We start from the raw sequence: 128,531 nt of genomic DNA on the forward strand, positions 1-128,531 counted from the left end.
GGTTCAATTTCGCCCTGGCTGGTGTAGCTCAGTGGATTGAGCGCGGGCCTGCGACTCAGACAATCGTGGTTTGATTCTCAGTCAGGGCACATGCCTGGGTTGCAGGCAGGTTCCCTGCAGGCCAACTCCCAGCAGGGGACGCACGAAAAGCAACCATACATTGATGTTTCTCTCCCTCTCCTTCCCTTCCCCTCTAAAGATAAATAAATAAAATCTTTAAAAAAAAAATGTTTCAATTTCTGCCCAGCCAGGTGGCTCAGTGGGTTGGAGCATGGTCCAGTACACCAAGACTGTGGGATCTTCGGTCAGGGCACACACCTGGGTAGTGGGTTTGATCCTTGGTCCAGGCTTACATGGGAGGTGACTGAGTGATGTTTCTCCCTCTCTGAAGCAAACCAACAAAAAAACCCCAAACATATCCTTGGGTGAGGACTTTTTAAAAATGATTCAATTTCTAATGAGTATAAAGGGGCTTCTGAGATGAAAAACATTGGGAACCACAGCTGCGATCTGTGGTTCATTTTTTCATTATATTGGCCTAAGACTGGCCTAGTCTGCTCTGTAAGAAGTCAACTATGACGATACACAATGAGGGATGTTTCTTTATACCCACTGGGAATGATAGGGCCCAAAAGCCAGAATAGCAATTAGGGAAAGTGACAAGTGGCCTGTCTGGGAAGTGAACCACATTGCTTACTACTCCACAGATCGCTTACTAACTAGAAAAGGATTATGGGAACTTGGGCAGCTGGGATATGCAGTGGCTTGTAAGTCATTTCAGTGGGGACTTGCCCAGTTCCAGACCCATTTATAAGCCCCAGCAGATGGTATGGGGCATCTCCCTCCCAATCACCAGGTAACTCCTCAGAGACACCAGCACAAGACTGTCATTCACTTTTCCGCATACTTTATTTGTTACAAACATACAATTTTTTAAATATAGACTGTAAAACTCCATTTGCAAAAGTCTGCTATTGTAAGGAGTACACACCAGCAGTAAGGATTCTTAAACATTTTTCTCTATGAGTTTTTCTGTCAGTTTTGCTAGTTAGTGGTAATTATGGGACCCGCCATTTTAGAGACCTGTCTGAAGCTTCTGGCTGTATTCACATCACTCTTTTGAAGCAGCCCTGCTCATCTAGACATTGACCACAATCTGAGCTTCAACCTCCAGGCAGTGAGATCAACAGCCCATCTAGACTCTGCTTTTGAACGGTTTCCAGGAAGTATGGTTTCTGAATGGGTACTGCACTTCACGGATTTGTTTGAATTGCCCATGCAGCTGTTTGTTAAAGTGCATTCTTCTTTTAAAAAATAAGAGGAATAATCTTTACTCTTTAACCAAGGTACTTAAAAAATGGACTTTTTGGTCTCTCAGCAGATATTCCCAAATTGATCTATCACTACAAATTTTAGTGTTCTATTTACAAATATTTATAGGGTTACAGGTGGAGGGGACCTTATAAAATTAAAGGTGCGGCTTCTCTTGAAGCATAAGTCAGTCCTACAAATTCACATATAAGCACACACTTCGTTTACAATGCACAACATGTGGGTATTTACACAGACTGAAGACACCCCAAACCCCTTTTAAAGTAACTTCCAACCTAAAGTCTAGTTTGTACATCTAGTTAGATCAGGAAGCTCTGTCTCCTGCTGTCAAGATTTGGTTTTACTTCATCAAACGATGCCTGTAGATTCTCTACCGGCAGGATATCAGCCTCACTTTGGAGTGAAGAATCTAGTCTAAGGAAGCCCTGGTAGATATGACTGGAAACATCTCAGAAGACAAATGGACTTTTAAAAATGAACATGGAAAAACACTTGCATGAAGGTGCAAAGGAAGTAGGAATCTCTATTAATTTCCCTAGAACTTTAGGAAAAAGTCCAAATACATTATGCAAATGTTGAAATTAATTGAAAAATTCAAATATGCTTTGGCCTATGCCATAATATGCAAAATTGTCCACTCTTTACACACTCTGCTCTGATTTAAAATGCTTCTGCACCTGCCCAATCTCCTAACTTCTAGGAATCCAGAGAGCTTTTATATGCAGAGGGGACATGTGGGCTGGGAGAAAAGGGTCTATGTCTCATATCTGAAGATTTGAAAGAAAATAGAACTCCAAAATTCCTACATGTGCTTAGTGATATAACTTTTTTTCCAATTTTCTTAGGACTCTTTGCAGTTATAGGCCCCTGAAAAAGCTATTTTAAAAGGGCAAATACACTACTTGCCCTGCTATTTCCGAATATGAAGATTTTTTTTTCCCAATCAGCCTGATCCTGTGACATAGGATAAGACTGGGGACAAAAGTTGCCTTTCAGGAATGATAATAGGTGATCTAAATCAATTTTCTTCAAAGAGCCGTTAAAAATATTAAAGGAAGGATAAAAAAGGACGAACTGGTGTCTTACAACATACTAGTGGATGATGAACTTAGCATTGTTAGTTTCTCTAACTGAGTCCACATTTCATCATACTAAAGATATAACCAGCCCTCCCTTATCCATGTTAGTGGGATACTTTACATATAACATAGGGAAAATTATTCAAAAGCTCATGTTAATTACAAGTACAGTAATACTCTTATCAAAGTTTGTTAGAATTACTGTGGGGGAAATGGTAACATTTTGGCATTAAATAAAGCTCTGTTCTCCCTTCACCACAAGTCCTACTTAGCAGTTAAACTACCTACCTAGCATTTGCTGCTGTTCTGTCATGGCTTTGCCTGTCCCGATTGGAATGTCTAAGAGGCAAGTTACATTTTCAAAAGTCAAGTATAAGATTGTGAATAAAAGTGATTATATTGATGACACATTCCCTTTTTCATTAGGAAATATAAAATTCATTCGTAAAGGTCTTACTTGGATCTGAGGTATAGACACCAACTGGAAATTACCTTCAGTGTAATAAGTCTTTATGATGCAATTTTATTATTTTTTCATTCTCCAAATTTAATTTTCAGTGCTGACAACTGGACCACATTTGTTGAAATAAGAATCTATTAAATCTATCAGTAATGAAACAAGTTTTAAGACTGAGGACTGGAAACAGTGACTTTAAACAGCAGTTAGCTGTATCAGGAGAACTCACCATTGAATTCTATCTCTGGACACTTCTGGGGTCTGTTATTGGAAAATGACTGCTTTTAAGATTAAAATGGGAAATGAAGTTAGAATGAAGTTAGAAATTTGCCATTTCTACCTTATATGTGGAATTTCAAACAGGGCATCAACATGTTCTTTTTTTTGTATTTTTCTTAAGGTAAATGTGTTTTTTTTTCTTCTTTACAAACTATCTCCTCCCTCCCCCAATCCCACCCACACACCCACTACTCAGCTTATTCAATGGGAACAGTAACTGTTAAGGAAGACATCTAATTGATTTACAGTACTCTAAAACTAACCCTGAAAACTGAGTCTCATTCATTTACTATAACTTCAGTGCTGTTGTTGACAAAAAAAAAAAAGTTACCTTAAGGCTCAAGGGAAAGTAACTTATAAACTGTGAATGCAGCATTGTTCAGTCGCATCCATTGGAAGCTAGCAAAATGCATTCTTGATCAGTAATACAAACCTAATATTAACAAAGATTTCTACTTTCATACACAGAGTTAGAATAATACTTGTTAGCAGATTATCTAGGGGAGCCTGAGAAACCATGATCCACATCACACAAAGATTCCACGTATTTCATGATCAAAAAGTGCTTTATCTTGAAAAACATGTCAGGGTTAAAATGGCAATATACAATGTCAAATCACACTTTCTCAAGTGAAGTACAAAATGGAAAAGGAGCAAAACGATGGGAGGCTCTGCTCTCTGAACAGGCCTAACGCACATGACTTTTAGGTGTGCTAAATAAAATTGTTTTTTAAGAATTAACAGTGGGATTTTAACCACCATGTATATTCTAAAACCTGAGATTGGACATCAAAGCAGTCAACTTTGTACTTATCAGAGCAATTCTGATATTTCCTAAAAATAGAAGACAACTCAATTGAATTAGTAACTCCAGGGTCAAAACCATTAAACTACCCCAATCAAAAAGGAGACCGACAATTAAACACATTAGGTACTTAAGAGTGCTGCAGAACAACTCTTGGCAAACGAGTCATTTTTTACATAAGCAAAAAGTCACTTCTCTCCTTCCCCTTCTCACCGATCAAGGCCACACTATTTTCAAATGAATATCTACTGAGAGATCAGTTGTGCATTGGACAAAGTACCATAATTGGGTTAAAATGGAAACAAAATTTACAGTGAAGAATACTTATGTGCATAGCTTACACACTCAAGCTTCTCCTTAATTTCATCCACCTCAAGGCAAGGTAGACCTAAGTGAATTGTCACTTTAATACCTTGTGTATATCACTCTACCCCCCTGTAAAGCCAGTCAAGGTCATATTTAACATAGCATCCTCAGCAACTAGAGTGCCTGAAGTGTGCAGCCATTTACAGACCACTCAATATGAGGGCATTATTATAACCAGCCTCTTCTGCCCACAACCCTGCATTTTCAGATAAGACAGGATAATTGTTTTGTTTTGAGAAAACTGAAGCTTGAATCTCTTAAAAGACCTGCAATTTATTGCAAAGTGATCGAGAGGTAACAAAGGAAGCAGGTTAACAGCTGCCTGCAAGGGCCTCTCCATCATTTTGCATAAATATTATGGAAAGTGACTTGACAAACAGCTGTGTCTGTATCACAGCTAGTCATCTGTACCACCTACAAGCGCCCACAGTAACATAGGGTGTCTGGGTTTGGTTTGGTTTCCGCTTTGATTTTTTGGTGCCATCCAGATCTGTACTTTGTTACATGCAGCACATGCACTGACAACATCCTCTGCTGACTAGAACTACGGCTCTGCACAAACGATAGGTGGGGACAATAGAAACTGAAGGCAGTTGTGGGATCTTATCCGAGTTTTCTGCTCTTTAAATTGTTCCTAAAATTGTGGACTTCTCACTTCTGTAACTGCAGTAGTTTGAGTTAACAAACGTTCTGCCAATTATCAGAAATTTTACTTCCCTACTTTTCAGAAATAGGATGATTTTGAACATATTAGTTGGGGTGTTTGCCAAAGTCAAAAAAAGCCCTAAATCACTGGTGTCTGAAAACATTTTCTGCCTCAATTTAACAAATTTAATACTTCTTATTTCTTAATAAGAAGTATCTGAAAGATAGCCAGTTATACCACCTTGTTTAATAGACCACACGTTGAAAGTGCAGTCTCTGTGCTTTGCAGATTTCTGTTGTCCCTAATGACTGGAATGAGGATCAGTGAAATGCTACAATCAATCCACATCCTTCTGTAACCTTCCTGCAGTGGGAAGAGAGACCATCAACCACTCCTGCAGGAGAACAAACCTTTGAGATTGGTTAAGACTTAAAACCCACCACTATGACATTTACCACTTAATCTTACATAGGCAGGTCAAAATTTTAATATAAATTACTTTTCCAACACATAGCTTATGCATTCTTTGCTCCTTTTTTTGGAGGATTCTCAAATTGATATCTAAAGATTTACATATGATATATTACTGTTACATGGTCTAATGACTAAGAAAACTTCTCTGGTAACCAAAGCTGACTCCATATATGGTAGTGCTCTTGGCATATACTCCATATGCCTCAGACCACTTCCACATTCTTTCTATTCAGCTAATTATAGCTTAGTAGCCACTGGTGAGGATTGTGAAGACCCTGTCATTTCTACAGAATAGAAAGGCAAGGCTAGTTACTGCAATTCAGCCAAACAAAAAGAACAGAAGTAAGAATAAACCAACTCCTTAAAAAGGAGAGGTACCGCACCTTTGCAAAATTGAACTGGCTCAACTGCAGCTGAGCAACAGAACCACCACTGAAGCAAGAAAACAAGTTGGTCTATACAGGAATTGTACATGGTTTGAAAAGGAGAAAGTTACAGCAATCAACGAATAGCTGCAATATTAATTTTCATTGCTGCCTCAGAATTTGAAACTTAAACAGTTTCTGCAAACCTAATGCTAGTTTCTCAGCTCCTTTACTAAAACTATTTAGGGATTTGTTCTCCGCAGCAAAGAAATAAAACACTCAAAACACATAGGTAAATACAGCAGGACACCATTGAAAACAGCTGCCTTGTAGTACAAAATACAGTACAAGTATATGGATGTCGTTAAAACATCGGAAATACTATTGCTCCCATATAATTTAGGAAACATTCTTTGCAACGGAGAAAAATTCTTTAAAAAGAAAAGCTTTAAAAAAATCTGTTTAAAAAGTCTACTGTGGATGACAAGAATAGAGAACTTGTCCGAAAAGGGCACCAATGTTTGTGGCTGTTCTGTTTTTTGTTTTTAACCTATGATTGATAATATTCTGAATTACAGTCTGATTTTTTAAAAAGCCTAATTTTATATACATGATTATTTTCCTCGCTCTCAGCCACAATGAATGAAAATGACCTTTTTGTATATTACTTATTTCCCAATAAATACAAAAAGATTGTAGATATTGAATAATACCAAAATAATAAAAAGGGTACACAATAAATTAAAAGGCAGCTCAAATAAAGGGCAGTCATGCAGTTAAAAAAAAAACAAACACTAAGACTGTGGAGGTGGGGTTACTTGCCTCCTGGTTGAGAAGGTGTCGCACCAAGCCTACCTGAAAAACTTTGGAAAGAACAGCCCCCATTCGATTCAAAGTTACCTAGGTCCATGACATTCCCGGAAATACCTTTCGATAGTATGGGATTAACTTGATTAGTAAAAACCATTTCTACTGAAAATCCATTTAAAATATAGAAGAGGCGATCCTTGAAAACCCCAACTTTTATTCTTGAAAGACAGCTGGATAAACTAGCAAAAGCCAGTTTTTGTTGAAATTTCAAGATGGTATAAAAATGCTTCCAGGATATAGTCAGCACATTCATGTTCACTTCGAGTCCATTCAGATGGATTTTAGCTTCCCAAGGGCACGCTGCTTGCTTGGATCACACATGCATCATTTGCCAACTTTGTGAGGTACTGATACAATGGATCAAGTTTTTAAAATTTTATTTAAAAAGAATAAATGATGCTGGAATTCTGGACCTGAGGATCTTTAGTATTTGAATAAATCCACAGATTAAACTGAAGGTAAAGGAAGACTTCAGTTTTGGTAATTTCCAACTCTTCTGAGACATATATTTCATTAAAGCTCAGGCTTGTAGCCACACTGTTCCTTTTTCAAGTTTTATGGTTTAAAATCCAGCCAATCAGTGGCAGAAACAGCCGAATTAGCCACAATTCACTGGCTTACATGGTGGAGCCACAGGGATCTGGTTTTCATTCATACCTAAGCCATTTCTTAGTAATGATCTCCATGTTTGAGAGATCAGGGGAAGAACTTTAGTGAGTAGCAACCAATCCACTCAGAGTTTTTCCTTGTGCTTTATGCCTGATTTTTTTCTTGTGCCTGTCTCAGCAACCTCCAATGTAAAACTGCTTTCATCTTCAAAAAATTTGCCAACTTTTAAAATACTTTAGTAGCCAATTCTAATTCTAGGATTGACATCTGAATCCATTTGCATCCTGCAAAACAATTCTGGGGCGGAGGTGGGGGTGGTGGTGGTGGTGGAGATACTGGCCTTGGTCCAGGTATCGTGCAAAACCATTTTAAACAATATAGATCCACTTTGTTTCTCTATTCTCAGGTGACTTCTTAAATTCGTATTTTGTTCTCCCCTGTCCATGATTACTTAAAATTGCATTCCTTTTCATGAAACCTGTACCCTAAGACCTGGGTAACTGCAAAGGTCTTTCCCTTCTCAGGAATTCCATGAAAACCTAAATCCAAAATGCTGATTTCAATGGAAGTGAAGGGATAGACACTGCAACAGTGAGGTCTGGAGAGATCTTTAGATCAGGTTTCCAAGTACAACACAAATTCAGCTGTTATCAAGGGGTCTGGGTAAGTCGGAAGAGTTCCTTTGGCCCACGCCGTGCTAGGACCTACCCCCAGACCCATCAGGGTTATGTTGATGGGTTTAGGAACCGCAGCTAAGAAACCACGGGAGCTGGGACTATTTTGCTCGGGTGAGGAGACGCTGTTGCTCTTTGCAGGTTGCTGTCAGCTCCTTGGAACTTTACGTCTTTTCTAATTGTCCGTGACTGTTCTCTTATGGTCATTTTTCGTAATTAACTACATTATTTAAATCTTGCTTTCTCCCTGTGGGCCTCCCTTGCTCCCCCTGCACTAGGAATGAGCGGGAAAGAGAACTCTTTAGACGAGGGGACGGAGGTGGGTGAGAGGCCCGTAGGGAAGCTGCGCGTTTCAATCCTCATCCACCTCTTCGCCCTCAGACTCGTCGCCGCCGCCGCCCCCGCCGCGTCGCTCGTAAAGCTTATCCCTCTGCCGCTCCTGGATCTCCTTCATCTCATCGGCATACCGGCAGAAGGCGCCCCCGAACTTGCCCCAGGCCTTGAAAGGAACGGTGATGGCGTTGCGATAGGACGGCTTCACTTCACTCACGCGCAGAAACACCCCATACTTGTTGCAGCCCACGTCGAAGAAGAAGCGCTTCGAGTCCACGGTGATGGAGGTGCCCTCTGGCAGCTCCCCGTACAGGCCGCCGCCGGGGCCCCCAGCGCCGCCGCCTGGGCCGCCCGCCAGCTCGTCGTCGTCGCCGCCGTAGTCGTCGATGAGCTTGGCCAGCGCGTCGCGGAACTCGATGAGCCCCTGCGCGGGCAGGGCGATGGTCTGGCCGCTCTGCAGGCCGCCGGGCGCGGGGCCGCCGCGCGTGACCGTCTGGCGGATGCGCAGGAAGCGGCCGCGCTGGTTCTCCTTGAGGTCCAGGTAGTACTTGCGGTTCTCGCGCACCAGGAACTCGCTCTTGAGCGCGCGCCGCGGCCCGCCGCCCTCCTCGGCCGCAGCTGCCGCCGCCACCTGCTCGGGGCTGCTGGGGCCCAGCTGCGCGTAGTGCTCGATGAAGTCGCCCAGGTAGTCGCGGAACTCGGCGGCCACGGCCATGGACAACGTGAGGCGGCTCTTGGAGCCGCCAGCGCCCACCTCGGCGATCTTGAGGAAGCGGCCCTTGGCATTCTGCTTCACGTCCAGGTAGAAGCGCTTGTTCTGAATGTCCAGCCGCTTCGAGGCCAGTTCCTGCGTTTCCTGGTCGCCGCCGCCGCGGGACGCGGGCTGGAAGCCGCCGGGCCCGCCGCCGCCGCGCTCGCTGCCGCTGTCGCCGTCCGCCATCTTCTCGGCCGCCGCGCCCTGGCCGCCGTCGACGCGCCCTGGCCGCCGCCCGCCGCCTGCCGCGCTCGCGCCCCTGCCCTCCGCCCTGCGGCTCGCTCTTCGGGGCCCCCCAGCCTCGCCGCCGTCCCGCTCACTCTCTCCGGCCGCTCATCGCCGGCCTCCGCCCCCCATCGCCCCCGCGCCCCGCCCCGCCACTTCCGTCCGTCCGGAGCTTGTTTCCGGCGCGTGCTAGCGTGACGCCACCGCCACGCCCACAGGCCCTAGCGGCCGGAAAGACCCTGCGCTTCGGCGGCGAGGCGCAGAGAAGTGACGTTACGGAGAGGGGACGGGCTGGGGGACTGGGCCCGCGGCTGGAGTGCCAAGGCTGGGAGGAGCGTGGGCACCGCTGGGGTGGCGGGAACCTTGCGTCCTGTTTGTGGTACTGGTTTCCCATGTGTGCCAAAACTCATTGAAGTGTACACTTTAAGTGAGTGCATTTGTTGCAGATGAAGTTTATCTGTACGCAGTACGGGTACTTGGAAGAGAGAGACGTTCAAGGAGCGGGGGTCATGTGAACTCAAGCAAAACAAAGCCAACCTGTTGGGACTGACGGGGAATTGTCCTTGGGAAATAGCATAGTCCCTAAGGTATGATGAGTGCGCCATAAATGTGGGCTCACCTTCGGTTCGCACGAATCCTCACAGAACGAGTGCCTGGAACGTATGTGAAACGTCTTGCCCTCACCACAACTCAGGAAAACAGCGGCGAAGGCTGGACTAGGACATTCCGGGGGTGCAGAGCTCAGGGAAAGGCGGCGCTTTCATCGATATCCGGTGCACAGGCACTGACAACCATTTTCCGTGTTAACTCAAGAATTCATGTTTCGTGTGACATGCACGTGTGACGTGCAAAAACAGGAATGGATTAAGGAAGTAAAAAGTCTGGCTTAAAAAAATAAAAGTCCGCTTTTCTGTGTGAGGACAGTCGCGAGTCCTGGGTCTGAATCCCGTACTAGCCCTGTGATCTCAAGTAGTTGAGTAAGTCTGTTTCTTTCCTTGTTAAATGGGAATAATAGTATCTGCCTCCTGTGGTTGTTACAAGAATTCAATGTGGTGCAATTTATGACAAAGGGGTTAACCATGCCAGGGACAGGATCTGGACGGCCCCGGGGAAGGAGCAATCCCGACCAGGCAAACTGCCTCCCCTTGGCTTCTTCTTCCTCTCTGTAAAAGGGGCTTCCTGCTTTTTCTTTTCTCCCACGTGGCTCACAATGGATGCGTGTGCTGGTTTGCAGTCCTCTTTTTCTCACGTAAATCCTTTTTGGTGATGGAATACCTAGTTAATTTTGTTTTATAGTTAATAAATGAGGTAATGCATATAAAATACATGACCTGACATAAATATTAATCAGCCCTACTCCTGTTTCATAAAAAAAGACCTAGTCAGATCCTCTCCTAGTTCATGAGCGTGATGATTGTGTGACATTGTGTCATGTTACCCATCTCACGTGAACAAAAATACCCCACAACCATTCAAACAAAACTAGAATAACAGCTATTAGCCAAACACAGGAGGCTCTAGGAGAAGACATGAAACTCTGAGCCTTGGACAGAGCCTTGGAGATCTGGACACTTTGAATCCCTGGGGAAGGAGTGTGCTGGTGTGCCTCCTTGCAGCTCCCCTGATTTCTTGTTGACTAAACCACTTCCCTGCATGGGGACCCCAACATGGAAGGGTTCACTACACCTCTGTCCATTTCTTAGCTGTTTGGTTTACACTTGATCTTAGCCAAAAGGCCCAGGAACCGTGTCAAGGTCTATTTTAGAGTGAGATTGATTAACTGTGTGTGAAGATTAATAAACAGAAACCTCATTTCAGTTGGAATGGGCAGGGCCTTTAGGGGGAGATCTCATACCCTACCATTCATCAATTGCCCCAAACTGGAAGATACTTTCCATCTTCCAGCAGGAAGATGTTTTTTACTGGACTACTCCAGCAGGAAGGAGGATCTTGCCCAGCAACCACTCAGCCAATGAGAGATAGTTACAACTCTGCCCGTGAAAAGCTGCTACTCTGAACTCCCAGTTTGCTCCAATGGATCTTTGTTTACCACAGACCTCTGTATTTCCCCCTGGCCTGTATAAAAGAATGTTCTTCTCCTTTGATCTGTAGACTTACCCTGGTTCACCTGCCATGAGACTGAATGTCCAAATTGCAATGCTTTGTTGTTCCCAAGTAAACCTGTTTTGCTGGAGGGATAGCTGGCCGTTTGTTTAAGGTCAACCATTGCCTTGTCTACTTTGACATGCATTCCTGTGAGCTTAGATCCTAGTGCCCCATCTCCGTATTCGATAATCACATATTTTACAGGCTTTTTACAGTTTGATTTTTAAAACATGATTATAACATATTTTATATTTAACTCTAGCTGGAATGTATTTTGGTGTGTGGTATGAAGTGAAGAATCTGACACATTTCTTTCAAATGACCAGTTGTCCCAGTGCTATTTATTGAACAACCCTTCAAGGACAGATCTCAACAGGTGGAGATGGATGTAGGTTATTTTGGGCAGTGGGAACATTTGCTCCCAGATGGCTAGAAGTCTAGTTTGGCTGGAGCCCAGGATCTGTGAGGAGTGGGTGATGGACAACAGAGTGGGAGGCAGCTAGACTGGGGTTCATGGGGAGGCCCTGACTTCCAGGCGGGAGTTTGGACTTGAGTCAAGGGGGAACCCCTGGAGCTGTGTAAACAGGAGTGTGGTGCCTCCACTCAGTGTTCCAGGGAGGTCACCAACCACAGAGAACAGCATGCAAGGGGCAACGAGTGGCAGACCCAAGCCAGAAGGAATAGGGTGTGGCTGGCAGAGAGGGAGGGAGAATGTTGGGGTGTGAGAGTGGACTAAAGGGTGATTTTAAGAGGATACCCTGAGTAGCTGGTGCCCAAGGCTGTCAGGGAAGGATGAGTCCTCGAGGGAGGTGATGGGAGCATTGACTGAAGACCCCAGAGGGCCTGATGCTGTGGGTGGGAGGGGCTCCTCCCCCCACTACAGGATGACCTGCTTTGAGGCATTTTTGGAATACTAAAAACTTGCCCTGGAAGTTTATTACTTCTCAGTGGCTTTAAGCACCTGTTGTGACTGCCTTTTGGCAGATCCAGCATGAAAGGGAGGGGCTCTAAGGGCTGGCTTGTTAAATATGAGGAGCTGGCTGGATGCCCAAGGGGCCACGTCCAAGCAGCTGTGGGACCCAGACACTTGGAGTCCAGAACAGGGTCAGCAGCAGAGATGCAGGTCTGGGAGCTGCCAGCAGATAGGGTGGGTTTGACGTCAGTGCCCAGGAGGTAGAGTGGAGGGGTCAGGGACAGGTGAGTGAGATGGGAAGAGAGAAAGGCTGAGCCTGCACAGACACTTCCCACACGTTCAGTAAATGCTCTGAGATATGCAGATCTTAAGGAGTGTGGCAGACTGCAGCTCACATCCCTCTTTCCAAGGCTTGGCTTTGACACTGCCACCTCAGGGGCAGCACAGTGATGACAAGGGAGTATGTGGGCAGGAGTATGGGTTGGGGATGCCCAGGCGGCAGAGGGGTGCATGAGGTTGCCCAGAGAGACCTGAGCCAGCTGGGGTACTGGGAAAATGGTCAGTGAGTAGGCCCTAGAGTTGGCACATAGGGAAGGGACTGGGCCCTGGGAGGCAAGGAGGTGTCCCATTTCCTCTGAGACCAAGGAGAGGGGAGGAGAGACACAGGAGCTTCTGGTGAGAAGAGAAAAGCTGGAACGGATCCTGCTGAAAGGCTGTGTCTGCTCCAGAGCTAGGAGTGAGGTGCGCACCAAGGACGGCATGTGGAGACTGGGATACATGGATGGATGAGAACTCCCTGAGCTGTGGGTCTGGTTAGGGCAGGTGGGGCAGATGGGAGTAGCCTTGCCAGGGCTGAGGAGACATTGAGGGAATGGGGGACTGGGGCCAGGGGCCTCAGATGGCTGGCCCCTCTGCCTGGCTCCAGGCCAGGAGGAGGAAGGTTCAGATGTTGTAGAGCCTGGCTTTCTTTGCCTCTTAAGCTTAAAACTTGAACTCACACAACAGCAAGAGTATTACTCTTTATCCAGAACCCCAGGGTTCATGTCTGACCACCTTTGCTTCCTCGTCTCTCATTTTCCCTTCCTCCTGAGAACAAGGTGAGACATGGTGTCCTTCAGCATCTTTGTCCTAAAAAAGGACAAGGGCCCTCTCTTGTCTAACCAGAGCACAGCAATTAAAACCAGGAAACCAGCACAGATCTGATACTATTATCTCTAATCAATGGACTTGATTTTATTTTTGGCCAGGTGTCCCAATTATGTCCTTCCCAACAAAAGCTCCCGTTATATTCGGGGGGCCTGCATCCATCTCTCTGCTCTGAACCTGGTGCTTCCTCAGCCTGTGTCTTTGCCCGAGTTGACAACTCCAGGGGTAAAGCTGGTTATTATGTGCAGTGTTCCCCACTTTGGGCCTGATCCACCAGGGAGGGAAGTGGCTTGAAGGTCATCAGGCAGGATGGGGGCTTTGGAGTAACCGGAGCCGGAGCTGAGGCTTCCCTCCCTGCAGGCCAGGCCCAGGGTCCAGCTGGCACCTCCAGTGACATTTTCTTGGGTCTGCACAGTGCAGGGCAAGTGAGTTCTTGCAGAGACTGAAGAGATCCCCTCACCTAGGCCCACAGGAGCCAGCACCTGTCGTGCATGCCAGGGCCTTTGGTCTTCTTCAGGGTGGAAACCATGCTGGTGCTGGGCCCAGGGGCTCAGTGTCCCCTCCTCAGGTCTCCCCGATCTGCTCATTGGTGCTCCACAATCTGTAGCTGCTCATGACCTTAAAAATAGCACCCTGGGCCCTGGCAGGTGTGGCTCAGTGGATTGAGCGCCAGCCTACAAACCAAGGGGTTGCCAGTTGGATTCCCAGTCAGGGCACATGCCTGGGTTGTGGGCCAGGTACCCAGTAGGGGGCGTGTGAGAGGCAACCACACATCAGTGGTTCTCTCCCTCTTTCTCCCCTCTTCCCTTATCTCTAAAAATAAATAAAAATCTTCTTAAAATTTTTCAAAAAAGGAATTGAACCCCTAGAAATAGCACTGTTGGGAAGTGTATCTCTCTTTGTAAAAAGCAGTTCTGGGAGGCCATGACTTGGTCACTGCTTCCCAAAGAGCAGGAGGTGGCCCGTCCTCAGGCACAGTGGCCCTCAGCTCGGCAGGGCCAGCTGCACTCACACAGCCTCTGGGCGGGGCTCTCCTCCCAGCTGCTGTGGGGAACAGGTGAGCCCTTTTCAAGCCCCGCTCAGGCCGTGTGTGGTCTGTCCGTGGAGCTGGACAATGGCCATCTGTTCTGGCTTCTCATCCCGTCCAGAAAATCCCAGTGTTTTGTCCTCCCCCTGCGCCCAGCACTTCCTGGGGACTCTGCTTCCGCTGTTTCTGCACCTTCCAGAAGGCTGTCTGGCTCAGAACCAGCCCCACCTGGTTACCCTGTCTGCCCTTCATCCAGTGAGGCAAGGCCCTCCCATGGGCTGGAAACACCCCGGTCTGCTGGGCAGAAAGCCAGGCTGCATGACTCAAGGGCGGTCTCTGACCTGCAGTGGTGACAAATCACCTGAACAACATCCACAGCCTTTTAAAAAACCCTTACCTGGAGTCCAGGTAAGAGTTGGGAACCCAGGCTCAGTTTCCTGAGCTGTCAGGCAGGTGAATGTGTGGCTGTGTTTGAAACCTTTCCAGCCCTGGGCATTGTCAGATTCTCAGTGTTTGCCCTGGGCTGGCTGGAGAGCGCTTTTCTCTGCCACTGTGGTTCGCTCTTCCCAGGTTCCCCAGGAGGTGAGGTGTCTCTGCCTGCTTGTTGCTGCAGGTGTTTTCTCTTCGATGTAGTGCCTACTCATGGCGTCTACTTTTTTAAAAAAGATTTTTATTTTTACTTATTTTTAAGAAAGAGGGGAAGGGATGGAGAAAGAGGAAGAGAAACAATGATGTGAGAGAGAAATATTGACTGGTTGCCTCTCACGCATCTCCAACCTGGGGACCGGGCCTGCAACCCAGGCATGCACCCTACTGGGAATCAAACCTGCAACCTCTAGGGTTACAGGGCGAAGCTCCAACCAACTGATCCACAGCAGCCAGAGCCTGGGGAGGATTTCTTAACAATCATCTGTGCTTGTGCTCCTGCCTTGGTGACTTCCCACTGCCACACCTTGGAGTCTTGGTGGCCCCTTGTGCCTCCCCCATGAGCACTGATGGGTCTCTGAGCTGCAACCAGTTTGCAGTGGGCTGTCACCTCGTTGTCTGCCCTGGTCTTCTGTCACTGTTGGATTCCCTCACACTGCGGCCAGGTGGCTCCAGCTTGCCGTCCTGCCTCCAACTCAGACTCCATGAGATGAGACCAGCCCCGGCTCCCTCCAGCCCTGGCCCAGGCTGTCCCCACTGTGGGCAGCTCAGTCATGCCATCTGCTCCCAGGGCTGCTGCCTGTAGATGAATTTTCCCGCACATGGAGCCCAGCACTACAGGCCAGCACCGCGGAGCCCAGCTGCGCGTGGGCCGTCATTTCCAAAGCTGGGCAGCCTTCTGCACCCAGAGCACACATGGGGAAGGTGCTTCGGGTCCAGGCAGGGACCACGCTCTCTTCCCACACTGGCTGCATTATCCTGCCTGGTTGGAGAAGCAGCTGGACGTCTGTCACCCTCCTCCCCCTCCTTCAGTTGATTGACTTGTTTCCTTGCTTAAGTTAAGTTTTAGTTCAGGAGATAGAAATGTTTTTAAAGTATCATTTATTAAAAGGTCACTAAAACATTGAGGGAATTTAAAATGAAAAATAGTCACACATAATGCGACAGCCTCGCAGACCCATTTGCCATGTTCTATGTCCCCATCTGGTCTCTGTCCACATGTGCACCCACTGTGCGCTGCGCTCACAGTGCAGGGCTGTACATCGTGTCCGGGAACAAACGTTCCCTCCTGCCCTCCCTGCTTTGCAGCGCTGCGCCCATGCATCGCACCTCTTTCTGTCACCTTGGGGAACACCCACTGCCACAAGCCTTTGTCACCTCGTCCAGTGCTCTACGCTGGGAACCCAGCTGTTCCCGCCTTTGGTTTTCACAGGCGAAGCTCCTGTGCAGGGGGGTTTGACTCCTGCAAGGGAGCTCAGGGCTGATGGTGGCCCCCAGGCCTGGGTTTCCTGCATGTCTGAGGTGTGCGAGTCACTTCCCCACAGCTTTTGTGTTGCCATCTCTCAGAGATCGGAGACGCAACTCTTCGTGGGGCATTTGAGGAGGAGATTGAAATGCGTGTGTGAGAGAGTGCTTGTGCCCCAAGTCCCACATGCCCCGTGGCACTGGGGACACCTTCCTGTCCCTGCCCCCTCCCACTCCTTTTATTCTCCCAGATGGAGCTCAAAGCACTCCCTCCCCACCTTGGGGTCCATATGCTGCACTGGGTTGGCCATATATCAGCGACGCTCAGGAGCGGCCAGGGCTCCCAGAGACACCTGGGCAAGTGCCCAGTGGCTCCAGGACAAGGGGACAGTGACTGGAGCTGGACAGGGTCAGCTGCCCCCCACGGGATGTTGGATGGTTTAAATGGAGGGTGGGGGTGCTGTAAGTGTCTGCCAAACTCCGACCCTGGCCCAGATGGGCTGGAAGAGCTGAGGAAGGGGCCACTGTAGGTGTGTCCTGGGTGGGGAGGCCACAGGACCCAGGGGAGGCTGTGCACCTGTCAGCTTGGCAGCCCAGCAGTGACACGCACCACAGATGGCAGCTTGAACAGCACACGTCCATTCTCTCCCAGCCCTGGAGGCTAGACGTCCCTGATCAGGTCCACAGGGCCGGGCCTCCTGTTGCCTCTCTCCTGTCCTCACCACATCATCCCTCTGTGTCCTCATCTGCTCTTCTCGTAAGGACCCAGCCACGTTGGACCAGGGCTACCTTCCTGACCTCACTTTCCCTCAATCACTCCTTTGAAGACTCTGTCTCCAGACCCATCACGGTCGAGGTCCTGGGGGTAGAGCTTCAACATGTGAGCTCGGGGGACACCATCCAGCCTGTAACCAGCTGTAACCCTGGAGCTTGGGGCAGTCCTGAGCCCACAGCCCAGGGCAGGGCAGGCCCCCACTGTCTCAGAACCCCCTCCACTGCCTCTGGGCCTGGAGCTTCGGCCATTGGTTTCCATGGGGTGAGGGGAGAGCGCCCCGCCTCCACCTCTCAACTCACCTTTGCTCTAGCCAGCCAGCCACCCCCAAACTCCCACACAGGGTCACTGCTCCTTCCTGCACCTGAGAAGGCCCATCCTGGGTGAGACCCTCACATGGGTCCCCTTTGGGGCGGGGTGGGGGGAAGGCATGAGCTTCACTAAGGAAGGTTTCAACCAGATTCCTGGGAAAAGCCTCGGCTGCAGCCCAGCAGCCTGGACCGGGCAGGGTATGGCGCTGCTCTATCCTGGAGCCAGTGGGGTTGGGTTCACACCCCAGGCTGTCCTCCGCCTCCCTGCACTGCTGACCTCCTGCTGCAGACACAGCGTCCATCAGGCTGTTTTGAGGTGTTTGCGGAAGGAGGGGCTTGGGGACGTCAGTAGCCAGGACACCTTCAGGGTGCACGATCTTTCACAAAGCTGAAGGTTGCTGAGGGACAGACGGACAAGTGGCCAGGGCCATCTCCTCACGGTGGGAAGGTGAGAGTCACCAATGCAGGGCCTGTCTGAGCTGCCTGCCTGCGCTGTCGGACCCTGGGCTCTCTTGTGACTGCTCAGCCTGCTTGGCCAGTGCCTCTGGCCAAGTCCTGACCGAAACTCTGTTATAAGATGCCCAGGTGAACTGGCTCAGTGGGAACACTGATCAGAGAGAAGCAAAGTGCGGCATGAAATGGCCTGTGTGTAAGGGCAGGGCCGCTAGGGCTTGGTGGCTCCCCCACCACGGTTGGCAGGCCTCGCCCACAGTACGATGGACGCAAAGGCAGCTCAGAAAGTGAACAGTTGCCTTTCATTCAGTTCAGGTGTGATAGAGTTGTAGGCAAGTTTTCCTCTGATGTAAAATTTCCATAAACGTTTCCCAAAACATCTGCTCTGCAAATACCAACAAACCCTTTGTAGAGGACCAGGCAGATGCCAGCCACAGCGCTGTGCCCTGTGAGCCCAGGGGTGCCCACACCCCCCTTTCATGCTCGGCACTCTCAAGGACCACTCACAGAACTAGGCAAGCCCAGGACCAAGGGTCGTCAAGGCAGCCAGGGAACAGCCGGAGGGAGCGGGACTGGGGCGAGGTGGGAGCCTCTGTGCCCCTGGGGTCATGGTCAGGTGCACCCTGCCCTGGTGCATCCCTGAGGTCACCTGCAGGCTCCTTGCTCCTCACTGTCTAGAGCGCCTGTGGACATTTTGTGAGGGAGGTGTGGTCGGCTAGATCCTTTTCCATGACTGCAATACAGCCCCAGCCTCTTTTCTCCAAGGTTGAGGGTGAAGGTGAGAGCTTGTTCTCTGGCTCTAAATTTCTCAACTCCCCCACCCCACCCCTGTCACCTCATCAGCATAAGCATGGGTGTGGTGGGAAGGGGTCTCCATCAATCGTTCCCCACGCCCAGTCTCTCAGGCTACTCCTGGGGTTTCAGGAGCCCCAGCTGTGTTCTGACAGCACCACGCTGGGCCTCAGAGCTACTGAGAGCATTTGGCTGCGGGGACAGGGGCTGGGCTGGGTGGCCAGGACTGCAGGTGGTTTTGGGGGGTGCTCAGCTCCCTCCCTGTCTCCCCAGGGTCTCAGGGCACCTGAGCCCCAGTTCCCTCCGTTGAGAAGTGAAAGTGTGAGCCTTGAAGGTTAGCCATGAAGGTCAAATGAAGTGAGAGTCAGAGGACTTAGGAGGTGCCTTCATGAGGCATGTGAGTCGGTGTGGGGCAAGTTCCGCACTGAAGGGCAAAACCCCAGACCAGGCCGGATGGCAGGTTCAGGAGGTCTGGTGACTGCTCCAACCCTTCACCAGTGCCACAAGGGCCTTCTGTTTGGCTGGGAACGCTTACCAAGCACCTCTAAGTGTGGTGTTCTGGACAGTTCCACGGCCTTCAGTGGGGGGTCCTGGGGGACAGATGACCTCCTGGTGCTGCCAGAGTTGTTTACACAAGACCACCTACTGGGTCCAGCCTGAGCAGGTTGGGGAGCGGGGAACCCGAGGCCATCAGCAGTGTCCCAACCGCCCCCTGGTGGCCGGTCCCTGTGCCTCAGTGGCACATAACACTGTGGACCAGGCCACAGCGATGTCACATGGGAAAAGGGTGGATGGTACATGCAAGGTGGCTAGGTGCCCCCACATGGGCGTCTCACTCAGTGCCTTCACGGAGTTGGGATGCTGGGTGACATGCTAGTTGGAGGCCCCCGCTGGTGCACAGGGGGCAGGGTGGACACTGGGGGCCATGCCTCGGTGGGAGAAGTTTCTGTAAGTGGGGTGATCCTTCTGCTGCTCTGGTTGTGCCCTGGGGTGTGGGGACTTTGCAGCCTTTGCTGTCCCCACATTTGGCTGCTGTGGTCTCAGCGTGATTCCGGGCCCTGTGGGGAACCCTGAGGGAAGGCAGCAACCTCTGGTTTCAGCTCAGCCCTTTGTTGGCAAGGGGGGCATGGGCCCTGCTCAGTCCTCGGCTCCAAGGTCCCAGCCTCAGAGAGCCATCCTGGGAACCTAGGTCCCGTTCGAGTCTCAGGCAGGCATGTTACTGTTGCGAGTTCTCATTGACTTCGCTTTGGCCTGGAGTGTGACAGTTTTATGAGCGTCAACTCTTGGTAAACAACTGTCACTGTGATGAAAACTAAATGGCCATGAAAAATAACTGCCCGGCTGGGCCTCATGTGGCCAAGAGAACCTGATGACCTAGCTGTAAAGTTTCATGCAAGGCGTGGTTGGCAGCACCCGGGAGCCCGTCTGCCTGGGGAACAGGGCCGTGTGGCGGGCCCAGGCTCGCCCTGTGCTCCAAAGCTGATGTGGGTCAGAGCCCCGTGACTGCTTTCCCAGGGGTGGCCCTGAGAGAGCAGAGTCCCAGGAGGATGCCATGCCCCAGCCTGCTCTCCTGGGAGGGGTGTCTGCACGCTTGTCCCTGTGGTTGGGAGGCCCAGACTCTGGCCTTCCATGAGGGGACTTGGGCTGGCAGGGGTGGGGGCAGAATGGCAGCCCTCCCCTTGCTGGAGCCCTGCATCCCCCAAGGGCACAGAGGCTGCTCGCCGACAGTCACAGAGCATGGGTGCAGCGAACGAGTGCTTCCCAGTGGCTTCCGACATGGGTCCTGTGAGGACTCCTCAGGGGCAACACCCTTGTCTATCCATGTCTCTGAGTGCTGCTGTGTGGCCAAGCAGTTTGGTGCAGGTGTGGCACAGGACGCGTGTCCCTGCAGCAGCCTTGCTCAGATCACTGGCCCTGCCCTTTCCCCACCTGGCACAACAGCAGGATGAAGGTGACGCTGACGTTGTAGGTGTGGTGTGAGGGGACATTTGCGAAGCACCTAGAGCAGTGGCGGGTAGCCATGGCTGGCGGCACGTATCAGGGCTGGGTGTGCACATACGAGAAATGCCCAGTGCGAGGCTGGAGTGTAATAAGAGGGTTCTGTCACCTCCCTCTCCCTAGCTTGTCACCCACCCCTGGGACAGGATCTCAGGGTCCCAGAGCCCCAGAAACCACCCCTTTTCTCTGGAGGCTGGACACACTGTGTGGGGCTCCAGGCCCCGGGCAAGCAGCAGGCAGCCCCCAGTAGTGCTGGGCCCCCGAATGCTGCCACGTGGTGTGAGCAGTGTCTCCTCCAGGCTCCGTGAAGTTCCCTCTCTCTCTAAGCCCTTGACTCTGCCCAGAAGCAGCTGGGCTTCCCAAAGCAGCAAGGGGATACCTGGCTGGTGTGGCTCAGTGGGTTGAGTGCTGGCCTGCAAACCAAAGGGTGGCTGGTTCAATTCGCAGTCAGAGAATACGCCTGGGGTTCCCACCAGGGGGCGTGTGAGAGGCAACCACACATTGATATTTCTCTCTCTTTCTCCCTCCCTTCCCCTCTCCCTAAAAATAAATAAATAAATAAAACTTTTTTTTTTTTTTTTAAAGAAACAGGCAATGCTGACAGCTCTGGGACAAGCCCTGCCCCCAGCAACCTGTGGGACCCACCAAAGGCTGAGACCTCCTGTGCAGGGACACTCAGGCCCACTTTGGGGTTGGGCTGCTCTGTGGGGGAGGTGGGGGAGGGGCTGCAGCCCCCTGTTGGGACCTCCAGGCTGTCTTGGGGACAAGCAGCTCTCCCAGTGCAGGAGGTGATCCCGTGTGCCCCCCGGACAGGGATAAGGGGACGCTCACCACAAGGCCACAGCCCACACCAACTGGACACACCTGAGGAAGGGATGAGGGCAGAGGGGCTGCTTATGTGCGGAGGTGAGGGCCCAGGGCTGGGCTGGGCTGGGAGGGGCTCTGCGCCAGAGAGGTGTTGCTCTGGCCTTGCTTTGCCGATGGCCTGGAAGGCCCCGGCCCAGGCCAGGCTCCTGGGCTCTGGGGGGCCCTGGTTTCTCCTCTCAGTGGAAGTGTTCCCAGGGCTGGGACAGCATGCATCCCAGAAAGCTGGTGGGCCTGCTCTGTGCCCCCAGTGGGTGCTGGGCCTGTTGGCTTCCCCAGGACCCAGTAGGAACAAGGTCGGGAGTTGTGCAGAGGAGAGATGAAATGGGACAGCCAGAAACCCACACCGGGGGGCGGGGGCGGTNAGGGCTGGGCTGGGCTGGGAGGGGCTCTGCGCCAGAGAGGTGTTGCTCTGGCCTTGCTTTGCCGATGGCCTGGAAGGCCCCGGCCCAGGCCAGGCTCCTGGGCTCTGGGGGGCCCTGGTTGCTCCTCTCAGTGGAAGTGTTCCCAGGGCTGGGACAGCATGCATCCCAGAAAGCTGGTGGGCCTGCTCTGTGCCCCCAGTGGGTGCTGGGCCTGTTGGTTCCCCAGGACCCAGTAGGAACAAGGTCGGGAGTTGTGCAGAGGAGAGATGAAATGGGACAGCCAGAAACCCACACCGGGGGGCGGGGGCGGTCAGCTTGGGGCAGAAAGGACAAGGCTTCCTCTCAGACCACTGGCCCCCCACCCAGGGGTTCCTGTGTGGAGGTTACACCAGACAGGGTCCCCAGGCCTCCTCCTCTGGTTCACGTGACCCCACAAGGTCAGCAGAGATCTCTGGGTGACATTGCCAAACAGGCGGGGACATCCACCCACAGACATAAGCCCACGTGGCAGGCACGGTACCCTTTATTGCCTGGTGTTTGGGGGGATTCTCCAGGGGTGGGCATAGGCAGCCAGAGGCCTTGCTGCTGGACAGGCAGGACGGGCGGGCTCAGCTGCTCGGCCACAGGAGGATGAAGGCACCACGGCTGCAGCGGAAGTCGGGCTCTGGTTGCTCTGGCGCAGGCTCCACAGACACCAGGCGCCGGGTGCCACGCTGGGTCAGGGGTATGCAGTCGGACACCCGGACCTCCAGGGGGCGACCCTCCCTACAGTGGATGGGAGAGAAGTCAGCTGCAGACCAGCAGGTGGGGAAGTGGGCAGGCAGGCAGTGGGGCAAGCATGAAGCCACCCACCCCACTCACCCCTGGCAGTGGGCCGCCAGCACGCCCACCAGCTCCCCCACACGGTTGTCCAGTGGTGGCCTCGAGCGGTGCAGACACACCACCAGGTCATCCTGGCCCTTTGCATGCAGCACCACCAGCTGGTCACGTCCGCTGGTCACGCTCAGCCCGGTCACCTGTGGGTGGTCAGGGTCAGGTGGCGGCAGGCCCTCCTCCCAACCCTGCACCCCCCAGGACCCAACCTCCCTAGTGGCTCTTGAGTCCCTGACTGTGCTGGTGGTACTGAGCTGATCTCTCAGCTTTCTGTCCATTCCTTCTAAGTAACCACACTAGTCAAAGCTCTGGACCTGGTGTCCCCCACCCCTGGCCTGCCTGGGGCCAGTCCTTGCCCTGTAGGAATAGGAGCTGTGGACCTAGGGGCCAAGGAGCCACAGAACCAGGTGGTGAGCGGAGTCCGCAAAGTTCTGGTGGGAGACCCCCAGCCAGGCACAAGTGTGGGGAGAGGGCCCATCTGGGGGCCAGAGAGTAGAGTGAGGGGCATGTAGGGGCTGTGCTCGCAGGAAGCCACACAGGCTGTGGGCTGGGGCGGGGGGTTCATCCTGAGCTGGGACTGTTCTTGAAAGTTCCAGCTGTCCCAGGCAGGTGTGTGGGGGGGCCCACAGATGCCCTGCCCTGTCCCCATGGCTCACCGAGTCCAGGGGCACGGCCCGCATCACTCGGTACTGCCGGTTGGGATCCAGCTTGTACAGGTGCCGGTCAGTGAGCAGGAGCGCACGGTCCCGGCGCCTGCTGAAGCGATTCACCTGCGGGGTGGGCACCAGGGGTCATCCGCCACCCTGTCCCCTCCCACCCCACCCCAAGTTCTCCCTGCCTGAGTCAGATCTGACCCTGTCCCACATGTCAGGAGCTGCTTCAAGGCCCCAGGGGTTGGCCTGGGCTCCTGCTCACCTTGCGGACATGGCTGGAGAAGAGAATGGCGGTGAAGCCGTCCTTGTCCCGCAGTGTCCTCAGGCACTGAGCAAACAGGCTGGAGGCGGCGGGGTTGTCGGTGGCCTGAGCACAGACAGGGGTTACTTGGGATGGGGCGTGGAGGCCATGCTTGGCAACAGTGACTCTGGGTGAACGGCACAGCCACCCTTCACCTCAGGAGATGGAGTCGGGCTCTGTGTGTGCCACTTCCGCTGCACCCACCCTCCTGCCCCACGCATCCCAAGGGCCCAGCACAGACCTTGCAGCCTAAGGTGCAGGGCTGCACATTTCTGCCCACCAGCCCTGCCCCTCAGGCCAGACTGGGATGGACACCCGCCAGGAAGGCAGCAGCTGGCAGGGACCGGGCCCCTCCCAATGGCACCCACCTGGGCAAACCCAGCCCTTGTCTCCTGCAGGCCCAACCAGGGGCATATGGACGGTGCTCACGGGGGGCTGTGCCTGAGGATGGGGGTTGCCCACTTGAGAATGGGGGGGTTTGACCTTAGAAGCGGGGCTGGAGGGGAAGCAGGGTGGAGGCACAGTGCCCAGTAAAGCCCAGGCCAGACAGTTCTGGGTGAAAACCCTTCAACTCCAAGGGCAGAGGGGCAGGGCCTAGAGGACAGACAGACAGACAACCACGGGCAGGGGGAGGACACAGCACGGCCTCAGGCTGGAAGCCCTTCCTGGGTCCCCAGCCCTCTCACTCACAGAGGACAAGTAGTCTCGCAGCCAGGCCCTCCGGCAGCCCCAGTCTGGCCGCAGCTCCTGCAGGGCCCCCATGGCAGCCACCTTGGCCTTGATCTGGGCCATGTCTGAAGGGGGGATGTTCTTCACCAGCTGCCGGGCCCGCCATCTGGGGAAGGGCTGGTGCTCAGGGGGGCCCCTGTGCACCCCTCGCCTCCCCACCCCTGGTCCCACTTCTCACGCTCTTCCCCTGTTGGAGAAGGCCAAGACCTTCAGCCCCGCACTGGCCACCCTGGTGTCCCAACCACCCTTCCTGCTTGGCCGTCCAAGCCCGGCTCATTCCTGGCCCCCACCTGCTATCCTCCCCTTGCTGCCCTTGAGTGAGGAGCCTAAGGCCTCTGTCCCGTCCAACACTCAGAGTGGTGTGGGACAGTGGCAGGGCGGGGGGCAGCTGGGCTTCCCCTGCTCTCCCGATGACTGAGCACTGAGCCCAAGGGGCCTGGTGGGTGCCGGCTGAGGCTGGAATCCAGAGGAGGCAAGGGGCCGTTTGGGCAGTACCTGCAGAAGAGTGCGAGGCAGGTGTCTTGGAAAGGCTGCAGCACAGCCGGAGGCGGCGGCCAAACAAGGTCCCGGCCGTAGAGCGGGGGCTGCCGTGCAGCCTGAAACTGTCGGTGCAGCTCCGCCAGGTGGGCACGCATTTTGTGCCTCCGGAACCAGCGCATGATGGTGTAGACCGCCCGCAGTCGCCGGCAGCGCCACCGAGCCAGCGTGCCCCGCCAGGCCTGGGGCCAGGTCAGGGTGACAGGTCAGGCTCTGCCCCCCCCGCCCCTAGGCCCCCCCCATCCCCCTCTGGCCTGGGCTCAGGTCTCTGGAGAATGCTCTGGTCTCTCAGGGACCTTCTGCTCCACCCACCGCCTGGCGGTACTTCCTACCAGCCACCTGCAAAGGGCTGCTCACCCGTCCCAGGACTTTGGGCTGAGACCCACACAGCTAGGGACTCCCAGGTGCCCCAGGAAGAAAGCATGTGACCAGGGGGACAGGGGCAGAGACAGCCCATCCCCCACCTGTAGTGGGCAGCTGCCAACTGTCCACCTGGAACCTGACCTGATCCAGACCTCACCTCCCATTCCTAAGGGACCCCAAGACAGAGGGACACCCTAAGAGTGCAATTGTCAAAACCCAGACCACAAACCCTACAAGAGAGGCTGGCAGGCAGCCCCATGGACCCACAGATTGAATCAGACTTAACGCTGCATGGGCCACAACTGTCCCAGACCCTGACAAGGACAGACAGGTGCTGGGGGACGCTGATAGGCAGGCGCGTGTCAGCAGCAGGTTAGCACGAGCTTTCTATGTCCTGCTGCTTCTAATGACCATGTTCTGTCATCGTCTTAAACCCAGTGCCCACGTGTCAGAGGTGGTGACAGCTGGGTGTCTGTGTGTGTCCCTGCTGATGGGACTGTGTGTTTCTACAGGATGGAACAGGCGATCGTGGGGAATCTGAGTGTGGCCATGTGTTGGCTGCTCAGACGTGCAAGTTAGATCAGCGTCGGAGCCCTCGGGTGTCACGTGGCCGTGAGGGGAATGCCTTTGTGCCAAGCATGTCCCTGCTGAAGTGTCCAGGGGTGGCATCACTTTATGTGGTTCAGGAAAACTACAGATCTGTGCTCATAGGAGCATCTGTACATGGGTGTGATGGGGACAGGGTGGGGCGCAGGGCCTAGCCATCCAGGCAAGTGGCAACCAGCACACAAATCTGTCAGCTTTTCTGTGCGTTCGAAATGTTCCAGTAAAAGGCTGTGCAGAGAGGTGGGGAAACCACTGTCCTCTGGAAAACACACTGATTGTATGGGAAACGATTTGCTTCAACAGAACGAGGACTGTGCAAGGCCACAGTGTCCTGAGGTGACGTGGCAGACGCCGGGCAGGGGTGTGGGAATTTAGTTCCCCGTTCTGCACACTGCCCTCCAGGTCTGAACTCTTCCAGAATAAATAGAAGAAAAGAAGGAAAACACAGAGGGAGGGAGAGAGGAAGAGAGGGAGGGAGGAAGGAAGCCAGGGCTCCTGAAAATCTCTTTATGACACCTGAGTCCACCTGGGCCTGAAGCCCATGGCCACAGGGCTGAGGCAACTTGAACCAGACCCACATGTTTTACTGAAGTCACTTTCAGTGGTGGGCCGTCTCCTGGGAGTGAGCTGGGCGCCCTGTGACACTTGGAGGTGTGCCTGTGTGCCCAGGTGCAGGCCCGCCCAGCCCCCACGCCCGAGGCCCCGAGGCACCTTCTGCAGCAGCAGCACAATGATGGGTATGAGGCGTGCGCGGCTCTGCTCCAGCGTGACCAGTGTCCGCGGCGAGCGAATGAAGATCTTGGTGTGGCCGAAGGCCACGTCCTCCTGTAGCCCATGCTGCTCCAGGAGGGCGCTCACGGCTGCGCGGTCTGAGCCCAGCAGGTGGTTGGGCCACGTGTACTCACAGGTCATCTTGTACCTGCCACCACAGGCCAGGGCAGTGGGCACCAGGCCCTGGGGAGGGGAGGCCAACCCACCTGTACCCTTCCCTCCCCTGCACGGTCCCTCGCACCTTAGCCCCACCCACATCCCACCAAAATGCGCCAGTGTCCTGAGGGTCCTCGCGACTTTAGCACCCAGGTGTGTCGGGTCTGAGAAGCTGCTTTCCAGAGCCCCTGCCTGCCCCTCACCCCCCAGACTCCCCACGGTACACGGCCCACAGGAGCGGGCAGGGGCAGCTGTACCTGAGCAGGAACCGAGGGTAGGGCTGGCGGGAGGCGAAGCCGGCCCTGCGCACCCTCACGTTTTCCAACAACCCCAGGTATGCAACCTGGTGGCGGCAGTGGCCCTCGTCCAGCCGTGCAGCCACCTTGTCCTCGTTGGGCTTGATGCAGCGCACGTAGAAGGGCTCCTAGGGTCAGAGGGCAGAAGATGCTCAGGGGTCCCCTCGCAGCCTGGCCCCGTGGCATCCTGACAAGCAGGGGTGGGGAGGGCCCTCCCTGCTGGCAGGGGCTCACAGCAGACAGGAAAAAACAGCCCCTGCCCAGGATGTACAGAGGCCACTGGAGGCCCGAAATGATGCCCAGGCACGAGGGACCTGGAAGGATCCGGGGTGGGACCAGGACCTGGCTGGTACCTTGGAGGCCAGGTTTTCTACCAGGGCCACCATGGAGTTCTTGAAGAGTGTGCCGGCCGTCAGGGGGCGCTTAGTCACTTCTGTGATGTCCTGCTGCCCGTCTGGCCACATGGCCCGCAGGGTGGGGTCCGAGCTGTGGGCACAGGCCCCAAGCTCAGATGCCATTGCAGGGAGGCAGCCCCCACCAGCTCAGCTGTTTACAACCTCCAGCTATCTGGCAGGAACCAGACCCTAGCGTCTGTGGGCCCAGCCGCCAGAGCCCTGGCTGCTCACCTGTTGTACAGCAGCCGCTTGAAGTCCTGGAAGAGGGCATCTCTGTTCTTGTCGATGAAGCCCAGAACAGAGTACCTGCGGGGGGTCGCTGGGCGTGAGAACCCTGAGTGTCCCACCCTCCTCCCCAGGGTGCCTGTGGGGTGGGGCCCAGGGGCTGGCATTTCTGAAGGCTCCCCAGCTTCTGCGATGCAGCCAGGGCTGAGAACTACTCTTAAAAGCCCTCTTGCACAGTCACCAAGAATAATTTGGAGGTTGCCAAGGATCTGTTTTAAAGTGTTCTCAAGTCTGACTGAAAACTCTGACACTTAAAAGAATAAAAAAGTAAAAATAAAAGCCTTTTGGCAAAGGACACGTTTGCAGTGTCTAAAAGGAGTGGGCAGAAGGCAGGAGCAGTTCTGCCAAGATGGAGGCATAGGTGGAAACACTGTGCCTTCTCCTACAACCAAGTTTGAACACAACAAAGGTTTGGAGAACTAGGACACACCCAAAGACCAGAAAACGGAATTATACTGAAGTCCAACAACTACCAACCATTCAACGGGGACGGTAAGAGAGGTGGAGCCAGCAGTGGAGCTGGGTCTGGCAGGACAGATCCCCCGACCTAGGCGCGCAGGCAGCCCGGAACCAGTCGGGGTGTGGGGCAGACTGACCGCGGTTGCACATTCGCGCACAGTGAGACGGGCCACACAGGCCCCAGGGGGCGAACCCAGTGGTGGAGGGCTGACGGCGGTGGCACACTCGTGTGCAGTGGAACAAGTGGGCCTGGTGACGGTGGCGGCTGTGGCGCCAGGGCCGCCAGGGCCGCGGCAGCAGGCAGCAGACGGGAAGCCATTGTCCCTCTTTGACCCCGCCCCCACATACAACGTCACAACCCAGCTACTTAGTTGCCCTGTTCTAGTGAACACTTTAGGGCTCTGATCCTGCTACAGAACAGGCACGAACAGCCCAAAAGATGGTGCAAGAAGAACTCAAAGTCCCAGAGCCAATAACTCTAAGCGACCGAGAAATTGCCAGCCTCTCAGAAGCACAATTCAAGACACTATTCATCAGGATGCTCACAGAACTGGTAGATTATAGTCACAAATTAGAGGAACATAGTCACAAATTAGAGGAACATATGAAGGCTAAACTAATTGAAATGAAGGGAGATGCACAGGAAACCAATAGAGATGGAAAGGAAACTGGGACTCAAATCAATGGAGTGGACCAGAAGGAAGAACAAAACATCCCACCAGAAAGGAATGAAGAAATGAGAATTCAAAAAAATGAGGAGAGGCTTAAGAACCTCCAGGACATCTTTAAACATTCCAACATCCGGATTATAGGGGTACCAGAAGTAGGAAAGAAACAGCCACGAGTGGAAAATGTATTTGAACAAATAATAAAGGAGAACTTCCCCAGTCTGGCAAAGGAAATAGACTTCCAGGAAATCCAGGAAGCTCAGAGAGTGCCAAAGAAGTTGGACCCAAGAAGGAACACACCAAGGCACATCATAATTACATTAGCCAAGACCAAAATGAAGGAGAGAATCCTAGAAGCAGCAAGGGATAAGGGGACAGTCACCTACAAAGGAGTACCCATCAGACTGTCAGCGGATTTCTCAAAAGAGACCTTACAGGCAAGAAGGGGCTGGAAAGAAGTATTCCAAGTCATGAAATCCAAAGACCTACAGCCAAGATTGCTTTATCCAGCAAAACTTTCATTTAGAATGGAAGGACAGATAAAGTGCTTCTCAGATAAGGTCAAGTTCAAGGAGTTCATCATCACCAAGCCCTTATTATATGAAATGCTAAAGGGACTTATATAAGAAAAAGAAGATGAAAAATATGAACAGTGAAAGGACAGCAAACACACAGTTATTAACAACCACACCTAAAACAAAAGCAAACCAAGAGGACAGCTAGATCAGGAGTGGAACCATAGAAATGAAGAACACATGGAGGGCTAGAAACAGGGGGGTGGGAGGGGGGAGAAGTGGGGAGAAGGCACAGAAAATAGCATAGATGGTAGGTAGAAAATAGATAGGGGGGAGGGCGAGAATAGTGGGGGAAATATAGAATCTAAAGAACTTGAGACATGTTGTTATAAACTAAGGGGGGGAGAATGGTGGGGGAGGGAGTGTGCGGGTGGAGGGGAATGAAGGGGGGGAATAGAACAACTCTAATGGTATAATCAATAAAATATATTTAAAAAAAAAAGAAGGCAGGAGCAAAGGTGTGGTGGGGGCCTTACGTGACGTCCCCTGCGTAGTGCTTGATCCGGAAGTCTCGGCCAAACTCCATGGTCTTGTCCGTGGGGCAGAGCTGGTGGGAGGAGGGGACAGCCAGGGTCAGGGCCCAGAAGGGGGTGGGCAGTCTGCAGAGGAGGCCAGGCTGCCACTGCAGTGCTGCCAAGGGGAGCAGCTTGGGAACCATCAGGTACATGCCCACTCTGGGACTGTGTGAGGGTGGGGTGGCCGCAGGGCAGGGCACCTGGCGGCTGGTGTAGTGTGGGTGATGGCGGTGGTGCGTGTCCAGCGTCTGCAGGAAGATCCGGTCTGTGATGGGGCCTGCGGTGCTGCAGGCCTCGTCCAGCACGGCCAGGATGCCCCGGTGTGGCCGCTCCACCAGGTCCACAATGGTGGCGTTGTTAAAGTACTCCACCTGGGGTAGAGCAAGCGGGGCGGCTTCTGAGTCTGCCGGCCTCTGCCCAGGTCCCGCACCACCTCCCTGGCAGGGCCTGTGCCGCTCTGGGTGGGCGGGTGGCACTCACGCTCTGCCAGGCGATGCCCTCCCGCTGGTATTCCTCTTGCTCCTGCTGCAGGATGAGCTGGACGAAGAGCTGCTGCAGCTTCTCATTGCAGTAGTTGATGCAGAGCTGCTCGAAGCTGGAGTGAAGGCCTGTCTGTGTTATGTCGCTGCCCTGGGGGGCTTTCATTCCAGGTGGCAGCCTTGCCCCAGAAGTGCCCCTGAGGCTGGCCCGTGGAGCCCCCTAGCCTTGCTGGGGGTGCCTCTTCTGGGCTGGGTCTCTCCTTCATCCCCAGCCCCTACATCCAGTGGCAGGTGGGCTCACAGTGAGGAGCAGTGAGCTCAGGACTATACCTTGCTGGGCACCATGGGATGGGCAGTGGCACCACTGAGGTAGGCTTGGATGTGACCCTGGGGCAGGGACCCACCAGGACAGGGACCAGATATCCCGCTCCCCAGCCAGCTGAGCCCACCCTACCTGTTGACAGGGAACACTTCAAAGCCGTAGATGTCCAGCACACCGATGACTGTGTCCTTGCCATCCTGCCGGGGGTCTCGGTCCCGGGCTTCCATGACATTGTTGATCCGGGTCACCACCCACTCAAACAGCCGCTGGTACACTGCCTGGGGAGAGCCCGGGCTGCTTCTGGCTGCCTCTGGCCTTGCCTCCTCCAGGAAGGCCTCCTGGGTTCCTCCCCACACGGCCTGTCCCCAGAGTACCTTGGCACAGGCGTCCCGGGCATAGCTGGCTTCGGCTGCAGTATGGCCCTTTTCAATGACTTCCCTGCCTCCTGAGGCCACAGTTCGGGCCAGGAGGCAGCGCAGCACCAGCGCCCGGGGTGTGGCTGTCAACTCGGCCACATGGTCCACCAGCACCTCCTCAGCCACAGCCAGATGCCCTTCCTCCGTCTCCACAAACTCAATGTTTCCCTGGTGATGGGGGAACAGGGAAGATTCAGGCTCCATGTCCCCTAAGAGCCCACACACCTTTGCTGAGGTGAAAGGAAAGGATGGCAGGGACACAGCCAGGGATGTGGGAGTGGCCCCGGCTCTGCACCCAGGCTCACCAGGTGCAGAATGGCGGCCAGGATCCGGTGCACGGAGCCCACCTCCTCTGAGCTGAAGCCGATCACCCTCATGGCCTCGGTCACTGCCTGGTGAGGACTCCTCTCATCATTGTCCGGGGCCTGGGGGAGAAGGGGCTCAGCACCCCAGCGCACGCTCAAGTGCTGCACCTCCCACCACCCAGGCCCCTGACTCTGCACTGAATGCCCGTGGGATCGGGGTCCCCACAGTCCCGCCAGCCCTGGGCCCTGTGAACCCTCTGGGGAGCCCACGCTCACGCTGAGCCCTGCACCCTGGCGGGTGAAGTTGTACAGGGCAGGGTTTCTCTGCAGGTGCAGCTGTTGCAGCTCACTGTCCTCGCAGCCTTGCAGCACCTGTGGGACAGGCCTGGGTCAGGCCCCGCCCACAGGAGGGGCCCACAGACGTCCTTGTGGACCCAACCCACCATGGAGCTCTGCAGGGGGGTGGGTGGACACTGCTGGAGGGCAGGGAGAACCCACTTCGATGGTCAGACGTGGTGCAGACATGGAATGAGCCCTGAGAACTCGCTTCAAAGTCCAGGGGGAAGGCATGTCTGGGTCAGACAGGGCACAGATACAGTGGTGTCCAGGGGGAACCCACCCCAGAGGGTGGGGCCAAGGGGGCAGGAAGTGAGCTGTGGGGAGGATGTTCAGAAGGGTCATCTGGTCTGCCCCACCTGCCTACCTTGGCTCACCTGATAGAAGGCGTGGAAGTTCCTTTCACCCACGTGCTGCTTGAGGACCCGAGACTGAGGAGAGAGGGGCAGCTGGACCCACGACTGGGTGGAGGTGAGCCCCCCAAGACAGGCCCCAGAGCCCCAGGGCAGGGTAGGAATCGGGGTGGCTGGCCTGGCCACAGAGGAACCCCACCCTGTGAACCTGGGGCATCAGAGAAGGTGCATTCTGGCCCCCAGGGCTGGTGCTGGAGGGGCAGGGCCTTTGGGACCCACCTTCTCCAGCAGGTAACTGTGGATGTGCCCGCCCACGGGGTCTCCTTTGAAGTCAAAGTTGATGTCCATGTACTTGCCGAAGCGACTGGAATTATGGTTGCGGTTGGTGCGAGCGTTGCCAAAGGCCTCCAGCACGCAGGTGGACTTGAGCAGCACGTCCTTGACCCTGCGGGGGGCGTGGGGCAGAACCACAATGCAAAGACCTTGAGCCGGGGACTGTGCCCTGTCCCAGCATCCCTGTCTGCGCCATGCCCTGTGTTTCCCCCCTGGGCGGTGGAAGGGCCTTCACCCTGAGATGCTGTGAGAGCATCTCCCAGGCTTTGCCAGTCTTCACCAGGTCTTCACTTAGCCTGCGGTGAGGACTTGGGTCTGGACACTCTGCCAGCGGCCTCCAGCTGCAGGGGGAGCAGCTGCTGGCCACTGGCCACATGTGCTCAGCAGGATCTGCCCCCCAGCCCCAGGCTCGCTGCGTCCACAGGAAGAGCAGGTTCCTGAACAGGAAGCCCCTCCCCCGAAGCTGGTGAGCAGCAGGATGGCCCTGATTTCCGGTTTCTGGTTGAAACCCTGACACCTGGCTGACATCGTGGACCTTCCTGGCCAGCTGGCTTGCCAGCTTCACCACTTCTGTCCGGTGTCCCAAGAGGGGCTCAGGACATGTGTGGGCCTCACCCTGCGCTCCCTCCCCGCCTGTGGCAGGTGCCCCTGCGCTGGGCCTCACCTCCCCTCACCTTGGTGGAGGGGTCCTGGGTGAGGACCCAGGAGCCTTCTAGACAGATGGCCCGGCCCTGAGGCCCAGTGGCCTCTCCTGTTCCCCGGCCCTGCCCAGCCTCACCTCTCTACCTCAGCCCTCTGGCTGGGGTTGGTGACTGCTGCGATGTACTGCATGATGCGCTTGCTGGCTTCTGTCTTCCCTGCGCCACTCTCTCCTGCCAGAGACAGGGACAGGCAGAGTGAGCTGCTTCTGCCCCTCTACTGGCTCCCTGTGCCTGCCAGCCCACCAGGGAGCTCCAGTCACCTCCCGTTGCTCACAAATGATGGTGCCGGGGCCCAGGAGGGTACCTGAGATGACAATGCAGGTGTCCCTGGATCTGCGTTTCATCGCCCCGTAGGCTGCGTTGGCCACAGCATACAGGTGGGGCGGCCGCTCGTAGAGCTCACGGCCCTGGTACCTGGCGATGGCCTCGGGCCCGTAGAGGGGCAGCTCCTGGTACGGGTTCACGGACACCAGCACCTCCCCGATGTAGGTGTAGATGCAGCCCTTCTCAAACCTGGTGTGGGCAGGGCCATCCCTCAGCCCTCAGGACGCACACTAGGCCCAGGGATGGTGGGCCCATGTGGGGAGCTTGGGGCCCTGGCCCACCCTGGGGCTGAGCTTGGAGACGGGAGGACAGTGACCCTGAGTCTTCCCAGACCCACCCCCACCATAGCGGAGTACTGGGGTCCACACTGCCCTCCACGGGGCCCTAATGCGCAGGAATTGTGACCCCCCCTCATTTTATGAAGGGACCGACTTGTCCAAGGTTACACTGGGTAAACTAGAGCCTGTGGGCAATGAGAGAGGTCACAGGCAGTACCAGAAAGAGATTAGGAAGCAGAGGGAGGGGCCTGGGCTCCTTCCTTTCTCAAGGCCTGGGTGGGGCCCCAGCAGCAGAAGGGGACCCGCCCAGCCCCACCCAGACAGGGCCTGGGAGTGGTACCTGGAAAGGACCCTGGGGCTGCAGCCACTGCCACCCTCCCCCAGCACATCCTGATTTCTCAGCCCTTCCTTCAGGACCCTGTCACCCTTAGGGGCCAGAATCCCAGGGCTGCTCCCTGAGATGTCTGGGCCCTGCCCTCGGTGCCTATTGGGGTGCCTCTTCCTCAGCTGCCTCTGATGTCAGAGTTCCCTGGCTACACTCCCTCAACCCCCCTACCTGCTGGGACACACTTTCCCATGTGCCAGCTGTGTGGCCCATGGCTCGGCATCCTGTGTCGGAATGGAGTTGGTGACAGTCTCTCAAGCCGGTTTGTGTAAATGAGGTGCAGCTCTGCCTAGCTCGGCGCCCCATGTGGAGCAGCTCATCCCTGTCCTCTGACCCCCACGCCTGTGCTCAGCAGGGTGCCTTCTGCTTCCCCTAGCTGCCCACGGGTGAGGCCAGCTCCTGGCAGCAACCTGTGTCACCAGCGCCGCCTGACTCTGGCCCCTCCCTGCCCTCTGTCCTCCTCCGAGGGAAACGCACCCTGCTGCTCTGCCACAGAGAGCGTCCACCCAGTCTGGTGCTTGTCTGCGTGCAGTGGAGCAGCCCATGTGCCCCAGAGGCTTGCTCAGCCTTCCCACTCCCCCCAGGGCTCAGCAGGGCCCCGAGAGGGTGATGGGGCGTCCACCTGGTCTGGGTGCCAGTCTGGGTGCCCAGCAGTGGGGCAGAAGGCACTGGCTGTGTGGGAGGTGGGGTCTGAGGAGTTCACTCCAGCACTGGCCATCTTCCCTGGCCTGAGGAGATGGTCCTGCTTGCCTCGCCAAGTGCCCCTGCAGTGACCCCAAGATAGTGGTCTGGGTGGCTGTGTGGCTCCCCTCCCCCATGGGGGATCTGGGAGAAGGGAGCTGGGGCCCAGGCCCACCTGAGCTTCAGGTTCTCCATGAAGTCCTCCATGGTCACTTGGTCCAAAAGTACAAAGTCTGCTTTGCCGCACTCAGGGCCCTCCTCGTCTTCCATCCTGCCGGCGGGGAGCACCCAGACCAGGTTGCCTGTCTGCCCGACCTTCCTGTGCAGAGTGTGCAGGGAGCAGGCCCGGCCCTCTGCCCACAGCCCGCCCTGCGCCTCCTCGGAGTGCAGTGAAGTAGGAAGTGGGTTCTGGCCCCGGGGAGGGGCTGCCCCTCCTTCCCCAGGGGCTCTGACCCCTGCTTCCTGGGCGGGCGGCCTAACGGTGCTCTGGAGGTTCCCTGGGGCCCTTAGCAATCTCCATTCTGCCCCTTGCCCCCAGTGGCAGTGGCCACGGTTCCCAGCCCTGCCACATGGGGTCACCTGCAGGACCTCAGCATGTGCGGATGGCCAGTGCCCTGGCATTTGGGGCAAGGGCATGAGCAGTGGCCATCGTCCTTGGAGTGTGGAGACCATGCCAGGAGGTGACCAGCAACACCGGCCAATGGTGGGCCGGGGTCTGCATTCATCTGCCTCCCCCGCCCCCCCCCCCCCCACCGGGTGTTTCCCAGAAGGTCCCTTCCTGTGTGAGGGCTGCCTGCCTGCCCGTTGGGTGGCAAGGTTGGGGAGCAGCACAAGGGGCCTCCTATGCTGAGGGCTCCACCGACCAGGCAGCAGGTAGGAGCCACTCAATTCTGTCCCTGAACAGCCCACCCCCAGCACAGGACGGAGCGTCTCCCTAAGTCGTGTCATCCATGTGCTGCCTTTGGGACTCGGTGTCTGGAGGAGAGTTTATCTGACAATTGCCTTTCAATCAACCTGCTTTCCTTTTTATAGAGATTTTATTACTTCAGAAAAACAGGAAGGGAGGGAGAAAGAAAGGGAGAAACATCCATGTGTGAGAGAGACAGAGACATCGTTTGCCTCTCACACGCTCCCAGCTGGGGACCTGGCCAGCAATCCAGGCACATGCCCCAACCAGGAAGCGGACTATGAGCTTTCAGTCCACCGGCTGGCACTCAGTCCACTGCTGTACCAGCTAGGGCCCAACTCACTTTTTTAAGCTCTGAAATAATTGTTTGATATGCAAAGGTCTCCTCCCCCCACAAACATCAATGTAATAAAATTGCAATTTGCACCCTGGCTGGTGTAGCTCAGTGGATTGAGTGTGGGCCTGCGAACCAAACTATCGTGGTTCGATTCCCAGTTAGGGCACATGCCTGGGTTGCAGGCCAGTCCTGGGCAGGGGACACACCAGACACAACCATGCATTGATGTTTCTCTCCCTCTCTCCTTCCCTTCCCCTCTAAAAATAAATAAATAAAAATCTTTAAAAAATTGCAAGTTGCTTATTGCCGTGCGGAATAAAATCAGCCCTGCCCCTGTGCGCCCCTCAGAGAGAGCCCTGTGGGTCCTTGTGGGCTGACTGGGGTCAGGTTTCACCCTCCCAAACTCTGGACAGCCCTCAGCCTGCGTCTTGGGCTGGTGCTTTTGAAGGGCTTTTCAAACCAAAGCTGGGGAGAACCTGGGGAGTTCCCGGGGAGTCCCTGGCACCGGGTTTTCACTTCTCCGAAGTCCTGGGTGAGTGTCCTGGGCTTGTATCAAGAGGAGTGCAGCAGCTGGTGCAGTGACACTTCCAGATCACTGAAACCTGAACTTAGCAAAATTTTCAAAGGTCACAAAATAGTCTTTCTTTCTCTCTCTTTCTCTCTCTCCCTTTCTCTTTCTTTCTTTCTTTTTCTTTTCTTTCTCTCTCTTTCTGTAACCCTCATCTGAGGGCATGGTTTAACTGATTGGGGGGAGGGTCAGAGAAACAGCAACGTGAGAGAAACATTGATTGGTTGGTTGCCTCCTGTAGGTGCCTGGGCTGGGGATTGAACCCCAAACCTTTCTTGGTGTGTGGAATGACACTCCTACTGAGCCACCTAGCCAGGGCATGAAAGTTTCTGGGGGGTTATTTTTTTCCATGTGAAAATGTCCCAACCTCTTGGGAGGGAAATCAGCTTTTTGGTCCTGACTTCAGGAGCTGCTGCGGCAACCTTGAGCCACGCTCTACCCCACACCCCACTCTGACAGCCAGCAGGGGTCCCCACCTACCAAGGTGACATCCCTCAAGTCCATTCACCTCCCCGGTCCACGCAGGCCAGGTGTGGCCTCATCAGCAGCCTCCCCAGGGGGCTTGTCCCCAGGGCCTGACAGCTGGAGTGGTGTGAGTGATGGGCGCACAGGAGTAGGGTAGGATGGCGTGGGAACAGTTTCGGGTTCCGAGGTGCCTCCCCCGTCCAGCCCTCACTTATCCTTTGACCTATGTCCCTCGTTTCTCGGCTCCCACATAGGGTTTGACTCCATCACCTCCTCTCCAGGCTGGCACACTACAAACCTCGGCTCCAGCCTGTCCTCTGAAGGCGCAGAGGAGCTGATCCCAGGCTACCCTTGCTGCTGGGACTGCTCAGTAGGGTCCGACTCTAGGTTCCAAGGTGAAGCTTTCAGCCTGGGCCTCGGGGTGTGGCTGACATGACTGGGGTGCTCTTCCTATCACTTGGCACTAGCAAGCTGAATGTGAACATTGCTTGTCAGCCTGGCCCAGACGGCTGCCAACCCCGTGGGGCCTGGGGACCTGCCTGTGTGCTCGCCAAATGAAACATTAGGCAGGTGCCTCACTCTCACTAGGGTGTCAGTTCACACTCCGGTCCCAGTAGAGATGCAGAATCCCATCAAGCCCCAGGATCTCCAGGTGAACCTGCAGCAAGCAGGCCCTTGCCCCCCTGCTCTAGCTTGGCTCAAACTCCTTCAAGCAGGGCAGGCCTTTCTCTTTGCACTGAGCATACTGTGGAAGAGAGAAAGAGGCTGGACCAAATCACACATTTAAAATCTCTTTATTAAATGTCCCTGGTTTCTCATTCAGGAAATGTCGAAGGGGCCTAGGTCCTTGTTCTGGAAGCAGGCAGAAGAAACGGCGTCCAATCTGGGCTCAGAGAGGGCCAGTCAGATGCCAGGCCCTGAGCCACCCAGACCCCAGTAAGAGCCAGCAACTCCCGACTCCTTGCAGAAGGGGAGCAGGCAAGGACTGGAACCCGCTCAGAGAGGTGAGGGGCAAAGGCCTGGGCCCCAAGCCCACTGCACTGTCCCTGGCGTGCCGGCGTGGTGGGCCTCCACCTCTGGCATCTGAAACTTCCTTCTTCATCTGCAGAGACAAGAAGGTCGGAGAACCATGAGGCCTGCGGCAAAGACTCGCTGGTGTGAGCACATGGCCAAGGGCTGTTACACAAAGGCCAGTTGCCAGTGTGGCAACAAGACTCAACCTGGGTTCCCACCCCCCGACCTCACTGTGAACTGTGAGCCTCTGCAGCAGCTGCCCGGTCCAGCCCACACCACTGACCCAGAAGATCCCTGGGGAAGGATGCCCCTCGGATCCCAAACCCTAAAGGCAACCAGTCACCTAACTTACAATATGGAAAGGTCTGACAGTGGGTGGTTTTCAACTTCTTGGCCAGGCACTCCTGGTCTTCCTGCATAGTCCCCACTTCAAAGCCCTGGACTAGCCTGGTGGCCACCAAAGGGAACAAACACCTCTTGGGTCTCTTCTAGCCCTGACATCCTGGCACTTAGGGGCAGGGACACATAGCAGTCTGTGTAGGGAGGTGCTCCTCAACAGTTGGGAAGGGTCTGACCCCTCACTCCCAGCCTGCAGGTGACAAGGCAGCCCCTGCAGCTTCACAGGTGCTGGGAGGAAGCTCGAGTCCTCAGTGAGATAGTTGGTAATTCACAGCAGCAGCAGCCAGAGCACTAGCCCCAATTCCCCTGGGGTGCCAGGTGGGGCCACTCCGGGTCCCTGCTCTGCAGGGACAGGCTACCACTGCCCTCCCCGCACCAAGCTGTCCCGAACAACCCCAAACAGATATAGTCTGGGCCAAAGGGACGCCAGTGCCTCACTCCCAGAACTGCAGAATCCCAAGACTCATGGAAAAAAACTTTCTCCTGAGGGCAGCTATGTGGAGGCAGGCGTGTCCAGTGCCTGGACTCAGATAGAGGAGATCTGGGTCTGCTGGAGGTCTTGACCTTCAAGAAAGTCGTGGTGTGAGCCTGCCACCCCAAGGGATGCAGGGGCTCTGCTGTCCCACCTTGACCACGCTGGCTCACCTGATTGCACCCACAGCCACGACACCGGCGAGGACACAGGGCCTTCTCTCCCTCCAACCTACCTGGCTCCACTAGGTGAGCCTGGGCAACGAATTCTGGCCCCTGCCTCTGTATGGGATGGACCTAATAGCCCCTATGGTGCTCCTCCAGACTTTCACTGGGTGAAGGCGCTGTGTTCTCCGAGCCGCACAAGTGGTCTCAGCGTGGAGACAGAGTACAGAAGCAAGATGGCGCTGTTGGTCACCTTGGGCTATAGCCATGTGGATGCAGAGATGCCCCGCCCCCACACTCACAATGCTGACCAATGAGTGCCAAGGGGGTGGTGCATACACATTCCAGCTCACAGGGAGCACCCACTCTCTGGGGTCGACTTGGCCAAGATCAAACCCAAGGCTCCTGCTCCTCAGGGTGATGCACAAGCAGGTGCCAGACAGAGGAGCCCTCACAGTGGTGGGCTCCACTGCTGCCACTGCAAGTGGGACCCAGGTCCAGCCTCTGGGCCCAGCCCCAGCTCTGCCCCAGGAGCCCAGCTAAGGCTCAGGCCCGGGCAGACCCCTGGGGCAACACACAGCAGGAGTGGAAATCCCTGCCAGTTATGCCCTGTGCAGAGTCGCTGCCACAGAAGCAGGCTGACCGAGGCTTGGATGAGAGAAGTACGTGGAGGTGAGGTGTCCAGCCAAACCATGCAGGAGTGGGCACAGCCCTGACTTCCCAATGGCAGCTACCAGGGGCCTGGAGTCTGCCCATCCCGACCCCCCTCCATCCTCCTCCTCCCTAACACATGGACCACAGGACCATACCACAGGCAAGAGCTCCCAGGACAGAAGGAAAAAATGATCGGGAACATCTCTCCCCAGGTCCTGGCCTGTAGTTGCCACTTAGGGTCACTGCCCCTCTCAAGGCTGCCCTCTCTACATAGTCTTTCCCAGGTTCCAGTGATCACCCCTCCTTCTTCTAAGAGTGTGGTCACTGTTAGGGTGCCCCACACTCTGCTCCCACCTTTGTGAACTATGCCCTGACCACCCCCAGACCCCCCGACTGGAATGTGCTGTTTCTCGTAGAGACGGGACTGACACAAGAGCCTGCCCCAACGCCCCGCCTGACAGAAGTCCTGGCTCTGGGTTTGGAGGCCTGGACAGATCAATGTGTCCCCATGGCCCCTATGTACCTTGGGTCCCAGCCCAGTGCAAGGCCACGCTCTGAAGGCCTTCAGTCGGCTCCAGCCCAGTGGCTGACCTTCCAGGGTTCTGAGTCCAAATGGCTAAAGCCAGAACCTCACCCCCCAGAGAACTCCTCCTTTATGACTTCACCCACTGAAGTCACCTCAGAGATAACAATGACCGTTCCAACCCAGAGTCTGGGCCTCAAGGAGGCAGGACAGCAGGCCCAGGCAGCCCCAAGGATACTGTCCACAGTGTGGATGAGGACACCGCTGGCCCATGCCTCACAGGTACGTGGAGGGCAGCCTCAGAGGTGCTGGGTGCTCCGGGTACCATGGATGACGCTGCCGTCCTCAAGCGGCGAGGCTACATCATGGGGATAAACTTGGGAGAGGGCTCATACGCCAAAGTCAAATCCGCTTACTCCGAGCGCCTCAAGTTCAACGTGGCAGTCAAAATTATTGACCGCAAGAAAGCCCCTCCGGACTTCTTGGAGAAGTTCCTTCCCCGGGAAATTGAGATTCTGATCATGCTAAACCACCACTTCATCATCAAGACCTACGAGATCTTTGAGACCTCAGAGGGCAAGGTCTACATTGTCATGGAGCTTGGGGTCCAGGGCGACCTCCTCGAGTTCATCAAAACTCACGGAGCCTTGCATGAAGATGAGGCTCGCAAGAAGTTCCGCCAGCTCTCCTCGGCCGTCAAGTACTGCCACGACCTGGACATTGTCCACCGAGACCTCAAGTGCGAGAACCTGCTCCTTGACAAGGACTTCAACATCAAGCTGTCAGACTTTGGCTTCTCCAAGCGCTGTCTGCGGGATGACAGTGGCCGGCTGACCCTGAGCAAGACCTTCTGTGGGTCGGCAGCGTATGCGGCCCCAGAGGTGCTACAGGGCATCCCCTACCAGCCCAAGGTCTACGACATCTGGAGCCTGGGTGTGATTCTCTACATCATGGTCTGTGGCTCCATGCCCTATGACGATTCCAACATCAAGAAGATGCTGCGCGTGCAGAAGGAGCACCGTGTCAACTTTCCTCGCTCCAAGCACCTGACTGACGAGTGCAAGGACCTCATCTATCGCATGCTCCAGCCGGATGTCGGCCGGCGGCTGCACATCGACGAGATCCTCGGCCACTGCTGGGTGCAGCCCAGGACCCGGGGCCTGTCCTGTGCAACTGTCAACAAGGAGGCGGGGAGCTCCCGGGGTGCTGAGCCCTTGAAGACCCCTGAACCCAGCTCCGACAAGAAGTCGGCCACCAAGCTGGAGCCCCAGGAGGAGGCACAGCCTGAGGTGAGGCTGGAGTCAAAGTCCAAGGAGGAGACACTACAAGTGCAGGCATCAAGGCCGATGGAGACCACCAACGTCACCCTCGCAGGCCAGCAGCCGAGCAGGGAGACAGTGGAAGGGGGCTCCCTGCAGCCCCCCAACACACACACCTAGTGAGCCTCTCTCAGGGCCCAGGGGCTAGCAAGAGATGAGGCAGAGCTCAGGGCTCCGAGCCCGGGCTCCAGAAAAGCCAAAGGACACAGCAGTGAAGGACAGTCCTGGATGAGCCACTATTTTTGTCAGTTTCCTTTCCCTCCCTTAGAACATGGCTAAAGAAGCAATAAATCACTATATTAGTGCATACGCTGGGTGAAGAACGACTCAGTTCTGCACAAAACACAGCTTGGCCCACATCACTGTCCTCCTCTCCCCTGGACACAAAGCTCACCTGCCATGGCTCTAAGCAGGATTTAGCCTGTGGTTCTCTGGAGCTTGTCTCCTGGACCCTCAGTTCCTCAGGGCAGGATTCCTTGCCCCTTACTTTCTTTATTCTTTATTCCCTGTAGCTGCTTTGCCTCCACCTGCCACTCCCCCTGAGTTTCATCTTCAACCTTTTGTAAGGCTGTTTCAGGATATGGTAATATAAAATTCACAATGAGCCTGGACCAGAGCAAAGACCCAGGAATTCCCAAACAACTTTGGCACAGACATGACTCTTCTGGTTTTGCACCCTAATCCAGTGCCATTTGCCTTATGTTGCTACTGAGCACCTGACATATGGGTACTATGACCGAAAATCTGAGTGTAAACATTTAACTGTGTGTGACAAGTGGCTGCTGTGGGGCCGTGCAGACCCACACGGGGCCCCCGCACACCAGATTCTGAAGGGAACAAGCGACTGTCTGAAATTTCTATAACCTGGCCCTGGATGCAGCAGGGCCAGGCCTCAAACCGTTTCAGAATGTTCTTGCAAGCACTGTAGGAATGCAGAGGGTCACTCCAGACCCAAGCACGCTGGAGGCTTGCAGCCCGCAACCCCCCGCAGTTTAGTTAGCCCACATAGGTTTCTTCCAGGAGCCTGGGCACAGGTAACCGGCTGATGGCGGGAAGGAGCCTGGGAAGCGGCAGGCTCATCCGGCACACAAGTCCCTCTCTGCCATTCCAGCCCAGAGCATCCTAAACTTACCAGTCCCAGGGGTTATCTGGGTCATCGTGTCAGTGCACAAGACAGCCTTTCTTCCACATTCTTCTACAGGTCAGCACACTCTGCGGGATTACAGGCAAGACAAAGAAGTAGGTTCGGTGATTACCGACCTGTGAACTATGGCGGAGGCACAGAGGGCCGGGTGTTGGAGGTGCTGGGAAACAGCACTCCAAACACATGTCCTGGGACAGCTATGGAGGAGGCGCGCGCTGAGGTCTGGCCTGCCTCCCAGCGCCCTTGCGCCCTTGGGGAAGCCGCCTCCGAGACCCCTTTCCCAGCGCGTCCCCCACCCTCCCAGACCGCACGTGTCCTCGGAGCCCAGCTGGAGACTTCTTGCAGGCCAGCGCACCTACCGCGCCCCGCCGCGAGGGCCCAGGACTCTCACCCAGCCTTAGCATACGGCGGGCCCCGCCTGGGATCCTGGATGGCCTCGGATGGAGACCACACACCCGGGAGAGTCCCGCTGACACAAGACCTCACCGTCTGCCATGGCTACTGCCACACACTCCACTCGTGCCGCGCGCCTGCGTCATCACGCAGCCCTCCGGAAGCCGCCCGCGGCGTCACACGGTCAGCGCCCTATTGCCGCGCGCTGCCCGGGGAGGTGACATCACCGGAGTCTCTGGGCGAGGCCGGGAGGGCGGTTGTCGCGGGCCTCGGTAGTACTGGTGAGGACAGAGCTCAAGGCTAGTTCTCGGTGCGGCCCGGCGCGCCGTGAGCCTGCCAACACGGTCGTTGACGGGACCCGGGACTGCAAGAAAGCGGGCCCTGTGAACATCAGAGCCAGGGGCGGCCTTGTGAAGGAAAGGAGATGTTGGTCGGCCCCTTTCCAAGTAACAGGAGGACCCCTTTGCTTTCAGAATTCCAGTCTCTGCGCTTTTCAAGTGAAATCTCTTAACGGCTAAATAAGCTCGCAGCTGGTCTCACAACCCGGAAATATTTCCCAAGGACTCGGGCGCCCTAACTGACCATCTTCCGGAGTCCTGGGAAGGCAAGGGCCCAACTTGGCACCTGACTCCAAATCGCACGACCTCCCAGCATCTTCTGCAGGCAGAAGAGTGCTCAAGGGCCCAGCTCCATCCCGCAGAGCAGGAAATGAGAGAATGCCGAGCCGAGAGGCAATACACTGGCAGCTGGCATAGGATCCCTTACTGAAAAAAACAGTCGAGACAAACATCGTTTTGTGTGGTGTCGGTTTACACCCTGTGCTGCAAGATTCTTGCTGGCATCTTGGTGTAGTTGGCAAGATAGTGGGCCTGCTGCTGCCAACTCCAGTTTGCACTGTGCAAATCACCCGATTCTAGCTGACTGTTAAGCATTTACTCTGTTTCATTCAGATAGGGTCTGGACGTGTGAGTTTGCAGGCTTGGGAGCTTCCCGGGTGTAACTTGAAACTGTCCGCCAACATGGAGGGCAGGGAGACGCTGAAGAAAAAGGCGGACTACCCCGGGTTGGCAGATGGCAGGTTTAATAAACCAGAGAATGAAACCAAGTTCTCACCTTCCTGTTAGGACCGCCCTTCCAGCTGCCCCCGCCCCTCATCCTCTGAGGCCCCGCCCTCCCCAGGCCAGCTCGCTTTCTATTAGCTCCTCCCACGTGTCCCGTCCTTCTTGCAGGGCCCCGCCCCATGGCCCCCACCTAGCTTTTCCCGTCGGCCTGAGCTTGGCCTCCCTGAGCGCGAGGCAGGCCGGGAAGTTAGCAGTCGTAAAGATGGCGGCGGAATCGAAAAGCAAGAGACGCTCCCGCGGCTCCGAGAGGCAATGGGCGGGCTGAGGGCAAAATAGGGGCGTGACAGGCGCGCTCCCGCAGCTCAGAAAGGGCGGGGCGGGGCTGGCGCGACCTCGCCGCTCTGAAAGGTTGGGGGCGGGGCGTGAAGGAGGCGGGGCCGCGCCTCGGCCCGGAAGTGCGGGGTGCGGACGGCCCCTGGCGGCCGCGGGCGGAGACGGCGGCAGGGCGGGCGGGCGGAGCAGGAACGCGGCCGCGGTGGCCGCGGGGCCCGGGAGAGCATGTAGCGGTCGCGGGGGGCGCGGGGCTCCCGGGGCGGGCCGGGCCGCGGGGACCGCTCGCGGCGACATGGAGGAGGAGGGCAAGAAGGGCAAGAAGGTGCGTCCTCCGGAGGGCCGGGCGGGGGGCGGCAGGGCCGGGCTCCGGGGCACAGGGAGGCTCCCGCGGGCCGGCCTTCGGTCTGCCGGCGCCGGGCGGCCGCGGAGGGCGATCCGAGCGCACACGCCGGGGGTGAGCGTGGCGGGCAGGCCGGGCCGGGTGGGTGGCGGAGCGGGTCCCCGCGGAGGGTAGGAGGCGCGCCCCGGGACAATGCCGTTAGGGGGTCCTCTGCCGGGCGGCGCGGCGGGGGAGGAAGGGGCCACGCCTTTCCGCCCCTTCCGGCCAGTGACTCCCCCAAACCCAGGCTCTCCACATGGCCTGTCCCGGGGCACTGCCCAGGGGTTCAGAGGAGCTGGTCCTGCGTGCGGGTCAGAAAGTCTCCCAGGGCTGAAACCTTAGGGACAGTGGGTGTAAGGTTTAGGTATGACCATTGGCTGCTTGATGTCTTCAAGCTTTGGATTCCGAGTAAAACCAGAAGCTGCGCCCCAGGTGCAGCCGGTTCACGGGTTGGGTTTTCTCCGCCTGACACCATCCGAATGATCTCAGTGACCTTAGGTTCGCAACTGGAATTGGGACATAGTGCAAGAGGCTCCTCAGTTTATGTAGTTTTTAAGATGTGGCTTTAATTACGGGGTAGAGTGGTTGATAAAGAAGCTCAACGTTTTAAGGAGACCGAAATAACCACGTGGGAGAAGCTATCATTAAAATGGAAAGTGGGTTTCAATGAAATGTATATTTTTCAAATACAGGCTTTATAACCTGCTTAAGTGTCATCCCTATCATTTTTGGTTTAGTAAACGTGTGCGTGCACGTACTTTCATGTTCCAGTGTGAAACAAACCATGGTTAAGTCCTCTGATGTTACATCAGAGGCAGCTGTGTCCATCATTTGAGCCGCTTGCCACCTGCCTTGTAAGGTGCCCCCTGCCTGGGGTTGTGTGGCGCTGCCTCTTTCGCCGTGTTTGCTTGTTCTGTGTTGTGAGCAGCACATCGAGCTTCAGTGCGGCAGCAATAACCTGCAAAAACACAAATGTTTGTGTCTGGAAGACGGCCCAAGGAAGCCGTTCAGCCTGAAGCACGAGTCTGCAGGGGAATGCTGCCCACTGCAAAGCAAGCAAGCCCTAAGTTTTGAACCAAAGCTGGTAGAAGGCCCTAGAAGGAATTCAGTCAGTTCCCTCCTTCCTTGTCACAGAGAGCCGTGTCGGCCCAGGCCTGTACAGGAGGTGGCCTGTCCCCAGCACTCGGGCCCGCCAGCTCAGTTCCAGCAGAGCACCAGTCCCTGCCACTGTCTTCCACAGTGAGGCCAAACACCCTTCCTCTCTGCTCAGGAGAGTCACTGGGTTAGCGCCCATAGGGGCAGGATGGGATTGACTGGGTTTCTTTTAACCTCCTATCAGCTTTGCTAGGAATGTTACACCATTTAGCAACATTGAAAGAGAAAGAAGCAGACATTCCCAAGCTTTTGGACTAAAAATGAAAAACCAGTAAATTCATAAACTCCAGAGCTGGGTCAGTGGAAAAGTGTAGGTACAGAGAAGGTTGCTGATGGATTCCAATGCCTGTTAGAGGAGCTTCATTGTCTTGTGAGAGGATACACAGTTGCCTTGGGCAGGAGCGAGTGTTTTCTCTGTTCTGCCACCGCCCCAGTTCGTTTTCCCACAGGCAGCTGCACAGGGCTCTGGGACAGGGGTTCCTATTCAGGCCACCACTCAGCACACTTTCCTAGTGCTCTGTGCCACTTGCAAGTCTGTGCAACCTTCCTGCTCTGCTCTCCCATTTGATGTGAGGTCACCTCCAACTCCTGAAACTTGGTGTTAGGTCGTTTTTGTGCAGCAAACTAACCAGAGATGCTGTTCTAAAACATTCACAGGTTCAAGCTGAAAGAGCAGAAGTAATGACCAAAGAGTTTTATGAAAGTACAGCTGTACTTTTGAATTCTCTTCCCAAGTTAGTTCCCTCACAAGATGCAGACTTAACCCTTTAGAAGCGTGGACCACAGGCCCTGTCAGGTCCTCAGATACTGGCCTTGCTACTCAGCAAGCAGTTGCTGGGGCATGTTCTAACATGGCCCAATTGCCCTTGACGGGGCGGCGAGCTGCCAGAGAACCAGTAGAACCAAGTGGGCTTCACATAAGGTGGCCCCAGGCACAGTCCTGTCCTTTCTGAGGCCACGCTGGCATATAGGATGAGAGTGAATAGAAGCCCTGCCATTCCCCTGGAAGCTGCTGGGTGATGGGGATGCAGGAGGAGCCTGCCTGCCGGGAGGTGGGTGGCTGTGAGCATGCCTGGGGTGAGCGTGGGGACAGAGATGTGTGCTGGGTGCTAGTGGCCTGGGCCCACTGGGGCCACTGTTGCCTGGAGGTCTCCGAGGGACTGGCGCCTTGCAGACCACAAGTCCTAATTTGGAGTTTAGAGAATAAACCTGCCTCTTTACAGAAAGTCCTGTGAACTTTGACACCATTCTGTCAGGATGTAACTCCTTTTTGTAAGAAACGTCGCTGCACACTTGAGTTGGATTGCGTGCATTTTTATAAAGATGTGTGACTCCTTGGAGGATTGCAGCCCGTGGGCAGTCACCACTGTGGGAAGTCACCACCTGGCTCAACCCTGTTCGGGTCCCGGCTTCTCCTGCCCTGGCTGCTGTTAGGCTGCAGGTCGCTCCCTGGCTGGCCAGGAATTCAGCCTGAACAAAGTGAAGCATTTCTGCATAGATCTAGTTTATTTGCAGTCTTCAAAAAGAACAGGTGTGCAGCGCCCTGGAAATGTAGGACTGGGTCTGAGATGGCAATGAGGGGTCATTCATTTTCTCATGTTCGACATTTGGGTTTGCCATGTTCCAGTCTTGGAGATGCTGAGATTTTATAGGTGAGATTACAGGATTTGTGAGATTGCTGGTATTCACCCTAGAAACGGGAGGTGGCTAAATGTTTTGGCAGTTGGTGCCCATTGCTCATTATTCTGTACTTGTGTGAATTTTCTGAGAATTTCCATATAAAAAGTGGGGAGAAGACAGTCCTGAAGATTATGGGCCCTGAGTCACCAGCCCCTGTACCTGCTGCTCTCCTGTTGGGTGGCATCTGGAGCACCAGGAGATTGACTGAGACCAGCACCTTTTAAACTTTCATGACTGTAGTCCTAGGTAGCTGTCCCTCGCCTTCACAGTGTGCTAATGTGTGCAAATGTTTGTATAGCTGGAATGGAAGTTGGAAGTAGTACCTCCTCCAAGCCATGTGCTCTGATTGCTTAAAACTGTTAATGTTTTCATTAATGAAACTGTGGGCCATGACCTGCTAAATTGCTCTCATAACTAAATTGATCCCACAGCTGTAACATGGGCTCATGAGGTAACTCTGAGCCTCCATGCCTTGTTTTGTCTTTGCTCATGTGTACTCCTCATTGTGATTCTTTTTTTAAAAAATATTTATTTATTTATTTTTAGAGGGGAAGGGAAGGAGAGAGGAAGAGAAACATCAATGTATGGTTGCTTCCCATGCAACTGCTGCTGGGAAATGGCCCCTGCCAGGAACTGGCCTGCAACCCAGGAATGTGCCCTGACTGGGAATCAAACTGGGAATCAAACGTTCATCTGGTTCATAAGCCCGCACTCAATCCACTGAGCTACACCAGCCAGGCTCACTGTGATTCTTGGTGGCAATGTGGTGCCCCAGGGCGAGGAGGCTGAAGGAGTGGGGCAGAGGTGCCCAGGTCAGGTGGCCCATAGACGGGTTCAGAGTGACTAGCAAATGGCAGGCTCATCACGCTCTGGTTTATTGGAGAGTTCCCACCAGAGTGTCATGTGTTCATTAGTTTTCAACATAAGGAAGCATTGAGTCCCTGCTCCCCTTCTGTTGGCATCTGTGACCTCCTGACCTCCATAGTGGGGACTTAGAACTCACATGGGGACCTTCTCTCGCTCTGTCACTTCTGGGAGCATCCTTTGAGAGGAGGCTGGTGGCCAGGCAAACGTTCCTCTTGGCACCAGCGCTGCAGCGGGACTGCTCCAGAGGGAGAGGCCGGCAGCATTGGGCAGTAGGGTCAGGGACGAGCCCCTTCTGTACCCTGTACATTTGCCCCTGCAGTTACTTTGGTGCCAGTAACACACCCTGCCCTGCTCATCTGCTTTGCTACTGAGTTAGGAGCCACGGTTAAGCCTGGATTGGCTGATCAGCCTGAAGTCACCTTCTCTGTCACCTTGCATGCCACTGACATGCTTTGTGCAGCGAGGAGAGGGCTGAGGGCAATGCGTCTCATTCGAAAAGTGAGCTGCTAACACGCACAGAGGCCGTGATTGTGTGTCAAGAGAGACGTGGGGGCCACCTTGCAACCTGCAGAGCTGGGGAGGTGGGGTGAGGCCCGAGGGGCATCAGGCTTGCGCCTCAGCACAGCCGAAGAGACTGGAGTTCGTCATCTGTTTCTCCAAGGACTGTTTCCCAGCACTGACTGCGTATTCAGCACACAGGCTGGGGACAGGGAGCTCTGGGGCCGTAGACTCGCCACGGGACCCAGAGGACAGGCAGAGGGTCATTAGAGAGTGAGTAAGGAGCCTTTCAGTTACAGAGACATCGAGCCCAAGTGCAGAGAGAATCTTGTGATGTCCCCTCGCGCCCCAGCCTCACACAACACTAGTGCATGACAGCTCCGATCAGGTGCACGAATGCAGCCGCCCTTGCTCCCGGGGGCAGTGAGTTGGATGGCCGTGTTCCCCCACATTCCAGTGTGGAGGCCTAGCCCCCAGCACCTCAGCAGGGCTGTTGGGAGATGAAGTTAGATGGGGTCAGTGGGGTGGCCCCCATCGAATATGACCTCCGTCCTTATCAGAAGAGGAAGCTTGGCCCTGGCTGGTGTAGCTCAGTGGATTGAGCGCCGGCCTGTGAACCACACGATCGCGGTTCAATTCCCAGTCAGGGCACGTGCCTGGGTTGCAGGCCAGTTCCCAGCAGGGGACTCCTGAGAAGCAACCATACATTGATATTTCTCTCCTCCTCTCCCTTCTCCTCTAAAAATAAATAAATAAAATATTTTTAAAAAAAGAAGAGGAAGCTTGGACAAAGGGCCACCCCGGGGTGGCATGCAGCAGGTGGACCCTGTGAGGCTGGGAGAAGGCCCATCTACTCACCCCAGAGAGTAGCCCTGGAGGGTAGGGCTGTTGGCTGCAGGAGCCCCAGTGTGTGGTCCTCGGTCCTGGTGGCCTAGGGCAGTGGGTGATTTCAAAGCAAGCCCAGGGTACCCGGCTGATGTGACAGGAATCTGGTGCAGTGGCCCTGAGCTCGGACTGTGGCTGGGACATGGTCTCTAGCCTGGAGGTCTGAGGACCTGGTCTCCACAGCTGCCTCTGACACCGTGAGGTGACTCAGAGGTGGGCCGCCACAGCACTCTGCGCTGTCCCTGCCCTGAGCACCGTGGGCAGTGCCGTGCCAGGACTCCCCAGGCAGGAGCAGTGCTCAGGTTTCCCAGGTCCTAGTGGCTGAGGGAGCTGAGATGGGAGTTGCCTACTGAGCAGAAACACAAAGACATGTGTTCTTACCCTGAGTTGGTGGCAGCATGTCGCGGTTTCTCAGTGCCTGTGCAGTGTGGCCGTGGGGCTGAGATTAGACACCTGATCTCTGGCAGCAGAGGAGCGCAGTGAGTGTGATCCTAGTAAGTAGGAGCTGGGAATCGGGCTTTTGTTCGAGGCTTATGGGCTTATGTGGCGGCACGCGCGGGGGATCTTGTGGCCCAGGAGGGGGAGCAGCCATTGAATCTGAAAAGTGGAGGAAGATGGATGGACATTGACCGAAGTATTGCTGCTGCTCCCCAAAACCTGGTATGGGTGTTCCTCACGGGTGGGAGGGGGCCATCTCACCTTTGCCATTATTCGTGACGTAGGAGAGAAACTGTTACTGATCTGAATCTACAGTTTGAAACTCCATGCTAGTTTTTCCCCAGAAATGTAGTGGTTTGGGACGTTCTGCTTACATGGTGGGGTGCAGTTTGTTCCTTCAACAAAGGAACAAACCCGCCCTGCATGTCAGGTATGCTGCCCTCCTTGTCACCTGTCAGGAAATGCTCTGGCTCTGACTGTCTCTCACTGCTGCCAGTCGCCGTGTCACTTGAAATACCTCTCCCATTTTGCGTTCCAAGGCTGACCTGCCCCTGGAACCCTCGGTGTCGGGCCGCTTCAGGCTCAGTTCCACATCCTTCCCCTAATGCTGAGTCTCAGCCCCTCCTTGCAGATGGAGTGTACAGCTGCCGTCTGCTTTTTCCAGCCCTACTCCATGTCATTATGGAAAATTTTGAATTCTTGTCCCCCCACCACCTGTATCCATCCCATTTGCTGCCCTGGTGTTTCCCTGTGCGGCCCTTCTCACCCCCAACCTAGCAACCCACCTCGCCTTCCTGCGCCTGTCACGCAGACTCACCTGGTCTGCCATTTCAGCAGGCACTCATTAACTAGAGCTCAGTATTTGGTGACAGTTGTCGCTTGCTGCAAGATACGTCCACCATATGTGTACGTGAGCTAAATTCTGACAGGTACACACACCTGTGTGACCTACACCCTGCCATCACCCAGGAAGTCCCTGTGCCTCTTAGGAGGCCCCTCCCTGGGAAGCCACTGCTCTGTCCCCTCTGCCCCCCTCTGCCGAGAGCAGTCCGTCTGCGTCAGAGCCACCTGCCCCAGGCATTCGTGTGCACGGATGCACATGGCAGTGTCCTTCTGGGCAAGGCCCCTTTGACTCAGAAGCCCACTCTGGGGTTCCCCCCAATTCACGGGCATTATGCTAGGGGTGTTCTTTGTGCATCTGCCATGGCTGGTTCTCCACTGACCTGTCATGGCCCACAGTTCGGGGTGACTAGGAGAAGCTGCAGGGACATTTGCGAGCAGGTCAGCGTGGGCACATTATCATTTCCTGGGTAGACCCCTGATGACAGAATTGCCAGGTGATGTGATGACTGTACTCAGGGTCTGGCACAAATGCATGCCGTTTTTGCTACAGATCTTTTATCACGAAATCACAGGCACGTAACTCTGGGACATCACAATGTCACACTCAAGCACACCACGTAACATTTCAGGCGCAGTGTTCACATGGCTGTCCCTCTCCTTCAAGACAGTCATGCACCTAGCAGGCCCTCCTGCCACTGGCCTCTGCCTGGTGTGTGCTCCCTGCAGATCCTGTTGGTTCTGGGGGCTGGTTAGAACCTCCAGTAACCGCCCTGGCTGGTGTAGCTCAGTGGATTGAGCGCGGGCCTGTGAACCACACGATCACAGTTCGATTCCCAGTCAGGGCACGGGCCTGGGTTGCAGGCCAGTTCCTAGCGGGGGACTCACGAGAGGCAACCATACATTGATATTTCTCTCTCTCTCCTTCCTTTCCCTTCTAAAAATAAATAAATAAAATCTTAAAAAAAAAAAAGAACCTCCAGTTACCGTTTCGGGTTTGTTTTCCCTGCAGTGCCGTTAGTTTGGGCTGCATGTGTTTGTGAGGCTCAGTTCTTCAGTTCATGCACATTCAGGGTCGCTGTGTCTCTTTGAAACAACTCTCTTCCACAATGAAACAGCTATCTTTATTTCAGATATTGTTCCTTGCTTTGGAATCTACTCCGTTTGATATTAATGTAGCCACACTGGCTTTCTTGTGCTGCGCATTTGCAGGGTGTGTCCTCGCAATGTCTGTAGCTCTGTGTTTAAACTACATCTTTTATAAACTGTGTGTTGTGTAGGTAGTTGTCACATCTCACTTTATCTCCTCTCACTACTTCTGCCATTGACCTTTAGTATAATTTTTTAAAAAGATTTTATTTTGCCCTGGCTGGTATAGCTCAGTGGATTGAGTGTGGGCCTGCAAACCAAACAACTGTGGTTTGATTCCCAGTCAGGGCACATGCCTGGGTTGCAGGCCAGTTCCCAGCAGGGGACATACAAAAGGCAACCATACATTGATACTTCTTTCCCTCTCCCCTTCCCCTCTAAAGATAAATAAATAAAATCTTTTAAAAAAAGATTTTATTTTTGCCCTGGCTGCTGTGGCTCAATGGATTGAGTGCTGGCCTGTGAACCAAAGGGTTGCAGGTTCAATTCCCAGTCAGGGCAAATGCCTGGGTTGTGGACCAGGTCTCCAGTAGGTGCGCAGAGGCAACCACACATTGATGTTTCTTTCTGTCTCTCTTTCTCCCTTTCTGTCTCTCTGCAAACTTATTTACAGAGAGAGGGGAAGAGAGGGAGAGAAACTTGGATCCATTGCCTGTCGTGCGCCCCCAACTGGGAACTGGAAATGAACCAGTGATCTTGCTTTGTGGGATGATGCCCCACCTGGAGCCAAGCCGATCAGGCCAGTATAATTACTGATATGGCTGTGTTCGTCTACTGTTTTGCTATTTGTTTTCGGTTTCGTCTTGTGCTTTGTTCCTCCTTGTCTGTCGTCTTCTGGGTTGCGTATTTTCAGCGCTCCATTCTGTTGTGAAGTGCCTGTTAGCTGGCTCCCTCTGGGCGACAGTGTGCGCCCTGTCCCTGTGAGGTCGTGAAGTGACGCTGTGCCAGCTCTCGTCGATGGGGGCCTCTCAGCAGTGTCGTTCTGCTCACACTTCCCCTGGCACATCGACACACATTTGCTTTATTTCAGCTACTCCTGTGCGTGCTGTCAACCCAACGTGACAGACAGCGTGTTTGCTGGAAACAATCGATTTTTAATGCCTGTCTGTTGAAATAACTTTAAAAGTACATGGCAGCTGCAGGAGCAGCCCGCAGACGTCCACCCGACTCCCGCTGCTAACTCTCCCGACCTGTGGAAGACCCTGTGGGCTCTGCTCCATTTCCAGCTTCACCTGCTGAGACCAGCTCTGCCAGGAGGGTAGTGTTGGTCCAGCCTCATCTCGGGCCTGGACCCCCACAGTAGTGCCACCCTGACCCTTGCTGGTGCTGTGCCTGTGGTGGCCTGTGGTCAAGTTTTTCCGTTGCACATTCTTGCTTATTCTTACTTTACTCACAGCTACAGCCCTTCACTCTAATTATTTACTTGAAGCTCCAATTGCCCCACACTCAGCTCTGGGGCGCACGCTAGGCCATCTCAGTGTCCTCCGATTTTCATTGTGGTAGAAGCCCCACCGCACACAGCTTGCTTCCTGACCGTCTCTGAGACGGTGCAGCCATGTTGAAAGCCCACACGCCTCACTGAGTGGCTGATGTAATACCCTCTGAGCCCTTGCTCACGCTTGCTCCCATGCTGCGTCCTGGCCCTGAACGGAGCACTCGCTGTTCCTTGGAGCTCTGGCTGCTTTCCGTGGGGAAGGCATTTAGAAGCCACAGTCTGGGCTGCCGTGGCGCTCGCTGCTGCCAGTTGTGCAGGCACCCTGGGGCTGTCCACTCCCTGACAGGCGCCTCTTGGGGCTTTTTTCTCCACTGAGCTTTGGGAGACCTGTCATTCTTTCCGTTCAAGGCTGAACGGCACCTTCTCCTGTGGCTTACTGTGCCTTGCTCTCACAGCAGCTTGTTTGCTCCGACTGGCAATGCAGATGCAGCCTGTGGCTGCCCTCGCCTGCATTCGGGTGTGTCTGTGGCGTCGGCTCCCGAGGTGCACTCTGCTCGCACTCAGCTGTCGTTTTGGCAGATGCTGGCAAACTGCCCATGCCGCTGCAGTTGCACCAGTTTGTATTCTTCTTTAAAAATTTGCTTTCATTTTATTTTTTGGTATCTTTCCGGTTTTTATGAACAACAGTTAATGAGAATGCTTGTTTTCTAGGAACCTTACTCACATAGCATGTTAGCAAATGGAGTGTTTGCCCAGCCAGTGGATGAAAATGGTAGTTGCTGATAATTTTGGATTTTATTTTCAAAATGAACTTAAAATTTCTTTATTTTTATTTTATTTTTCCAACTTTTTAATTTAATTATTTTTCAAGTACAGTTTTCTGTCTATTACTCCCATCCCATCCCACCCCCATACTCCCCCCTCCCTCCCATTTCCACTCTTCTCAGTTGTTGTCCATGTATCCTTTATATATGTTCCTCTAAATCCCTCCCCTAAAATTTCTTTCTTAAAAAATTTATATCTCAAAAAAAAACCCCAACAAAATATACTCAAGGAAAAATAATGAGAAGCCCCTGTCCACTGGAGACAGCCATCACGTACGCTGTTCCTGCCCCTTCTCTGCGCACACCCTGCTCCATGTCCGCCCACCGGCGCGCTTCCTCCTGGTGGTCTCAAATGCTCCCTTCCTGCCCACTGGGCACTGTGCTTCCTGGAGAATCTCCCTCACTGTCTGGGGACATCTTAGTGCCACGAGGTAGAGAGAGCCCTGTGCTGTTTCAGGGGACGGAGGGCAGTGGTCTTGCCAGCTTGCATCCTGACTGCATTGCCCCCCACCCCCACCTGCGGAGTCGCTCCTCCGAGGGCACTGTTTCCCTCGCTGCTTCAGGCACATGCAGAGCCAGGCAGGGCAGGGGCCGTCCTTGAGGTAAGTCAGGAATGGAGTCGCCTGGAAGGAGGCCGAGGAGCTGAGTCCCTGATTCTGGAGATCCTTCCCGAAGTCCCACTGTGATTTTTTTAAATTTTATTTTAGAGAGAGGGTAAGTGAAGCAGAAAGGGAGAGAAACATCCACATGAGAGAGAAACATCAATTGGTTGCCTTCCGAATGTGTGCTGACTCGGGGTTGAACCTGTAACCCGGACATGTGCCCCGACTGGGAATCGAACCGGCCACCTTTCAGTTTGCAGGATGACATCCAACCAACGGAGCTTCAGCAGCAGGGCCTATTGTTTTTTAATACTTGTTATAAGGAGCCGTCAGTGGTACCATTTCTGGGGAGTTTTGTTTTTGTTTTTTAAAATTTACTGATTTGAGAGAGATAGAGAAAAACATCAATTGTTGTTCCACTTACAGACATGTTTGTGTGTGGAGACTTGTATGTGCCCCAATTGCGGATCACACCTGAACCGCTGACATGTCAGGATGATGCTACAACCACTGAACTGCCTGGCCAGAAACCTGATGCGTGTTTCTAAATGTCATTTTATTTTGAAATGATTCCAAACTTTAGAAAAGCTGCAAGAATGGCATGAGGAACGCCTGTGCCTCTGCCGAGTGTGCACTCAGGGTGTGTCCGCTAGGAAGCCAGGGTGGAGTGCGATGCCTGCTGGTCCTCCCCCTCGGCAGGTGCCAGGCCTCTGTGTGTGCCACTCTTGTGTGGCTGCCTTGGTGTGCTCACCTGCCTGTGCACAGTGAAGGTCAGGTTGGCCAGATGGGTCCCTTCTAGTCGCTTGTCCCTGGGGGCCAGGCTGCTGTTGGGCTGCTCCCAGCACTGCTCCTTGTGGGCGCAGGACAGACTCTGTGCAGACCTGACGTACCGGCCAGGTGGCACAGGTGCTGGTACAGACAGCTGCAGCCTTCGTGGTGGTGACCAGGTGAGGTCCTGCCCAGCCTTCAGGGGGTCAGGCCTGTGGTTGCCCACTCACGGAGGTATCTGGGTTTTGTCTTGAGGAGGAGGGGTCTTCCCACCTCCCAGGGGTCTTTTTCGGAAGGAGACTCCTGCAAAACAGATGGGAAACAGAGTACCTGGTGTTGGGATGTGATGGCGGCGCATGACTGTCCCCCTCCTGGAGTTGATTTCTGGTGTGATCCCAGTGAGAGTGCCACCTGGCGCTTTCTGGAACTAGACCACTTAACGCTCACTGGTGTTTGGAACGAGGCACAGCAGCCAGAGCACCTCTGAAACAGAAGGGCAGGAGGGACTGTGCAGCACTTGCCACCGACACGGAACTCCGCCACGGGCTCACTCCCCGGGACCTGGGCGTGGACAGCACCCCCGCTGCCACCACCACCCGGTCTGTCCCTGCAGAAGCAGGGCTGGGGATGGGGTGGGGACACATTAGACCCACCTCATCATGGACAGCAGCAGGGTGGACAGCAGGCCGCTCAGAGATGTGAATAAGAATAGACAAGCCTTATACACAGAAAAGTGGGGAGAACTCTGCAGTGACCACCAGGGAGGTGAGAAAGCTTGCTTCCCCATCACTCAAGCCCAGAAGCTGTGGGGCGGTGCCCATGGTCTGGTGACATCAACAGAAGTGAGAGACAGCAAATCAGGGAAGATATTAACAACTTATAAAGTGAAAGGTAAATATTCTTTATATAAGGCTCTCCTAGAAATAGAACCAAAACCCATGACCTGAGAGAAAAAGCAGGCAGGAAGTGGGAACAGACAGTTCACAGGAAAAGACACACAGGTGGCTTTTAAACGTGTGACAAGGCAGTGCACACTTGTGCGTGTGTACTGAGGTGGGAGACGTGGGGCCTGCTGGCGTCCTTTCGGGTTTGCCACCAACGTCGCGTTTTCAGCCGGAAGCTGATGGCAGCTGTGGTCACCGTCCTTCCGGTGCCTTCACTGGAACAGCAGAGACGGCAGAGCATGCATGGGAGCTGTCGGCCCAGGGGGGGCAGCCACAGTGCCCCCACGGGAACCCCTCCTCCAGCAGATGCCCCGCGGGGTGGGCCCCCGGAGAGCGAGGTAGGCACAGGGCAGGGCGCAGGGTGGTGGTGCGCCTGGGCCCTGCCCTGAGGCCAGGGGTGGGGGTCCTGGCTGTCTTTGGGGTCTGAGAACCTGGCCTGCAGGTGGCTTGCCTGGCTCGACCACCGAGTTCGGGAATGAGGAGCCGCAGATGTCACAGCTGCCAGGGACCAGAGTCTATGTGTGGACTCTCGGTCAACGACGACCCAAGACCTGAACTGGAAAGTAACCGAGGGGGAAAAAGGTCAGGAAGAGCACACTCACTGCCGCCTACCCACACCTGGAACTTCATCCTCAGCCCCTGTGAGGGGAGGCGGGAGCGGGCCTCTGCAGGTCTGAGCGCAGCTGTGCCCTGCTCCTTCCGAGGCCTCTGCAGCTGCTGCAGAGGCCCCTCGTGGTGCCTGGGCTCCATCCGGAGCATCGGGCTCATTCTGGGGCTGGGCTGGTCCTTTTGTCTTTCTGGGTCAAAAGTCACAAGGCCCTTCTGGCACTGGCGAACCTGGGCATGTGGTAGAATTAAGTCATTACAGGGCTGCAGCCACTGGTGCAGACCACAATGCTGGTCTGCTGGTCTCCCAGTGCATCAGTTCACTGCCACTTACTGGAACCGGGTGTTTCCTTCTGCTTCTCAGCTAGAACTTCCCTTTACAAGTTCACATGCGAACGAGCATCAGCCCAAACGCTAGGGGGCCTCTCGCTCACTGTTCCTGGGAAAGCTGAGTCCGTGCTGGCCGGCTGTCCTGTGTGGACTGTGGTGGCAGGGGTAGCTGGCTCCTCACCTGGATAGATCCCTCAGCCTCAGGGTCAGGGGTCCAGGGGTGGGGGGCCCAGGGCCACTGTATTCACCTTCAGGCTGGCCGCCCAAGCAGCGCCTTAAGAACAGGCCGGTTGGTACTCTGCTTACCATGTAGGCCCCTGGCCGCGTCTCATCCCCAGTTCAGGGCCTGTCCACCTGCTGTGGGCTTCTGTCCCCGGTGGAGCTGTGACCTCTGCAGGGCCTTCCTGGGGCCTAGTCTTCAGGGGCCCCAAACAGGTGCGTGTTAACCAACCAGCTTTTACTGATGCCCTGAGGGGCTGCCCGGGGCAGGAGGGGGGTTCAAGGTAGGAGAGTGAGTCCGGATGCTGCCTTTGTACATGACACAACTTCCCTCTAGAGGAGAAGCAGTTCGAGTGCTGGTGAGCATGTTGATGGCCACTGCTCAGGTGCAGTGTGGTTTGTTTCTGGGCTGTTGGCAGGGCTGGGCCTGCTGCAGGTCCTGCTGCCATCATCTGTGGGGCCCTCCGAGGATGGAAGGTGACCCTGTGGTCTGGTGTGGCCTCCAGCTCCTGGTTCCCCGTGTCTGGTGGTTTCCTGCCTGTTGGTGCTTGTGTTCTCTGGTTTTACATCCCTGGGGATGACCGGAAACAGTGACCCTTGGTGCCAGTGTGGGTGACAGCACAGGGCTAGACGTGTGCCCACAGCACTCGGGCTTCCTGCAGCTCCCAGGGAGACAGACGGACCTGGAGCCACAGGTGGCTCGCTGGTTCACCTGCCACACCCTTGCTGTGCACATTTGCTGCAGCTGTGGGTGAACCTCCAGGGCCACCCAGACCTGGCCAGGGCAGGAGGTAACCCAGGCTTGGGGGGGAATGTACAGAGGGGCACGAGATCTGTTACTGCCGCAGGAGAGGGAGGGTTGGCCTTCACTGTCGGCTGCTGGCACTGCAGCCTTGGCTGCACCTGCTCGGGCCTCTCAGGTCCTGGAGTGCAGTGACCTGCAGAGCCCAGAGGTCGGAGGACTCGGTGTTTCTGTGGTCTGGGGGGAGCCTCCTTCCCACCCTCTTCTTGTCCACTGGGAACTGGCACCTGACCTTCCAAGTGTCAGCACACAGGTGAAGGCCCAGTGCACCACGTGGGTGTCTGGGTGCTCTCTCCACAGCTCATGCAGCCCACTCCTCTGCGTGGGGGCCGTGCTGGCAGTAACCGCAGCCATTGCCTCTCTGATCGCAGCCTGGGATCGTGTCGCCGTTCAAGCGCGTCTTCCTCAAAGGTGAAAAGGGCAGAGACAAGAAAGCCCATGAGAAGGTGACGGAGCGGCGCCCCCTGCACACAGTGGTGCTGTCCCTGCCGGAGCGGGTGGAGCCCGACAGGCTGCTTAGCGACTATATCGAGAAGGAGGTGAAGGTCAGTGCTGCCCCGGCCCACCGGGCCTGTCCATCCCCCAGTGAGGCGAGGGGCTGTGTGTGAGGGCTGGTGTACACAGCCCCTGACTCCTGTCCTCGGGCCCTCCTGGCTCCCCCTGCGGTGGCAAGCGCCTCTCTCTGGTTGGCCATGTGTTCTGGCTCCTGGGCCGAGGGCAAGAGCGGCTCTGTGTGCTGTGTTCTCGGCCCAGACACAGGTCTCCAGGGTCCTGTTGAACCTGTGCCCGGGGCCCTCTGGGCGGTCTCCCTGCTAGACTCAGTACAGCGAAAATAGGTCAGTAATGAGGCACCCCACCAAGAGGTCGGGGAATGGGAAAGGAGGCAGTTGTGACCCTGGACAGGGAGCCGATGGGGCTGGGCCACAGAACTAAGAGTGAGACACCATTCACATCACTCACAAGCAACACGCCCACACACAGACAGCAGCATGTGTGCCGGCTTGTGTCTGAGAAGTACGCGAAGCTGTGACAGCTGCTGCAGGTCTGGGTAGTGGATGCCAACTAAGCGCAGGGCCTGGAGATGCGGCCTGGACGAGGTGCCAGCCCTCCCCATGCTGGGGTTCAGGGTCAAAGCAGCTCTTTACAGAAGGCTGGCAGGGTTCTAAAGTTTATGTGGAAAGGCAACAGCATAGAGGAGTCAAAATGGTTTTGAAAAAGGAGAAAAATGAGAGAATTCACATGCTGGCCTCAGAGCCACGGCAGCAAGGGTGCAAGGGGTCAGCAGGGGGGCTGACCCAGACCAGTAGCAGTGACAGGGACCCACACGGGCACGCCCAACATGTCTCCAGGTCCATGGGAAGGGTTGGCAGAAAATGAGTCCCTCTGGCTTGCCTCTCACATGAAATGATCTCAAAGTGGAGTGTGGATGTAAAGGTAAAATGTAAAACTGTGACCTTTTTTAGAAAACAATAGGAAACTACCTTTTTTTTTGTTAGTTCATGTCTTTAAAAAATTTTTTAAAGATTTTATTTATTTGTTTTTAGACAGAGGGGAAGGGAAGGAGAAAGAGAGGGAGAGAAGCATCAGTGTGTGGTTGCTTCTCATGCGCCCCTACTGGGGACCTGGCCTATAACCCAGGCATGTGCTCTGACTGGGAATTGAACCAGTGATGCTTTGGTTTGCAGGCCAGGGCTCAGTCCCCTGAGCCACACCAGCCAGGGCTCATGTCTTTTATTCACACGTGTACAGTGACTTGTCTTCTGGTTTGTCGAAGCAATAGGCTAGACAACGTTGTCCACAACAGTGTCTCAAAGTGGCCAGCCACCAAAACCACAGCACCGCACTCCCCTGAAGGCACTCCGTGCGCAGCCAACGCTGCTGCCCCGCTGCTGCCCCGCTGCTGCCCCCGTGCACTCTGTCCTGCCCCAGGCTGGCTGGCTCAGCCCTCTTCCTCTCCTGCCTGAGCTCCTCCAATTGGTGTGAGGCTCCTTCCTCTTCTGGGTGCCACTGCGGGGTCCTGGCGTGAGGTGGAGGGGACTTCCTCTGAATGCCATGGTCAGAAGTCTGCCTGCCTCCTGTTGTCATTGGCTAACACAGAGCAGCCTCTGCTGATCAGGAGGCGTTCCTTCCTCATCCTGGCTCTGGGCCTCCACCTTTTCTCTTGTACCCGAGGGTTTGGCCTCGGGCATGCTGGCCTCCCTATAAGGGTCTTCCCAAAAATTGGCGTCTTGGTGGCAGGTCCACCACAGATGGTGGATTGGGAAAACACACGTTTTTTGTTGTGATAAAATGTCTACAACGTGGAGCTTGCCATCCTGACGCTGCCCGAGCACAGCCTGGTGGCACTAAGCGCTCTCCCACTGCCATGCTGCTGTGGCCCAGTCTGACTCCGAGCTCCTCATCCTGCAGAGCAGCCCTCTGTCCCATCCCGAACTCGCTCCCCTCCCCCAGCCCCTGGCTCCACCATCTCCTGGCTCTGGTTTCTCTCATTGGCGTCGTGTTCTCGTGGCCCGGCCATGTTCTAGCAGGTATCAGAACTTCCTTCCGTATTTCTAAGGCTGAGTCACATTCCAGTGTGTTGATGGACTACATTTTGTTTACCCTTTATTCTTTTTTCTTTGGGCTTATGCATCTGTATTGAAGAAAAATAAGTCACTTAACAGCAGAACTCCTGGTTGGCTACTCCCCTGTAGTCAAGTTTCCGGGGCTCTCTGTGCACCCTGGGTGGTACTCCCACATCAGACAGAGGATATTTGCAAATATTTTCTGTCCTGCTGCCTTTTTACTGTGTGGCTCATGTCTCTTCACGAACAAAATTTTACATTTCACATGAAAGCCGGTGCTTAGTTTGTCTGTGCTTAGTTGTTGTTGCCACACACCTGCCCCATGGTTTTTGTCTGTCTGTCCACGTGGGCTCAGCCTCATCTGGGCCCCACTGTCCAGTGGACCCAAGGAGAGTTGTCGACTTTCAGTTAGTCGGGTTTTTCTTGGGGGGACAGGATGAGGTGTTGAATGGGGGAGGGTAGTCCAGGGCAGCGACCCTGCATCTGTGGTCCGCGCAGGGCTGGCAGGTGCGGAGGGAGGGTCTGCTCCGGGAAGACGTCCACGAACACTAGATAACTGAAGAGCAGTGTCGGTGGCAGAAACACAGCGCTGTGTCACACCCAGACTCCCCCACGTGGCTGACAGGCCCTTGTGAAGCCCGCTCAGGCTTGTGGGCACTTGGGCACTTCTCTGTCTGCCCCCCTCGCCTCTGGCCCACGGCTGTGGCTGGGGTGCTGGGGGTGCTGTTGTATTGGGGCCTGCTCCCCATGCATGGGCTTCTCCAGAACTGGGGCACCTCCCAGGGGCCACACTTTCAGCCCAACCGGCCATGGGCTACTGGCGGAGGAGAGGCTGGGTCGCCTGCGGCCAGGCCCTGATGGCTGACTGCCTTCCCAATGGCCCTTGCCTTCACTCTCTCTCAGTACTTAGGTCAGTTGACGTCTATCCCAGGGTACCTGAACCCATCCAGTCGGACCGAGATCCTGCACTTCATAGACAATGCGAAGGTAAGTTACCACCTTCCACCCCCAGCCTCTGACATGGCCTGCTTCGCCTCTTGGCCACAACCTCTGACCCTGGGCCTCTGTGGCTGTAAGAGACGACCATCCCATCAAGTTTGGTTCCTCAGTCTGAACAAGACTTTGTCCCCAGATGTGTGGCTCATAGTTCTGGGCTGCCTCCACATTTTAATGACACCCAAACCCACGCTCCATTGGTCCTAGTCTGCAGGCCTTTCCTGGGACACCCTCAGGGTGCGTGCAGGGGGCCCCAACATCTCGGCATGACTGATGCCTGGTCACCTCTTCCAGAGAGCCCACCAGCTCCCCGGACACTTGACCCAGGAGCATGACGCTGTCATCAGCCTGTCTGCTTACAATGTCAAGCTGGCCTGGAGGGATGGCGAGGACACCATCCTCAGGGTCCCCATCCATGACATCGCTGCTGTGTCCTACGTGCGGGACGACGCTTCGCACCTGGTGGTCCTGAAGACAGGTACGACCTGGGGAGTGGGGCCTTGGCAGCTGCAGCTGCGTCCCAGCAGTGGAGGGGCCTGTGTGGGGCAGAGCTCTGGGGACAACCCCTGCCTTCAGTGTCTGAGAAGCAGCCCTCCTGTCCCTGAGGTCAGTCTCAGCCAGAGGAGGGCAGGACCCAGGGGAGCAGGGGGGACAGGTGCTGAGCCTTGCCCTCTGCCCAGTGCTGCCTTCTCTGGGGTAGTGGGGTGTCCTCTGGTATCTAGGCTTGGCAGGGCCTCCGCCCAGCACAGCCAGCATTCGGGGGCTGAAGGGCTTTCTCTGGCCTTTCCCTCCACCGTGGCGGGGCCACCTCACTGGGCACCTGGACAAGCTGCCCTCAGTGCCACGGCCTCTGCCCTGAGGAGTGGGCACCGGGCCCCTCAGTGGGGATCCAGGGTTGGTGCTGCAGCGTGGACTCTGTCCCCAGAGCCCCCTGCCCCCCACCCCCCATGCACGCATGCTGTGTGTCGGGCAGCACAGAGGGAAGGTCGGTAGTCAGTGGGCAGGGAGCTGCTCTTCAGAGCCAGGCTCTGGGAGAGGCGCCTGCACTGCTGACTTGGAGCGCGGGCAGCCCTTTAGGGTGGGGGCAGTCAGGGCATGCCTGCCTGTGTGCCTAGGGGTGTTGCTGGGCACCCACACTGTGGCAACCCTGGTCAGAGCCCCTGGGCTTTGGGCTGCTACACCTGGCACCTTTGTTCGGCCCACACGAACATTCTCTCATGAATTCTCACACATGGACTGACGCACCCACCTCACACCCCTGCTCTGTCACCCACACTGAGCAAGCGCCCCTCCACCCTGTCCCCGTGTCTCCTCCGTGTGCCCGCCGAGTCTACTCAGTGATGGCACGTCCTCAGGTTGGAAGACTGCTGCTATTTGACTGCTTCAGTCCTCAGAAATGGCAGTTTCTGTGGCTCAAACTGGTGTGGAGGCTGTGATGGGACTCGCCTCATCCAATCTGCACAGTGACCGTGAAGGTGGGGGTGCGTCCACGCCCACGGCGCAGTGCGTGGGCAGGACTCTCGGTCCAGGTCCCCACCCAGACTCTGCCCCTCACTCGCCCTTTGCGCCTTGCCTCAGTTTCCCCACCTCCTGTCAGGACCATGTCCCCAGCCCACTGTTTATTGCCTGGAACCCTGTCAGTACCTTCTGTGGAGCAGATCAAAGGGAGCTGAAATCTGGCCATCTCCCGTCCTGGCCTAAGCCGCTTGTCCTTCTGTGTGCAGATGTCAGCAGCTCAAGGAGGGTGGTGTCACCCTCCTTGGTGTGAAGGGTGGGCAGCGTGGAGGCGGGTGCCGCCGAGGCTGGCCCTCATCCAGACAAGGCGGGGGAGGCCTGTGGCCTGCCCACAAGAGCCTGTGGCCGAGCCCGCGCCTCCCCTAACCTACGCGGTGTCCACTTCCCAGCCCAGGACCCTGGCGTCTCCCCCAGCCAGAGCCTGTGTGCGGAAAGTCCCCGAGGCCTCGCCGCAGGCTCTTTGTCCGAGAGTGGCGTGGTGCCTGTGGAGGCGTGCTGCCTGGTGGTCCTGGCTGCAGAAACCAAGGTCAGCAGCCTGGGGCCCGACCAGCCCTCACCCATCCAGGCTGGCCCTGCCCCTGCCACGCTCAGGCTCCCACACACCCAGGCCCAGGCCCAGGCCCCGCCCACACCCACCCATCCCTCCCTCCTCTGTGTGATAGGGGTCTCAGTCCCTTGTACCCCCAATCGGTGCCCTGTGGGTGGATTCCTGGGAGCAGTGAGTTAGGGTTTGGGGCCCCATCAGCCACTTGAGGGCCATCAGCCTCCAGGAACGCCTTGCTCTGCCCCCCCGCCCCGTGTCATTTATGTATCTGTGAGGCGGCAGTGACGCAGCCAGGCAGTTCCTCTTTATTGCCGCTGTCCCAGCCATCCTGTCCCCACTGGAAGCCCCTCTCAACATGGCCCCATATCCTGGGGGCCCTGCTTCAGCAGCAGGCATGTGGAGCCCGTGGTCTCTGTTGGGAATGCCGTCCCCAGTACCCCAGCCTGGGACAGGGGGATGGGTGGTGGCCGGAAAGGTGGTGGAGGAGCTACAGGGAGTGTCCTGGCAGGCTGCTGACCTTGGCCCTGGGGGACACTTGATCTTGGTGCCAGTCGGCACCGAGGGGTCAGGCTTCTGGGTGCTGCTCCGCCCTATGACAGGTGGCCGCGGAGGAGCTGTGCTCCCTGCTCGGGCAGGTCTTCCAGATCGTGTACACGGAGTCTACCATCGACTTCCTGGACAGAGCCATCTTCGATGGGGCCTCAACGCCCACCCGCCACCTGTCCCTCCACAGCGGTGAGTGATGATGGCGGGCGGGCAGTGGAGGGCCCGTCTTCTCCCACCGGGGCTCTCCTGCTGCCAGTGCACAGGAACGTCGCTGCCTCTGCCCCAGGGGCCAGGAGGTGTGAGCCGACACCTTGGTTTCCAGGCTCTGTAGTTTACAGTCACGTCACTGGCAGGGTCAGCCTGGACAGGTGTGTGCCCCATACCAGGCCTGGCCTAGTGGCTTCCGGTGTGACTTTGAGGGCTGAGAATACCCTGCTGGAGCCACATGTGGCTGCAGTCACTTCACCTGACTCAGAACAGGGGCCAGGGGGCTCCTAGCACAGGGGCCGTATGTGGCTATTGGGACTTCCTTTCAGGCCACTGGGCTTGCTTCGGTCAGGGGGTGGTGATGGTGGGGTGTGGGGTACGGGCGAGTGCAGGAGCCCTGGAGGCTTCAACCCAGACACTCTCGGGCGCCGCCACACCCCACATGCCAGCACACAAGACACCCCCGTGCACACAGCCCACTTCAGCCAGACCTGCTGCTTCTGAAATCTGAAGTTTATTAAGGACTCGTGGCTTCTGCAAGTCAGGTGCACAGAGAGGAGGCTGGTGGCCAAGCAGCCCAGTGTGGCCTCTCTGTGCTGAGAGAGCCCACCTGCCCCTCCCCGGGTCTCCCACCAAGGCTGGGAGCCCGCTGCCCGAGGAGACCCTGTGTGTGCTGGGGGCTCAGTGCACTGACAGGCCCCCACACCCCACGGCTCAGATGTGGGCATCCCTCGCTATGCGTGGGGATAGCCCGGCGTGCCTTGGGCTCCATCTCCACACTGCCCTGTGTGTCCCTCTGAGGCTGTAGGGACAGGCCGCATCCTGCCTTTCATCACTCCTGGGGCTTCCTCTGTCCTCAGGGCTCTGACTGGGAGGCAGTGCTTCATGGGCCCCCGAGAGGTCTGCAGAGGCAGCCCAGGACGGGCACCCTGTGTTGGGTCAGAGCTGAGCCGCCTCCTTTCCCGGCGCACGCTGTCATCTAATGTGCTCTCGGGTCCCCGGCTGGGACGTAAGGTTGGCAGGGGCCCTGCCTCCGCCCACCACTCTGACAGTGCTCCCGCTGCCGGCAGCGTCGTTTTCCTCCCGTCCTCTCCCACAGTCCCACACTCTGTCACCTGCCTCAGCTCTGTCCCTGCACGCAACAGTGCTCTCAGAGACCTTGTGGTCTATCCTGTGTGTTCTCAGGAGCAGCTGTGCTGGGCCCTTCACTGGTCTGAAGTTCTTGGCCTCGAGCGGCCCGTCTCTGTCCTCTGCTTGGTCCAGGCTGGGATCAGGGTGGGTCTTGGCCTCTGCCCTTGTCAGCTGTGTGACAGGGGCCAGCTGTAGGGCTGACCCAGCTGCTCATTTGAGCGTGGGCTACCACGGCGACCCTGGCAGCTCAGAGGAGATGTGGTGAAAGCAAGGACGCTGCTGATGGGAGCACAAACCACAGGCGGGCCTTTTCTTGTCCTTCGTTCTGGGGAGCCCTCTGCTACCCCCAACCTCATGAGGCCCCCAGGAAGAGTCCCCATCTGAGCGCTGACCCTGTTCATATGCCACCTTGTGACAATGCTCTGTGTTTCCATACAGACGACTCTTCCACCAAGGCGGATGTGAAGGAGCCGTATGAGATGGACACCAGCACCTTGTGAGTTCCGGCCCTTCACGCAGCCCCTCCCTGTGGGTGCCTAGTCCCTCAGTCCATCCAGTGGGCTCCCCAAAGTCACACTGCTGATGTCATCACTCTGTGTGAGACCCTGTGGTGGTCACCTTCCACGTCCCTCCCTGTATCTTGTCGTTCCCTCCCCCCAGCAGTGCTCTCCCCCAATGGCAGGCCCCTCTCTGTCACCCACCCTGCCCCCCGAGCTACCTGGGCCCCACATGTGGTCACAGGTGCAGGTACAGGGCAGGGCTGTCCTTGCAGCTCCTTCCCTGAGTGCGTGCCCACGGTGCCCCATGCCAAGACAGCCAGCGAGAGTGAGCTGAGTGCCACGGCCGCCGAGCTGCTGCAGGACTACATGCTCACGGTAGGCGGGGGGCCATGTGGGGGGGCACTGGGAGGCTGCTCTGGGTGCCTGGCCCGGCGGAGGGCTGCGTGCGTCCCTGAGGGTAGGCGCGGCTCTGGCCTGGCTCCCTGTCACCGCCTGCTCCCTGCAGCTGCGCACCAAGCTGTCCTCACAGGAGATCCAGCAGTTCGCTGCACTGCTGCACGACTACCGCAACGGGGCCTCGGTGCACGAGTTCTGCATCAGCCTGCGGCGGCTCTATGGGGATGGCCGCAAGTTCCTGCTGCTGGGTGAGGCCGGGGGTGGCGCTGGTGTGGGCCTTGGGGGTTAAAGAGGACGTCACTGGGTGGAGGGGGGTGCGCCATTGCAGCCCAGAGTCCAGGCTGGTCGATGGTGGCTGGTGGAGGGCTCTGGGCCCTGGGCCCTGGGCCCTGGGCCCCCAGCTCAGGGCATCCTCCTGGTCTTGTCTGGAAGTGAGTGAGCCCCAGGGGGTGGAAGCGCAGTGGGGCGGCGGGGGTGCCTTGCTTGGGGTCTGCCCTGGTCTCTCCGCCTGGGACATCCTGGCAGAGCTGCCGCCTGTGGGATGTGCGGGATCAGGTGTGCACTGTGTCTGCAGGTCTGCGGCCCTTCATCCCCGAGAAGGACAGCCAGCACTTTGAGAACTTCCTGGAGACCATTGGGGTGAAGGATGGCCGCGGCATCATCACTGACAGCTTCGGTCGGTACCGGCGGGCCATGAGCTCCACCTCGACCTCCACCTCCAATGGGAACAGGGCAGCGGGCAGCTCCGATGACCAGTCTGTGCCCTCTGAGGGGGACGAGTGGGACCGCATGATCTCGGACATCAGCAACGACATTGAAGCACTTGGCTGCAGCATGGACCCGGATTCGGCCTGAGGGGCCGGTGCCACAGGCTGGCTCTCCCGTACAGGGCTGGGGCCAGGCCGCCCTATACTGTGAAGGAGACACTGGGGGGCAGAGGCTGCCCCGAGCCGCCTACATGCGGCCCCACCTGTGGGCCGGACCCCAGACAGTTGTGGTTCTCGCACGCGACATCCCTGTCAAAACTCTCAGAGACCCAAAGAAGTTTACTGCAATGTGAATGGTTTATCTCTGGGTGCCTGTGTGTTTCTGATCCTGCTGGGAGCTGGGCTTCCCTCCTGCCTGCCCAGGGCCACCACCGCCCACCCCAGGAAGCTGGGCCCACCTGTGAGACCACCAGCAGGGAGGGTGTGCCTGGTGCTTTACTTCCTGGACGTGAGGCCCAGAGCAGGTGTCCCAGGCACCTGTGGCTGTGTCGGGGTCTTGCTGTGGGACATGGTCACTAGGCTCTCCAAGGGGTACTGCCTGTCCTCCGGCCCGTGCCCAAGTCCCACCTGCCTTCCCAGGCGGTCTCTACAGCAAACCCCATGTCCTCCTTTCCCCTCCCCCACCAGAAGCACCATCCCCACCCTGAGTGTGTTTGTGGGGCCTGGGGGCCTGGTCTTTGGGGAGGCTGGCGGCGGGCACTGTGGCCTCAGTTGCTCCTTCTGTGCCCTTTGGACACGGGGAGGCAGTGGGGTGGCCCCAGGGCAGAGCCTGGTACCTGCAGGGACAGGTGCAGGGGGCCCAGGTCACCCCCTTCCTATGAAGGTGCTTGTTCCCTGCTGACCCTGGTATGTGAACAGGTGGCCCTGGGGAGGGCAGGCCCCCCTGCACAGGGAGCCAGACCCTCCCTGGATGGTCAGGAAGAAGGACAGTCTTCCTCTCTGGGGCCCCACCCCCTCGTGGCTTCCTGCTCTGCAGGTCCTCCACACTGTGCTGTCCTGGGACACTGGTCACCTGGTCCTAGGACATGAACCCTTTTCTGCAGGTCCCTGGGTTTGGGAGGAGGGAGGTGTGGGAAGGACAGGACCCCCTATAGCTGGGCCCCTGAACTGCTGGCCCTGAGCAAGGCTGCCTCCCTGTAGTCTCTGTAGCCCAGTGCCGGGGAGTTCTCCCGGAGCCAGTCCTCGGGCTTGCAGCTGGGCCGCCGCCAGGTGACAGGTCTGCTCACAGTCCCTGCGCAAGCTGGGCACCTCCAGAGTGCGGAAGTGGGTCACCTTTGGAGGTCCCCCCCATAGGACACGAGAGGAAGACTGCCATCCTTGGGTGTCACGTGGCTCTCACATCCCATTGAGTGAGAGGCCACACTTGGGGAGCAGTTGCAGCAGGAGCAGAGGGGAAGGGAACCCCCATTCACTGGGCAGCAGAGCTGGGGTCAGGTTGGAGCGGTGGCCAGTGGCTACATGGTCAGCTCCTGCAGGACATGGGAGAAGGAGGCCAGGCTTGGGGGTGACCTGGCAGAGCCACAGCAGGGTGTGGGCAGGTCGAGGAAGGCCGGCTGCTCACCATGATGGCGTTGACAATGTCGCTCTGGTTGTCCCGCAGGGCCCGCACGGCCTTGGCCCTGGACACATTGGCCTGGGCCATCACCAGCTCAATGTCCCGCAGCTCCAGGCCTGCCTCATCCACCTGGGGGGCAGCAGGAGGTGCTGGGGCTGCTCCTCCCAGTCTGAGCCCCCACCTCCCACTTCCAAGGGGCCTTACCTCCTCCTCATCGCCCTCTTCCTCCTCACACTCTGGCCTCACCCGTGGCCCCGGCACTGACTCGGGGACCAGGGCAGAGGGCTCCGTGGGCACCTTGAACTTCTCGGCGGCAGCTCTGTGCACTTGCTGGGACAGATCCTCGATCTACAACATGGGCAGCTGTCAGCGAGTCTGCCCTGCCCAGCCTGCCTTCACCCATGCCTGCGGCCCCACCTCTAACCTTGGCCTCCCCGAAGACCACATAGGTGTCTGACGCTGGGCTCTTGAAGACATCGGGCTTGGCGATGACAAAGAGGATGTTCTTGGACTTCTGGATGGTGATCCTGGTGACACCCTGGATCTGCCTCAAGCCCAGCTTGGACATGGCCTGGGGGCACGGCAGGCTCAGACCTGGGTGCTGCCCGAAGGCTGTGCTGGGGTTGGGGTGCGCTGGCCCCAGGAGCTGGCACACCGTGGGCCCGTGGGCCAGGGTCCCCGTGGGTAGAACAGCATGGGGACTCAAGCTGATGGCACCCAGCTGTTTCACAGGGTGTTTTATCACATTTCCTTAAGGGCCATGGGTGGGAAAGGTCCCAGTCCTGAGGGTAGCTTGCCAGGCCAGCCTGGCCCTCCCAAGGGAACAGGGTCCCAGCCTACCTTCCTGGCTTTCTTCTCGCTGCGGCTCTGCTTGGCTTTGGCCGAGGTCTCCTCACTGCCGCTGGTTGGGGCCTGGGGAAGGGCAGGGCTCAGCACCGAGGGTGGGGGTGGGCCCCCCTCGCACCTTCCCCACAGCGGGCACCTGGGCCGAGCATGGCACGGCCTGAGGTCCTGAGGTCTCCTGCTCCTCCAGCTCGGCTGACGACTCCCCGTGGCTGTCCGAAGGCTGTCCGGGAGCCCGGAAAGACTCTGTGAACAGGGCATGTGAGGATGGCCCTGCCCCGTGGAGCCGGGGCCTCCAGCATCCCGCCACCTCCTGTCCCTTGGGTCCTTGGCCCGGCCCTCACCTTCCTCTAGACTGTCCTGGTCGTCTTGCTGCTCAGTGGCCGGGGACCCTTGAGGGTTGGCTGGGCTCCGGGGCCCAGAGCCAGGAGGCACTTGGTAGGGGGGTGGGATCCACGAGACCGGGTCTTTGGCATGGGTCCCCCCCACGGGGGCAGCCAAGGAGCTAAGGAGTGGGGCATGGGGTGAGAGGCTGACCTGTGGCCCGGCCCCTGTGGGCTTCCTGGTTCCTGAGAATGCAGACACTGCCTGTGGAGCTCCTGCCTGGGTTGGCAGGAGGTCCAGGGAGCCAGGGGGCTCCTGGTCCTCAACTGAGCCTTCCCGGGGACCCTGGCAAGGGCAGGGGATAGGGTGTGCTGCTGAGGGAGGGGCCACACCCATGAGTGCTCTGGGCATGGAGGGCTCAGGGCTCTGGAGCCTGTCCTGGGGCTGTGGTGGGACGGGACTCGGGGCTCCAGGTCCTGCCTGGGTCTGCTTGTCCCCACTCGGGCTCAGCTCTGGCCGTAGGGAGGGCAGTGCAGGTGTGGGTGCGGGCTCCTCAAGGCAGCCTCTGCCCGGCCTGGGTGCAGCCCTTGATGGAGACTCTGAGGCCACAGCCGGTTGCAGCCTGGACCCCGGGGTGACTCGTCCATTCCCTACATGGCTCTGGGGATGCACCATGCCAACCTGGGGGCAGCTGCTCCCAAGAGCCTTCCCAGGGTCCTGGGGGATTGGCTCACAGCTGCCAGCACCCCGTTTCTCCACTCCTGGGGCCTCCTGTGAGGGCGAGTGGGGCTCAGCCCCCTGGCCAACAGGCAGGGGGGCATCGTGACGGGCTTCTCCGCTGGGTGCCAGTAGGCCTTTAGCTACTTCTGTCCCACTGGAGGTAGGCCCAGGGGAGTTCAGGGTCTCTTTGGGGGAGTCCAAGCATTCTGTGGGGAGATGTGAAGATTCTAGGATCTCCAAGGTAACCTTGGGGCAACTGGAATCCTCCTTGTGGAGGTCCGGGTGGTCCAGGACCTCCATAGGGTACTGTGGGGGGGCTTGGATCTCCACAGCAGGCTCAGCAGTGTCTGGGATCTCCAAGGTTGGACTGGGGAGGTCTGGGGTCTTTGCAGAGGGCTCAGAGGTATCCAGAACCTCCATGGTAGGGCTGGGGAAGTCTGGGGTGTCAAGGGTCTCCATGGGGGGATGTGAGGGGTCCTGGATATCCACAGCAGGCTCAGGGGTGTCCAGGACCTCCTTGGCTAGTTCAGGGGTGTCCAGGGCCTTTGAAGCAGGTTCAGGGGTGCCCTGGACCTTCAAGGTGAGTTCAGGGGTGTCCTGGGCCTTTGAAGCAAGTTCAGGGGTGCCCTGGACCTTTAAGGTGAGTTCAGGGGTGTCCTGGGCCTCTGAAGCAAGTTCAGGGGTGCCCTGGACCTTCAAGGTGAGTTCAGGGGTGTCCTGGGCCTTTGAAGCAAGTTCAGGGGTGCCCTGGACCTTCAAGGTGAGTTCAGAGGTATCCTGGGCCTTTGAAGTGAGTTTAGGGGTATCTGGGGCCTCCATGGTAGTCTTGGGGGAGCACACATCTCCATATGGAGCCCAGTACATCCCGATGTCTGCAGCTGGCTTTGGATGACCCTGTTGGGTCTGACCCAAGGCCTGGGGCTCTCGGTCTCCAGTGTGGCCTGTGTCCTTCTTGAGGTCTGGCTTCAGTCCACAGGTTTTGCCTCCCTCCCGCTGGGCCCTGGGGGCTGGGGGCTGGGTCCCTGAGTCGCAACCCATGTATGTCTGCAGGCTGGGAGAGCCCGCTGCATCCCGAAGGGGCACACATTTGGCTACAGGGACAGCGTCCTCAGGTGGGGTGTGGCCCTCTCCTTCAGGTGGGGGCTCCTGGCCAGCACCCTCCTTCAGGTCCCGCAGAGCCTCTGGGCTGGGCGTCTGGCCCGCCTCTGCTCTCAGGGCCCAGTGCTCAGTCCTGGGCTCAGGCTGTAAGGTGGCACCCCTTCTCCCCTGCTGGAGCTGAGGTGTGGCTGCAGGCACAGGCTGTGCTCCAGCGGTGGAGTTTGCCACTTGACCTGGGGCCTGAGCTGCCACCCTGGGGAGACCAGCAGGGGCTACCTGGCCTGACTCTGGGCCTGGTGGAGCAGCGAGCTGTGCGTGGGGCTCGCTGCTATACAGCTGCTCATCCTCCGCCCCTGTGTAGGAAGCTGAGTCGGGGTCTGAGGAGGCAGCCAAGGCATCGTCCTGAAAGGCGAAGGCCTCGTCCACGCCCTCAGTGATGGAGAGGTCGGACAGGGACTGCAAGGAGGATGTGAAGCTGCTGATGTCCTCGTCCTCGCCAGCCCAGTCCCTGCCTGGGTCTGTGGCCTCCTGCCCCTGCCCCTGCCCGGGCGGCAGTGGCGTCACCTCCACGGCCTCCACTTGGAAGATCAGACTGCCCCGGAACGGCAGGAGGGCAGCGGGGACCATAGGGTCATCGGCCAGGAAATCCAGCTCCAGGAAGTGGGCCTCCTGGCCGCAGGAAGAGCTGCTGGCTGTGGAGAGGCTGGACTCAGGAGATGGTGGCCCCAGGGACGCCATGGGGGGCAGCGACCACTCGTGGGCCTCAGACTCTGGTGGGGAGAAGCCCCAGTCCGAGGCCACATCCAGCCCTTCAGAGGGAGCCAGCAGGCTGAGGGAGCAGGACGGGGACGAGGCCCAGCTGTCCCCATCTGCAGTGATGTAGGAGCCAGAGGGTGAGGTGGGTGGAGAGTCCCCTGAGGCCTCGGGCTCAGCCTGGGTACCCTCCACATTCTGGTGGGGCCTGGAGCTGGAGAGCAGGGCAGGGGCCTCGCTGGGGGTGGAGGGAGGCGTGAAGTAGGGTTCGGAGTCAGGCACAGGGAAAGGTACAGGGGGGTCACCCTGAGGACATGATGTGGTGGGTGGGCTCCAGCTCCTGGGCTGCTGCTCTTGGCCCCTGAGCTCCGGCAGGGCTACCGGGGGCACCCGGCACGTCTCCTCCCCCATTACAATCCTCGGCTCCAGGGTGGTTGAGAGAGGCCCTTCTGGGAGCTGGACTTCGGGGGGCCCTAAGCTAGGGCCGCCCTCCATGGGGACCGCCCAGGATGAGGGTGCCTGGCCGGGCCCTGTATCCCAGCTGGCTCCCTCAGGTGGGGGCCGGGCACCTGGTTTGCTGGGCAGGAATGCAAGTGCCAGGGTACTGGGTCTGGGGGTTAGGGCACATTGCGCCAGCCGGTCCCCTCTTGGGCTGGTGGCCTCAGCTGCATCGCAAGACAGATCTGTAGAGAGACAAGAGAGAGGAAAGCTGGCACTTGCTCTGAGAGGCCGCTGCGCCTGGCCGGCTGGAGGCTGAGCCCAGGTGGGGCCTGGGGAAGGGGTGTCATCAGAAGAGGGGGAGCAGGCAAAGGCCATTGCTGTGTCTGGGGAAGAATTCCCTGGTTCCAAGTTCAGCGAGCAGCGTGGGGTTGGGGTGAGTGGGGAGTGGCCGGGGCTCAGATGGGCACTCCAGTGGTGCTGTGAGGTGCTTAGTGCCAATGACATGTCGTCTCCCAGGACACTGGCTCACTGTCTGCTTGCATGGAACCTGCCGTCTTGCTGGGCATGGCAGGAGAGGCCTGCTTGTGGCCTCCTGGGTCAGAGAGCCCTGGGGTGAGGGGCCTGCACTCTACTCAGCTCTGGAACATTCCACCCCAGGTACGTGCTTCCTGGGCCTCAGCCTTCTGTCTGCAAACAGGAGCATCTGCCCAGATTCGAGGTGAAGCATTCCCAGGGGTGCCCTCCACAGGGCGCCTGTCTGCCACAGCAGAGCCCCCGCCTTTGGGTCCTATTGCTGAGGTGCTGGGTAGCCAGGGGGTCCTGAGGGGGCAGTTCCTGGGGTCTGCTGGGGTGTGATGGATACCCCATACCTGAGGTAGGTGTGGCTTTGTGGGGAAGATGGGGCCCTGGGCACTGAGCCTGGCATGGGACCCCTGCCCCTCCCCCCATTGGACCCCAGTGTCCCAGGGCAGGGGGAAGACAGAGTTGGGCCAAGGCTGAAGTAGAGAAGCCTGGAAGTCAAAGGTTTTAGTGACTTATTCAAGGTCATCAAACAGTCTGAGCAGGGCCAGCCCTAGCCCCTGGGCCTGGGGACCCAGCCCTGCCCCCTCTCCTGGAGCAGAGGGAGCCTGGCCTCTGACAGCTCGGGTCCCACCCACAGCAAGGTGCCCTTGGCCCTGGGAGTCGCACAGGGCTGCCCTGCCAAGTCTTCCCAGGCCAGGCAGACAACTGCGGCTCCAGGGTGGCGGACCTGGCCGTCCAAGGATGGCTGGAGGCTCGCAGCTCCCCGCGGCACTATGCGGGGCCTCCGACCTCCCTCCTCTCACACCCACAGCACCCCTTCGGCTTCCCAGATGTCAACCTCCTTCCTGAGCCCCCCTCTGGGACCAGGGCGGGTCCTAGAAGCCCTCAGGCATATGCGGGACAACTGTCCCCAGGGCCCAGGGTGCCGCTGGGAACTTGCCGCTCCTGGTTCAGGTCCAGACCTGCCCAGGCCCGCAGCTGCGCGCAGACAATGGGGCGCCCTGGGTCTGAAGCGCTCGGTCCAGCCAGTCACTCCGGCTCTTTGCCACAGTCCCAGGGCGGCTGAGCAGCGGTCAGCATTCAGGTGCTGGGGAGGGAAGGGGACTGGGATGGACAGGGCGTGGGGGAGACGCACGCAGCAGAGAGCGCGGGGCCTCACCTTTGCGGGGCCCTGGGCCTCCTGCCTCCAGCAGCAGCCGCTCTTCTAGGGCTGCTTCCCCGGGCATGGCCTCGCCGTGGGCTGTCCTTCTGTCCGGTCCCGTCTGTGAGTCCCTCCCGTGGAGCTCACGCCGCGGCCACCGCCCCTTGCCCGGGTGGGAGGGGGGTGGTCACTGGGTGACGTCAGCACTGCCCCGCCCTGAGTGAGTGTGCGCGCCTCCGGGCACTGCGGGTCCCTCCCTCCCCGCGCCCTCCCCCTTCGGGGCGGAGCAAAAGCCCCGCTTTTCCTTAGAGTCTCCCACCCTCCCAGCGGGAGAGGGGCTCGGGTGGCTGAAGCTGGGCCGCTGCCCGCGTGGCATCACCCCTCAGCTGGGGCAGGTGTCCCTAGATCTCGGGGTGCGGGGGCGGAGGTGATGGGAGGCTCTGGGAGCTGGGGTGCTTTGCGTGAGGTGACGCAGCCCCCTCCTCATCCCCGCCCCAGCGCCCCCCCCCCATTTCCCCTTTGTGGCCCCCACCAGCCGTGGTCAGCATCCCCACCCAGCCTGATGCCTCCATCCATAAAGTGAGCTGGACCCGCGCATTCTGATTGGCGGGTTCTAGCAGGTTGGTCTCCATGGCAACTGCCTCCCGGCTCTGTGGCAACCAGAGCCAGAGAAGATAGTTCCCGGAGCTTTGCTGCCCTACCTCCACACCCTTCAGCTCTCTGCCTGGAACCCGGAGAAACCCACCCTCCTCCTCCCGCCCCAGCCCCGCCAGAACCCCGGCCCCACCCCCAGAGCACGAGCCCACCCTCCCAAGGAGCCGCCCCTGTGCCAGGCTCCGGGGGACACTGTCACTGCCCGGGCTGGGCGGGGACTGGACTCGAGTCAGAGTGGCTGTTGTTGGTGGAAGGGTGTGTCCTCCAACCCATCCTTTGCTGGCCCCGCCCCGGAGCCCCCAAAGAGTCCACCCGAAACTGCTCTGCAGACAAAGATTCTAAAGCAGGAAGTCAACAGCCCCGACACTGGAGGCCGGTGACAGAGCAAAGGCCCTGGGGGCTCGCATTTCAGACCACCCCGGGATCTCGGATGGGTCCGCCTCCTCCCCGTGGGCCGCTGTGTGTGTGCAAGGCAGGGAGGCCTCCGGGGTTATGGTAACACCAGTGAGACCCTGGGAAGAAGTCTCGTTAGACAGCCATGGTGGCTGAGAAGGGACCTGGAGCCAGAAGCGTCCAATGAAGGCCTTTTATTGGAGGTGGGGCACCGCAATCAGGGGCTGGGTACAGATGGCAGCTCCAAGGGAGAGGGGAGAAGGGCCTGTGAGGTGTGGGACAGACCAGGGTGGGGGTCACCCTGTGAATATGCCCCGTCCTTTCCAGGGGTCTGATCAGGGAGGGCTGGTTCTGTGCAAAGACAGAGGGGAGGGGCAGTGAGGACTCAACCGACTCCAACAGGATGCCTCACTCGCTGCTGATACAGGGACCTTGTGATCTTGGCCCACGCCCTGCTGGTCTTTGTTCCAGCCCAGGCGGTGGGGCAGGCACATGCTAACAGTTCTCACCATAAGCTCTCGAGTCCCTTCATTTGTTAGGGTTTACATCGTCCTTGTGGCAGCTGGCACCCCCCACCCTGGCCTGGCCTGAGTTGTGGTCAGGCCAGCCCAGAAAACAGCTAGCAAACAACTAGAGCAGGCAGGAGGAGGCAGGCCCCTCCCCACTGTATGGGGGCGGGGGGGGGGGGGGGGGGNCCCCGGTGGGGGGGGGGGGGGGGGGGGGGGGCGGGGAAGGGCAGACCCAGAGACCAGGAGCCTGCCAGGGACATCGGAGGGTGTCCTGTCCCCTTCCAGGGCATCTGGTCACAAACCCCTTCCTGGCCTCTCAGCTGTGTAGGCCCAGCCTGTGGGAAGCACAGGTCAGCGACAAAGAGGTGGGGGCTGGTCAGTGACTGGAGGGGCTCCTCCAGCTGGCCAGGTGGCAAGCCCAGGGGTAGTTGTCCCATCCTGTCCTTGAAGAAGCCTCAGAGGGGCTGCAGGACATTCGCATGGTGCCCCAGGAGGGGGTGGTTCTCCCCAAGTTGACTGGCTATGACCTTGTTGAAGCCACTGTCAGGATTCAGGAGGGGCCCCAGGCAGCAGCATCCCCATCTGTGGCCTGGGTGAGGCTTGCTCTCAGGAGCCTAGGTGTAGGGAATGCTACCTCTCAGGGTGGCCCCTGACGGGTGGCCTGCTTTCCACCTGGAGGCCTGCAGCTGCCTCAGCTCTGCACTGACCCTGTTGCCCGTTGCTGAGGTGGCAAACACTCCAGTTTCCTCAGCATCACGGAGTCTCAGCACCCACCCGTGCCCCTGCCATGGCCACCCCACCATGCCTAGCAGGAGGTGCCCTGTGGCTGCACTGTCCTGGTCAGGGGCCATGTCCACCACTATCCAAAATGGCTGTCACCCCTGAGGAGGCTCCATGGGTGAGTCCTCCCCTTCAAAGTCCACAATCGAGCTTTGTTTAAAGCCCCGATGTCATGTTCACTTGTGTCTGTCAAGCTCAGATTGCATGACATGGGCACAGGGCCTGTCCTTGAGGGACTTGAGGGACTGACCGTCTAGGACAGATGCCTCCACTCATTCAGAGGCCACACGGACAGCCGGACATCAGGCCAAGGCAAAGCACAGGGCACAGACCCCAGAGCGCGGAGTTCCCAGAACATGGGAGTTTTCTTCTCTTGCTGAAAGTGGGTGTATGTTCAGTGCCTGGGGGGTCTGGGTCCCAAGTGAAGAGACCTGAATGTGGACGACTGTTTGCCGGATTCTTCAGTGAAACCATAGGAGCCTGGGGGTTTCTTTGGGGGAGTTTTTAAATTATGGATTAAATTTTTAAAATAATTGCCCTGCCTGGTGTAGCTCAGTGGATTGAGCACGGGCCTACAAACCAAAATAATTCTAGGGTTATTATAATTATCTGTTTCATATGGGGTGAGTTATGTATTAATAGTTTATGTTTGTTGAGTTTCTTTCTCTCTTTGCTGACTTCTCCCTCCTTGGTCCATCGCCACTCATAGAGAGAGGGTGTTAAGTCTCCAACTGTCACTGTGGATTGTCTGTTTCCTTCAGTGATACCAGGTTTTGCTTCATGTATTTTTCAGTCTGTTTGGTGTGTACACAGTTTGGAAAGTGTCTTCTTGGTGGATTGATCCTTCATCAAAACATAATGTCCCTATCCTGGCTGGTGTTGGTCAGTGGAGTGAGTGGCGGTGGCTGGCAAACCAAATGGTTGCTAGTTTGATTCCCAGTCAGGGCACATGCCTGTGTTGCAAGCAAGGTCCCCAGTAGGGGGCGTGTGAGAGGCAACCACACATTGATGTTTCTCTCCCTCTCTTTCTCCCTTCCTTCCCCCTCGCTAGAAAGAAATAAACAACATCTAGAAAACAACAATCCAATACTTAAAAAAAAACCATAATGTCCCTTTCTGCCTCTGGTCATTTTCTTGCTCTGAAGACAACTTTGTCTGAAATGAATGTAGTCATTCCTGCTTTCCTTTCATTAATTTTGCCTGGTAATTCTTCCCCTCCTTTAAATTCAACCTATCTATGGTGTTCCATTGAATTTGTCCCAAATTCAATTGGCCAGAAAGTCCGCAAGCTTGGCTAAAATGTTCCTTGGGCCAAGAAATTTGTTTGATTGGTCAAAAAGTTTGTTCAAGCCCTGGCTGATGTGGCTCAGTGGATTGAGCACGGGCCTGCGAACCAGACGATCGCGGTTCAATTCCCAGTCAGGGCACATGCCTGGGTTGCAGGCCAATTCCCAGGAGGGGACACATCAGAGGCAACCATACATTGATGTTTCTCTCCCTCTCTCCTTCCCTTCCCCTCTAAAGATTAAAAAAAAAAAAGTTTGTTCAATTGGCCATAAAGCTTTTTCAGTTGGCCAGAAAGTTTATTCGGTAGGCTTAAGAAGTCCGAAAATGTTGCTTATTTTCTTCCATCTTTAATATTAAATGCCTACACAGAAATTCACAACTTTTGGTAAGTTGTTTTAAAAACTTCAATCTGATATGATGGTTGCCCCAATACAATCTAACCAAATTGTTTCAAGTGAAATTAAAGACAACTCAGTGCTACTAGAGTCAGCTTATGGAAAGGCTAATGGACATTTTTTGACCGGACACATTTTCTGGCCAGAGGACGAACTTTTTGGCTAGCTGAACGAACTTTCTGATCAAATGAATTTCTTGGTTGAATGGACTTTTTTTTTTTTTTTTGCCAATTGAACAAACTTTTTGGTCAGCTGAACAAACTTTCTGATCAAATGAATTTCTTGAGTGAACAAACTTTTTGAGCAATCGAACGAACTTTCTGGCCAATTGAACAAATTTCTTGACCCAAGGAACATTTTAGCCAAGCTTGTGGACTTTCTGGCCAATTGAATTTGGGACAAATTCAATGGAACACCATAGATAGGTTGAATTTAAAGGAGGGGAAGAATTACCAGGCAAAATTAATGAAAGGAAAGCAGGAATGACTACATTCATTTCAGACAAAGTTGTCTTCAGAGCAAGAAAATGACCAGAGGCAGAAAGGGACATTATGGTTTTTTTTTAAGTATTGGATTGTTGTTTTCTAGATGTTGTTTATTTCTTTCTAGCGAGGGGGAAGGAAGGGAGAAAGAGAGGGAGAGAAACATCAATGTGTGGTTGCCTCTCACACGCCCCCTACTGGGGACCTTGCTTGCAACACAGGCATGTGCCCTGACTGGGAATCAAACTAGCAACCATTTGGTTTGCCAGCCACCGCCACTCACTCCACTGACCAACACCAGCCAGGGCTATATCTTGTGTTTTTATCCCATCAGCCACTTTTATGTCTCTTGATTGAAGAATTTTTTAAAAAATATTTTCTTTATTTATTTTTAGACAGAGGGGAAGGGAGGGAGAAAGAGAGAAACATCACCCTGCACTGGGGAACCTCGTCCACAACTCAGGCATGTGCCCTAACTGGGAATTAAACCAGCGACCCTTTGGTTTGGTGTCCGGCACTCAATCCACTGAGCTCAGTCATTCAGGACACAAAGCTAATTTTTTCAATGGCCAAGAGACCAGCCTCTAGCAAGACCGACAGGGAAAGAGAAAGAGGCCGTGAATTACCCATCTCAGGACTGAAACCAAGGACGTCCCTGCAGACCCTGCAATGTCAGGGGAGGAGGGAAAGCCAGGGACAATGTGACAAATACACTGGACAATTAGAACGGCCCAAGGACTCCAGAAACGCAAGCCGTTGTAAAGTCTCTACTTCTCACTGCCCGTCACCATCTGTTTCAAACATGGAACATTTTCCTTATGTTTATGTAGAGAATTGTATGTGGAAATAGTCAAGGCAGCTTTTTTTTGGCTTAACTTGTATGGAACTCAAAGAGGAAAGGAAGACATGTCGGTGTCAGACGGAGTTGGGCTGTGAGGAATGAAGACAGACAGGGTGAGGGTCTTGTCTTCTCAGACTGAGGAATGAGGGGACAGGGAAGAGCCAGGCTGGAGGCAGCCGACTGCCACACTCAGAGCTACAGTGACAGAGGAAGCTGGGAGATGGAGGCAGAGGCCACACCCCTGACCGAGGCAGGTGTCCCCCCAGGAGGGCCCCTGTCTGTGGGTGCCCTGCCCAGTTGGGCTCCCGGGAACCACCCTCTCTGAAAAGCCCTCCAGGGAGATATCAAGCAGGACTCACAGATGCTGGGGTCAGTCCCAGGCCGACGCTAATCATGAGTCCCCTGGTGACATTCCTAGGCAGCCCCCTAGGCTCATTGGTGCTTCAAAAGAACAGAGTGTGTACACCCTGCATCATGCGCCGTGCTAGTACCACATGTCTGAGAGTCGGGCATTCGGGTAGTTCTGGGCCTCTCCGGGCCAGCCCTCCGAGTGGGCACGGGTGGGCTCTGTGGGTCTCACCAGGGGAGCAGAGTGGCCCTGGGAGACACCCCACCTTCAGAACTTGGCAGTGGTGCTTGTCGAGCACACGGAAGAGAAGCCTCTGTGTGGCCAGGCAGGTAGTCCTCAGCTGCCTCAGGTCCTGAGAACAGGTGTGGCCGCACCCTGGGCTACTTCCTTCCTCCAGGGGCCGCTTCTCAGAGTAGGAAGCATGTATACGCCTTCTTGCCTAAGAGGCACATGAGGATCCTCTTATTTCGGGTGTTGCTAGCCCCAGACTCAAGGCCCCTGACTTCCAGAATCCTGACCCAAGGGCTTGGCGGCTGTAAGGCGTCATCAGGGCAGACCCCTCAGTGGGCGCCAGCCTCTACTGCCCTCTGCCAGCCACCAGGAGGAAGGACAGGCAAAGCGCTGCTCCCTGACATTGATGTTAACTCTGGGTCATTCCTGCAGGTACAGCTTCCTTGGGGTTCACCAGAACCTCTACTGGACTCACATCCCGTGAGTGGGCAGGGGGTCAGGGCTGCTTGGGGTCCACCATGGGATGTCAGGACCCAGCACATTGAGCCTGGGTCCTGAGCCCCTGAGTATTGGGGTCGGCCCCCAACATCCCATGGCTGGATTCAGGAGGCAGTGGCTGGGGAGGGAGAAGGCCCACAGCCCCACACAGGGTGTGGGTGCACTCCTGGGGCGTGAGGGAGACTGGAATGGGAGGCACGTAGAGCAGGGCTCAGGCCACCTCTGCGTTTTCCTGTTATTCTTCCCGAGGACGTTCTGGGACCTCATGTCCACTGTTTAGCACCTTTATTTCTCCAAGTCAGACTGAAAAAACAGAATGACACTTTCGGCTGCCAGCAACGATGTTTGGCAGTTCTCAGAAAAGATACAGATGATCAGAAAGTATATAAAATTTCATTAGAAATAACAAATGTAAATCAAAGCAAGGAGACACCATTTTTCTCTATTAAAGTGGCAAAGGTTTTTTAAAAATATATTTTATTGATTATGCCATTAGAGTTGTCCCATTTCCCCCCCTTCATTCCCCTCCACCCTGCATACCCTCCCACCCACATTCCCCCTCTTTAGTTCATGTCCATGTGTCACAAGTTCTTTAGTTTCTACATTTCCCACACTACTCTTGCCCTCCCCCTATTTTCTACCTACCATCTATGCTACTTATTCTCTGTACCTTCTCCCCCTTCTCCCCCTCCCACTCCCCTGTTGCTAACCCTCCATGTGATCTCCATTTCTATGTTTCCACTCCTGATCTAGCTGTCCTCTTAGTTTGCTTTTGTTTTAGGTGTGGTTGTTAGTAACTGTGAGTTTGCTATCCTTTCACTGTTCATATTTTTTATCTTCTTTTTCTTAGATAAGTTCCTTTAACATTTCATATAATAAGGGATTGGAGATGATAAACTCCTTGAACTTGACTTTATCTGAGAAGCACTTTATCTGTCCTTCCATTCTAAATGAAAGCTTTACTGGATAGAGCAATTTTGGATGTAGGTCTTCGGATTTCATGACTTGGAAACACTTCTTTCCAGCCCCTTCTTGCCTGGAAGGTGTCTTTTGAGAAATCAGCTGATAGTCTGATGGAAACTCCTCTGTAGGTGACTGTCCCCTGATCTCTAGCTGCTTCTAGGATTCTCTCTTTCATTTTAATCTTGGCTAATGTAATTATGATGTACCTTTGTGTGTTCCTTCTTGGGCCCAACTTCTTTGGGACTCTCTGAGCTTCCTGGACTTCCTGGAAGTCTATTTCCTTTGCCAGATTGGGGAAGTTCTCCTTTATTATTTGTTCAAATACATTTTCCACTCGTGGCTGTTTCTTTTCCCCTTCTGGTACCCCTATAATTTGGATGTTGGAATGTTTAAAGATGTCCTGGAGGTTCCTAAGCTTCGCCTCATTTTTTTGAACTCTTGTTTCTTCATTCTTTTCTGTTCGATCATTTTTATCTTCCTTCTGGTCCATTCCATTGATTTGAGTCCCAGTTTCCTTTCCATCACTATTGGTTTCCTGTGCATTTGCCTTCATTTCAATTAGTTTAGTCTTCCTTTGTTCCTCTAATTTGTGACTAAAATCAACCAGTTCTGTGAGCATCCTGATCACCAGGGTTTTGAACTGTGCATCTGATAGGTTGGCTATCTCTTGGTCACTTAAAAGTATTGGCTCTGGGGCTTTGATTTGTTCTTCTGTTTGAGCCATAATATTTTGGTCTGTTTGCGCCTGTTATGTACGAGGGGCGGAGCCTTAGGTGTTTACCAGGGCGGGGTGACCCACCTCGCTGGGTTGTGACGCTGTATGTGGGGGCAGGGTCAGAGAGGGACAATGGCGTTCGTACTGCTCTCTCTCAGATTTCGGTTTCCTCTGCTGCTTCCCGCAAGCAAATTGGGCCCTTCTGGTGCTGGTTCCTGGGTGGGAGGGCTTGTGTACATTCTTGGACCCTGTGGGACTCTCCAATGAACTCTTCTGAGGCTCAGAGTCTCTTCTGGCACCTCAACCCCCACAGGTGTTTCCAATTGGTGTTTTGAGGCTTTATTTCCCGGCGCCGGGGCCCTGGGTTTCGTGGTCCGTCTCACTGCCTGTTTTTTGCCTCGTTTATCTGCACGCAAATGTGTGTCCACGGTCAGCCAGCCACTCTGGGCACCTCACTGGGTCTGCTTGTTTCCTCCTTGCACCTGGGTCGCCAACCACTGCCTCTTCAGGCCAGGAACTCTCTCCACTGGCCTGTAATTCTGTGCCTCTTACTAGTCTAGATGAATGGTTCTTTGTTGTCGGACTTCAGTACAGCTCAATTTTCTGTCTGTTCTGGTTCTATTTGTGTTTCTAAATCTTTGTTGTCCTTAATTTTGGTTGTGCGAGGAGGTACAGTGTTTCCACCTACACCTCCATCTTGGCTGGAGGTCCGCAAATGTTCTTTAATGATGACAGACACCCAGGGTGGGGAAGGCTCAGAGGAGCGAGTTCTCTGAGGCAGGAGGGTGGCCTGTGGGGCCGTTTCTGAGGGATGTGGACACACGCACCCCCTGTGCCCCAACTCCTAGTGGACTGTGAGGACAGGCTGAGGACTGTGTGTACAGGTCTCCCTGCGAGGCTGCACAGCACAGCCACTGCTTGTAAGGACCTGGGGATGACAGCAGTTGGACTGTTACATGCTCACAGAAACACAGCAGGACGCTGAGCACGCATGTGGGCGCTATGGACAGGAGTCAGCAAGCTGCGAGAGGGCATATGCTGGTATGAGAGAGGACAGCATGAGCCTGTATTTGCTTTACAAAACCACATGTGTGCACACACATGTAGAAGAACATTAAGGATTTATACCATGTTACTACTGGCTGACCGTGGTCCAGCCACAGCAGGGCCCAGGGATTCCTGAAAGGTGGGTAAGGCATCGGCAATGGGTAACAGACGACAACAGGCCTCAAAGGGCGGTGAAGCTCTGTTCCGTTTTTATTGCAAGTACAAGCAGGTTTTTATATTTTCATTTTTGGTAGTGATTAACATTTGCAGGTGCATAGCATAATTGGTTAAGCAGAAAAAATCAATATAAAGGTAACCAGGAAAAGTACAAAAGTTCCCATAGATTCAGTTATATTGAATAAAAGTTGTTTTGACCAAGAGGACAATTAATCAGACAATTTGAAATAGCTGTATGTACAGAGTTTGAATGTCTTATTGTTTATTAAAGTTTCTCAGAATTTGTCATGGGGCAAAAGGATACGCTAGATTGAGTAGAGGTAATAGGAAATTTATTATAAGGACTTTGTGATGTCTAACTTAGCTATCCGTTCTTTTCTATAAAATGTTTCTCTGTGTACTATAAACTCTGACTCCCTAATAACTGTTTCTACATGCTTAATAGCTAACCAGCTTCTCTTATTTCTTAGCCTGTCTAATTCTAATTGATATATATCCCTATTCAAGGTAAAGGAGGGGCTGTTATTCCAACTTTTAGACATTCAGGGGCTATTTCATCAGAGGGGATTTTTTCCATCCTTTCAGGCAGTTCCGTGGGGAATACTAATGTTTTCCCCTGAACTGTCCCTTCCTCTTGGGTGATTTTCTCAGGAATAAGTAAGTACAGTACAATGCCTATATTCAGTAGCAAGAGTAAAATAGTTAAAATAAAACCGCCAATTGTTAACTCATTTTGGATGCTACATTCTCTTCCGTGGAGACGAATTCCTTGAACTCGAGTCCCCCATGCCCGGACCTTGTCAGACAACATGGTTGGAAGAGGACGTGGCAATTGGCAACCTCTGGATTATGCAAATATGAGGGATTAAAAGTGTTCATACCCATTTTTGTATTTACCTGCAACAAATGTTTACTATTTCCGACATAAGAAGGAAAGAATAGCCCAAGCCTCGTTTTGGGAGAGGCTGGCCTGGGTCTGGCTGTGCCCAGCTGGGCCAGTTGCCCCCAGACACATCTGCTCGGGTTTGTGCCTTCTGACTCAAGAGGACGATTCCCATGGCTGTTCTGCAGAGGCTGCATCATGGCCACGGGGCTGCTGGTCTGGAATAGGTCTGTCCTTTGTGCAGAAGCCTGCTGGGGCTTTGACTGGGTGGGGAGTGCATAGGCTGGTGGCAAAGCCCAGCCCCAGGCCCACATGTTAGTGGGGAGAAGCTGTGGGGAGCAAGGGCCGCAGCAAACCAGGTCACTAGCGTGTCCCGGTGTAGGTGCAGATCTCCTGGATCAGAGGTGGGTGATGAGCAGACTCCAGAACTCACTCACACAGACCACTCAAGGTGATTCATTTCAGAAGGGAAAGGACAGAACAGCAGAACGTCCCAGTAGTCAGAGAGGTTTGCAACACCACCCACTCCGGTAGAGCGGCCCCACAGCTGTAGAAATGTCTGTGTTCAGGGCTGGCAGAGAGACTCCAAGGGACCAATACACCGTGAAGACCAGGCCCAGCGGGCTCAGTAGCTGACGATAGCATCCACTGAGGAAGTCTCTGCCAGGAGCAAAGGAAGCACGAATGTGTGCAGAGAAGGCAAACCCACAAACCACTGCGTGTCATGCAAAGGCCTGTCTCTCCTGTATGTGTCCCTCCTCTGTGGCCACGGGAGGCCCGGGACCAGCCCCTTCAGCCCAGAGCAGAGGCCCTCATACCTGGTATGGGAGGTGTTTCCAAAGTGTTCCTGATTCACGGTTTAAATACAAAAAAGCTTGTGAATGCTAAACTCTTAAACAGGATAAACTACAGCAAAGTTAGTGACACAACAGTCACTCTCAGACATCCGTGTGCTGTCTTGAACGAGAGCTTCAGGAGCACAGTTTGTCCTGTGTCGTTCTGGCTAGATGGCTGGTGACCGCTGGCTCTTCCGGGGCAGGAAGCCAGGGAGCCCTGGGTTCAAGGAGAGCCCAGCAGGGCGCAGGGAGGGCAGGTGACCTGAGAAACGCCCCGGGTCTGGAACTGCGCCAAGGGGCGCTGAGAGGACGCTGGGACACGAAGTGAGCGAGGCCGAGGAGGTGGGCAGAGCCCGAGCATCAAGTCAGGTCAGGTCCCTGAGTCCCTCACATGGAACTCATGCCCCGGGTACCACCCCTCCCCGGGAGGTGGGGTGGTGGTGGTCAGTGGGTGACGTCAGCACTGTCCCACCCTGAGTGAGTGTGCGCACCACTGGGCACTGCGAGTCCCTCCCTCCCTGATTGCACGCCCTGCCCTCTCTCCTGCCCTGCCCTCTCTCCCGAGGGTGGAGCGAAGGCTGGCTTTTCTGCGGAGTCTCCCGCCCTCCCAGCTGGAGAGGGGTTGGCGGCTTAGGCCCCAGGAGGGGCATCACCCCTCAGCTGGGTCAGGAATAGGCAGGGGTCACCAGACCTTGGAGCACCAGGGTGGAGGTGGTTGGAGGTTCTGGGGACCGGGCACTTTGCAGAGGCGATGCAGCTCCCTCCTTGCTCCCGCGGCCCCCCCATTTCCCCTTTGTGGCCCCCCACCTGCCGGTCAGCATCCCCACCCAGCCTGATGCCTCCATCTGAGAAGTGAGAGGGATCCCCTGGTCCTGATTGGCTGGTGCTAGCAGGTTGGTCTCCATGGCAACCAGAGCCAGAGATGACGATCCCTGGAGGTCTGCTGCCCCACCCTCCAGCTCTCCTCCTGGAACCTGGAGAAACCCACCCTCTTCCCCAAACCCGGGCCCAGGCAGCACCCTGCCCCTAGGGCCTGAGGCCTCCCTCCCGAGGAGCCACCCCTGTGCCAGGCTCCAGGAGACACAATCACTGCCCTGGCCAGTCGCAGATGGCCAGGGAGTCAGGGCGGTGGTGGACGGGAGGCTGTGTCCTTCACCCGGTCCTCTGCTGGCCCCACCCAGGAGCCCCCTGCTGGGCATCTCTCTGCTGCACAAACCACCCACCCTGCACTCTGGTTCCTCCAGTCGTCGGAAATCAGTCCATCCAGCGGTTTCCTGCCAGGACTCCCTTCCTGCCACTTGGCCCCCACTCCCAGGGGCTGCAAGTCACTCGGCCTGACCACTGCCCACCTTGTGGCCACCGCTGGAAACCAAAAGCCCATCAGAGGGCTTGAGGGGCTCCAGGTGTGGGCGGGATGGCACAGGCTGCCCCTTCACCCCCATGTAATGGTATGGTAAATGCCAGAAGTGAGAGACAACCCACACAGACCCTCTCAGGTGAAAGCGGAGGGTGGCCTGGCAGGGGACCCTGAGGCTGGAGGACAGCGGAGCAGCATGCCCACAGAAGGAGACCCAGGCTGGCACCTCCAGGCCCTGCCCACTCCCAGGAGGGCCAGGGTCACCATTGGGCCGAACTCCCCCCAACCCAGATGCCGCAGGGGGCGTGGGGCGGTTCCGACAAGGGGGATCCCACTACAGAGCACTTCGCCACCCCAACTTGGGAACACCAGCAGGGACAGGTGGCATGAGTTCAATGCCATGCCCCCAAGCCTGTCTACATCACACTGTCATTAGAGTCAGAGGCCACCAATGCGGCCCAGGAGGGCTGCCGGCTGGATAACACGGACAACTTCAACACAGCTTCCCAACTGCCCGGGAAACAGTAAAAAACACCAGCCGGACAGGGAAAGTGCCAATTAGGCTAAGAAAAGGTGGCTGCCATGTGGTAGTGCGGAGATGCAGGACGTGTGGGAGGGACCTGGGTTGGATTTGAGAACAGCCACCCGGGTTGTCTGCAGGCAGCGGCCAACGTGGTGAGACGCGGGGAAAACCGCAGCAGAGGCAACTGGGAGACAAGAGCCCACGGAAACCCCAGAAATGGACACCACACTGGGTGGGCCACTTCGAAGGTAAAAGAGAGTGACGTTCAGAAACCACTCAGCTGGGGCACAGAGGGAACCAAGCTGAACTAAGAATCCATCAGGAGCTCAGGAAGCCTGGGCCATAGTGCTGCCGCCCTCACCTCCAGAGCATGGGGAGGACGGAGAGAGAACTGAAGGAGGACAGGGAGAAACAATGCCCAAAACCCTTGAAATCAGGCACAAGAGAGAAACTCAGGGATTCAAGTAGCTGAGCAGACCTCAATCGGGATAAATCAAAGGAACTCACATCCAGACCAGGCTTCCACCTGGTCTGGATGTGAGTTCCTTTAATTTACCTGATGACAAATCCCGGGCTTTGATTTACCCGGGCTGATGCTCACTGCCCGGGGGTGGTGGTGTACAGAGGAAATGGCCGAGGTTGCAGGCCCCCCAGCCCATCATGGGGCTTCCTTCCTGGGGGACTTGCACATTTCCTATCCCATGCCCCACCCCCACCTGTAGCGGAGTCCCAGGTGGGCGCCACTGAGAGGTGGGACTCCCTCTTTTCACTCAGCCCCACTGTGGGAGGGGACGGCTCGAGAATACGCCTGAAGGCTCCCTCAGCTCCTGGGGTGGTGGCTGCACCAAGCTGGAAGAGGCCATCTCCCCTCCCCGGCCCAGCAGCTCCCCAAGTGGGGTCTCTCTACAGCTGCTTTGCCCAGGGAGAGGCAGGCTGCAGTACCTGGTCCCTTCCTGTAGGCGCCAAAGACTTCAGGCCAGCAGGGTGTGGGGAGGTCAAGCCTGAGGCTCTCTCCACAACAGAGGGGGTGTGGTGGAAGGCAAGGGGGCAGGGGAAGAATTGTGGACCTGACTCAGAGCATCCTGGGCTGCAGCGTGGACAGCCTGTGGGCACTGCCTTGCCCCTCCCCGAGGCAAATGTCCAAGTCTGCCTGCAACAGACTGGGGGGTGGGGGGTCAGTACCCAGAGTTGTTAAATATTTCACCTAAAACATCCAATTTCCAACAAAAAAAAGACTAGGCGAACAGAAAAGTGACATACGCAGCAGTGAACAGGTAGGCAGCAGAAGCAGCCTGGGTGGCAGGAGGCCGTACTGGACAGGGAGGGCCATGGTCGGTGCGTGCAGCAAGGGGAGGCGGCTAGGCAGTGGCACAGCAGGCAGAGCCCCAGCAGGACAGAACGCTGATGCTCACTGCCCGGGGCGGGGGGGCGATACAGAGGAAATGGACGGGCAGCAGCGGCGGACTTGAAGGTGCGTCACAGGAGAGTGGGCATGCTGAAGGGAAGAGAGAGGGGAAATGCACGCACGGAGCCTCAGGAATGTGGAGTCCAGGGAAGGCACCAACACACCAGGGAGAGCCAGGAGAGCATCCAGTCGTGGCCAAAAACGTCCCAGGTTTACTGGAAACCACCTGCACCTTCAGGAAGCTCAGGGACTCCATTTGTGCAAACAGACCCAGAAATATGGGACAGAGACACGGACCGTCAGACAGAATCTTAAAAGCAAGCACTATTAGGACCAGTAAGTTAGTTCAGCAAGACTGGAGAGTTTGAGATGGATAAAAATCAACTGTATTTCTATCAACTTTCAATGAACAATCTGAAATGGAAATAACTCTATTCACAATGGCATAAGAAATGAACTACCGAGGAATGAATTTAACAGAAGTTGTTTGAGTGGCAGAAACTGTCTGCACATCACCTGCCTGTGGGTGGCTTGTTTGTGGGGCACACGGAGGCCCCAGAACTCCGTAAGGAGGGTCTAACGGGTGCTTCCGCAAAGACGAAGTACAAAGACAGCACACACAGACTCGCACCATGAGCCACTGAGGAAAAGTACCACCAGAAGGGCGGGACCCCCGCAGAGGACAAGCTGGGTCAGGTGTTTGCAACGCCAGGTGGCAGGGAAACACAAATGAAAACCACCAGTCACAGACCCACCCAGCGGAGCAGCTTGCCTGCCCACTTTGCTGGGTGTGAACACAGCAGGGCCAGGGAGGGGACATGGAGTGGCCCCTAGGAGCCTGCGGGGCTGCTGGAGACCCAGCTCTGCAGGGATGGAGGGTGCACTGCAACTCTGCAAGAGAATATTCTTGAAATAAGGCAGAAAGGGAGGGCAGGTTGTGGTTGCTGATGGCTGTGAGCAAAGACAATGTGAGTCCAGGGCAAGACGAGGGTCAAGGTGACATGAGTTCCCTGAACAGAGCAACTCTCTGCCAACCCCACCCTCAGAGGGCATGGGGCCCGCAGCTGCTTCTCCCAACGCACAGGCGGCTGTGTCCCAGCAGACAACCCAGTCCTGGGTGGCAGGTGGAAGCCTGTGCGTTCTCGGCCAAATCTTCTGGAGATCCCAATGGGCTCTGCACACCAGGTGCCTGTCCCTAACTCTGGAATGCTACTCCTGCTCCCTCACCTTGCCTGGGCTTGGGGTCACTAGCCTCAGGGAGCCACCTCTGGCTGCTCACCCTTCAAACTGTGCCAGTGTCAGACTCAGGTCCTGTGCACTGGTGCCTGGCAGCCCCCATGATCCCAACTCTGAGCAGAGAGCCTGCAACAGAGGGGTGGGGACAGCAGGGACAGGGCACTGAGGGGCCCTTCTTGGCTCCACACGGTCTTCCTGGGCTGTGCTGATGTAAGCCAGTGACCATGCCCTCTGTCTCCTGCAGTTGTATTCGGCCATCAGTGTCTGGGGAGGAGCCAGATGGGGAGGGAGCCCACTCCATCCCAGCCACAGGGAGTACGACTGCCAGTCCAGCTGTGGGGACAGTGTGTTGTCTCTTCTGGCTCCTGCTCCAGGGCCAGTGCCTACTGAGTATTTAGCCCCCATGCCACTGGTCAATCCCAGCTGAGACTTCCCCTCCCCACAGTTAGACACCTGAGCCAGGCAGTGACACCCAATTGGCCTCCCGACTCCAGGGTCCAGGCTGTGTAGGGCTGAGGACAGGCCCTGAGCCAAGGTGGCCCCATGTGAAGCTGCAGAGGTGAAGACACTTAAGAGCCCGGGATGCCTTCCGGTGTCAAACACCAAAGTTAAAGGTTTATTACCCAAAGAAGGGCCCTCTGCCGTTCAGGGTTGCTGGCCAGCACCTGGTCTGGCCAAGGCCGTGGGCAAGGTCTGTCCTCTAGTAGGTCCCCCTTGCCCACCCAGGGTCCACAGCCAGGCCCCCGGGGAGTCCGGCCCCTGGGCACAAGTCCCCTGTGCAGGGCAGGTCACTTGGCCAGGTCCTCTGCCACCGCTTTCCGGACCTTGTCCTTGAGGTAGGCACCTTTCTGCCAGTCGGACTTGAGCTCCAGCCACTCGTAGTGCGGGACCTGGTGGAGGGGGCAGGGGGATCAGCCTGGCCCCAAACCCTGATGGGTGCGGGCTGGGAGTGGGGACCCACACCACACTTGTCAGGGCTCAGAACTGGGTGGGGCTGAAAATGGCTCTAATTTCTTAAAGAGGTGTTTAAAAAAGATGCTAAGAGAAGACACCGTGACAGGACCCCTGTGGGGCTGGCATAGCCGTGGGCCCTGGCCCTTCACAGGCCGCCACCCTCTGGAAGTGGAGGAGGAGGTGCTAAAGGGCTCCCGCCCAGGAGCAGCCCCCAGCTTCCCCCCGGTGGGTACTCACATCCACCACCAGGAAGCCAGCTGCCCGCACATGGCGCCTGGCCAGCACAAAGCGCCCCAGGAGATCTTTGCTCCGGCTGCTGAAGTTGGGGAACTCCCAGCACAGGAAGGCCAGCCTGGGGGGAGGGGATGTGCTGGGTGCTCACTGCTGTCCCTGTCCTCACAGGGAAGGGTAACACCAGAGAGGAGCCTGGGAGCTGTGCGCCCTACCTTTTGGCCCCAGGGGGCAGTGGTTGGCCCTCAGAGGGTGGGGCGAGGTGAGGGGCCGCAAAGTCCCTCAGGGGCAGGAACTGGCCCTCGGCATCCAGCAGCACCTCAGCATCTGGGCAGGAGGTGGCAGCAGATGACGCTTGGGGTCTCCCCAGAAAGCACGAGGGGTGGGGGTGGGGGGCACACAGGGCAGATCTCAGAGTAAGTTGGGCAGAGGGAAGCCTCACCCAGAACCCAGCCGTACTGCGTGGGCACCATGAAGTGACCCCTGTCAGCGCTCCCTAGCAGCCCCTTCAAGGCCCCCTGTAGCTCCTTCTGTAGGGGCGTCATCCTTCTGTGGAGGGCCGAGGGCCTGGGGATCAAGGCGGAAGCCGGCAGCAGGGGGCTGGCATACTCAGGGTGCTCCAGCCGAGCGGTGGCATTGATGTGCAGCAGCTTCTGGAAGGTGCTCTGACCCTTTGGGGACCCGTCACCTAAGGTAAGAGGTGCAGTGAGCAGGGAGGGGGCCCAAGGGTCAGGAGGGCTAGGGAGGAGGGGCACAGAAGCCCAGGGGGAGGGGCTGCAGCGCCCCCACCGGGCCCTGCTCTGGCCTCAGCCAGGAGCAGAGAGGGGCCCCTTCAGGGACGGGCAGAGCAGCAAATGCGGGGGAGCCCTGGCCTAGCCCTGGGGCCTGCCCCCCGGCTCCCCTCTGTGTGGGAAGGAGGGGTCCCCCCACTGCTTACTTAGGAACTGGGTGTGGAACTCGGGGCGGAGCACAGCCCGGAGCTCGGCCTCCTGGGCCTGCTCCAGCACACACAGGGCCCACAGCACGTCCACCTGCAGGGCTGGGTCCAGGTCTACTAGCTGACACCCCAGCTTCTCATGCACCTAGAGGCGGGGGGTGGCACAGGGGAGGGCTCTGTTCAGCAGATGTGGACACCCTGGCTGGCTGGTCAGTGCTGCCTCATGACCTGGCCATGCTGAGGCCAAGGTGGCTACGGAGCAGCCCCAACGGAGGCCCTCTGGTCAGGCTGGGCCCCCCTGAGGAAGGTACCAGAGACCACCCCCATCCCTTGGAGCCTGTCTGGATAGAAGGACGAGCAACCATGTTTCTCTACCGCGCCTCACTATCCCTACCCACAACCCTGGTAGGGCCTGCAGCACAGACCCATGGGGGGCCCAGATCAGGGGAGGTATGTCCGGCCTGGGGAGGAACTGGAGGGCAGGAGGAAAGCAGCTGGCTGACAGGGCGCTGCCCCTGCCTGCCCTGCAGGGGCCCTGCCCATGGACCTCCCTGACCCGAAGCAGCTCTGGGTTCGGGTTAGGGTTCCAAGTTTCATCCCCCCGACAACCCCTGGGCTGTCTGGTTCCAGCTGGCTCCTTCCACCCTGTGGCCCCTGCCCAGCCTCCCTCCTTCCTCACTCTGCACCCATCCTGCCCACAGGGAGAACGCAGGGGCGGGGATCGGCCGTGAAGACTACACCAGGCTAAAGAACATGTCCTCTTGCTCTGGACGGAAGTTCAGGCGGGCGAAGGCCAGGAGCATGTTGCAGAGGGGTGCCGTTGCGATGCTCTGGGCTTTGCTTAGGACGTGCTAGGGGCAAGAGGGCAGAGGGGCAAGATAAGGGCACTCTGTGCATGCTGCCTGCCCCTGCTACCACCCGGCCAATTCCACAGGGTGTGGCCAGATCCCGTCTTGGCAAGACCTAACCAGTGAATGCTGTTCTGACTGGCTGCCTGTGACCCAGGGCACCATGTTCTCCTGACTCTGTCGGGGGCACAGCAGAGCGGGGTCTCAGCCTCGTCTTCTGCACGGCTTCCCAACGGCCACCAAAGATCGGGGGGGATGGGAAGAAAATTGCCATCAACTCACTTTCTCCTTGACACAGTGCCTCTCCAAACATGGTGGAGCAGGAACCCCATGTCTGCACCAGGGGGTGTTTCTGTCCCCTGGGCCTCCCCAAGAGTCCCATTAGCCCGGGGCCTCAGGTGCATACCCTGCTTACCTGGGCAAAGGCCTCAAACAGGGGCAGATTGAGCCACTTGAGGAAGGCGAAGGACTTGGCGCAGCGGGCCACCTCGCTGGACGTGAGGCTAGGCATGCAAGGGAGCAGGTCAGTGGCCAAACGCTGGAGCACCTGGGTCTGGTGGAAGCCGAGTTTGCCTTTGGGACAGAGCAGACCCTGGGGTTCAATTGGTGGCCCACCCAGCACCCCCAACGTGGCCTCCAGGTCCAGGCACTTGGTGTCTGTGACCAAATTTATCCCTGAGGCCCAGCAGGGGAACAGGGCCCATGAGTCACAGTGCTTCTATGGCAGCCTGCGGAGCCGGGGCCTGCCATGGGCAGGGTGGGCCCCGAATTTGACTCGGCTGCAGCCAGAGTGCTGGACTGCCCCAGGACATGGCTCACCGTAGGCATAGGTCAGGTCCAGGAGGACGCCTTTGGTCAAGGGGAGGGGCTTCTGCACCAGGTGGTAGGAGATGGCCCGCAGCAAGGGCACTGCCCGCCGGTTCTGAGCTGCCAGGACCACCAGCACCTTCCGAAGCTCCTCAGGGCTGAACTGCTCCACCAGGTCCAGGCTCTGTCAACCACAGCCGGCAGGGGTCAGGGCCGGCCCCAGGGCCGGGGTCCCATGCAGTGCAGCCCCTGTGAGACAGCAACTGGGCCTGAGCTCACTAACCATGGGCCCTTTGGGAGGCTCCCAGGGCACCCTGTACGTGGCCCAACTTGCCCCTGGGCACACAAGCGATGGGGCTCACTGAGGCAGCCCTCAGGCCAGGCCCCATGCAGGGAGGATGTGTGCGTGAGGCCTCTTGGGAGGGAGCTCAAGGACCAGGGTCGAGCTGACCCTCTTCGCAGGCCCCACCCTCAGCCCCCATACCTTGTCTTCCAAGCGTGTCATCAGTGACTCCGAGAGGTGCCCTGTTTTCATCATGATGGCCACTAGCGTGCGGCCGTCCTCAATCTCTGCCCAGCGCCGCTCCAGCTGCAGGAGCAGCTCAGCCAACAGCTCCCCAGAGCCGAGCTCCTGCATGCGGGCAGCGCTGGTCTCAGCCAGGAAGGCCAGGTGCTTGTACCTGAGCCTGCGCAGGCGCCAGCGCACCTCCTGCTCCACTGATCGAAGCTCCTTGGAGGATGCGGGCAGCTCCAGTGCATAGAGGCTTCGGAGCAGCTTCACGAGGGTCCCGTGCCAGACCACAGTTATCTAGAAGGGAGGCCGGGCATGGTCACCATGGACCCCCAGGGTGGGCTGAGGGCGGAGCTGCCGTCTAGCTTGTCACCTGCAGCAAGAACTCCGAGTGGCGAGGCTGCCCTGGAGCTTCCCTGACACTCGCTCACCGGCCCTGCAGATGGATGGCAGAGTGAAGCCCACAGGGTGTGACTCAGGGTTGGGAGGGACCGGGAGGCTTTTACAAGCCAGCTGCACCAACAAACTCATTCTCTGCTGACAACAATGACCACTGTTGGTAGTTAAAGGCAGACTTTTCATCCTGGCTTGGTGTGGCTCAGTGGACTGAGCACTGGCCTGCAAACCAAAGGGTCACTGGTTTGATTCCCAGTCAGGGCACATGCCTGGGTTATGGGCCAGGTTCCCTGTGGGGGGTACTCAAGAGGTAACCGCACAATGATGTTTCTCTCCCTCTCTTTCTCCCTCCCTTCCCATCTAAAAATAAATAGAAAAAATTAAAGAACAAGAACAAATAACTGTAACATTAATTCTGGGAAGCCCGACCCCGAAACCACCTTCCTCTAACGAAGCAGCTGGTCCTGCATCTGAAGCTGCCCAGGGAGGCCCTTTGCCCTGAGATGTGCTGGCACCACTGAACCCTGGCACATTGCACCCCCAGGCTTTGGGGGATGAGCAGCTGCCACGACTATCCCTTCCAAGATGCAGGCATGCTTGTGCATGTGCCGGGGCCCAGCAATCCTCAGGCCTCACTGCTCCACCGCGTGGCACTTCTCCGAGGTCTGTGAGGGAACAGCATACCCAGAGCCTGGCCCTCCGCACCCCAGTACCTCCCTTCTCTCCAGTCTCTGCCCGGTGTGTTTCCAGGCCTCAGCAAGCTGCGGGGCTGCCCTTGGACCCACTGTCTCGCAAGGCAGGCAGGGCTCTTACTGCTAGTGGCAGGAGGCTCTTGAACTTGGCCTCTGTCTGTGCACCTATGAGACTGGCTGCTGAGGGGCCACCGAGACCAAGCGCATGGTGGGAGGCACAGAAAAGCTGCATGTGAAGGGCTGGGGGAGGAGGAAGGTACTGAACTGGATCTTAGCACCTGGTCACCCAGCAAATACCGTGTCCCTGTTTGTTACTGGCTGAAACTTTGTTACAATGCTCAGGCTCTCCAAGTTTGCACCCTCTGTGCCTATGTTCAATAGAACAAGCCTCAAAACTAGAGCACCCTTAACTAAGGTAATTTTTCTGAGCCACACCCTCCCTCATCTTTGCCTGACTCTCTGGAGAGCTGACTGGCTGGATGATGCCCACACCCTCAAGTTCCTGGGCTCCTCCACCAGCCACCCACAACTCCTCCAGCCTCAAGAGTGTGGTACCTCCTGCCAGGCCCGAGGGGTGGGGCACCAGCTCGCTGCAGGGAGGGCTCACAGACTGGCTGCCTTGGACTCCCGCGCCCGCTTGAGGCCCTGGAGCCCACCTGACTGTTGACGAGGCGCAGAAGCTGCTGAAAGCGGGCGTCCTGTACGAGCGGGGCCTTGTCCTCTGGCTTCTCGGACAGCAGACGGGAGAGCTGGATAAGCGCGAGGGCCGCGTGGTTGTGGTGCAGGCATCGGCCGCCCCCAAGCAGCCCCAGGAGCTCCTCTGGCCGAGTGGCCCTCTCAATGAGCTCGTCCACCTCCTGGCGCTCTGGGTAGGGGGTAAACACCTGTTCCTTCCCCGCATGCTGTGACAGGGACCCTGGGACGCGGGAACTGGGTGAGGCAGCTGAGGAAGTCAGAGTCTTATGGGCTGCCCAGGCCAGCTGAAGCTGGCCCATGGGAGGCCCTGCAGGGGCCAGGCGAGCAGCCTCTCTCAGGAGACACGTGCATCGTTTCACCAGGCGAGCTGCCATGATGGCAGGTAGGCAGGGGGGCGATGCTCCCAGCAAATGCTTTCAAGGCCCTTCAGAAAAAGAGACAAGGGGCTGGTACGGGCTCTTCTCAACTCACAAACACAAGTGAACGTGGCAGACAAAATGGAGCCACAGCCACACTCTCCACCAGCCAGCCCAAGGGATGGCATGTGTTCTCTCCCCAGACCTTGGAGCTGAGGAGCTTGGTGAGGGGTGGGCTGCACTCAGCCCTGTGTCTGGAATGGAAGTCTCTGCAGGGAGGGTCTGGGCAACTTCACTTTCAAATGTTAAGATTCCTCAGGATTTAGAATTAATGGAGCCCTGGCTGGCGTAGCTTAGTGGAATGAGCGTGGGCCTTCGAACCAAACAACCACAGTTCGATTCCCAGTCAGGGGACATGCCTGGGTTGCAGGCCAGTTCCCAGCAGGGGATGCACAAGAAGCAACCATACATTGATATTTCTCTCCCTCTCTCTTTCTCCTCTAAAGATAAATAAATTAAACCTTAAAAAAAAAAGAATTAATGGAGAGTCGTCGCCCTGGAGTGGCTCTGTGGATTGAGCACTGACCTGCAAACTAATGGGTGGCCAGTTCAGTTCCCAGTAAGGGGAGCGTGAGAGGCAATCACACATTGATGTTTCTCTCCCTCTCTTTCTCCCTCCCTTCCCCTCTCTCTAGAAATACATTTTTAAAAGTCTAAAAAAAAAGAATTAATGGTGAGAGGCAACGGGACAGGATGTTTTTGATCTGATGCTCCTGAAAGTCCCCGAATACAGACTCAACACGGCTCCTGTGGGTGCATCTTAATACTCGGGCAGGGTGGGCCCCCCCAAGTCAGCACCAACCCGCTTAAAACACACACTAACTCCCAGGAACGAAACTCCTACACCGACCACCGACGGCACTTCGCATGTGGCTCGGACCTATCTTCACAGTTTTATGTCTCCTCCCGGCGGCCCGTGCCTCCTCTTCATCAGGCCGGGCGGGCAGGGCTGGCTGCCCGGCCCTCACCTGCTGCCACGGGGCCCAGGAAGTCGCCCTCCCTCTTCTCTACCCCAGACCGGGTTCCTTCCCCAAGGAATTATCACAGATCCCCACGACGTTGCTTCGCGCAGATCTGCCTGTCAGTCTTATGCACCCGGGGTCATCAAATGACCTGGGTGAGGCGCGTGTCCCAGGCAGGGTGAAATGTTAACCCGGTTTTCCTCCCGCCAAATCCAGAGCGACTTTGATCTATGGTTTCCCGGAACTTGGGTATGGCCGGCACGTTCCGCTGCCACGCGAGCGGTTATTGCAAAAAAGCTCGTCCGACTCCACCCAGAGAAAGGGGGCCCAGGGCAGGAAGCATTGGCCCCGGGAGGCAGCCTTCCCGTGCGGCCGCGGCGGGCAAGAGAACCCTACAAGCTAAGGAGGGAACCGAGATCAGACGCCTGGCGGAGTTTCAGCCCACACCAGCACGGGGCTCGTCCTAGCGCGCCCGTCCGGCCTCCCCTCCGTACCGCAGGCCCACGCTCTGCGCAGCCCCCCCCCCCTCCCCGCCCCCCAGAGACCTACCCCGCAGCCCCGACCAGCATCGCCTCTGACCTCCACGCGTCCCGCACCGACCTCGGCACACGCCGGGGGGCGCGCTCATTACGTCACTCGAAGCGCCGCCGGAAGAGAGGCTTGCCGCAGGTCTCCCAGACGGAAGTCACTCCCACTGCTCTTTTCCGGTCAGGTGCCATCTTTGTTGAGGTCTTACGGCCGGAAGTCACTCCGACGGCGCCTTTCGGGCCGGGTGCCATCTTTGTTGAAGGCAGTGGAGCAAGAGCTAGGGAATGGCAGTTTAGAGTACTGGGAGGGGAAGAGAGTTCAAGAGCCCGGAAAAGAGGGTCAGACGGCCTGTGCACTCTGCGCCCGGTATTGGGCCTCCTGAGGGGTGTGTAGACCGCCCTGTCCCCGCAGCGCGAGCAGTGGACCGGCCCGGGGCGCGGGCGGGGCCGCCACGTGGAGACCTCCCGCGCGCTTCGGCCGCACCAGCCAGAGGTCCTGAGGGAAGGGGGGCTCAACTTGCGGTCATTTTGCAATTAAAAAAAGGGAAATTATGGGGTTTTATATACCATCTTTGGCTTTTAAGTACTGACGTTTAATTTAAACATAATAAAGTGCGGGGTGAGCCAAGCACAACGTATCTGAGGCCTATGTGTGGGCTTGGTTTCTTTACCTTTCTGCATAAATTTTTATTTTCCATGGGATTAATTGCCTTATGTTTTAGTTTAAGATTTCATGTCTTGCCCTGGCTGGCGTGGCTCAGAGGATTGTGCGCCCCGTTGCAAAGCAGAAGGTCCCAGGTTCCATTCCTAGTCGGGGCACACGCCTGGTTTGTGGGCCAGGTACCTAGTAGGAGGTGCAAGAGCAACTGCACATTGATGCTTCTCTCTCTTCCCCTCCTAAAAATAAATAAAATATTTTCAAAAAAATTTGTGTGTCTTTATTACAAATTCTACCCCAAATCTTTCAAAATGCTCTGGCACATCACAAATGTCACTTTGATCTCCCTGAAGTCCCTCTCTGAGCCTCAGACTTGCATCATCACTTCTGGGCTAGCTGCCATTTTCTACCCTGCTTCTATTTCTCATTGGTGCCTGAGTTTGGCTGGAGCACATCCTCCAGTAGCTTAATGAGAAAGGGTGAGCAAAGAAGTTTAAAGACCTCATTCGTCTAAAATGTCTTACAGCCTCCCCCACTTTACTGATACCTTGGCTATGAGGGTTTACAAGTAACTTTTTGATTTGAAGGTTCACTGCATGAACCTGTAGCTTCCTAGTTTTCTCGTGTTTCTGATGAGTCCAAAACCTGAGTGTGACAAGTTCGTGTATTTGATGGTCTGCTCTCCCTCCCTCCCTCCACTCCTCCCTTCCTTCTCCCCTCCTGACTCCATTTCTTTTTTGGAAAATTTCTAAAAGTGTATATATCCTCCTTATTCCAGGGTTCTGCTGTAAAGAGACCCCAGAGAACTCCCTCACCCCTTTTACCCTGCAAGGACACAGTGAGAAGTCTGCAGTACAGAGGGGTTCTTACCCCACCCTGCTGACACCCTGCTGCTAGACTTCCAGGCTCCAGAATTGTTGGAGTCACTGAGTTTGTTTATTTACTTTTGTTATGTTATAGCAGCCTGGACAGACTGAGATAACATATAATCCCACAATTATGCTTCCTGTTATGGACCCAGAGGAATTGCAGGTAACGGATAAATAAACTGCGTATGGCTGGCTGTGTGTGGACACAAAGCTCAGCACTCCTTGGGGAGCCCTGGATGTTCTGCTGGCCCATGCAAAGCAAGCCCGTCTGAAGTTGGGTCCCACAGACTCAGAGCCACATGGCCTCACCCGGCACCAAGACCCTGACCGTGAAGCCCAGCCGAGGCCCTCAGCAAACTCACGGAACGTAAGGAGTCCACACTGCTCCTGATGTCCCCAGGGGCACCCTCCCTCTGCGACTCTGAGCTCTGTGACAGGGAAGTCCGACCAAAGCCCCACTGCCCTAACTGGAGACTGAGGCCCAGGAGCCCCACTGGCTGCCACCCATTGCCCCCCCCCCCCCCCCCCGGCCCATTTGGGAATCCTGGTCATTGTCACTCCTCCAGGCTCTCCCCCTCCCTGCTTTCTCTGACCTTTACCTTAGAAGACTGGCAGCTGCCCTGTGTCCTCCTGTCTTGGAAACATGTACAGTTTTGGGGGCCAATGGTTCTTCTGTCAGCTTGGACTGGGAATGCTCCCAGGGACAGGCTGTCCCTGTGAAGGGAGGTCACACTTGAAAGGTTTTCTTATGCTCCGTTGAGGAAGAAATGCCAATCAGCCACAAAATTACCCAGTATAGAGCTTTATTGGGATTTACGCACCTGGGCGAGGTTCTCCAGTCCGCAGAGTGGGGCCGAGAAAGTCGAGCCCAAGTAGGGAATATGGTGGGTTTTATTTTGGTTGGCTCTCTTCGTGGGAGCTGGGGATTGGTCCCCTTTGAACAAAGCAGCAATATATCATTGGTGGTTCTCCTTGGGCTCAGGTTGCTATGCGGATATCCGTCTTGGCAAAGCCCGCCTTTTTGGCTCTCTGGTTCGATGTCAGCCGTCTTTTCCGGGTTGTAGTCCAGCTGCCATTTTGTTCTACCCCGCCCATCCTGACAACGCCCCGACCCCCAGTTTCATGGGAGACAGGAGCCTAGGTCTGGGCCCAAGCCCATGGCAGTGGTACAGGTGTGAGATAATCTGTTCTCCTGGTGAGGCAATGAGCCCACCCAGGGGAGAGACAGGTGGTCTGTGAGGCACCTGGATCCCGAGCCCCTTGCGGGCTCTGCTATGCTCCTGTCCCCTCGCCCAGCAACACCCTGAAAGCCATCAGACCCTAGGGCTGGCACGCTTCCCTCCGGGCAGCTGTCTAGGACAGACAGATGTGGAGTGAGTGGGTTTGTATTAGCAGCCGGAGTAACCTGTAAGTGGCACTTTTTTCTTTTTCTTTTTAAAAATCAATCAGTTGGCTCTTGCATGTATCCTAACCTGGGACCTGGTCTGAAACCCAGGCATGTGCTCTGACCAGAATTGAACCAGTGACCCTCTGGTCTGTGGGATGTTGCCCAACCCACTGAGCCACACCAGTCAGGGCATGTGGCACATCGTAAGTACCACTTCTGTGCTGTGCTGTGCTGTGGAAATAAGTATCGCTCCCCATCGTCAAAAACCATCGCAAAGGGCCTGGTGTCCCCACTGTGCAATGGGGACACATGAAATGGCTGGCTAGTTACCCAACCAGTGCTGGGTAGCAGGCAGGCAGGCCACCCTCCATCAGCTGCCAGTGCACCTCACCTGAATGTCATTGCATCCTGGTCCCCTGCCTTCCAGCGTCCTGCTGTGCCAGTGCCATCCTGCAAAAGGTCTTCCAGCTAGTCCTCCCTGCCGTGGACGCCCCATACTCTCAGACGTCTCCCGTTTCCCCATTCCTTGGTTTAATTAAACAGAAGCAGGGGTTCTCAGAGGAGCTGGGGAAAGAGCGGTGGGTGGCTGCCAAACTCACAGACCTGACTTCATCTCAAGTCCTGGAGACTGTGCCAACGTGCGTGCAGCCCTGTGTGGCCGCGGAAGCGTTTGCGAGGGCGCCCTCCTGTGGCTGCGACGGTGCCTCCGAGGGGATAGAGTGTCCCTGCGGAAGATGGAAAATTCTGGGGGGGGTGGGGGTTGGCCCTGATGGGGGCACAACAATGGAAATGTGCTCAGTGCCACTGAGTTGTACACCGAGCCATGGTTAAGTTGGTAAATTGTAACCTGCTTTTTTGGTAAGATTTAATAATAATGCTGGGACGTCGAGAGTTGAGTCCTGGACCCCGCCCAAAGCCCTCCCGGCGCCTGGAGGAGTTTTCTGTCGCCCCTTCTCTGGAGACACACAGACTAAGGCCACTTCCGATGCGCCGGTCACGGTTCACGGAGGATGGGGAGACACCGGACACCGGCCCACGTCTGCCGGCAGGGGGCGCCGCACACCCGCCCGTTTCGCCTCCCAAGGACTCAGCTGCTGGAGCCTCGAAGAGCCTCCGCCAACTCCCGCCCCTGTGCGTCCTGGAGTGACACTGCTGGGGTGGTGGGCGGTCGGTTGCTCTGGAGCTCTCACCTGCGGAAGAGCCAACTTCGGCCTTAAGAATCAGGGAGAAGGGATGGAGAGAGGAGATAAATATCAATGTATGGTTGCCTCTCCTTCATTCTCTGCTGGGAAACTGGCCTGCAACCCAGGCAAGTTCCCTCACTGGAAATCAACTGCTGACCCTTTATTTCGCAAATCCGTGCTCAATCCACTGAGCTACACCAGCCAGGGCGAGAAAGTGTTCTTTAAAGACTACTTAAAAGTAAGAATTGCCAAACAAATGCCTTGATGAGAGTGCGTCTGTCGGGACCGGATCAGGAAGGCAAGCCTCGTGGTAACCCCTGCAGCACTGTGAACGGGGCCCGGGGTGGGGCTTCTAAGGAGCTCAGGCCAACGCTGGGGCTCCTGCGGGAGCGCACTGCGGAGAGAGCCGGTCGGGCCAGGTGTCGCCTGGGTGCGCGCCCTCGCGGTGGGACGCCACCATTCTGTCCCGGGTGAGCAGGGCGCAGGGGCAGGAGTTGGGGGTGGAGAGCTGCTTCCTTCTGGGTTGTCTCAGACGACCCCTGAGGGGTCCCCCAGCAGGCCCGCGATCTTCCCGCCAGCCTCCGTGATCCCCTGTGAACTGGCCTCTCCGCGGTCTCTGGCATATACGCAGCGCCCAGGGAGAAGAGGGGCCAGGCTGCCTCTCAGGGAGCTGGGCGCACTCCAAGCACTCACGCGGCGCTCCTCTTGAAGTTCCCCGGTTCCTGCAGGGCGCTTCGGGGAGTCTCGGTTTGGCCCCTTTCTTGCTCCTTGGTGGGTTCATCCAGCCCTCACCCTGCGCTCTCTCTCGGGCGCCACTATATGGACAGGCATTCAGCTCTTGGAGGGGCTGATTCAGCCCCTCTTCCCCGCCATGGGGATCCCTCAGTTGAGGCAGGAGATAGGAAGGAAGGAGGAAACTCCGGAGGTGCCCCAGGGCTAAGATAAAGGACATCAATACAGCAGAGACCCTGTTCTAAGACCCGTTGTTCTCACTTTCTGGAAAAGAGGTGAATCATGGTGACCCACGATTTTACCTGGGCAAAAGATGCGACCTGATTCCTGCTTCATTATAATATCATTATAATAAATTAACGGTGTGGGACCCCCTCCCTGGTGACAGATCAAGGAAGATCCTGGCAGACCACATGTGCAGTTACTTTAAAGTAACGCAACTACTTGTACATGTGCAGTAAAACCTGGCCCAAACTGGCCAGGAAGGATCCGCTCTAGGAGAACAGAACCCCTCCAGCCCTGAGGTCTGTTTCTGCTCCGGGTTGGCCTGCTCTCATGTTCTGCCGAGTGTACTGTCACTTTATTAATCTGCTCTCTCTCTTTCTGCTATAAATTCTCTGTGCATTCGGTTCCATCCTTGGTCCTCAATCACCAAGAACCTGGTTACCTGTGCCCACCTGCGACCTGGTTTTCTTTTATGAAGGCTTAGTCACTTCAACATGTCTTCTGCATGTCCCCTGTCACCACCATTCCCGTGGCTGCCTGTCCCCCGTGCAGGTCCAGGCCTCCGGCTGCTGGGACTTTCTCTCAGCTCGCATTTCTTGCAGTGCAGACTGCTGGAGCCAGCTTCTTCTGGCTGGAGGCGTCTATTTTTTGGTAAGATTTTATGTATTTATTTGTAGAGAGAGAGAGAAGGAGAGAAACATCGATCTGTTGCTGCTCGTCCATGCCTGACCAGGGACCAAACCCGAAACCCGGGCACGTGCCCTGACCCAGAACCCAGCCTTCAGTCTTTCACTTTGCAGGATGATGCCTGACCCACTGAGCTCTGCTGGTTAGGGCAAGAATACCTTAGTTCACTCCATTTCTGAAAGTAAATTCTCTTTGAGTGAAGAGTTCTAGGTTGACAGGTGGTTTTCTTTGGACGTTAATGGTGTCTTCTCACTGTCTTCGGACCTGCAGGGCCCTCCTCACTCATCCTCGCCTCCCTTCCTCTGCCCGTGCGTCTTACTTCTCCAGTTGCTCCGAAGACTCTACTTCATCAGTGGCTTTGGGCGGCAGGACAGGATGTGACTTTACTCTTGTGACCCGGGCTCTCGGAGCCCCTTTGATCTGTCTGAGCAGTGATGAGAAGGCTTTGGGAGGGTGACTCTGGGGACCCTCTGCCCGAGAGCAGGGACTCCCACAAGTGTGGTGGAGGCAGGATCTCTCTTTTAGGTCCCGCTCTTGCTGTGGCTGTCACCTGCCCAGGTTTGGCTTCTCAAACTCCCCTGATCCCCAGCCTTTGAGTCCTCGGAGCAGCTGCCCACGGTGGCTTTCCATCCCACTGAACCCAAGTTCCAGGCATGCAGGAAGTAACACTCACTGAGGCTGTTCTGGGCCACCTTGGGGACAGTGAGGAGCAGATGAGCCCCCTGGGCTCTTAGGGGGTGTGTCTGGAGGAGGGGGCCTGGGGACTGAGAGTTTGCTGCCAGCCTCACACACTATCAGTGGCTTCGTGATGTGCAGTGACGTGGCTCCACCCGCTGTGCACCGGTTCGTGTGGTTGCCTGCTCTAATAATACCGCACACAAGCATCTGGTTGTGGGGGTGCTGGGACAGGAGACCCTAGTTATCATGTTTTCCGGGGGTGCCGGGGCTTGGGAGCCATGGCCACAGCCTGAGTCCTCCTGGGACTCATGTGGGGTTTTCGTTTCCACGCTTGGCGTGACGATGGATTTACATAATGGACATTTGTCAAGGGTTTCAAGTGACGGCTTTTATGGGCTTCCAGCCCTTCTTTCTTTTCAAGAAAGAAGACAGATTTTTGGAGTTTCTGATTTTCATAATCGTGTGGGCCAGCCTCCAGGGACATCTGGTGTATCGTGGGAAGGGGCCTCATTTATGTGTCCCTGTTTGAAGCCTCAGAAACAGACTTGGGATTCCTAACAGTCTGAGTTATGGTGGGCAGCATTTGCTTTAAAATCTGCCATGGTTAAAAAGGCCCAGGTTGGAGCTGCAGTCGTGCTGTATCGAGTAGGAACAGTGAGGCCCTGGGCCTGGGCAAGGGGCTGCAGCCTGCTGCACCCACCCTGAGGATATAGCTGAAGTCGGCCAGACGAACCTCTGAAAAGGGGGAAGAGGGGGCGGGCTGCTTTGGGACTTAAGGCCCGAAGAATAGTTCAGTGATAGGGGTCTCAAACCCCCAGCCCCCACAGAGAAGGGTGACCCAGGTGCTCAGCCCAGCAGCAGAAGGCAGCCTGTGGCACATCTGTTCCCAGGTAGAAAGGGACCCTTCCTATCAAAGTGGGTGAGAGGGCACCTGGGAGAGCAGCTTGTCAGGAACCCCCTCTGGGGTTTGGGGAGCAGCCCTCCCTTCCCTCCCCATGGAGACACACCGGCCAGTGGGCTGGCCCTGGCTGCGGAAGCTCCTGGGCCAGGCAGGATGGAGCTCCCACCATGTCTGACAGACAGTGGGCACATTGGGCTGTGTGCAGCCCCACAGAGGTGGCTCTGACAGGCCTCCTGTGCACCTGTAGTAACCAGGCGGTGAGGCGTTGGGGGGTTGGACACACGGGCCCCCGGACCAGCAGAGAACCCAGAGCTGGCCCCACAGAGTGAGCCCAATGGGTTTTTAAGGAAGAAGGTTGTTGTGGCAACAACAGAGCTGTGTGCACAGGTACGAAAGGAGCCTTGACCTGAACTTGACACTTGACACGAAAATGAACTCTGAATGGGTCATGGACTTACATGTAGAACGTAAATCAACTGTTAGAAAGAAATAAAATATTCATATATAGGGACACACATCTGTGGACTTAAAATGCATATTCAGCAGTACCTCAGTGCTTGTCATTGATTCGCTCTGAAACCCACGCGGGTGCTGAATGCTGAAGCATCTTCTCTTGTGGGCAGACTTGTGACTCCGACAAGTTCTAGCTAGTGCAAGGGGACCGAGCAAGCGCTGAGTGCTGAAGCATTGTTTTCTCATCAAAAAGCGATGGTCATGGGGTTAGATGCGTTCTGAGGCCAAGGAGTGCGGAGGTGGGACTGTGTCTGTGAAGCAGGGTCTAAAATCAGTGACCTGAAGTCCCGCACAGGAAACCGAAGTGAGAGGAGTAATTCAGTGCTGAAGGAGGCCAGAAGAGGGAAACCATGGAAATTAGGCTAGAAATCAACAACATCAGGGACAGGAAAACAGTAGAGAAAATCAACAAAACCAAAATCTGCTTGTTGGAAAATATCAGTAAAATAAACGAATCTCTTCCCAAGCTAACCAAGAGAAAAGCCAACTGTCTGCGTCAGGAACGGAAGATGGGAAAGCAGCAGGGACACAGGCAGTGGATGCGGGTGAGAGGGGACATAGTGGCCGCTGTGGAGGGGAGCAGACAGCAGGCGGGCCGACACAAACACTGTGCACTGGCCGCTGACAAAGGCCGTTCAGCAGACAGCAAAGTTTTTAACAAATGGAATGCGTGTGCAAAGGAAAACAGTGCCGAGATACAGACCGTTCATAGTGAACGTTTCAAAAACATAAATAACAAAGATCACTAAATTGACCAAATCTCTCATACTTGTTTTCCAATGTTAATATTCCATGTTTCACTTAAGAGAAAGAACTATACACATTTGTTTATAAAACCAAAGCCCTATATTGTAGGATTGCTCTTTCAATGCACTATTTTTACTTAATAAACAGAAATCAAGCCCTGGCTGGTGTAGCTCAGTGGATTGAGCATGGGCCTGTGAAGCAAAGGGTCACCGGTTCGATTCCCAGTCAGAGCACATACCTAGGTTGCAGGACAGGTTCCCAGTGGGGGACACATGAGAGGCAACCACACATTGATGTTTCTCTCCCACTCTTTCTCCTTCCCTTCCCCTCTCTCTAAAAATAAATAAATAAAATAAAACAGAAATCAGGTTGCTTTTTGCACACTGCAAAGGATGGTGACTGATTTCTGGATTATGAAGGTATTTTTGTACTCTTGTTTTATAAATAGAAATGCTATGTCCTTCCGGATTATGTTTATTGCTGGGAATTAGGGTTGCAGCAGTTTAGAAAGTTAACAAGGATTTAAATTAATGAGAGCTTTCCCTTTGCATTGATGGTGTCCTAGCTGGACAGTGTGTGCAAGAAAATGTTCTGAAAATGCTCTGAATTTTCAACTCAGCCCAGGGTACTTGCTATAATTTAACCCCTGAATGAAAGTGTATTTGCGCCCACCTCTTTGGGGAATGTTGGTCCACTACTTAGTAGCTCTGAGGACTGTCTCTTTAAATATTTTGTGTTCAAAATTAGAAAAATTAGAATTAGCCAGCTGCTTTTTAATTCTTCCAATTCCTCCCATGTTATTAAGCAGCCTAGGTTTACTCCATCTCTGTGAGAAAGCAAGCACTGGGGGAGTGCGAGACTGGAGGGCGTTTGTGTCATGGGTGAATTTTAAAAATGAGTGCGAATAGAAAAGGTGGAAAATGCAAAGCAGAAAAACACATCGATTCTTTAAAATATTAACGTTATGTGCATTTTATCTCACATTTAAATACCAAGCATGATGGCAATATGTATTTTTGCTTCATAATCAGAAAATTAAAACTCAAAACATTGTCCATAGAAATTTTTTCTCAGATACATCTCCCCAGGCAAGGGAAACAAAAGAAAAAAAATAAACAATGGGAATACGTCAAAGTAAAAAGGTTTTGCACAGCAAAGGAAACCATCAGCAAAATAACAAGATGACCCACAGAATGGGAGAACATATTTGCCAGTACATCTGGTAAGGGGTTAATGTCCAAAATTTATAAAGTGCCTACAAACCTCGACATGAAACAACTAAACAACCCCATTGAAAAAGGGGCAGAGGACCTCAATAGACACTTTTCCAAAGAGGACATACACATGGCCAATAGACATATGAAAAGATGCTCAAGGTCATTAATCATCAGAGAAATGCAAATTAAAACCACAGCAAAATACTACCTCACACCTGTCAGAGTGATCATTATCAATAAATCCACAAACAACAAGCGCTGGTGAGGATGTGGAGAAAGGGGCGCCCTCATGCACTGTGGATGGGAGTGCAGCCTGGGGCAGCCACTGTGGGCAGCAGTTTGGAGATACATCAACAAATGAAAAATGGATCTGCTTTCTGATGCAGTAATCCTACTTCTGGAAATATATTTGAAGGAACCCCAAACACTAATTTGAAAGAACATAAGTACCCCTGTGTTCCTTGTAGCGTTATTTACAATCACCAAGATATGGAAGCATCCCACGTGTCCATCAGTAGATGAGTGGATAAAACTACTATGGGACATTCACACAATGGGATTCTACTCAGCCATAAGAAAGAAGAAACTCTTACCCTTTGAGACAGCGTGGATGGACTTGGAGAACATTATGCTAAGTGAAGTAAGCCAGTCAGAGAAAAACAAACACCACGTGATCTCACTCCTGTGTGGAATCTGACGAACAAACAACTAACAAGCAAAATGGGGACAGACTCATAGACGGAGAGCAGATGACAGCTAGTGGAGGAGGGAAGGTAAGGGGCTGGAGTGATTGATCAGAAAGGAAAAAGGACTCACAGACATGGACAACAGTGTGGTGACTGCTGGGGGCAGGGAGGTGTAGGGGAGTAATTGGAAATAGAAAAAATACCATGAAGATTACACTAAAAAAAACTCAAAACAAAAGTGTAACACTTTGAAACTCAGTGCGTGCTCCGTGCAATTGGAGAGGAGGTAACATCTGCAATCTTCTTAGAGACAGCTGCCCGTTCCCCCCATTACTTCTCACTCCGGCCCCCCGAAAATGCCCCGAAGTTCTGCACCCCTGGGAAGAGAAGGGGTGGCACTGCCTCTGTCTAAATTGTTACGGCTGTACTTTTTCGTTTTTTTCTTTCCCATCTGCACTTGCCCTCCCCAGGTTTGCTGTCTTTGCCCGTCCTGGGTTCTTTCTGAGTTTTCTTCCCTTTTCACCGCAGAAGCAGTGGGCTCTTGCGCCGAGCTCTCTGTGGACAGAGAGCCACCAACGGAACGGTGGCCCTGCTAAACGGAACCTGCCTTTCCCCTCAGCGAAGGCAAGGGGACAAAACACACACAGGACAGACGGAAGTGGTCAGAGTGGGTGGAAAACGGGACCTCCACTACTTGCTGTCCACAGGCTTTCACTCTGAGTGTGGTCACACAGGCAAATGGAAACGTAGAGGATGGAAGAGGGAGACTTGCTGACGCTGCCCATCTGGGAGAGGCCGTGTGGACACCGAATGCTGTCAGACAGTGCGGTCGGGGTGGGCGGTGTAACGGGCCCCAGCCCCTCTCCAACTGTGGGACTCTGATTAAATCTGTATGAATCCAAGCTGAAAATGTCCTATGTCCCACAAAATGTGTCTTTTATTCAAATACTCAAATAAAACTCACAGTGATTGACCAATCTGATGAAAGCGCAGTCAGCGACTTTATTTCAGATGCTAATTTTCCTTCCTTCTTTCTTCCTTCCTTTCTCCCTCCCCTTCTTTTTCTGATTTTAGAAAGAGGGGAAGGGAGGGAGAAAGAGAGGGAGAGACACATCAATCAATTGCCTCCCGCATGTGCCCCGACCAGGGACCAAACCCGCAGCCCAGGCCTGTGCCCTGACCGAGAATCAAGTCTGCAACCTTTCGATTTGCACGACAACGCTCAACCCACCGAGCCACACAGCGAGGGCTCATCCTCCCACTTTGAACAAACCCACCATGACTGCGTTTCTGTTCAAAGGCTTTGACACATCTCTTCTGCTATTTTGATACCAAGTTGCTTTCATAAATATTGTATCAGTTTCTGCTCCCCCAACCGAGAGTCAGATGCTTTCTCACCTGCTGTGTGACACAGGATTACCCAGGCTTTGAACCTCTGCCAGTTCAACAGGTGAAAAGAAAAATCATCTCTTCTGTAAGTGATGATGTTATGGGTGCTAGTGGAGGCCAAACACACCGTGCTGATTATCCTTCGGAGTCAACTGTTTAAAATGTTCTATTCCAGAGTATTTCACGTTGTAATTTATGACTGAAAGGTTTATAATGGATTAGTAGAACACTGATGCAACGTACCCAACTTCAGCTAGAAGACAGCTCTCTGAACAGCGCTCTTCATACCATCTTTAAAGTGAGGCTCTTGGACTCGGCAGTGCGTGACGGTGGTGCGATCCGTCCAGGCACACGGTCGATGGGTGCCCTGAAGCGATGGGTGCCCTGAAGCCATCTGTTACTAAAACAAGCACATCCTTGAATGAACAGAGCAACCACCTCTCTAATAACATTGTTGCAACCAATGGGAGCTTGCTGGTTGCTCAAAGTCGATATGTTTGTTTATCCTTTGCCTTTGACTTTGCTTACCTGTGAGTGACTCCCCCGCTCCTGAATTTCAATGCCACACTCCCTAAGCTGAATGAAGTTGCTCCATTCTTCCAATTAATTAACCAACAAATTTAATTTCACACTACAGAGATTTGGAATAGCTACTGTTTACTAAAATTAGCATTGCAAATAATGAAACTGAATGTTTAAAGAACCAACAGTGAGTTTTGTCAATTTGGTCTGGGCTCCGTGTTAATAAACACAATGCCGTTCAGGAAGCCATCTGCTGGGACAGGAGGAGGAGGCCTACACTCGGCGCGGCCGGGTCTGGGCCACCGGGACTGGGGCATTCGCCTGTCCTCCCGGAAACTGTTGGCGGCAGTGGCCACTGGCCTCAGAGAAAAGCTTCTTGAATCTGTGTTTGAGCGAAGCTAGTGCATATCTCAGCAGGGGACAGTGACAAAAGGACCGGCTTTTCTTTTTCATAGGTGGCACGCCTGTGGGCATGCGGGCTTGCAATTTCGGAGGGCGAGTTTCTCTGTCGTTTCGGCTGTGGGTGAAGGAAGCATGCAGACACGGGGCAGGCGGGTCTGATGGTCCCACCTTCTGGCTGGTGTGACGGACGGGGGGTACCGGGCCCCACTCGGCCTGTGTGTGCCTCACCCCACTCGCCCCTCAGCCAGCAAGTCACCTGTTCCACGAGCGCCAGGACCAACTGCCAGCTCCACCTGCACTCCCAGCACTCAGCCTGAGGCCTCCTGCCCTGTGAGAGCTGCAGGGGCAGATGCTGAGGCAGATCCACCAGGAGCAATGGCCAAGGCCGGCACTCAGCCCCAGCCTGCCCTGGGCCTCAGTTTCCCTGATGCGGGAGGGGACAGCTCCCAGGGTCAGCACAGAGGCCCCATCCTGTGCTAATGGATGTGCGTTCTCTGCTGCAGGGCCTCAGGCCGGGAGAGCACTGGCTCGGTCCCACGGCTGAGGGCCCAGTGCCCAGGGCCCAGACCCTCACCCACATGCGGGGACAGGTCCACACACAGATGCCACCGGTATTCCCCGTGTGGGTTCAGCTGACCTTTTTTCTCTAAGAAGGACCGGAAAATGTAAATGAGGTCACCTGATTTCAAGTGCAGGCAATAAGGCAGTGAAGGGCCCCCTTGCACATGCACATCCTTGCACACTCACACACTCGCACACTTAACACTCACACATTCATACACATGTAGTCATTTCAAGCTGCTGACTGGCTGACAGGATGAATTACAATCACTTCTTGGCCTAAATGCGGTCACTGCGGCCCTTTGCTCATGGTCTCTCTGGGGAGGCAAACTAGACGTATGCTGTGCGAAGGGGCCGTGTGTCTGCTCAGCAAATGCTTGGCCTCTGGTCTCACTCTTGCTGCACCCAGGGGAGCTGCAAGGACCCTGGAGCAGGAGCCTCGCCCAGGTGACAGTGGCCTGAGGGCTCACTTGTGACCATGCAGTGAGGACAAGACCTCACGGAGGTGGCAGGGCTGGCCTGTGCTCACGCCCTGCAGGTAGGGAGGCTCAGGGACCTGGACCACCCGGCCTCCACTGGCCTTCCCCTGGATGGTCTTCATGAGGCTGGGGTTCGACGCTCAGTGCCGACAGGTGGCCAGCATGAGCGGCAGGAGTGTCTGGGAGCCCAGGATGTGAGGGGGAAACGCCGAGGTGGGCACGAGGCTGCCCCGGCCAGTGCCACCTGCCCTGAGGGTTACAGATGGCAAAAGCCAACAGGCACTGCGGTTTCTCTCTAAAGAGTAAAATGCCCATGAAGTGGGGAGCCAGGCCTCCCTCCCCTGAGGAAGTGCAAGGCCAGCCACTCTGCTTTGCCTCTGTGTGGGTACAGGCATGTGGGGGCACCAGGACCCCTTGTAGAGGCGGCCGATGCTGGTGACCTCCCTGTGGCGCCCATCTGCCTCCGCCTGGAGCCTCTGCTGCTCCTCTTCCAGCTCTGGGGCACCCCGCTCCTCCTGCAGCCGGGCCCAGAATAGCTGCCACCCCAGATGGCGCGTTTGGCTCGGGGTCCCTCCATCTTTCTCTCCAGCCTGCTGTGCCCCAGCTCCTGGAGACACAGCCTGTAGAGCCGCTGCAGGCTAGGAGCTGGGCCCCAGGGGCTTCTTTCCTGTCACCTGGCCTTCCCCACCCCCACCCCACCAGGTCTGGCCCGGCCTCTCCTGATTTCATTGACTCTTTGTCCCTAATTGCCCCCATAGTCATTCTTATTCTATGTGAAGTTCAAGATAAGCAGCTGTCTCCTGTCTAAGTGACACAAGAAGGGACAAGGAGAGTGGGTTCGAGGTCCTTGCCAAAATTGCGGGTTTACCTGGGCTTTACGGAAATAGGCTCAGCTTTCCCTGCAAAGGAACAGGAGCCAGAGACCCGGAGCAGGGCCGGGCAGAGTGCTCACACCCTCCCACTCGGCTTGCAGTCCTGTTCCTGGAACCGCCCAGGGAAGAGGCCGAGAAGGCAGAAAAGACAGCATACGTCTGAAGCCCATCCGTGAAGCTGTGCCTCTCTTAGCTGAGATGATTAAAGGACTGTCTTCATGCACTGAGGGACCGTCCCTCTGCCCCTATGCCTGGGCCCCACCTCTCCTGCGGCCTGACTGGCCTCCCTTGCTCAGCCCGGCCTGGCCACAGTCATGGTCACAGGGGCCCAGCTTCCGAGTAGGGTCCCACCCACAGGTACAGGTGCTAGGACTTCAGTGCCTGTGTTGCCTATGTCTTTTTAGGGGACACAGTTCACCATCCGTCTGAGTACCAAAATCTGACTGTACTTTGGACACCATTTGGAAGTCCGTGCTTTCAGTTAACATTTTAACACACGCTCTGTGTTTTGTTTTGTTTTTTAAGATTTAAAACAATTATTTATCTTTATTTTTATTTATTTAAATTTATTTTTGTTTTTTTTAATGATTTTATTTATTTATCTTTAGAGAGGAAGGGATAGGAAGAAGGAGAGAAACATCAATGTACGGTTGGCTGTCATGAGTCCCCTGAGGGGAACTGGCCTGCAACCCAGGCATGTGCCCTGACTGGAAATCGAACCGAGATATTCTGGTTCGCAGGCCTGCACTCAATCCACTGAGCTACACCAGCCAGGGCGCTCTGTGTTGATTCTCTTTGCCAACAACTACTTTCAGTGCTCTGTCCACTTCTGTGTGTGTATTTGTGCGCCTGGCATTGGGTGTATGTGCACATGCGTCAGCCTGGCTCTGGGCATACTCGTGTGCAGGTGTGTGTGATCGGTGCACACATGTGCACCTGTGAGCGCCGTGTGAAGAGACTCGGCTGAGTGTGTGCTTGGCCTTTCCCTGACAGCTGTGTCCCTAGCACCAGGATGCCCTAGGTCTCACTAAATGCTATGCCACCCCAGGACACGGGCGAGGGGGGACAGCCCCCTCACTGTCCACAGGAAACAAGCGATGCTTGTGCTCACCTGGCCCTGAGGACGCAACCGGGACAGATTTCCATGTTCTTTGCCCAAACTGCTGTCTTTCAGTAACATCCACACAGGTTTTTTGGCACCTTGGATCCTGTCATCATGTGGGGCCTATGCAAATCTGCCCTGTCCCGCTGTCTCCATGTCCAGGTGGGGCTGGCCAAGGTCACCTGAAGCAGTGACCCAGGTAACCCTGTGTTTGCTCCCCTAGCTGCCATGGAGCACTGGGAGCATTGAAACCTGCTGCTGCAACCAGGGTGCTGGGGGTCTGCTCGCCAGGGGTGGTTCCGCTGGAGCGCATCCAGGGAACGGGGGACCTGGCCAGGCCCGTGATACCCCGAGAACAGCACAGTGGTGGCTGTCCGTCACCCAGGCTGGGCTGTGTGGGCGCTTGCTGTCACTGTGGAGTCCTGCCCACGCCTGCCAGGCTGGAGGGACACAGGACACAAGGAAGAAACTGTGCTGAGGTCATGTCCTCTCTCAGCCTCGATGATGAGCCTGGAGTTGGGAAGGGCATGTACTTAAGGCTGGCTTGTCTGTGGGGACCGAGGGGCTCCCATTATGGCACTCGGAAGTGTCTCTGCTGTCACTCCTAGGCGCACAGGGAGTGTGGGGGCGTCTCGGCATGTGCCTGACATTCAGAATAACTTCTGGCTCCTCTTTCCTATATCTCCTCAGAGAACTTCCTGCAGAGGAGGGAGGCAGTGTTTCATTTCTGGCAGTGGGAACTGCCAGGCGAGGAGAGAGAGACCTGCTGGGGGAGCCTGGGTGTGTTAGCTGTGCTCACGGCCCAAGAACCAGAGCTGGGGATCCTTCCCCATGGGCACATGCAGTGCACACACACACACACACACACACACACATGAACACAAATGCAGAGACACAGAGCCCAATGGGGTGCTCATGGGCCTCCCACAGCCCCTGGTGAGCACCCATGGTCTCAGAGCTGCCTCACCTTCCCTCCACCTGCTTGGAAGGCGCAGGTGCTGACCCAAGCCTGAAAGCGCCTGCCACTGCAGGTAAAACACTAACTGCCAGGATCTGTGGGGTGGGGGGAGTGTTTCACGCTCATGCCTTGCAATGTCAGGAGGTATAAAAGGGGGTCCGCATGTGCAGGGTCCACTTCACCCCCAGGGTGGGCTCTGGGCCCCCCTCAGCGGCTGTCCCATCACCTGGCATGTCCCAGCCACAACCCCCTTCCTCCTGCTGACACTGGGGTTGCACAGATAGTAGGGAGCAGCAGGGAGGGTGGGCACCTGGTCGCATAGCCTACCTGCCACCCAGGCCCCACCCCAGGCAGGGGGATGCCCCACTGCCTCACAGAGAGAGGACCTGAGGTCCTGCCAGGCTGCTCAGGAGGACACGGCATGGGTGGCAGCCCAGGCCGCCTCCCATGCTGGGCACAGCCATCCTGACTGATGTGATGCACAGCTGATACTGCAGCGGGATGTGGAGACCAGCCACCGGCCTCAGCCCTTTGGGCCCCAGCGGCTCTGGGTGCTGGTATCCTGGAAACTCCATGGAGACTCCTGGAAACTCCATATTCTGCACGGCCACCCTGGGGCCAGGCTGCTGCCAGTGGCTGGTCCTGGGTCTCATTATCTTTATTGTTTATTCCTATGGCAAAAGCAACAGCCTCCGAAAATGAAACCCGGTAACCTGGAGTCACTGATGAGGCCTCGTCCAGGCTGTGGGAGTTTTTATCCCCGTGGTTTATCATTCCCACATATCATCTGGACCCTGGTGGGTGATGGGGGTGGACAGAGTCATGAGATCCAGGACAACCCGACTCATGCCTTTGCAGACGTCGTTGGGAGGGGCAGAAAGAGTCTCATTAGATGCTGGGATGGGCCCCTGCAGGCCTGACCCTGCACCGGTTGCAGCACATTTGGTGTGGCCCTCGCCTCTGGCCGTCAGCCAGAAAACCTCATTTCCTGATGGGTGCTTTCCCGCTCCCGTCGACCCCTCCCCACAGGGCCCCTAGCGTCCTGGGTTTTGTCCTGACTGTTCCGCTTTCTGTCCTATGGTTCACCTCCCGCGTCAGTGGCCTCAGCGGCACAGGGCAGCTGTGTCTGTTTTAACCTGTGAATGGACTTCTGCTGCTCTGGCCACTTGGTGATTTGCGTCTTCCACGCGCCTCATGCACCTTGGACCCTGATGCCCAGGGCAGCTGTTCCTTTGGTTTCCCTGTGGGACAGCCGCCTATGCTTGCTTGAAGATGGGCCATTTTTAGTCCCAGAGCCAGAGTGGCCTGGAACCGCCCCCCGCCCCCCCCCCACCCGCCCCGCAACTGACCCCGGGACCTGGCAGGGCTTCCTCTTGCTGCTGTGGTTTGGCATGGCCGAGCCGGACAGAATCAGGTGCACAGGAACAGCCTGCGTTACTTGACAAGTCGTTGGAAAGGACTTCCTTCTGCTTGTTGGGAAAAGGAGAAATGTTGATAAATATTACATTGATGTTCAGTGAATTCCAACACTTGTCTAAATGATGTCTGTCAAAATCTGGAGTTTGAAAGTTAATAAAAGCCAGTGAAAATAAGCTAATTAAAAGGACAGTTAAAAAAAATTGTGTTCAAGGCTTAGCTGGTAAAACATACAGAAATACCAACAGTTTTATAAGGACCAGAACATTAAAAAAAATCCTCACCCGAGGATACGTTTGTTGTTTTCAGAGAGAGAGGGAGGGAGAGAGGAAGGGAGAAGCATCGATCGGCTGCCTCCTGCATGTGCCCTGACTGGGGATCAAGCCCGCAAGCTTCTGGTGCGTGGGACAGCGTCCAATTCACGGGGCCATCCGGCCAGGGCCACTTTGCCTGGTGTTTGAAAGCTACACCAGCTCTCCTCTGGTGGATGTCGCCCGGTGCCCACAGGCCTTGGACTTCGTGGCATCTCTTTATAAAGCCAACAGTTACTGGTCCGGTGGGTCTGAGCTAAAAGAGGCCGTTTGCATTCCTGCATTTCTGTCTCGTGGCCACGTGGCTCCTCCCGCTGCATTTCCGAGGCTGCCTGTCCACAACTCTGGGCCTTTGTCATCGTGCTGGGGCGTTTCTGCTCTGTCTGCTGCTCCTCTCCCCGGCCACCTTTTTCATCAACTCTCTCTTGTCTCTGCCCGATCCCGTTTTTCCCCACTTCTTGCTTGGAGGTGGCAGGCTCGCCTGTTCTTCGAGGCAGCGCCACCTGTGCTCTGGGGTCCGTGTGGTGGGCGGTATCTGTGCCTCCACCAGTGAGTCCAGGACTGGGGGGTGGGGGGGAGGCTGGCTCGCTCTCAGCCCCTCCCAACACATGCGATGTTCTGCTCACTGTTTTTATTTTTCATTTTTACATTTTACCTAGCATTTTACTTGATTCAGCCCAGAAGGCCATTCGGTAGTTAATCCACCAGAATCAAAATTCAAATTCCTCTTTAATCCCCACTGCCAGGGCCTTTCTTTGGTTTTACAGAAAAAGCGCATGAAATCCTGCAACTCGTGTTTCCCTCCGTGGCCACTTCCTGGAAATCTGCTGAGGGCTGTGCACGGCCGGCCTCTTGGACAGCGAGGGAGGGGCACTGGGTGGTTGTTAGTGCTGGTCATTTAAGGTGTTTGGTTGACCTTGCAGCATTTGCCTGTTATGTCCATGCCATTTTGGTTTATGATTTTCCAATCAATTGGCCTAAGCCCAGCACACAGGTTAACGCGGGATCATCTGCGCTCCCATGAATGACTCATTTCATAGCTTGGAACTAGCCCCCCACCATTTGCACTGTGGCACAGCTTTTCTTCAAGCTCTCTCTTCACAGGAGAGTGGGGGTGGGCAGGGTGCGGCTGTGAGGCCTTGGTCCCACTCTGTGGGAGATGCTGCTGGGCGGAGGGGCAGGAGGCGCTCCGTCTGATGCCTCGGTTTCCCCTTCTGGAACAGCAGGCGACAGCGGACACTTTGTCTCTGAACGGGATCTGCGCTGCCACTCAAAGTCATGGGCGGGTGTCCGTGTTCCTCATGCCAGGACCAAGGCGTGTGTGCCCAACAGCGTCCGTCACTCATGGGATTTGAGGACAGCATAGGGGCGAGCTCTGCTTGTTGTGACCCTAGGGACAGGCTCCGTGCGGACCCCCTTTCACAAAACAACAGAGCCTAAGCTAGGGGTGGGGCTGGGACTGGGTAGGGGGGTGGTCTGCTCTGCTGCACAGCCTGGGCTTGGGGGGACCTGAGGTCCAGCAGGTCCTGGGGCCCTGGGTGCCCCTGTGGGGCAGTCATGTCAGCCAGTGTCCCTGGGTCAGACCAACAGACCCCACGGGGGGAGTTCAGTGGTGGTCCGCACACCGCTTTGCTGCTGTGGTCTCAAGCTAAGACGATGAAGGTGCTTTCTAAGTCCCATGACTGTGCATCCTGGACCTGTTCATGCTCTGCTCGCCCCTTGCCCCTCCCCATAGGCAGCGGGGCCACCCAGGCCACAGGCAGGGTTGAGATCTCAACAGGCTTGCTACCTGGAGTGCCTGCCTGTCATGCATCCATTTTCTAGAAGCTTCCCTGTTTGTGTCTTTCCCCATCTGTTTGCCACCCTCTGCCCACACTCCCTCTGGGCTGTACCTGTGCTCCTTCCCTGGCTCCTGCAGACTGCAGGCTTCCCCACGGCCAGGACCTCATGCGGCCCGCGTGGGTAATGGACACCCACGCTAGTCTGCCCCAGTAACCGCTCCATGACGCTTGCTCCGTTGAGCTGGGTTTGTCCCTTGGACGCTCCTTTCTGACAGGAGTCCGTGCCTCTGGGAGGAGGGTGGGAATCCCTAAGTGGGCACCGGGCAGCCTCTAACTGTGACACCTGGCTGCCAACCCCGGCTTTCCCAGGAGCCCCAGCCCAGCCCCCCAGAGCCAGGGTCCCACCTACAAGTCACACCATCATTACACCACGCTTCCCTGCACCCGTGTGTGAAAGGCCACTGCGCTGCTTACTAACAATGAGGACCTAGAATCTCCCCAAATTTGCACCTGAATGTTCATGGGAACTGCAAAGTGCCTAGTACTCTGCTTGCTCTCAACCAGCGTGAGGCACTTATGAAGAATTCATGTCCCCATTAAAGATGTATGTCTCCTTCCAGACCTCCCAGCAGTGGAGGTTCCCGAAGAGCGAGGTGACATCCACGCCTTGGGGACGGGTCTGCTCAGTGCTCATGTGCGTGTGTGTGGTTCGCGTTTCGCAGATATGGGCCACTCCACCAGCACTAATAACAAGTGACACGTGTAATGAACAGCAGTGAACACCATCAATTATGGAACAGGGCTGGTCGGTGGCACCACCTGTCTTACAGGTGGGAGAGAGGCGGGCAAATGGCTAGGCACCCAGAAAGCTCAGACCGGCCATGTTCCTGCTGAAACCGCCCACAAAGCTGGTGTCTCTGTGTGGCTGTCGCCGGGATGGAGTGTCTGTGTTCGCAGCCTGGGGACTCAGCATCGTGGGGTCAGGGCTTGAGCCTTGGAAGAGGGGGAGGAGGCAGACACCCGTGGGAGGGAGGGGCTGGAATGTGAGGCAGGAACACCAGCTTACTGCCCGAGTCTCCAACATAAGCGAGGGTGTGGCTAGGGGGGCAGCATGCCCCGGCCTTCTCAGAATGCCCTGTTGTCCCAGGCAACTAGTCATTTATCCCGAGTTTTAAATTTTAGTTGCTTCATGAAAGCCGGTCCCATTGCAAAGGGCTGGGTGAGCTGCAGCCACCACGCTATTTTTCCCGTGTCTCATCCCCGTGCGGGGGGAGCCTCTGAGCAGCGGCTGGACATGCACATGGCCTGGACCCGCAGCCTGGAGGGTCCCTTTTCCACAGGGGAGGAGCTGCCCAGAGGGCCGCAGCCCATGCGTCAGTGGCCGGCCATTCCAGAGTGAAGGAGAGCAACTCGGATGCAGAGTGGCAGGCCCAGCATCCGGAACTCGCTCTGGGGAGCAGACTCCACGGAGAGGATGGCCGCTGCCCCGAGGTAATGTCTCCCTTCATTTCTGGGTTACGTGCACGTGTGGAAAGTGGGGTCTAGTCTGTGAACATGGGCCCTTCAGAGTCAGTGAAGTGATGCCGGTTTTTGTTGGAGATGTTAGGCCTTTTCCTTAGGAAGTTAATGTAAGCTGTTTCTATTTTGCCCTCCAGTCCATGGGGTCGACATATACCTTTTAAAAAATTAGTTCCCCCTGGCTGGTGTAGCTCAGTGGATTGAGCACGGGCCTACGAACCAGACGATCGCGGTTCGATTCCCAGTCAGGGCACATGCCTGGGTTGCAGGCCAGTTCCCAGCAAGGGACGCACAAGAGGCAACCATACATTGATATTTCTCACCCTCTCTCCTTCCCTTCCCCTCTAAAGATAAATAAATAAATAATTCTTTAAAAAAAGAATACTTAAAAAATAAAAGATTAGTTCCTAGGAGATAAAACATTTGACATAATTGTTCATGTGACTCTAAGTTTAGTTTAAAAGTTGATATCTGCCCTGGTGTGTGTGACCCAGGGGACTGAGCACCAGCCTGAGAACCAAAGTATTGCGTTCGATTCCCAGTCAGGGCACATGCCTGGGTTGCAGACCGGGTCCCCAGTAGGGGGTGCGCAAGAAGCAACCACACACTGATGTTTCTTTCCCTCTCTTTCTCCCTCCCTTCCTCTCTCTTTAAAAATGAATAAATGAATACATAAATAAACATACGTATTATTAAAAAAATAAAAGCGGACACTGAAGATATTTTTTTTTTATCTTCAGTCACACGGGACAGCCCAGCGACACTAGTAGGAGTGGGGCAGCCGGCGCGTGGGGCCAGTGGGGCGGATGCTGCTGAGCTCTCTAGGGCGCCCCTGGTTAGGCGGGTGGAAGGCGGGTGGAAGGCTTCGGGTCAGGCCGCAGCTGCCTGCAGCGTCTCGGAGAATCCAGGCGCTACTCCTCTGGGCTCCCCTGGGGACCTGCGCTGGGAAAACACCCCGGGGTAGGGGGTTGGGCGGCGCGGAGAGGCAGGAGGAGGCGGCTGTTTTCAGAGCCGGGAAAGGGTAGGACCCTCTCCGTTTCGGGGAACGTGGGCTGGGCGGCGCGGTCCCGGGGTCCTGGCGGGAGGCCGCGAAGTGGGCTGAGCGCAGACGCACAGGAAGGAGCTATTTCGGGCGGATCCCCGGCGCTGGGGGCCAGATGGGACGTGGGGCGAGGGAGGGAGGCGGGGCAGGGAGGCGGAGCCTGCGGATCGCGGGAGTCTGGTCTGGGCGCTGCCGGCTCAGGTTTCCGAGGGCTGACCCGAGCGCTGCGGCAGACGGAGAGACCCTGTGACCCGCAGCCGAGGCTCTCCTGCCGGCGGCGTGGCGGGCTTAGTGGACGCGGGGCTGCACCTGCCGCCCTGGCTGGGGCCTGTCCCAGGTGCGTCCCCAGACGCCCCTGCCCCGTGCCGCCCCCCCCCCCNCCCCCCCCCCCGCCCCCCCCCCCCCCCCCCCCCCCCCCCCCGCGTAGAGAGTACGGCCAAGGCTTTGGGAGTTTGGTTTTTCTTCTAACCCCACGTGGCGGGCCCAGCCTGACACCTATATTTAACCAGTGTAATGAGATTTCTTTTCCAGTAATTCCTGAAACTGGTAATCTCTAATTGGGTCAGATTCTCTACCCACAAGCCAGCGATTCTATTTTTAGCACAAATCCTTCGCTGAAGCTCTCTGCCTCTCCCTGGGCGCAGCTGTCAGAGCCGACTCCACCAGGCGCTCCCTGGCAGCCCTTATTTTCAGCTCACCTGGTGCGTGCAGGGTGAGCCCCCACTTCAGTCCCGACCCCTTGGGTGGTTTGCACAGATTCACTGGACTCCGGTCATCTTCGGTCCCCTGTGCCACTGTGAATAACTGAGGCCCTGGCCAGCTTGGGGACGGTGTCTTTGTGCCCATTGTGGATGAAGGGCTGAGAGAGTACTAAGCACGTGCTTTCATGTATGGTCAGGACCCTGGACATCATGGGGTTCAGAGAAGCCCACCCTCGACCTCGTTCAGCCAGGGGACCCTGCCCCTGCACCTGCAGGGTGCAAGGCCCTTCCCGGGGCTGGCTGCCTTTCCAGTGGCAGAGTAATCCCACCCTTCTTCCCACTGGGCTGTAGCTCTGGCCAGCAGGGTGTGCCCCCTCAATATTTCCTAAGGAGGCCCTGGGCCTGCCCTGAACCATGAGGGAAACATAGGGGGCTCTGTCCTTTGGGGCCTGGAGCTGTGCTGGGAAGGGCGCCCCACTGGTTCTGGGTGTGCATGGGCGTGTCCCTGGAGGCCATCCGCCTGGAGGGTCATCATGGGGATCCTGGCCAGGAAAGAGCCCCCACCCGCTGTGTTCTTAAACACGGGGAGAGGGAGTCAGGTCCACAGGGAGGGGCAGCAAAACACCTGGCTGCCTACCCTGCTGCCGCTTCTTGGCCTCCGCTCTCACGTTCCTGCCCAGCAGGCTTCTCCTCTGCGCCTCTGGAAGGTTCTGCCCCTTCCCATGCTCACAGGAACACTGGACCGGAGAGTGGCCAGTCCTCACCCACCCCCACTCCCTTGAACATGGATGGAATCACTCTTAACTGCCACTTCCCACCGACAGCCCTGGTTTCAGTCACCCTGTCTGGTTCCTTTAGGAACCAGTCCAGCCAATTCCAAAAATGACCACACAGGGTCCTTCCTGAGATACGCACTGGATGCAGCTCTAGATCCAGCGAGAGGTGCTCAGGGCCCCTCTGCCCCGGCTCTGTTCCCAACACTCTACAGTGACACTCAGCCAAGCTCAGGGCCTAGGCAGCAGCCTGTCCCACTCACCCCTCAGCCCTGCACCTTCCAGCATCCAGCCTCACCTGTGAGGACACACCCAGCAAGCACATGGGGCCACTGCACCCCTCATGAGGTTGCCATCACCCAGGGAAAACCAGGGACAGTGAAAACCTGCTCAGGAAACAGTTTGGTGGCTGGCCTCCATGATGGACACCATGGTTGGGACAGGGACAGCAAAGTCCCGTGTGAGAGTGACCTCCCCATGCTCAGGCTAGGCCAGAGCCGCTTCTGAATGGGGCATGTGGCCCCAATGTCCAGGGCTGGGCCTGGAGTGGCCCCTTGCAGAAATGCCCAAGCATACCCACCCAGAATCTAATTTCTGCTGAATTTGGCAGAATGAAACTGCCACATGGAGAAGACAGGAAGGGAAGGCATGTGCTCTGGCTTCAGGGGGAGGGACGTGTGGCCAAGTCAGGGAGACAGCTCTTCCTGAGCCCTGGGCGCCGGGGCCTCCCTCCCGCCAGCCCAAGGCTGGCATCCACTCCTCCTGAGGCCACTTGTTGTCCCGCCAGGTGACACAGAAGCCTTCTGGGGTCCCCAACTCCCTGCAAGAGAGGGGGTGGCCCTCCCCAGGCAGCTCTGCACCCCTTGCCTGGCACCACGGTGGCTCTGACCTCAGGCTCTGACCTTCTTGCAGGACACAGCTTTCCCGTGGTGGACACGTGCCGATCTGACACCGCTCTTCTTCTTCTTTCCACCCTCTCGAAGTGGAACAGTGGTGTGTGGAGGGGCTGAAAAAATACCCGATCCTGCTGGCCCTGCTCTGGGGCCCAGAGGCATGCCGGCCGCCAGCCTGGTGGACTTTGCTCCGCTCATCAACTATGGCCCCAATTTCAGCCCCAGGACCCTCTTGCCCTGGGGTCCTGCTGTCTGGGCTGGGCCACTCTGTCCTGGGAGTGGAGTGCTTGCCCCAGATAACCGCCCGAGGCCTCCCAGCCCAGGGTCCCAGGCTGCGGCTACATGTGGCTGAGTGTGGTCCTGAGCCAGCCACCCAGGCTCTAGGATAGAACGCAGGGGATAGAACGCAGCTCCTGCTTCCAGATAGGGGCAGTCGGCGCTCTGTCCTCAGCGGGTCCCGTGACTGCTGCTGAGTGGCATCCACAAATTGCGTTCCTGGCCCTGCCTGCCCCAACCACAAGTCCAGCAGGGAAGGCCCGAGGGAGGCTCGGGAGGGGTGCCTGTGGGCTGCGCAGAGGAGTGAGTGTCCAGCACCTTGGGGACAAGAGCGAGCCGAGTCCTGCATGCCAACAGACTTCAGGATTCTTTGTTTTACCAGCAAATCCAGCCTGTTGTGTGGTGACTCCATGACCGAGAGCGCTGTGACAAAGTTAACTTCACTGAATGTAGTTCCCTGTTGAACATCAGCCACCTCCTTCCCAAGCAGCTGATTTCACCACAGCTCCATCATGCCCCGGGTGGTGGGGAGTGGGGGCTCTGTGCTGCAACACCGCATGGGTGCAGGCAGGAGCACTGGCCCGGGAGCCTCTTCGGTCTCTGTGGAAGAGCAGGGACTCACGCGCTTGCTGCACGATGCCCGCCTGCCCACAGTGCACCATCCAGGCCATGGGGTGTCTGAGGGTGTCTGAGATTCTGGGTCAGCTTGGTGCAGGCTCCCTGCGTACGGGGTCCCTCTTCCCAAGAGAGCCCTGCCTGCCAGTCTGAGGGGGAGAGGAGACACAGAGAGGTTGAGTGACCTGCCCAAAGTCACACAGCTGAGAGGGGTGCTGGGGCACGTGAGACTCGGGGTCCACACTCAGCTGTGACACGTACCCCTGTTTTGGACTGCCCAACGACCCAGGGAGATGCGTTTGGTTGCTCCTTGGCTGGGGCCTTCTGCCAATGTGGGGCTCAGACACGGACCCACATGGAACAGCAGATGATGAAAAGTCAGAGGAATGCAGGGGCCACAAGGCCAGGGCTGCCATCGGCACCTGGTGGACCGAGAGGAAAGGGTGCCTATGGCCACAGGCATGTGACTAAGTGCCCACTTGCCCCACCCAGCAGGGCCCACTAGGGCCGAGGCCCTCCCCTTGGTCTGTTCAGTTACAAGGGGGTGGTGGCCCTGGTGGTTCATGTAGCCCTTTGCCGTTGGTCAGTATTCACTGTCTGTCACATGGATGTTATTTAGGACAGACCAGGTGCTAGGTACACAGGCTGCTGGGGCCACTGTGACAAAGTGCCCAGGCACGTCTGCTCTGACAGTCCTAGAGGCCAGAGGTCCTGCACCGGGGTGGTGGGGGGAGCCCCTCTCAAGGCTCTGGGAAGGGCTGTCCCCGCTGTCTCAGTGTCATTCCCATCTCCAGTGTCCTCCCTGGACGCTGGCCTGTCTGCAGACGTCCCCTACGAGTAGGGACACAGTCACGTTGGAGGGGGACCTGCCCTGCTCCATTGTGGCCTCATCTTAACCCTGTCTGCAGTGATTTTATTTCCCATCAAGGTTGCCATCTGAAGTCCTGGGGGTGAGGACCTCAGCCTGTGAATTTGTAGGGGCACAGTTCAACAAACAATGCTGGCAGGGGCTTGGGGTGTGCACACATCACTGCCTCTCAGGTGACGTCCCCGATGTCCCTGGCTGCAGACTGCCCTTTGGGGCCTTCTACATATTACCGGGCCACCGGGGGGGAAGATACACATGTCACGGGGCAAGTCGGCCCTGCTGACAGGGACACCCTTCCCAGGCAGAACCGTGAGTTGGTGGGGCGGGGGGCTGAGCTTCCACCAGGCTCTGGCCTGTCCGGTCTCTGTGACTCAGCACAAGCCCCCAAGGCCTCTGTTTTTTTGTCAGCGAGAGGAGGGGACCAGCCTTCTGTCCAGGATGCCAGGAGGAGCAAATGGATGACATGACAGTGACCCGTGCATCTAGGACAGTGTGTGTGGCCCTGGACATCTGCCCTGACGAGACCATCACAGGCTCTTTGGAAGGCAGGGTGCTGGCCCTGCAGTGAGGGCAGGGGCAGGGGCGGAGGGACATATTGGTTTGTGGACTGTCAGCCGCATCTCTCCGCCCCACGGCCTCCAGTATCTCCTGGCGTGACCGAGTTTCGAGTGCTACTCATCTTTCCTTTCCTAAGATTGCTAGGACACCAAATAAAACACACCCTGTCTGTGAACCAGAGAATCTGCCCTTCACACTTGCCGCTGGAGAAGGGAAATCCTGCAGATGCTGCTGCCATCTGGGGACAGGAGGATGTGGTGCCACGTTGGCCACGACGAGGGATGGGGCCAGGGGATCTGGCCTCCATTCCATGGGGGGATGGAGACAGATGACCAGATGACCAGATGGAGTGGTGGGCATTAGGGAGATGGGGGGCTGGGGGTGGGGAGGTGCAGAGGGACCTGGGGGCCACCATGTACTTGCTGACGTGAGCTGCTGGGACAGGGCGTGGCAGAAGCCCTGGCCTGGGGCAAGGCGGAGGTGCTGTCTCTACAGCTGTCTGAGCTGACCTGCGACCATGTTGGATGTTTTACGGAAATGGGAACTTCACGTGGTGCCACCAATACTGACTGCAGACAGACGTCAAACACACCTCACATTCTGACCCTCAGACCCAAAGAGCAGCTTGTGTCGAGGTGGCTCTCACCTCCAGGGGCCCCTGGGACCTGGGGTGCCCCTAAGGAGAACAATGTTGGGTCCACCCCAGTGAAACCCGGGTGTTGGAAAGTGGACTGGGAAGCAGGCCGGGAAGCATCTCTGGCAGGGGGCTGGCTTCCTGGGGTCTGGGTTCATGGGACCCCAGTTCCAACTGTATGGAGGAACCCGGGGCCTCTGCTGAGGGTCCTCACCCCTCTGCACCCTTCCACAGGCAGCACTTACCCTGGGGTCCTTGTTTGGGTGCACAGGCGCCCACCCAGGCAGTGGAGCAGCCCTGGAGATAACACAGATGAGTCTTGGGCACAAAGCCCTTCCCTAGCTTGAGCTGTGTGTGTGTGTGTGTGTGTGTGTGTGTTTGTGTGAAACCCCAGGGGGTGAGCACACTGCCCTACACAGACTGGGTTTCCAGCAGCCCCTTGGCGCAAGCAGACTGCAGCGCCCTCTCCTTTCCTGCCCTGCCCACCCCGGAACCAGCCACACTGCTGCTTCCTAAACGCTTCAGCTCCCGGACCCTCCGCTCTGCTCTCTGGCCACGCAGGCGGCACTGTCCCAGCCCCACACCCCCTGGGCTCTGCTACTTGGAACCTCAGGACCTTGCCACGCACCTGCGCCCCGTACTGACTTGCAGGGTTTGGAGGAGCCACGGCAGGGCTCGTTCCCAGCCTGCCGCGGGGAGAGTCCCGCGTGCGGGGATTGGGGTGGGGTGGTGAGGAGCAAGGGGACCCTTAGGGCCCCCGCCCCGTGTTCTTGGTACCTCTTCTGCGTCTCTCAGGACCCTGGACCTGGGCGTGCGCAGCACCTCCAGCTCCTCGGGAACTAAGGGGCCTGGTCATACTGGTGGGAGGGGAGACACATTTGGCAGGATTAACAAACACGCCACGGGGAAGAGCGCAGGATGTCTGCATTCTTAACATCCCTCCAGAGGGCCCAGGGATGGCACAATGAGCTGGTCTGCGTACAGGTGGGGAAACTGAGGCTCAGAGATGCAAAGCGGGAGCCCAAGGTCACACGAACTGTCCGGCGGTGGGGGACGCGGGTGGCGGGGTGGGGACGCGCGTGGGCCGTGCGCGCCTAGCCA

At 56.3% G+C, this 128,531-nt stretch overlaps 6 protein-coding genes, 1 long non-coding RNA gene and 2 other non-coding genes across 15 annotated transcripts; 2 read left to right on the top strand and 7 right to left on the bottom strand.

Moving 5' to 3' along the window:
- Positions 1-890: 890 nt before the first annotated feature.
- On the bottom strand, positions 891-9,660 carry PURB (purine rich element binding protein B). Its single transcript, XM_037041036.1, has one exon. The coding sequence runs from the start codon at positions 9,227-9,229 to the stop codon at positions 8,309-8,311; it is 921 nt and encodes a 306-aa protein (XP_036896931.1). The 5' UTR covers positions 9,230-9,660; the 3' UTR covers positions 891-8,308.
- Positions 9,661-22,410: 12,750 nt separating this feature from the next.
- Positions 22,411-35,386, bottom strand: MYO1G (myosin IG). Of its 2 annotated transcripts, XM_037041037.1 has the most exons (22): positions 35,176-35,386; positions 33,637-33,845; positions 33,410-33,503; positions 32,578-32,743; positions 32,323-32,376; positions 31,886-31,981; positions 31,610-31,729; positions 31,263-31,472; positions 31,021-31,166; positions 30,568-30,682; positions 30,288-30,458; positions 30,049-30,119; positions 27,817-27,891; positions 27,544-27,676; positions 27,152-27,318; positions 26,679-26,886; positions 24,957-25,180; positions 24,423-24,567; positions 23,694-23,798; positions 23,435-23,548; positions 22,767-22,921; positions 22,411-22,670 (listed from the first exon to the last, which is right to left on the bottom strand). In XM_037041037.1, exons 1-22 carry the CDS (start codon positions 35,268-35,270, stop codon positions 22,514-22,516), a joined length of 3,030 nt encoding a protein of 1,009 aa, XP_036896932.1. In that variant the 5' UTR covers positions 35,271-35,386; the 3' UTR covers positions 22,411-22,513. The 2 variants fall into 2 exon arrangements, with proteins under 2 accessions (XP_036896932.1, XP_036896933.1); XM_037041038.1 differs by lacking the exons at positions 33,410-33,503; positions 33,637-33,845.
- Positions 35,387-38,052: 2,666 nt separating this feature from the next.
- LOC118983479 (uncharacterized) lies at positions 38,053-43,518 on the bottom strand. 2 transcript variants are annotated; one of them, XR_005065730.1, is made up of 4 exons: positions 43,358-43,518; positions 42,951-43,034; positions 39,689-39,693; positions 38,053-38,360 (listed from the first exon to the last, which is right to left on the bottom strand). It is a non-coding gene; the product is annotated as an uncharacterized LOC118983479 (long non-coding RNA). The 2 variants fall into 2 exon arrangements; XR_005065729.1 differs by lacking the exon at positions 39,689-39,693 and having other exon boundaries at positions 38,053-38,379; positions 42,955-43,034; positions 43,358-43,515.
- LOC118983477 (testis-specific serine/threonine-protein kinase 1-like) lies at positions 40,747-42,063 on the top strand. The gene has a single exon (XM_037041039.1). The coding sequence runs from the start codon at positions 40,830-40,832 to the stop codon at positions 41,940-41,942; it is 1,113 nt and encodes a 370-aa protein (XP_036896934.1). The 5' UTR covers positions 40,747-40,829; the 3' UTR covers positions 41,943-42,063.
- Positions 42,665-42,796, bottom strand: LOC118983696 (small nucleolar RNA SNORA9). Its single transcript, XR_005065765.1, has one exon. It is a non-coding gene; the product is annotated as a small nucleolar RNA SNORA9 (small nucleolar RNA).
- Positions 43,519-44,921: 1,403 nt separating the features above from the next.
- Positions 44,922-68,634, top strand: CCM2 (CCM2 scaffold protein). Of its 4 annotated transcripts, none has more exons than XM_037041045.1 (10): positions 44,922-45,075; positions 59,546-59,719; positions 62,642-62,725; positions 63,029-63,212; positions 64,639-64,775; positions 65,393-65,528; positions 67,116-67,173; positions 67,450-67,552; positions 67,683-67,821; positions 68,148-68,634. In XM_037041045.1, the coding sequence occupies exons 1-10, from the start codon at positions 45,046-45,048 to the stop codon at positions 68,426-68,428; spliced, it is 1,326 nt and encodes a 441-aa protein (XP_036896940.1). In that variant the 5' UTR covers positions 44,922-45,045; the 3' UTR covers positions 68,429-68,634. The 4 variants fall into 4 exon arrangements, with proteins under 4 accessions (XP_036896940.1, XP_036896939.1, XP_036896938.1 ...); XM_037041044.1 differs by lacking the exon at positions 44,922-45,075 and adding an exon at positions 55,956-56,039; XM_037041043.1 differs by lacking the exon at positions 44,922-45,075 and adding an exon at positions 57,015-57,555.
- Positions 68,635-68,642: 8 nt separating this feature from the next.
- On the bottom strand, positions 68,643-75,920 carry NACAD (NAC alpha domain containing). Its single transcript, XM_037041040.1, has 8 exons — positions 75,756-75,920; positions 71,083-74,316; positions 70,878-70,984; positions 70,736-70,807; positions 70,320-70,466; positions 70,100-70,243; positions 69,902-70,024; positions 68,643-69,809 (listed from the first exon to the last, which is right to left on the bottom strand). The coding sequence occupies exons 1-8, from the start codon at positions 75,820-75,822 to the stop codon at positions 69,795-69,797; spliced, it is 3,909 nt and encodes a 1,302-aa protein (XP_036896935.1). The 5' UTR covers positions 75,823-75,920; the 3' UTR covers positions 68,643-69,794.
- Positions 75,921-91,881: 15,961 nt separating this feature from the next.
- TBRG4 (transforming growth factor beta regulator 4) lies at positions 91,882-99,391 on the bottom strand. 2 transcript variants are annotated; one of them, XM_037041047.1, is made up of 11 exons: positions 99,298-99,391; positions 97,331-97,539; positions 95,560-95,883; positions 95,088-95,259; positions 94,684-94,841; positions 94,161-94,271; positions 93,421-93,565; positions 92,926-93,171; positions 92,699-92,810; positions 92,490-92,604; positions 91,882-92,188 (listed from the first exon to the last, which is right to left on the bottom strand). In XM_037041047.1, exons 1-11 carry the CDS (start codon positions 99,374-99,376, stop codon positions 92,087-92,089), a joined length of 1,773 nt encoding a protein of 590 aa, XP_036896942.1. In that variant the 5' UTR covers positions 99,377-99,391; the 3' UTR covers positions 91,882-92,086. The 2 variants fall into 2 exon arrangements, with proteins under 2 accessions (XP_036896942.1, XP_036896941.1); XM_037041046.1 differs by having other exon boundaries at positions 97,331-97,794; positions 99,298-99,384.
- On the bottom strand, positions 94,920-95,052 carry LOC118983694 (small nucleolar RNA SNORA5). The gene has a single exon (XR_005065763.1). It is a non-coding gene; the product is annotated as a small nucleolar RNA SNORA5 (small nucleolar RNA).
- Positions 99,392-128,531: the final 29,140 nt, after the last annotated feature.

Source organism: Sturnira hondurensis, unplaced genomic scaffold, assembly GCF_014824575.4.
Source record: "Sturnira hondurensis isolate 20B ecotype Veracruz unplaced genomic scaffold, ASM1482457v3 Scaffold0002840, whole genome shotgun sequence".
Classification (NCBI taxonomy): Eukaryota; Metazoa; Chordata; class Mammalia; order Chiroptera; family Phyllostomidae; genus Sturnira; species Sturnira hondurensis.

Excerpts from the sequence above, each read along its gene's own strand:
- CCM2 (XM_037041041.1), top strand. The coding sequence starts at position 59,185 with ATGTACAGAGGGGCACGAGATCTGTTACTGCCGCAGGAGAGGGAGGGT. Across the intron at positions 62,726-63,028 it reads ACTTCATAGACAATGCGAAG|AGAGCCCACCAGCTCCCCGG; the intron begins GTAAGTTACCAC and ends CACCTCTTCCAG. Across the intron at positions 64,776-65,392 it reads TCCTGGCTGCAGAAACCAAG|GTGGCCGCGGAGGAGCTGTG; the intron begins GTCAGCAGCCTG and ends GCCCTATGACAG.
- NACAD (XM_037041040.1), bottom strand. The coding sequence starts at position 75,822 with ATGCCCGGGGAAGCAGCCCTAGAAGAGCGGCTGCTGCTGGAGGCAGGA. Across the intron at positions 74,317-75,755 it reads AGGCCCAGGGCCCCGCAAAG|ATCTGTCTTGCGATGCAGCT; the intron begins GTGAGGCCCCGC and ends GTCTCTCTACAG. Across the intron at positions 70,808-70,877 it reads CCGTGCCATGCTCGGCCCAG|GCCCCAACCAGCGGCAGTGA; the intron begins GTGCCCGCTGTG and ends GCCCTTCCCCAG.
- MYO1G (XM_037041037.1), bottom strand. The coding sequence starts at position 35,270 with ATGGAAGACGAGGAGGGCCCTGAGTGCGGCAAAGCAGACTTTGTACTT. Across the intron at positions 32,377-32,577 it reads ACAGTTACCTGCTGGAGAAG|TCTCGGGTCCTCAAGCAGCA; the intron begins GTGGGTCCCAAA and ends CTCTCTCCTCAG. Across the intron at positions 27,892-30,048 it reads CACTACGCAGGGGACGTCAC|GTACTCTGTTCTGGGCTTCA; the intron begins GTAAGGCCCCCA and ends GACCCCCCGCAG.
- LOC118983477 (XM_037041039.1), top strand. The coding sequence starts at position 40,830 with ATGGATGACGCTGCCGTCCTCAAGCGGCGAGGCTACATCATGGGGATA.
- TBRG4 (XM_037041046.1), bottom strand. The coding sequence starts at position 97,744 with ATGGCAGCTCGCCTGGTGAAACGATGCACGTGTCTCCTGAGAGAGGCT. Across the intron at positions 95,260-95,559 it reads TGACACGCTTGGAAGACAAG|AGCCTGGACCTGGTGGAGCA; the intron begins GTATGGGGGCTG and ends TGTGGTTGACAG. Across the intron at positions 92,189-92,489 it reads CTGGCTTCCTGGTGGTGGAT|GTCCCGCACTACGAGTGGCT; the intron begins GTGAGTACCCAC and ends CCCCTCCACCAG.
- PURB (XM_037041036.1), bottom strand. The coding sequence starts at position 9,229 with ATGGCGGACGGCGACAGCGGCAGCGAGCGCGGCGGCGGCGGGCCCGGC.